Source organism: Perna viridis, chromosome 6 (assembly GCF_037379345.1).
Source record: "Perna viridis isolate PV_CMFRI_1.1 ecotype Kerala chromosome 6, ASM3737934v1, whole genome shotgun sequence".
NCBI classification, from domain to species: Eukaryota; Metazoa; Mollusca; class Bivalvia; order Mytilida; family Mytilidae; genus Perna; species Perna viridis.
In genome coordinates this window covers 36155918-36264688 of record NC_142450.1, presented here as the reverse complement: position 1 = coordinate 36264688, position 108771 = coordinate 36155918, and the positions used below count along the sequence as shown (strand labels likewise).

The following is a 108771-nucleotide window of genomic DNA, read 5'->3' as shown; positions in this document are numbered from 1 at the left end:
AAAGAGTAAGTTGTTAGAATTTACAATGGAACAATAAAATTACTAAAATCAATAAGGTCATTATCTCCCTTGAATCTAATGAATACAAGTGAACTATAAAATTAGATAATTATATGATGTTGTTATTTATATTTACTTTTTTCAAACACCAAATTCTAACATAAATGCAAAAAAAACATGGCATTTCAGTAGAAAACAATCTATTATAAAGATTGATTTACCTGAAACAATCCTATACAGCGTAGCAGGGTATTTTGAAATAAACTCGCTCTCTCGACTTGCAACAAGTGCCCCTCTAACAACTCCTGCAAATATCTTACTTAAAAATATATAGTATGAAACTTATATATGACCTGCAAGAAACTTATATATGACCTGGAGTTAGTCTTAATGTTATTAGTGGGATGACTAATTACAAATAGAGAGATTTATATTTTTTCCATATAACGAATTGACCAACGGTAAGTGGTGAGAAATTTTAACATTTGAAAGACACAAGAATTAAACTGACAGTCTTTGTACAGTCAAATTTCATTACAGACCACATAATCAGCTTACTTTGCCTTCCAATTGTTGTACTTTTGAGATAAAAGTTGTGTAGATTGTATTTAAAATTGGCACTTTGCAAGAGTAATCGTATTTCATTTTGTTGATTTTAGTGGGATTTTTAATGCATGGTTTTCTTTAAAACAATAATAATCTGAATACAGAAATGACTGTCGTTCCGTTATATTATTTCTAAAAAGACATCGTTTGTTCTATAAAACGAATCACATCTATCATATGCAATGTTTGAACTTTAAATGGACTGGTACTTTATCCTCTATACGTTGAACCTTCTTTTCACAAATAGAAATATTCGATCCCTAACTGCTTCCTTATGTTAAAACTAAGCCTTTTTTGGGGTATCGCATGACATCAAATCTTGCCTATTTAGCTCTTTACGTTTTTACTTCAAATCCAGTCCACTGTAATTGTAGTGATTATTTATGATGCTTATAGTTGTGATGGTATTGTCATTGATTGTCGTTGATATGTTATGAGCTGGCTTGAACTAACTGCGAGTGTTCTTTCAGTAGATATTCCATTGAGAGAATTGGATATATTACTGAGTGAATTTTACTGTGTGTTTATTTGTTGTTTCTGTTCATTTTTACTTTGAATCAAGGGTATTGATAAGGCCTTGTAAAACTACCCCACTGCAGACATGCACCTTTCGAAAGTTATATCTTGATATTCTTATGGGACTTTCCAGCTTAAGACGGTGATTCTTAGTGTGCAATTTATTTACGCAGACTTCCGGTATTAGATGGAGAAAACTTTAAAGGCAACGATTAAATAGCACCACATCACCTTTTATTCTAAAAACCAAGTACAAGTTAAACTTTCAAAAAGAACACTATTTTGAAAACAAGAGGATCCCAGAACTGGAATCGCTCACCTGGTTAAATTGTTTCTTTTCAAGGGCAATAAATCTATCAAGAAATTGTCCGACAATTTTGACTCCATGAAGACTTTGGTAAGACTTATCATGAGGATCATTTCATCAATCGAAAGTTTCATTCTATTTATTGTAATTTTCAAGATATTGACTGAAAACTGCAGAAAACGTAATTGTTTGCCTTTCAAGGGCAATAACTCTTATATGGAGTCGTGTGACAACTTTGATCCCTGAATAATTTTGTAGGCCTTATAATAAGGATATTTTAGCAATTAACAGATGTTGGCCACAAACCTAACGGTTTTGGCGATATATGCAAAAAAAACTACTGTACTACCCCTATGTTCTATTTTTAGTACATGTTTTTTACCAATCAAAAATCCAAAAGGTCATTTTGTTAAGAATACCCTATAAAACAAAAATACCAACTTTCATTGAATTCTGTATAGTAATTTCTGAGGAGAAGATTTTTGAAAGTAATAACATCAAAAACAGAAAAAAGAACGTCCAAAAAAAGGCATTAACTCCAACATGGGTAAAACAGATTTTACCAAAATTTGACCACTGATAGATCTTATCACGCTGAATACTTTTAATTTATTAGAATTTGGCTATACCTAACGGTTTTGGAGATATATGCAAGAATCTACTGTCTGACCCCTATGTTCTATTTTTAGTAACAGCGGCCATGTTTTTTAACCGAGCAAATGCGACATTCCATTCAATTTGCCTTTATTACTATCCGACTGTAGCAAATATTGACATACTTTGGTATACTTTTCTTCATAATATAATAGCATTAAAACCTATGATTTCTAAACACTGTATACTTCTATTCCCCATGCTCAGTTAAAATCCTGACTCCAAAACATAATACACCGTTGTTTCTCAAAAAACAATGGTACACCTAGATACAAATATATAGTTCTTGGTAGAGATTCCTCATACTTTGTATGAAATAATTCCAAATCATCTTCCAAATATACAGAGGAAGATTTTTACAAAATGCTGGAGTTTTTAATCGACAACATATTTGTCTAGTGTGGTGGACGTGTTTTTCAACAAACGGATGGCATTCCAATGTGAACAAATTGTACTCCTTTACTTGCTGACCTTTTCCTTTACTCTTATGAGGCTGATTTTATAGCTGATCTCATCCGAAAGAAAGAATATCGTTTGGCTAGATCCTTTAATCTCAGTTTCCGCTATATGGATGACGTATTATCTTTAAACAATCCTAATTTCGGGGATTTGATACATCGCATCTATCCAAAGAACTTGAGATAAAGGACAATACAGACACTGTGAAGTCAGCCTCATATATTGACCTACACTTACAAATCGATGGTAAAGGAAAACTATTGACCAAACTTTATGACAAACTTGATGACTTTTCATTCAAAATTGTCAACTTTTCTTTCATCTGTGGCAACATCCCTTCAGCACCTGCGCATGGAGTGTTCATATCACAACTCATACGTTATGCCAGAGCTTGTCGAAACTACGCAGACTTTTTGTATCGCGCTAGAACTCTAACAAATAGGCTCCTGGAACAGGGTTATATTGCTACATGTTTGAAGTCATCATTACAGATGTTTTATGGTCGTCATCATGAACTCGTGGATCGTTATGGTGTATCCATCTGCACCATGAAAACTGATTTATTCAATGGGTCATAGGTTTCCTTTCCCCGATTGGCGGGTGTTTCTACAAAGTAGAGTTACCCAACCGATGAAGCTGGTCCATGCTCCCAGTTTTAGTGGAGTCCGAGTTGCTCATTTGCTTTTGTTATTTTGTATGTATGATTTTAGTTAGTTTATGTTCTTTGTTGTGTATGTCTGTTTTCCATGTCTGGACTTTGTCCCTGGATTACATTTTTTTTATTACCCTATAAATTTAGTTCCCTTGATTACTCTTTCAACAAACGATCGGCATTCCCATGGGAACCTATTGTGCTCCTCTACTTGCTGACATATTCCTTCACTCTTCTGAGGCTAAGTTTATAGCTGATCTTCTCCGAAAGAAAGAACACCGTTTAGCTAGTTCGTTTGATCTGAATTTCCGCTATATAGATGACGTGTTATCGTTAAACAATGATAGTATCGGGATTTGATACATTGCATCTTCCCCAAAGAACTTTGATAAAGGATACTACAGATAATATGAAGTCAGCCTCATATCTTGACCTACACTTAGAGATCAATGGTAACGAAAAAAATATTGACCAAACTTTATGACAAACGTGATGACTTTTCATTTAGAATTGTCAACTTTCTTTTCATCTATGGCAACAAGTTTTCATATCACAACTCATACGTTATGCCGGAACAACTTGCAGTAACTGAGCAGACTTTTTATTTTTTTCAAAATAAATACAAAAATATATATCTTACCAACGCAAAGCAAATTAAAATGTTTAACAATTCATCTCCGACAAAAATTCAAGCATTTATTTGACTTTAAAGCTTAATTTCTAAAACAAATTATCAATTACGAGTAAAGAACGATGAACGGTAGAAATAATTACTTTCATTTTTGGATACTGACATGTGAATATAAGTTTTAACGTCGTCATCATGAACTCATTACGGTATATTTATCTGCACCAATTTTCTGTACGTGTTATATTGCTTTTTTTTCATGTTCTTTGTTGTTCTCTGTCTAATCTTTGGCTCATATTCTTTTAGAATCTTGGTTAACTTGATTACTCTTAGACGAAACCGAAGGTTTTGCTTGTATATCTAAAATTATTTTTAAATGTTTTAATGACAATACAAACTATACATTGTTTCATTTTCTATCAAACCTTGTTTCAGGGGCAAATGCGAATCGAATTTTAAAAAATATTAATATCATTACTTTGACCTCGTTTCAAACCACCTATTTACAATTAGTCAATTAAAATGAAGGTTTCGTAGAAAACAAACAAGTTTAGTATTCCATCATTACAGACTGAAAGGCAGTTAATTTGCGTCTAATTGGATCTTAGCTTGCGTGTCTGGGATTCTATGACAAACAGAATACCGGTACAATCACCTATCATTGGAAATTTTGTATTCAGCTTTTATCAGGTGTATATATTTTGTCCTTATGTTTTATTTCTATTATTTCAGAATTTCATTAACGTTTTAAATTATTTTCAGTTTTTTACATTTCAATGTATTTTATTATGTTTGCTACATTATGAATATAGATATATCTGTCTTCCGTTTCTAAACTGAGGCCACAGTTAGAAAAAATTATGTTTCACAAACTGACTTAATAAAGTCTATATTCTTTTTCTTCTTTCTTTCTTTCCTTCTATTTTCAATTCTCAAGGTTATAGTCTATATGTGATATGTGAAATATAAACTTTGTCTTCTGAATAGATTCTTATAAATAATTTCCATAGACAATACGCTTTTATTAGGAAATCGTATTTTCATCAATCATGAAACTTGGAGAAACATGATATGAATTTATTGCTCTTACAGGAAGCAAAGGGGACAATAATTCGTTTTTCATAAATGGAAATACATGATAAATCAAGTACAGGTGACGGCAACGCGGATTCGAATTGAATCAATAGGTTGTGAATTTTCTTTAGAGGTCGCTACCATCATAATGGTTTATAATGGATTTACTTTGCAGTAGCAAATTACTCTATATTTAAAACCAGTTTAGTTTATAATCGTGTTATATTTCCTGGCGATTTACAATAGCCATACATGTCTTATGATAATAATTGTTTAAAAAAAAGCAAGCAAAAAAACATATTTGCAAAAAATTGTTAAACTCCAGTAGATTTCGTAAAAAATGAAACACCGGGTCATCTCGTTTTCCTTTTTTCCAATTCTGTCACTCCACTACAGATAATCATTGTATACTTCATAAAAAAACACTTGTTTTAATGCATCAAATGTGTGTACAAATATATCATTTAATTTTTTTATTCATTGATGATGCCTTTAAAAGCATCACATCGATCAAAACGTAAACAATCGTCTCTTGAAAATACCATCGATATATGTACTATCAATTTTCTAGACAGACAATTTATTTGCATAGCTTCGAAGTTGATTTGTCGCGTTATTTCACATTGGTTACACCGACAAATACGAATGGAGATTCGACATATGAATTTTCTATTCTACCGAAAGCCAAAAGGATATTTGAGAATAAAAAAAATTGCAATGAATCATGCATATGTGATAGCAATGATGTATGGTTTCTATCTCGACATCTTTGTTTCTGTAAAGAAATATGACATGAATTTACAATCACCATAATTTATCAATATATAATATCATGTTCTTGATCGTTATGTCTTTTGAAGATGTCAAAGAGTAATCAAGGGAACCATGGTTCTAACTGAAATAAAAAAAAATGTAATCAAGGGAACCATGGTTCTAACTGAAATAAAAAAAAAATGTAATCAAGGGACAAAGACCAGACATGTAAAACAGACATACACAACAAAGAACATAAAGTAAGTAAAGAAATGTTTATTATTATTTAACAGCAAGAGATTTGCTAAAAGACAATATATTTATATATCATGCTAGTAATTGTATCAATGTTAAAAAACAACATGCTTAGTTCGAAAAATTCAAATTACTCTCTACATTATAGTCTAATATTTAATCAATATAAGTGAAAACAAACAAAATAGACAATCGGAAAACATCAACTTTTTCATATGATATCATATCATTATTTATAGTTTAAAAAGAAGACTAACAAAAACTGCAGGATTTTAAATATTCTTAAACAGTAATACTATCGCTTTTGAGGTATTTTCCTTTGTTTGAAATCATTGAATTGACTATCACAGGAGTAAATGTTTGTTTAGTCCACATAAGATTTAAACTATTGTTTGATTACTTATCATTGTTGATTTAAGGTCGCCTTTTTTTATTTAGTTTTGGTAATATTTAATGGGAAATTACCTTTCTTTTTGTATTTTATCTTTGGTTTGTTTGTTTTTTTTGTTTTTGTTGATGTTTTTCATTTTTATTTTGTTATTAGGGTGTGCTTTTGTGTATTTTATCTTGTTTTTGTACTTGGGATTTATGTGTGTGTGTGTGTTTTTTTCTTTATCTACTTTATTCTAATCAAGGTTTTAAGGTAGACACGAATTTTTATTTCTTCTACTGTTTGGAAAGTTAATATTAGTGTTTTATAAATATTAATATTACAGTTGTGGCCAGTGTTTACCATTGAATGTTCTTAGTACAACTAGTTTCATATTGCTTTCATACACAAGAGGCTCGATTTACGTATATTGCTTAATTAAATTCTCAATGTAGAAACGGATTTTTTTCAACATTAGTTTGAGGATATCCTCTATGGAGTGATTTATGTGATGACATATTATAGTCGCTAAATCGACATTAAAGAAAATAATTTGAGTATAGAGTGATAACATGAAGCACAAGGTCAAAATTGAATAACCATGACGCTTGTATTTATTACTAAATGCGCATTACTCATGAACTCGTGGATCGTTATGATGTATCCATCAGCACCATGAAAACTGATTTATTCAACGGGTCATAGTTTGCCTTTCCTCGTTTGTCTACCCCGGACTTGACTTTTTATGAGCAACTCGGCGGGTGTTTCTAGAAAAGCAGAGTACGCATACCCTACCGGTGCACCTGGTCCATGCTCCCAGTGGAGTCCGAGTTGCTCATTTACTTTTGTTACTTTGTATGTATGATTTTAGTTACTTTATGTTCTTTGTTGTGAATGTCTGTTTTCCATGTCTGGTCTTTGTCCCTGGATTACATTCTTGTGATTACCGCTATAACCTTGGTTCCCTTGATTACTCTTTGATTACCGCTATAACCTTGGTTCCCTTGATTACTCTTACTCAAAGATGTACCAACTTCTACGGGTGGCTGTGTCCACCCGCACAATGTACAACGTGTGCTGGTTACAGTTTTTTTAACATTCAATGAATGTTAGTTTTTGCATTTTTGTGCCAGCTTTTTGCTTTAATTTTCAAGCTTTTTATTGCGTTATTTCATTTGTAACTTTTTCTACCCTAAGTAAATCATAGGTAATAATAACCTTAAGAAATAAAGCACGGAAAGTCCATTCTATCATTGTTTTACCACGGGTTGACCATTTATGCCGCATTATTTTACCCATCGCTATCGCTGGTCAGCTCGTGCATGGTAAAACAAGGATAAAATGGAATTTCCGTGATTTCGTGGTTTATTTCGGTTCTAATATGACAATTGCTGTGCTTTTTTACATTTTCGTGACCTATTACAGTAACCTTAGACCCGCCATATTTGCCCATATTTGGCTGTACACTTTTCACTATGTCAGTTGAAATGGTCGCTAGTGAAACTGCATTGTATTTTTTTATAATGAAGGAAAGGGCGAATTCGGTAGAACGATATTGGATATGGCAATAGTTGTTTGCCATATAAGGTCACAGTGTTCACATATGGACAAGTACAATGTTTCATTCATTGACGACTGTTATTGTTTGGTTTGTGATTTTTACGAAATATAATATAACTTTTCTAAAACATAACGTTTAACATTTATCAAATATGAATTGATGTTTATTCACGCTACTGAAGTGAATGAAAACAGTTCATACGCATTGGAATGTTAAGCATGTTTGTTTACATGACAAAAGTGGCCAGTAATTTACACACACACACACACCTGGTCCATGCTCCCAGTTTTTAGTAGAATCCAAGTTACTCATTTGCTTTTGTTACTTTGTATGTATGCTTTTAGTTACTGTTTGTTCTTTGTTGTGTATGTCTGTTTTCCATGTCTGGTTTTTGTCCCTGGATTACATTCTTTCGATTACCACTATAACCTTGGTTCCCTTGATTACTCTTACACACACAAGCCGCGCCCAATAAATGGCATGCTGCTCATATAGCAATCGAAAATTAGCTACAATTGTGATCTCAAAGCTTTTTAAGGACTTTATATAAGAAGTTTTGAAATTCAATAGAAATTTACTTATCAAAACTTCATTATTTAGATAAATAAATCGCGAAAATTGTCCTAAAATGTTGTATTTTTCTTATTGTTAATTAATATCCATTGTTTTTCTTCTCTGTGTGTGTGTGTGTGTGTGTGTGTGGGGCCATTCATAGTAAAATGTTAATAATTGTTGAAGACAACATTTAAGGAATTGTTTGGCGATTTTATGTATCTATCTCATATAAACCAAGTCGCTGTGTTTTTATTGCATGCCTATAATTCTTAATAACCTTTGTCTAATTGGAATCACCTGTCGTGTAAACAGTACATTGCTTGTTAATTTGAAATCAATTAACTACTAAACTACTATTACTAAGTACTAAGTAGAAAGGAGCAATGAGTGTGCATAGAAATGTCATTTTTAATGGTAACAATTCCTACTTGAAGTAAAACTTTTTCTTTAAAGTTATATCAGAAACTACATGCATGAAATATTTCTTTAAAATGGGAAAACCACTATCTAATAACATTTCACACCACATGACATCGTAACAGACTATAGAATTCGTTTCATTTTAATTTGTTATAATATCATCAGTATAAACTCCAGAACGGTAGCTATCAAAGGACTTGTCTAAAAGAAATTAAAATGTAGCAGGATATGGCATGCTGGCAGTTTTCTTATTATCGAGAATTCTTGTCTGTGGTTAATGAACCACTATAAAAAAAAATCAGCCCTCAAAACTTCCTCGTTGCAAGTTATTTTATTTCATTTTTTTTTCTTATTATCATCTTACTTTTATTTTATTTTTTATTGATTTACTATTATCATTTTTACTTTATTCCATTTTTTAGTATTTTGTATTTAATTTTTTATTATTATTATTATTATGTTCTTTTTTATTATTGTTATAATTTTTTTTCTTCCGTGTCTTCAAATGTTGCGGCCCAAAAGCGCAAGAGGATATGATATTGATGCTATGGTGTGCACTGTTAAAGATTAAGTTTTCGATTGTGTCTCCTGATTTTTTTGTATCCTTTATAGTTTGTTGCAATTGTATGTAATTAATTGTTCTTATTAAATCTTTACTTTTCGTGATGCATTAAATGTTTCCTTTTAATTGATCTTACGATTGTCTAATTACCTATAAATGTGTGTTTCATGAACAAATATCCTAACTTAGATTGTTACGAAGAAAGTTTGACTCACTTTAGTATTAAACTTCTTTATTTCCATCATGACAAATATCTCAAGTATGATTATTGCAGGGTATCGACCTTTCAACAGCGACTTAACGTTATAAGGTTATCGTGCGTTTTCAATTCATAATTTCCTTTTAAAAAGTATGCAAACCGTCATTTTCCATAAAATAACAGAAAGAGGAAGCTTCAGTTAAAATATTGCATAACTGTAAAGTAACTTCCTGTCTTAGAAAGCACTTAATTTTGCATATCACAGCTTGAAAGTGTTGATAATCAATCATTTTCTTCCGTTTTCAATGGTATGTGGTGACAGGAAAACGCCAAAATTTTTTCTCAATTATTATTGATAACTATTTTCCCGTACATTTTGTATTCAATGAACACAGCTACTAATGTAAACACAACAAAAATATAACATTGTGAAATTTCCAAATTGCATGAGGTCATGATATTTTCTGATGTGGGGTATGTGTAAGCAACCGTGGTAAATAGAATGCGTTTTCAAGAAAGGATTCATTTCAAAAACGGAAAATGAACACATAAAAAAACGATTTATTTTTTAGATTAAATGAAGCAACTAGGGCTTGTCGAAAATTATAACCTATGTGATACCTTGTTCTCAATTACACATGTGTAAACATGATCTTTTTATAGGAAAATATATCGAAGTTAATTTCGTTTGTTTAAATGTGTATACACGTCGTTTAAATAATTTTATATGATTTTTTTTCACACAGAAAATGAAAAATTCCCGAAAAATAATACCCAAGATTATTTTATCACTTGAATTCTTGAGATGTATCAAATAATAATGGGTTAAGTTAAAAAAAAAAACAATAAAAAAACATTGATTAAATGTCTATTTACTAAACATTTTGTAAAGTCATTGATATGTGAATTAGCAGTCTCTGTGTATATAGTTCAATGTAAATTAAAAAATCAATTCGAAATAAGTAATTTGTGTACCATGTTTATGGTAAAAGGAAGTACATAATCACTATCTAATTGATGTGATAAACAAGTAAGCATAAATTCAATCGATTGGCTACAGAACTAATCATTGTTTTTCACGAATTCATCACGTGTATATATTGCATGTGACACTTTAAACGTGACTACTAGTGATAAGTATAATTCAGGACAACTTGTTTTCAGACATACTTCAAAGATTTTAACTGAGCAAATGATTGTTAAAAGCAATTTTCAAACGTTTTAAAGAAAATGACTAAGACAATGCACTGAAAACAAAGACAGACGGAAGTGCAAATACGATACAAGAAAAGAATAAGAGTAAATACAATACATGACAAATGAAAGGGTAAGTATGTCAAACTGATATACAACAAGAGAAATAATAAACAGTAAATACGGTACAAGGAGAAAGCGTAAGTAGAATAAACAACAATAGAATCATAACAAAAGAAAGAGTACACGACTAGAAGTAAAGTAAATACTATTTACAACAAGAGACAAAGTAAACACGATACATGACAAGAGGAAAGATATCAATTATGATGCTTGACAAAAAAGGCGTAAATACGATAAACAACAAGAGGAAAAGTAAAATGCGATAATCGACGAGAGAAATAGTAAAATAAGTATTCTAATATGACGTGCTTCAATTCAGAAATAAATCACGGAAACTGTATTCCATTTTTTCAAAGTTTTACCATGGGCTGGCCAATATATCGCATTGTTTTACAATGGGCTGGCCAATATGTCGCATTGTTTTACCCCAAACGATAGCGAGGGGTTAATTAACGACATAAAGAACTTTCAAATATGACATGCTTCAAAGCTCTTAGACCACAGCCATGGTAAAAAGATTGATAAACACATGACCAACATTTCGTGCAACACATAGACTTTTCAAGAATATGAAGAAACTAGTCATATTAAAATCGAAATAAATCACGGAAACTCCAATTTATCATTGTTTCACCACGGGCTGGCATTTTATAAAACAATGCGATATAAATGACCATCCCATGGTAGGATAATGAAAAATGGAGTTTCCGTGATTTATTTCTTTAATATAAAGATAATCGACAAGAGAAAGGATAAAATACAACAATCGTCAAGAGAAAGGGTAAAATACGATAATAGATAAGAGGATGGGTAAAATACGATACAGAGGAAAAGTTAAAAAAAAAGATAGACGACAAGAACGGACCTTATGCGATAGTTGACATGAGAAAAGGTAAAATTCGATACACGACGTGGGAAAGAGTGATTATAATACACGATAAGAAACATACAGAAAAGTAAACACACACAATCAAAGCAGCAGACTTCGAGTATGATAAGTTACACTTTCGGAAAGTGTATAAATTACGGACAAAGTTTAATATCCTATTCACACTATTTGTATGATAGTACAATGAATATCTTTATGTGTTGCATTCTCGGTCCAATCTAATTCTATAACAATACATTCTAAAGGTTGATGTGAAAGCTAAAACGTCATTTTAAGACAATAAAACACATGAATATACGTAAATTTATTATTGTTGTCTGTTTCAAAGCCAAACCTGTTTGTCCTGATGTTTTTGCTGATAATTATGATAATAGAAATTGTCGTATGATTGCAAATGAGAGAGTCATCCATCAAAAGCCAAGCAACGAAGAGTTCAACTTCGATAGGTCACTACACGGTCTGAAATGATGAGCAAAACCCATACTACAAAGCAACTCTATCTGATCAAAAGAAAAAAAAGTAAAACGAATAACAATGAACATAAAAAACAACAACACCAACCACTGGACAACAGGTTCCTCGCGTGGGACAGGCACATAATGTATGTGCCAGCGTTAAACATGTCAGACTTCCCCCTTGCCTGGGACAGTGGTGGGAAAATACAACAATAAAATGAAACATAAAAATATGTTTAATTCGTATTTAAGTAAAACTCCTAAGATACATACATAATACAAACACTAATATGACAAAAGACAACAAGCTGTATTTACCTCAAAAGAGTACTCGTTTTCTTTCAAAATCCAAATGCAACTGATTAGCACAAAATGCAAACTTAAACAAAAATATCAACAAAAACACGTCCAACAGGATTTAGTGAAAATACATTTAAAAATGTTTAAGAAAAAAATGCACAGATAACAAGCAATAATCAACTCGATATTAACATTCTTTAACCTTTTCATATCTTCGAAGATGTCTTGTATTATATATAATTTAACCAAATTCCAGAATTGTTTTTATCATTTTGTTTAAATTTACTCCCAGAAAGGTAACAACTCTTTTATATATTTGTCCGAAGTACTATGAATATACATACTAGAACATATTTCTTTAGCCTACAAGTATTTGTTAGGATTGCCTTTATAATACCGAGCTGTTTTTGATACTATAACTAAATATAGTTATTTTATCAATTCATTTATACACTTAATTCAGTGGATATATGAATTTTAGTTCTGGTGAACACAGAATTACATTAATGGGAAAAGGTATCCAGGTTTCATCAATATTTTCTTGTGTTCATTCTAATAAATGTTCAAATTAAGAACAGTTATTTCCTTGATTAAGTTTGGCTATCAATCTAAACGGTGTCAGATAGAAAAGGGACATGCGAATGTGTACAGTCGTCAGATGTTGGTCATTAATGCTTTATTCCTCATTAGTTTTATTATGAGTAATTGTGATCGTTCTATTACACTTCCAGAGCTGGCTTAAATTCGTGTTTCCACCTGTTGTAGACCTTATGGTGACCTCTGAAGGTGTTAAACTGTTTTGGAGTTAGGCTATACGCTGGTGCATTTAATGTTTTACCATATCCTTTCTTCGTCCATACATTATATCTGGGGTTTTTAAATGGTTTACGGTGATATGAATTGGCAAGCACCAATGTCACTGAATATAATTAACACAAGTAGAAAAAGGACAATATTACTTACAACAATTCGGAACGATATATGTAGGTTTCGGTCCGTTGTTTCAATGCTTGTTTTTTTACCTTTAATCTCATGACCTTCTTGTGAATGCCTAAATAAATATTTGCAAATTTAAATTTAAAAGTTGCCATGAGCACAACCATTTCTTTTAAATGCGATATTTGTTTGACGATAGTATCTAATGTTATTGATTTGACAGGGGTTCTATTCCTATGGATGATGTCGGACTGTATAACACAAAAAACCATTTTTATTTAAACTATACCGTTATTCAAGCATAACCGTTATAATATTGGTGACACTTTATTTTACTAAAAAGTGTTTGAATAGAGCGCTGATTTAGAAGAAGTAAACTTCAACACAGAAGACTAAAAAAGTACACACAGAACACAAACTGCATAAACTCAATTGAAAAAAAAGTAACAGAACCAATAATGTTTATTATGTTTGTTGAACTACATTAAGTATACTTTGGTCAAAGTAAAACAGCATTCTGTAGCAGAGTGAATATGGCACACTCAATAAATATCGAAGAGTAATCAAGGGAACCAAGATTCTAGTGGAAATCAAACGAATGTAATTCAATGACAAAGACAAGACATGGAAGTGAGACTAATCAAGGGAACCAAGATTCTAGCGCAAATCCAAAGAATGTAATCCAGGGACAAAGACCAGACATTTAAAACAAACACAACAAAGAACATATAATAAAAAATAATTAATATGTTATAAAATAAGATTAAATATAGAAATTATAAAATCAGGTTAATATCTGGGTTCAAATTAGACCATGTTGACACTATCATGTACATGTAAGTATATGATTCATTTCCATTTAAAGTGCAATGCATAATTTACTACATGTTTGTAAAAATATATTAACTGCATGAACCAGTATTAAACAAAAAACTAAAAGTGATATTGTTTTTATTTCCTCCTTATTGCTTTCGTTTACATCTCTTCAGGGTTGGACCGTTGTCCAAAAGCATGGAATCACTGTATATGTATTCACTGCAAAACCTATCAATTATCACATTTTATAAAATCATGATTTAAACATCATATTGTACGACAATGATTAAAATAATCTACGCCAGATAAAAGTGTAATAAGTAAGTGTTTTTCATTAAATTAATTAAATTGAACATTTGAGTACGTAAAAAGTAGAAAGGAACTTGTTCCATGTTTAAATATCAGTATTCTATTGGTTCAAAGCACTGACTACTACGAAAAGATCTGATTGAATAGTTCAAGAATTGGTAGCAGAAAATAACACAAAAGTAGAGGCTCTGAAGAACCTGAATCGTTCAACGAGAATTTGAAATCATGTTGTCATATCATTTGATCATTTAAAAAGAAGGTATAGAGAGTTCCCGATACTTGCATCGAGCTTGGAGAAGAACTTACTATTCTTTGGCATATAAAAGAAAATGTTACCAGTCGTAATGGAAACGGGGAAGATGAACAAGAGAAAGGTTGTAAAAGTGGGTGATCTGGAGACAGTTAAATCGAAGCCAGATAAAATCGAAAAACAGTATGATGAGAACTGTATAGAAATGGCTCTTGATTTCTGCGAAAATGTGTTGAAGATTAAAATGCAAAAGCAGAGTTAAGAATCAAACGCGCATATCGCTTGTGCAAAAAGGGTCAAACGCCGTGAAACCGAGACCAATAGTGGGCAAATTCGACAACGTTGCGGAGCGTAATATATGGTAAGGAAAGTGGATTGGCGGGTTCGAAGTTATGGGAAAATCCCACACTATCCACCTGAAGTTATAGTAAAAAGGAAAAAAATATTACCTATATTAATGTTCAAAAAAGTAAGGATAACTGTAAAGCGTATTTGATCGACGACAAATTGTTTGTGGATGGTAAGCTGTGGGAAGAGTAGGATCCTGCGGAGGATGACTTATGTGTAGGTGCTAGCCTAAGAAATTATTCATGAAATATCTCAAAAGGTCTGGTTCGAAAATTGAATAGTGTAGAGTGTATCAATATTTTATGAGATTATGATATTATATGTATGAATGAATGCTGAATAAAATGCCCAGATAAGTTTGATATTGATATTGATAACGTAATGACTTCATTCAGAATTGTCAACTTTCCTTTGATCTGTGTCAACATCCCTTCAGCACCTGCGTATGGAGTGTTCATATCAGAATTTGCCGAAACTACGCAGACTTTTTGCACCGCGCTAAATTTACAAATAGGCGTCTGGAATAGGGTAATGTTGCTACAAGACTGGTCGTCATCATGAACTCGTGGATCATTACTGTGTATTCATCTGTGCTCTGAAAACTGATTTATTCAACGTGTCATAGTTTTCCTTTCCTCTTTCGACTACCCCGGACTTGACTTTTTATGAGCAACTGGGCGTGTGTTTCTACAAAAGCAGAGGACGCTTACACTACCGGTGCACCTGGTCCATGCTCCCAGTTTTTAGTAGAGTCCGAGCTGCTCATTTGCTTTTGTTACTTTGTATGTATGATTTTAGTTACTTCATGTTCTTTGTTGTGTGTGTCTGTTTTCCATGTCTGGTCTTTGTGCCTGGATTACATTCTTTTGATTATCGCTATAACCTTGGTTCCCTTGATTACTCTTTTATCAAGGGAAAGGTGTAATGGTGGTTGTGTAATGTTGTTTTACAAACAATGGTTAAACGTGTACATAGAAATGGTTGAATCTTGAATAGATTGCATGATATGGTTCAAAACTAATGAAAATATGTTTGATAGTAAAAACTTATTTGTATATGCAATATATATGCCACCGACAAAAATATTTATGATAAAAGGTATATTCAAGGCATTTTTTGTGTATTATAACGGAAAATTGAACATTATTCAGGGGCTATGTAATGTGGCCGTAATTGGTGACTTAAACGGTCGAGTTGGTGATGAACTAGACTGTATTGTTCAAGATAAGATGAATAGAGAACTTATTGTGCGCATTGTGACAATTTTAAAGTTAAGATTAACTGAAGGTGTGAATCTGTTTAACCTCTGGCTTACTAATATGTTAATGATGTTTGGTGATAATAGTGGTCACTATACTTTTCAAACCAAAAATGGTTGTAGTGTCATAGATTATTTATTGTTGACATGTGATGCTTTTTCTTTAGTTAAATAACTTTACTATTGGTCAGTTTACAACATTTTCATGTTATGCACCTATATTTGCAGAACTTAAGTTAATGGGTTTAAAATCTATAGTGAATTACTCGTGTACTTATTAAACTTTACTCTACTGTCAGATATAATGGAATGATGAATAAAGGAGGCAGTTATAAGTAGACTTAATGTTAAACATTAATAAATTTGATGAATTGTATATCTGATGATGTCGGTGAAGCCGTGGGTAAAATGAACCAACTTTTAACAGACATTTTTCCGACGCAGTCGGTACAGTTTCGTTTTTTACCCTTTGACCTTAAAGACGCTCTTCAATGAAAACGCAAGTCACCTGATCAAAATTCTGTTTCCAGATTGGCCAAATACTGATAACTTAGTGGGATTCGAAAAAGGAAATTGAAATTGCGTGCCATGTGTTATTTCCTGATAAAAATTATAAGTAAAAAAATTTTACCGCGTCGGCTATCTTTTTTTAAACATAGTACTTGTTTAGAATTACACGAAACGAACAGTGGGCGAATTATTTTGTGTGACAATTGTAAAAATAGACAAAAACATGTAAATAAGATAGTCAAAGGAGATAAACTATGGATAACAGATGGATGCAAATTACTATATATCGTAATTACAAATGTGTATTAAAAACACTTTAATGAAAATCACTCAGAAGAAAATAGATTCAAGTTGTATTCGGAAAAGCAAAGATATAAAACTACTGAGAATAATCTTTAAAAAAAACGATATAAAAATGGACAAGGTGATAAGCTCAGAACTATGAAAAAAACGAATCCAAGAAAGAAGATAATGCAAGGTAAAATTACAACAGATCAATTCGTAGAACAATTTAAAAACTTCATAAACACTGAAGCTTTGAACGATAATAGGGATCGAAGTGATGATGTCAACAACTAGTGTAGTTTCTCGAAATTAGACAGTACATTTACTGAGAATGAAAGAGATAAGTGTGTTAAATTCTTGAACAGAAATAAGTCCCCTGGTGTAGATGACAGTATTAACGAATACATTTTAGAAAGCAAGGAGTGTTCCTTTTACCAAAATTATGTTAACTCTTCAACGTTATACTCAGAACTGGTTGTTACCCCGAGCTTTGGGTTAAAAGTATTGTTGTACCAGTGTTTAAAAAAGGAGAAACAAGAGAACCAGGTAACTACCGTGTAATTTCATTGGTGTCTCCAGGGGCCTTTAAAGTTATATCTGTTTTTTGAAAAGAATTTTATTGTGGAAAAAAGTCAAACTAATTACATGGTGTATTTTGAATAAGGTAGAATTCCTACGTATGTAAACAGATATTGCAGAACGTTGAAATATTGTATCAAACTGTTGATAACCAATAACAGCATATTGAAAAGTTGTTATCTTGATATGCCAGAATCCATGTAAAAGCAAATAAGAAATTGAATTGGTTATGTAAAATTCAAGATTTGTTTTATGACTATGGTATAAATAATGTATTGCTGACGCATGGTGTTGAAAATGTAGATTGTTTTTTGCTGAATTCAAGCAGCGCGTTATTAATACATTTTTCAGTGAAGCATATGCATTTTTCGACTCATCTTTATAGACATATGGATAGATTTTGTTTATAATTGTATCTCGATAGATCAGTGAATTACAGGTATAAATTTTAAATTACAAAATATCGCATTACTGCCAACAGCTTAGCTATTGAAACCAGACGGTATTACATTATTGAACAAAGTGCAAGAATCTGTAAACTGTGTAATTATAATGTAATAGAAGACAAATATCACTTTATATTGATATGTCCAAAATATAGATCTATCCGTCTTAAATATATTAAGTAATATTATTATAGAAACCTATCAGCATATAAATTGATTCAGTTGTTGTCAGTACGTACTGTTAAGGAATTGAACAACTTTGATATTTGTATCAGGCAGAGAAAGTTAGAAGTTCATGTTTATAGATAATGTATTATTCTGCAATGCTCCACATTTTTTGAAGTAGTATTTGATGTAGTATATTAATTGTATAAAATGATATCATGTGTTGAAATGTACTACCTTTTATTTGATGATGTTAATCCCATACGATGTATTTTCTTATGGAATAAAGTTATATATAAGACCAGGCTCCACCACAAGCACATGTTCACAAACAATAAAGTTAAGCACCAGCATAAGTTACTGACCACATTAACATAAAGAAAGCCCCTGACATTGAAACAGCTAGGGCCTAAAAGAAAAGAACATCATTTACATTTCACCACTTTAATATGTGATAACAAAATATAAAATGTTGCTACAAATAAACAATGTAAAACATGTAACAATTTGATTACAATAAATTGTGTATTGAAAGACATACCAGTGTTTATCTAATAAACTAATCACAGCGCTTACGTTCAAACATAAAATAAAAATAAATGAAAGAGTGCCTGTGTGGTAAGAAAATGCATACAGTGCATATTACCACAAACAAAGAAGGAGACCTTCCTTTTATGAAAACAAAAAGTCCACCAAAACCATATTAATATCCTTCATTCTTTGAGTCATCATACAACATTTACAAGGACTAACAGATGAACAACAATATTCATCCAAAGATTGGTGTACAAAAAATATACATAAATATGATTTGCCAAACTCTTGAAAAATCTCTTTAGTGTTAATACTTTATAGTGTAAAACACAAATTTGGCACTTATTTCTAAATAATGTTAAATCTACTGTAAGAGCAAGTCAAAATCTTTTTTAAAATATGGCTATGATAATTTGAGATTTAAAGAAACAACTGAATCAATAATAACTAATCTCAAAGAGTTCCTTAAGTTTGTATGTGAAAGTTTTCCTGTTTCCCAGACCTGACCATTGGAAAATCTGTTTCAACAATAATTCAAGACTTAGTTTACAAATCTTGTGTAAAACTTTTTCTACTAAGAAATGCCATTGTTAAAATTTCTACAAAAAAGGTTTTTGTAAGTTCAAAGTTAACTCTGGTAAAGAATGCTAATTCCTGTTTTTGCCCACAATACTGAGTACCTAAATCTTTCACAAGATATCCTTAAATAATTGTCAATCAGATACAATTTAAAAGTAATCATTGAAAAGAGTCTGTCTCCCTGTTCCTAATTCTTCTTAGCATTAATAGCAGGAGAAGTCCTTTTTCCTATTGCAGGTTTAGACCTTGCTGCCATTACTCTGGCTCGAGACCTTTCCCTCTCTGCCTTTTGCTGTTATGTAAAAAAAAGAAAATTTTATCATTAGGCTTTCTTGTTACATATTTCACTTTCTTTTATGTGTACACCCTTTTCCTATGCTACTGTCATAGAATAGAGATGTATATGATATACCAAATAGATATGCCCAAATACAATTATAAAAAAATATACAAAACTTACACATTGTAAACCTTTATCAAGGAGCTGAAATGTTATCATCATCAATTTCATCTCAGACCAAATTAATGTATGTTTAACACGGGTAATAAACACTGCTAAAACATACATGTACATCATTATACATGAATAAACATTTTCTGCAGTACTAATTTGAATAGTATAAGACATCATTTTTGCCGAATATGCATTTTTCCTATTAACAAACTGTGATTGCAAGGTAGATAATTCTTACCCTCTCCTGATATCTCCTTTCAAAATAATCCATATCAGATTCTCCAGGTCTCCTCATTGCTGACATTCTCTCAGCTAAATCTTCATCCACTTCCTCTGGGGCACCACCTCCTACATAAAGGAAATTTACTCTAAGTATATCTAAAAGCAACCATAATGTGAAATGGAAAAAAAAATTACTGCCACAGTTGAGCGCATATAGGCTATTGCAAGAAAAAGGAACAAGGCAGTACACTATACCATTGTCATGCTTGCTTCTCATTGACAACAATGAAGCTTTCAAATGATACTGTACCCCCTTTTTTAAACAAATTATTTGACCCTTGAGATTTCTACAAAAATTTGTGTTATGCACTGTAACTACATCCTGCCTTGATTAAATTTGTCAAAAATTGAACACTTCCAAGTACTAGTGATATATACACACAGAATTAATGAAATATATTTCTTCAAACTGTAAAATCAATTTTTGTTTTGCTTGATTTAAAAATAAATTCTAGTAAAATGCTTTTTTCACTAGATCTACATTTTCAATTAATTATTTTATTCAATGTTTCATAAGGATAGCAGTAAATTCTCAATGTTTCCCATGAACACATGTATCTAATTTCGTTATTTTACATGTGAAATAACTTTCACCCTAGCCTTATGACAACCATTGTGATTGGATATCACTTACATTAAAGGGAATCAATGCAAAAAAATAAAAAACAGACGACTGGTAAAACATTGATAAAATCTATATAACAAATATGACAATCAACTGGTAATCATGAATACAGGTAATCAAAATAAAATCATGTTCACTGAAAATGCAAAAAACATATTTTTGTGTACAGAGTAATCAAGGGAATCAAGGTTATAGTGGTAATCAAAAGAATATAATCCATGGACAAAGACCCGACATGGAAAACAGACATACACAACAAAGAACATAAAGTAACTAAAATCATACATACAAAGTAATAAAAGCAAATGAGCAACTCGGACTCCACTAAAAACTGGGAGCATGGACCAGGTACACCGGTAGGGTAAGCGTCCTCTGCTTTTCTAGAAACACCCGCCGAGTTGCTCAGAACAGGTTTATCCTATAAGTCTTAAGGATTGTTGATCCTTCATATCATATTTTGATTATTTTCCCTTTACAATTTTAAATAACTTGGAAATAAAATATAATACAATTCACTTATGTCTACTAAATTAATTATGGTAATGTTAACTTTACCTTTCAAAGCCCTCTGATTCATTCTGTGAGCTGCTATAGAATTCACATTGGCCCTGAGAAAAGGATGATCAGATGATGTTATTGGTTGCTCTAAGAACTCTTTTGATGGAGCTCCTATTAAAATACAAATAAACAACTGCACTTTATGTCATACTAAGAAATTTCGTAATGCTGTCAAGAGAGAAATTTTGGAATTTCTGCAGCAAACTATTTTTCTGGCCAATTTCGTATATTTGAAAATGCTAATGTTTGCACATTTGGTACATGTTTCTTTTTATTGCATAAATTAAGGTACAATTTAAAACAAGGTTTTAACAACACAAAAGTCTTTAACAGATTTCCTGTTTGTCCTTACCTATTCCACTTGGATCAAGTCTCATGTAGCCATCCATCAGAGATGAAAATCCTGTGAGACCCCCCATAGCTTGGTATGGCACATCTTGGCCTACAGGATGTCCTCGGTCTAGCCTCTCTTGTTTAGTTTCAACAATCATGTAGTGTGTAGAATGTGGTTCCCCACAACCACATGTGTAGGAACTTGTAAAACCAGAACATTTACAACTGCCTGTAAAATAGTGGTGTTTTCTGTAAAGCATAGACCAGTCAAATGACAATTGTTGAAGTTGTGTATTTGTATTCAGGGATAACTGGAACCTAGGAATTAATGAGTGAATTAATGTCACTTGAATTATTGTGTCCATCGAATGTTAATTTGTACATTTCAAGCAAGATGTTTACCTTTATAATAATATATATGTTATAGATGCATGTTTTAATAATACAACATTTATAATTTCATTAGGCCAACTAATAATAATTCCTGGGTTCTCAGGTCATCCTTGGTCATTGTTGAGGGTACTGCATTATCAACATTTAAGGACAACAATTAAATAAACACAAAATAGCATTGCCCTCATCACTTTTCTTGGCTATGAAAAATATCAGAAGCACTCCAATCACTATCTTCAAACAGTAAAATAGTAAAAAGAAGAACATTAGTTTTCTTGTAAAATTTCCAGAGACCCAAGAAATTAAAATATCATGAATGACAAAACTATGTAAATTGATCCACTGTACTGAATATACAAGAGATAGTCAATAAAGGCCTGTGTTTTAACTCTTTTTCTTTGGTTCATTTATATCTTTTAAGTTAGAATATTCCAAAAATACACAACTTACCTGATGTACCCATTTTACATTTGTAAGGTTTTTTGACTGAATGTTCATCTGTAAAATGTTTACAGGTGCACCTGATTGGTTGTGTTCCATTTTGTGGTACATAATGATAACTTATACAACCACATCCTTTTACTTTACAGGGTAACATGATAGGACGCTCCTTTGGAATAGATGAAAAATCTGATTGATGTTGCTTATATCTACAAATATATGAAGAAACATTGCAAAAAGAAACAAAATGCTTAATTGTCACCCTTTAGCGTCTATATACTTTCATGCACATCCACATATGATGCCCGAACTTCATGTAAAATTTCATCAAAATCCCTTGAGCAGATTAGGAGGATTTACGCTGACAAGAAATGTGGAATGATGCACAGACAAACAGACAGACAGGGTGATTTTTTTATACCCCCAACTTTGTTTGCCATGGGTATAAAAATGATAAAAAAGATATGATAATAATGAAATGTTGATATGTGAGAAAAAAAAATTACCTTTAATATTCTTATCAAAATTAAAACAGTTTCACTCCGTAAATAACGTGAAAAAGAAATACACAGATTAATGTTAAAGAATTAACAAGAATATATTCCCTACCTGTGTTGACAAAAACATTTTGTTTCAGGCCCAACCATTTTGCAATCCATCCCAGTTGAGTTTGTGTATGATACATAAATTCTGTTTTCCATTCGCTAAAAGAGAAGAACGAAAAATATTAAATGTTTTCATGTTAAATACATGTACTATCAAAGTACAAAAACCCAGGGAGACAACTAATGTTTTACTTTTTTTTTATTTTTTCATGGTATAACGTTTTAATTAATAGTTTACATTTCTACATTAAGACTGCTAATTATCCCCACAACATACCATTGGTAAAACTTTCTTCTTGTAAGCTTCATATTGCTCTGGTGTAAACAAAACTCCCCCATCATCATCACCAACAATTCTGTAATACAAGAGAGAGAGTACCATACCATGAACTGCACACATAAAATTTTGGTGTAGCAGAATGAATCCAATACTAGTTGAACAGGTCGGTAAACAAGACAGACTAATACATGGATGGACCTGCTTCACCTTCTTATATTTGTCAGCACATAAGTGTATTCAATAAATATATAAACACTAAGAAAATTCAAAAACTACAGTGTGGGTTACAAATTTTCATGTGTAATGTGCTTGTGATAGCATATAATTACTGAAAAATGTTGAAGAAATAATATCAAACTCATAATAGGAGGTACACATCTTCAATATCTACATGTATATAATCACTGTGCAAAGTTTGAATAATATTGCTTCGACACCTTTTTTAGTTACAGATTAGACAAAGTAGGTACCCCTAAGAGTGATGGTTGAAGAGACTGATGAACAGATGGACAAGAGTGGCCACTAGACCTGCCTACAGGTAAAACGTAGAGCATTATTACATGTACTTGTCAACAAAATTCTACAACAGTTACTCTAAATTGTTAAGAAAATATTGCACCTCCTATTATGAGAAGTTTGAATTTTTGTTGGGGTGGATTGTTGTCAGAATCTCTGTCTATTAAAGGAATTTAATATGGATGAATATTACAGAGCTGTGCCTTGCATTTTGGCCACACTGTTAAGAGCAATAATTCCACATATCAGATAAGTTAAAATTGATTGCTTGATTTTTAAAATCTCATTCTTTAAATCAACTCTAATACATGTATCCTGTATGTCTTTCATTATTGCAGTGCACTTAAGAAAATAATTATCTATTCATGGAAAAAACATAAAGGAAAAAAAAACTCCCATAAGTGTTGTTAGCCTGCAAAGATCATGCCAAAAGTGGACAATATCAGGTGTGGATCCAAGAGTTTATATTAGGGTAAAAAAACAAGAAAAGCAAGGCAAAGGGTGTTCCAGAATTTCATAAAACTGTCAGAAGAACTGGGTTTGGCGTAGATTGCAGGGTTTTATCAAGATCCTTCCATTTAAAAAATAACATAGACATCTTTTAAATGTTTTGTCTAGCTTGCATTTTTACTATTTCTGTAGCTTTAATGTACCCAGATTTAGTGTTTATTAATAAAATATTACTTGAAAATCATAATTTGACTTGATCTTTTTAATTATTGAACAATCAGAACTCATTCAGAAATAAAATCAGTGAGTGTTTATATTTTTATATCTAAATTAAGTATGTGACCTAAGTTCATGAATATGACCTTGGATTGTTACCTCATTTGGAATTTCAGTAGTATTGATTATTTGGATTATTGGATATTTAATTGGTAGAAAGTCACATGCACTTTTGGAGCGAAATCCTTTTGTTCTAGTTGTCACTCTCTATAAATTTAAAATCTCAGATGGCAGACATTTTTGTAACTCAGTAAAAACTATTGGAATATCTTGGAATATTAATTTTGATGGAAGTCTGATTGTCTACGTTATGCCTATGTCACCATTATTAACTTCTTCTACTTTAAAAGGTATTTATTAGTAACAATCTTGCTAATTGTCCCAAAAATAGCATTTTGAGTGATTTGAGCTGAATGAATGGATGACTGACTTATAAACTTATAAAACAGTAAAATAATATAAGAATAAAGTTAAATAAAATGATAAATGAGATAATATCAATCAGTAATACATATAAAGTCTAAATGATCAAAATATTATTATTTTGATAAAACATAAATTTTATAAAGTTGATTTAGTAAGTGTTTTATTTGTGTTATGCGTTACATGTAATTGTGCGTATTTTGAAGCACAATAGTTATTATTGTAATCTTGTATTCAGATGTAACCATGACACTGCTGATGTTATTGCACAGAGTACTGTAATGAGTTGATATACTGGGAAACTGACCTTTGCACCAAAGTGTGAGGTAAGGAAGTGTTACATTTTTATGAAATTTGCTTAACTAATACTATTTGCTTGCTTGGTAATATTTGGCTTTCAGTCAGTAACTATTAAGCTTATTTTTAACTGATTTTTGTTGCTTATTTAGACATTTCATGCTGTATTAATTTTTGCATGTCATTGTGTTTAAAACATATATATAGATGTGGAATATTGTACATGAGATTCATGCGCAACAGACAAATACATTTTTCTAAGAAAGTGCATTATTTGAGAACTATCATATTGCCTATAGAAGGTGTAATGTTATTACATTATAACTATATTATTTTAATTAATTGACTGATAGAATTTATCTATGCTATCAGGGTTATCTTTCTTTACCCAAGTTCCCCGTGCAGATCCGGGTGTTAAAAGAAAAGGCCTGCAGCAGCGCTAAGCTTGTCGTAAAAGATGACTAAATAGTGCTCAGAACCCTAGCCGGGGGCTAGGGCGGTCTGCCCACAGAGCAACTGGGATGTGTGCCACAGGTGGTGGAATGGGGTACCCCTGGCGTGTTACATGCTGGGGTTGTCAGGCTATAATACGGAAAACCTGACTGCATACCATAGTGGTACACCATGTTGGGAAAGATGCCACGTTCCTCGCACGTTAAAGAACCCTACTGTGGTATTCTCCCGGAGTAGGAACCATAGGGCTCTGCCACAGGAGGCTAAATTGCCTGACCCTACCCATATCTCCCTATTTCCAGTGGCAATCAAAATTTATCGACCCCATTGTCCTTGTGGCCCATCCCTTTTTCATTTCATCATCATTTCATGTCCATTTTATTATCAATTTCATGTTCATCGTCTGAATATAGCTGAAATATTGCTGCTCGGACTAAAATTTCTCAAGTGTCAGAATGATGAATTTTTAGACGAATTTCTGTACATTTAAGAGCAAGCAAAGCTCCCTAACAATTAGTAAATAACCAAGTTTTCAAGCAAAGAAAATCAATTTTTTAGGAGGGATGCACCTAAATTGAAATTAGAAAATTTTGTTCAAATGTTAGGGTTTTGTTTTTTTAGTAGGAAACAGTCCAAGGTACTATTTAGAAACTCACTTCATGTTGTTTTTCAGAGTACTTAGAGTACTTGGAGTATACAGTAGAGACAATTTCCAATCAACTAATGTTGTGTATGATATAGGTAATTTGTAAGAATAATGACCAGATTACTGGTGTCTACTGGAATAGATCTCAACATCTTCAAGACTGCAGTGGCTGCTCGTCCATGCATTCATGGACAGGGAGCCTCTACAGGCTAATCATCCACACATCCTGTTTGAGTCAATAATACATGAAATCATGACGGAAATGGTTCATTTACGGTAGTAATGAGGAAATTGTGAAAAAAAAAAATTATACAAATATACACAAAATGATACAAATACAATTCAAATTATAACTAATGTAACAAATAATGATTAAAATTCATTCAAATTAATACAAAATACACATTAAACAAACTTGAAAGACTATTTTAAACAAAGTTTGCACATCGAGAAAGATTGTTTTGGCACAAGATTCAGTCCGGAACATTTTACATCATAATGCTGCCATTCCAGACAGCAGATGTAAAACGTATCAATTCACATGGGTTCTCCTGTGTAGAATCTGAAATTTTAAGAACATTCCATGCGATTTTTTAACACATGGGATATCTATATTTTTGGCCAAGATTTATTTGTTTTTTTTTTTAAACATCTGGTAAAAACGGTACATTGACTTGAGCACAATTTATCATAACTTCTGTGACTTGTTCTGTGTCTCGCCTGAATATAGCCAGGGTTTTAGCTAGGATTTTGAGGGCTTTAGTCACTTTTGCGTAAAGCACAAACAACATATTATGGACAGCAGATTTTTGTAAATAGTCAATAGTCATGAGTATCATAAACTACATGTATATAAAGACATAAACATGCTTAGTATATTTATTTTTGTTATAAGTTTACAGATACAGACATAACAATAAATACATGTATAATAAATGTTACAATAAAATAACTGTTATTTTCTATAAGAAAACGTGTGGGTTACATAATAAAATAAAATAATTACTGTTAGAAAAATAGGTTTTTTTACATCATGACAAAGCTTTGATGCATTAAGTCTAGAAATAGTTACTTTTGACAAAAGCTACTACATTATGGTATGAGAAAAATCCTCCAGTCCTTTCCATAAACACCACACCTCAAAAGCCCTCTTCAACCTATAACTCCTCAAATCAGAAGGATGGAGACAGATCTTTAGAAGAGAATAGACTGATGAAACCTTGAGTCTGCTCCTAAGATACATGTAGGTCTTGATCAGATCGTACCCACTAAATCCCCTCTCACGGTCACCAGGTGATAAAGCAGAAACTAGACAGATAGAAAGGAGCTTGGCCACATTGGCAAAGTCATTTTGAACTCTGTAAGCGGTTGCTCCGTGATGTCTCACTGCTGGGTGGTAATTTTTTAGTAACCTTTGACCCCGAATCATGAGTCGAATTGAAGAAGTCCATAATCATTGTGATTTGCCAGGTTAACAACAATAGAATGTATTTCACACCTGGTTGACCTGGTAATTACCAAGCGTAGAGTCATAAACTTGTCAAAGCGTTAGGCCAGGTGAAATTATGTAACTTTCGACTGACAGTTTTTAACATTTATATTTAAGGTGACAAAATTGTCAAAAATTTATCAGAAATACTTTTTATACACTTTTCACATTTTAAGTGACGAAAACGATCTAAAATATTTTCGTCATCTATGAAATCCTTTCGAAAATGACGAGCGCTAGCTAAATCACTGATATAGCTGAAATATTGCTGCTCTGGCTTTAAACCCCAAAAAACAAACAAACAAAATGTTCTGTGTCTGGCCAACATAAAACCCATCCATTTTCAAGCTCCCACTATTAAATATGCAGTCAAACTAGTGAAATTCATGAACAGAAAACTGTTCAGTTTATTAAATATGATCACATTTCGCTATGACATTAATAGTCGTACATTTACAGATAATTTCGACAACAATTCAGAATGAATCTGTACGTTTTTGACACAAACCGGATGTGTGGACAATTAAGCCCGAAGAGGCTCCCCGTCCATGAATGCGTGGACAAGCAGGTACTGCCTGTCAAGACAGAAGCAAATCTAGTGAATCTGCTCACCAAAATTTTATCCCTCAATGAAAATCATTGTATGATACATTGTACATGTAGCTCACTTTTGAGAACAAAATATCAGTAATCTTTTGGGTGTTTTTCATAAATTTTGGCACAAACTTGCTTCACAGGAGAGGACGAAAAATTGTTTGGCAAGAATTACTTGCTGGTGAGCACTACTCCTCGACCAGTCAATTCATTCCGGAAAAATGACAAGAACTCACGATTTTACTGAATTTTCAACTGCTATATCGTCATTATAAGCACAACTACTGTAAAATTATCTGTATGTACTGGTCAAGGAGTAGATCTAGCCGGAAAGTAATCCTCACCAACCGGTTTTTTGAAATGTCATAGAACTACAGCTCGGAAATTTTTGATTTTATTTATTTATTTATTTTATTTTATTATTTTTTTTTTTTATTTATTTATTTTTTTTTTTTTGGAAAATACGTCTTGCACTTTCTTAGAGAAAACTCTGGCAGTCAAAGGGTTAAAATATGTTACCTTCTGTACTCTGCGTAAGCATTAACAGAGGCTGCTGCAGAATTACCAAACTTGAGATGGTACTGTCGTGGAACAGCCATACTTCAAATAAACCAGAAAGGAACTTCTACTTTTTATGTCGTATTACATGTCAATTCTAAATAAAATCTGTTTATAGACGCCATTTATAAACGTGACTAAGGAACGTTCGAGTTTCTTAAGAAATTACCATATGGTCATTAGATAAAACCCGAGACGAGCTGTTTATTTTTCTTGTATATTCCTCCAAAAATTAAGGAGGACTATACATTAAGTTTTCTAACGAGAATATGTATGGTGGAAACAAGACGTTTCGGCCATGGAGCAAGTTCGGCCTTGGTTGTTTCGGCCATGTACCAGTTCGGCCATATAATAATATATGTTTATACTCATGTGCTTATGATGTTTAATTCTCTACTTTGTTACTATTTATAAAAAATAAATAAAGTTAAATTTGATAACCACAACCAACTGCCATAAACAGACATCCTTTGATGAACGTACATATATGGTGAATACTCAAATATTGAGCCTAAGCAAACTGCTATCTTGCTAAAATGTGATTGGTATTTGTTAATAGCTCAATGGAAAAATGACAATTATTCATGGTACAAGTCTCTTTGGTGAAAGTATTAAGTTAATTAGGTCTAGTTAATTACCTGACATCGTCATGACCATGGTTACCTGGTATGTTGAATATATTTAGTATGGCCGAAATGACCAAGCCCGAACTGGGGGATTGCCAAAACGTCTCGAAAGCATGTATGGTAATATGTCAAAGAGACAACAACTCCACCGGGATATGAACGCATGTACTTACCATATTTTCCTTTTTTGAACAATGGATTTCATTTACACTTTAAAAAAATGTGAGATTCCCAATATATCCAACCACCAATCCCATTCAACAAGACAATATTAAAAATACCAGATTCTCCTCCTTTTTTTCTATTACATGTCACTTAATAGATTTTGGCATACATGAAAGAGCAATTCCATGCTGAACAGCATCCTTGTTTCATTTTAATACAACTTGACAAAACAGGGAATACCTGAAATGCTCCTGAAGAAACATAAGTTTATACCGTTAAGTTGTCTTGGAGCTGCCTGGTCTGATCTAATATTGTCCAATGTTTAACATGCTCTGTTGTGACATCACAATATAATGGAAGTTGGGAGTTAATTCATGTGTCAAAAACTCCTTATGCATCATACTGCAGGTTTTTTGGTGGATCCATTATCACCCATAGTATATCTGATCCTTAATTATAAGGCTTCTTTACCATTTTGCTCATACAATTAGTTTCCTATATAGAGATGCATTTATTTATGTTGGTGATTGTAATGTATTGCATAAATGTATATAACTTTGATTCATAAAATTAAGTTGAATTGATTTTAAAATCATGACATCTTGGTTGTTTCTTTTTTCGTGTTCTCTTGACATACGAAAATGCACATGTACTCAACCTTTTGTTTTTGTTTTAGTTCTTTCAGGGAGGTTGTTTTCAAATGTTTTTTTTCTGTTTTTGTTTGTGGTTATGTTATGTTTGTTATGGTATGGTATGGTATGGTATGGTATGGTATGGTATTATTTTATTTATTTATTTTTTTTTTTTTTTTGGGGGGGGGGGTGTTTACTTTTCGTTCACATCATTAGAGGTGTTAAATGAATATAGACAAATCTGAAACAGAGCCAAAATTTAATCATTAAACGAAATCCTTCTCCAACATAATAAAACCAACTTCAATGTCTAACAATCATCAAAAATCATAATAATAACAGATTTCAGAGGTTATAATGAACTGTCTCATGTCAAAATAGTACAAAACAGGTAAGGGGAATAACTCAATAATTCAATTTCATTTAAATCAATGAAAATGTTACAATCCAATTTTCTAAACCCTAGATGTTTTTTTTTTCTCTATCCATTCAATTTAAAAAAAAAAACAAAAAAACAGTAATTGTCTCTTAATAGTACAAAATTTAAAACTAATATCCTAAATAACTTCTGAATTTAAAATCAAACACTTTAATAGATCTTGAATAGATGTAAAAGGTCTATTTTTTCCAGATCTAGTTATTCAAAATGCTCTTTTAGAGAAAAAAACATGAAGCAATAAGATAAACAGCCATACTAAAGCAAATGTTATGTCTTTTCTTCTTTTTTCAGTGTTCAAAGTCCAAAAAAGAAAGAGAGACAAACAGCACAAAAACTATTGGATGATTCCTTATACAACTCCAAAAAATTCCCAAAAATCTTCAATGTTTTTGAGTAATTGTTTAAGATATGGATGAATAGATGTAAATCTTCATATCCTTTAAAGGGTTTTACCCAAACTTTAAACTCTAAGTATTGCAGTATCAAGCTAGTATTGATTAGTAACAGAAACCAAGAAAGAATCTAGGCGAGTGAGAAATAAATCAAAAGTAGGCAGAGACAAGTCAACTACAAGAAAGAATCGAGGCGAGTGAGTAGGCAGAGACAAGTCAACTACAAGAAAGAATCGAGGCGAGTGAGTAGGCAGAGACAAGTCAACTACAATATCACGTAAGAAATAAAACAGAATACAAGTAGAATGAGATTTCAAGTTTGTATCTTCAGTTAAAAATTTGTTTCCAGTACAAATGATAGAGAGTTAAGTAAATAGAGTGAAAGATTATTTACAAATTATAAATAGAGTGTTTATCTTGAGTCTGTATGTCTGTAATTACTTATTTATCATCTGGACTTGAAGTTAGTGAAAAAGTGCAAATCTAAAGATAAAACTGTGCCTTAACAAGTTTATAACACAAATAAATAAAGTGAAAAAATTACACTCTTAGTGAAAACAACACAAAAGGGGATCATCACACAGTGATAATGATAAGAAGTTTAAAAAGTATTTTTAGTTATACGAGTTGCAGTTTATAACACTCTTTAATATGGCATAGTTTTGGCAACAAAAAAATAGCAATGACAAACATGATTGGACACAGTGTTCTTTTCTTGATAAATTAAACAACATTTTTTTTTATTAAAGCTGATTTTCATGCTGAATGTAAAATTGAATCTTACAAAAAAATCATTCTGAGTACCTATTATTGTCTTCAAATAAACTTTAATACATAATAATACATTATGAATACATAAAAAATACTTTAAGCTAAAACAAAAATAAATGTAAACTTAAAAATCAAATAGGGTCAAATAATGAGAACTACTGTCCTTCATAATAACTAACAGTTGACATGGCTTAAGTATTATGCAGTTAAATAAGTCATGGTTCTATCATATCATAAAACTTTATGCACTCTGAATGTTCTGTTGGCAAATACTTTTTTAAAATATCTTGTAAACTCTGGTCCGTCATGACGAATAGCATCACAGAATCTTGGCACACTGCTTCTAACTAAATTAGGTTCTGGTTTTACAAGGTCTGGCAGCTTAAAAAAAAACACAAAGGAAAAATTAAAGATGGAGGTAGTTTGCTCTGCACAATTATATGTTTTATTGCTTTTGTTCTCTTGGTGAAACTATTCTTTTTAGCCTAGCGAATACATGAAAGAAAAGAGACTTTTCTAACATAATTATCTACCCTTATTAAAGTACAACACTTTTACATATATAAAGCATTTATAACTTATGAACAAAATAGTGGCTTGCCTATATCACTCATACTTTCGAAACAAAAATTATTTCCATTTGTCTTATTGCTGCCCAGAATATAGACTTATAAAATACTTTGTTCAACATAACATAAAACAAAGGAAAATCCCCAGACAAATTGTTAAAAGAAGCTGCCCCATACCACACATGTTTATGATAAGCAGAGTTTTTAATATCAACCTGAATTATACACATTACAACAAGAGAGTGGGAAATAAAACATTGTTGATCAACTGATTATTTGTGCATTTAGAAGACTACTTAGCTAGATACCATATAACCAATTCACTTTCTCACACTTACCGTACATTTGAGATTTAAGATGTCAATCCTATTACAGGGCTATTAAATTTTGTCAATGACACTCCGGTAAAAATGTATTCTATTATAAAGAGACTCATTTGCAGTGATTTATTTTCAAGGTTTACCATCTTTATTTGCTTGCTAAATTAGTGAAAATATTAAATTTGTGAAAAAGTTGATTAACAGTTTAAGTTAACCATTTGAAGTCATTTTGCTCCCATATTCATGTTCACAGAAACAATAATGTACTAAACAAATAAAGCAGCCTTACCACACCATTATCAAAATCAATGATATCTGGCAACCGACAACCATCCTCAGTATGAGCTAGACAGATGCTGTCTTCTAAAATCATATAATTTGCTTTATTTTGCTTCATAATGTCATAGATATCTTTTGGCGTCCTTCTCCCATATATCTGCATTAACTGAAATACCCAAGTGAATCAATTTAAAAGTATTGACTATTATTCTCACTTTCCATCAGTATTTCTAGATGCTATGAGAAAACATTCATTACATAAACAAGTATTTATATAAATGCCTATTTTGAGAAATTAAAGCATAGAAATGAGACTAATTATTCTTGAAATTCCTATAAAATTAAATCAAACCAGCAATCTCCAAGGAATAACTGTTCATCCACAAAATTATCCGGATGGACTTTTTACTGGCATGTTTTGACAGAAAATGAAATTTTGAAGTATTATAAAAAACCTTACATTGAAGTTGACAAGTTTTCAACTTTATTACTTTCTAGTTGAACTGTTTTCTACTGGAATTTTAATTGTTCAAAAACATTTCCAAGTCTAAGTTGGTTCAAGTCATCCAATTTTCCAAAAACCTTGTATACAATCTCTTTGTGCATTAAATATGTGAGACAGAATTGTTCATTCAGTATTTTTAAAATGAGAGAATATATACATGTACATGTACTGAATTATCAAGTTTTTTAATGAACTTTTTAAATGATTGAGACATGACTTGCAGAAAATAGAGAAGATAATGCTTACCTCTTTTGTTTTTAATCTAAGTTTTTTATCTTCATAATGAGGATGGTTTGTAATAGGTCTGTCTGTACATAGTTTGACCCCTGCCAGGAGCTGCATGCTGCCTGTGAAAGAGGCATTGGGTGCTGTGTCTTTTTTAATCCATTCCATTAAATCTACAGTATCTGGATCCCAAAATTCCTTCAGCTGTTCAAGTTCTCTTAAGGCTGGGGGTAAAGCCTGAAAAAATTCAAACCTAGTCAAATCTGGAAATTTATCACACCAAGTCAAATTCAGAGACTGAAAAAAATTCTAAACCTAGTCAATTTCTGATAGCAATGGACAAATATTGGTAAAATATACATCTCTTAAAAAATTATTACATTCTTCATTTATTTGTTAATTATACATCTACTTTTCTTGATAATAGTCTATAGGATACTGTTCTTTCGTGCTTTTAAGTGCTTAAAGGTACTTAAGTACATCATAAAGGGAAAATAACTATGGAATGAGATACCTCATACTAAATTCTTTGTGTCCAAATTTAAATCTTAGTATTTACTTACCAATGTTAAAAGAGCAACTAAAGTCAATAAAGTGCTAAAATGTCTGACTATCTGTACCTAAAATATCAATAAATTGAATAAGTGATAAAAATGTATATAGTAAGCAAAACTTTGGTAACTTAAATGGTTTAAAGTAACAGTAATACATGTACTGGCAAATCATCCCCACAATACATGTACTGGCAAATCATCTCCACAATACATGTACCAGCAAATCATCCCCACAATACATGTACTGGCAAATCATCCCCACAATACATGTACTGGCAAATCATCCCCACAATGAATTACTACAAACTCCTTCACAGTGCTATTACAGTAATACTGGCAAATCATCCCCACAATGAATTACTACAAACTCCTTCAGAGTGCTAATACAGTGATACTGGCAAATCATCCCCACAATGAATTACTACAAACTCCTTCAGAGTGCTATTACAGTAATACTGGCAAATCATCCCCACAATGAATTACTACAAACTCCTTCACAGTGCTATTACAGTGATACGTCCTAAAAATGTTGAAGCATATGATTTGCACAACTACAGCAAATCTAATAAAATGTATGACTGATGTGTTTTAAAGTCTAAAGAACCTGGGTTTCGACATTATGTGTACACGTGTGTCTTTATGAAGGTGTTGCATTAGAAACATCTTTGCTTAGTAAGACAAATTTGAAGTTGACTAAGTTCTGAATATTTGAAAAATCATAACTGTTTTATTGGATGATCTAGCATTAAAATGCATGAAGCATCAAACCAACCTACAAAATACCAGCAAAACCTTAACACCAGTTTGAAGGAAGGAACAACCAAAGAGTAAGAAATAAATGGATGCACAAACCTAAACAAAGACGATAACTAAGTGCTACAATGGGAACAAAATCATTATTATATCATACTTACCATTGTTCCTTGTGTTTTGAGTTGAGAAAGGACTGTTTTCCACATCTTATAATCTGCCACACCAAAACTTCCAAGGATACACATGTAAGGTGTCCATACATACTTCATTCTTAAGGTTGATATGGCTAAACCACCAAAAAATACTGCCTGAACTGTAACAATGAAAGAAATGTACTGGTATCATTTTAAACTTCAAATAACTATCATGATTGACATTAATTTATGGATGAATTTTAGAAATATTTCAATACACTTGAATCAAGCAAAAAAGATTTGATATTTTAAACGCAACAAATGCACTTAAGTATACCCTAAATACAAAATAGTACATACTTTCAGAGATCATCAAAAAGTCTTTCAACAAGTGTAAACAAACCTTTTTTAGAAAAGCATTAGACTGCTCTGAAAGGCAAAACAACAAAAGTAGTCAAATTAACTATAATTCTTCCAAATCAAATAAAAAAGTAATACATGTACAACAATACAAAGACACTTTAAAGACCATTATCTCCTTAGTATGGAAGATCAAATTGTAACATGAAAGGTACAAACCAAGGGAAATCCTTTAACAAGATACCACTGGGACCATAAAAACTAACATGAAGAACACATTTTATCCTTTAAACTCATTTCCTTAATTCTACTTACTGGCATGAAAAGCTAACTCAGGTCTACTGCTTAACAGATGTGTTTTCTTCAATGCTGGGTGATCTTTAAGGTTTTCTGTTTCATGGACATTGTTACTGCAAGTACAACATTTACAACTGAATTAATTTCATATGCATCTAATACTGTAATAGAATCAATGACAACACATTAAAGAGTGCCTTATTTATAAAAGTTACATTTCCATGAAACTTGGTACATTAAAATTCACATCATGTAAACATTCAGGATAAAATATTTTTATTGTTCTGGCTTAGAAACCTGTAATTAAAGGTAGACATTATACAATTTTGATTTTTATATGGATTTATCATAATTGTAAATTTTCCATTACATTCTATAAATACATGTATTAACGGTTTTTTACAATTATAGTTACAGCATTTAAAATACCATTTAACCAAGATGAACAGAAAAAAAATGTCTACTTTCATAAAATACTAACCTCCAATTCTGTAAAACTGCTATGAATAGTATAACTAACAGTATTAAATGAGTGGCAGCGTAGAATGGGAAAACCATTCCTTTTGTTAATCTTTCTATCGTATCAAACGGGAGAGTATCAAATGCATCAATACATAGGTATAACTTGGAATCAAAATCTCTGGCAAAATAAAAAAAAAATGTTTAATTACTGTCCATGGATTAAATTGCATTTGCTATTTTTCGTGAATTCAGTCAAGTGAACACATCTCCGGTTAATAATTTTTGCGATTTAAATGGAAGATGAGACCTTTAAAAGAGTAATCAAGAGAACCAAGATTCTAGCAGATCAAAAGAATGTAATCCATGGACAAAGACCACATATGGCAAACAGATAAACACAACAAAGAACATAAAATAACTAAAAAAAATACATACCAAGTAAAAAAAAGTAAATGAGTAATTGGACTCACTAAAAACTGGGAGCATGTACCATGTGAACCGGTAAAGTAAGCATCCTGAAGTGTTAAAAACAATTCCTAGGTACTGTTAATTTTAGTGCTTATCTGTTCACCATGAAAATAGTCAAAATAAACACTAAACACACCAGGAAAATCCATATGTTTACAGTAACTTCAAAAACAAACTCTATGCACGATTAAGTCTGTTTCAGAATTTGTTACATATAATATCACAGTGTTACAATTACCTACTACATCCTTTTCAAGCAACATTTTAAAGAGTAATCAAGGGAACCAAGGTTATAGCGGTAATCAAAAGAATGTAATCCAGGCACAAAGACCAGACATGGAAAACAGGCATACACAACAAAGAACATAAAGCAACTAAAATCATACATACAAAGTAACAAAAGTAAATGAGCAACTCGGACTCCACTAAAAACTGGGAGCATGGACCAGGTGCACCTGTAGGGTAAGCGTCCTCTGCCTTACTAGAAACACCTACCGAGTTGCTCATAAAAAGTCAAGTCTGGGGTAGACAAACGAGGGAAGGAAAACTATGACCCGTTGAATACATCAGTTTTCATGGTGCTGATGGATACACCATAACAATCCACGAGTTCATGATCACGACCATAAAACTTCTGTAGTGATGACTTTAATCTTGTAGCAACATAACCCTGTTCCAGAAGCCTATTTGTTAGAGTTCTAGCGAGATACAAGAAGTCTGCGTAGTTTCGGCAAGCTCTGGCATAACGTTTGAGTTGTGATATGAACACTCCAGGAGCCGAAGGGATGTTGCCACAGATGAAAGGAAAGTTGACAATTCTGAATGAAAAGTCATCACGTTTGTAGTAAAGTTTGGTCAATAGTTTTCTTTTACCATCGATTTCTAAGTGTAGGTCAAGATATGGGGCTGACTTCGCAGTGTCTGTAGTATCCTTTATCTCAAGTTCTTTTGGGTAGATGCAATGTATCAAATCCCTGAAATTAGGATTGTTTAAAGATAATACGTCATCTATATAGCGGAAACTGAGATTGAAGGATCTGGCCAAACGATACTCTTTCTTTCTGATCAGATCAGCTACAAAGTCAGCCTCATAAGAGTGAAGGAATAGGTCAACAAGTAAAGGAGCACAATTTGTTCCCATTGGAATGCCAACCGTTTGTTGAAAAACACGTCCACCACAATGGACAAATATGTTGTCAATTAAAAATTCCAGCATTTTGTAAACATCTTCCTCTGTATATTTGGAAGATGATTTGGAATTATTTCTTACAAAGTATGAGGAATCTCTACCAAGAACTATATATTTGTATCTAGGTGTACCATCTTTTTTGGAAAAACAACGATGTATAATGTTTTTATGTCGGGATTTTAACTGAGTATGGGGAATAGAAGTATACAGTGTTGAAAAATCATAGGTTTTAATGCTATTATATTCAGATAATAGTCTTCAACTGATTGTCTCCAAAAGATCTTTCGAATTTTTCAGGATCCACATTGAATTAATACCACTACGGGAGTTACAAGTATTGTGGTAGGATGGTAGACCCTCTCTGATAGTCGTGAGTATAGAAGTTAAAAGTTTTGAAAGAGCTTTGGTGGTACATTTTGCAGATCAAGCTATGAAACGTTGTTTGTATGGATTCTTGTGAAGTTTAGGAATCCAGTACATAGATGGTAAATCACAATCATCGTCCTTGGTAGAGAGACCAAAAGAGGATAGCATAGATTTATGGTTTTCCACAATCTCTTCTTTGGAGAGAGTGGTAGCAGTGTAGGTCTTATCACTGCTATGATTTTCTACGTCTACCTCTGATAATAAACAATCAATGTCTTCTTGTTCTCGTTTTATCCATTTTCTTGCATAATCCTCGACGGCATCCATAAGAACTTTAAAGTTATAATTCCAATTTATGGAGCGTGGTTCACGGTACTTGGGACCTTTAGAAAGGATATTACGCAGAGATTCGTTTTCGATAATGGTTAAATCTCCCGTAACGACGTGACCAGAAGGACCATATTTGAATGGAGAGGTTTTGCAAGGACAGTCAGGTGGTTTAGCCTTGAAGTCCTCTATCTCGAGGTTCTGCAATAGCCTTTTATAATTGAAAATTTGGGATGCAATGGGTGAAGTATAGGAATGTGAAATAATTGGTATGGATTTGTCTTTGAAATATGGGGGAATTTTGTTGGTAACATTTTTGTGATGGAGTATGTTAGCCAAATTAATTGCATCTATACCTTTGATTGAGTGAGAGGTATAGAATAAAGTTTGGTTCTAATGTGATGAAGTCCAAGAGGTTTTTGTATGAAAGGAAGGAGACCATCTATGGAGACATCATGTAACTTGTAGTCATGGCCATGACTCCTTTCCCGTCTTAAACTATTAATAAAATTTTTATACTTCACTGCACTTAACAGTATAATGCATAATTATTGGTATATTTTATATTTATAAAAACTGACATGTTACTTCTTTAAAGATAAAAAATCCTACTCATAATATGGCTTTGGGTAATCAATGCTTACTTTGAAAGTCAGTGTATCTAGAGTTGTTACTAAGGATTACCATGAACATGAGGCAGCAAATTAATTATTATTAATTTAAGATAAAAGGGTTGTCTCATTTATATTTGCTCATTGTATTATTCAATGCCGATTTTTCTCTCATACAACTTACTTACCTTGCATGGTCCACATTAAATTTGCTCATTATGAATTTAAATATATGTTCATCTGCATCTAAGTTGATGATGATCTGAAAAAAATACATAATTTATTACTGAAAATAATAAAGTTGTTATATAGTACAGGTGTAGCAACTGTCTTTGAAAATCCAGCATACAACAAATAAATATTCTATGAAAGCTATATATTTGTTGTATGCTGGTTTGTCAAAGACAGTCACTACACCGGTACTATGCAACAACAAAGCTATATATAGCTTTCATAGAATATTATTGTTAATAGGATAATTAATTGGAAAGAGCAAATAACCAAAACATTATCTGGGGGGTCGAAGAACGCCTAGATTTAATGGGTGTGGGGAACTTGTTCCCCACACGCGTTAAATCCTCATGCGTTCTTGGCACAAGTAATCATTTTTTGAATATTCACGATAACCAATTGATTATACTATTTATTCTATAGATTTTCTTCATAATTAATCAATATTTCCAACATGAATTTTAAATTCTGTCATTGGTGGATTGATATTAAAGTTGTGATGTTTTGGCAGGAGAAAGTCCAAATTTACGAATTTATTTCACAGTGTGAATTACTGAATTTTATTTTCTTGATGAACTAATTTTGAAATAAATTTAGTGACATTTTTACCTTAAAGGTCGTATTAATGACAAACATGAGAACTAGAACAGCAATACTATAGAACACAGCTTTAAACAGTCGACTAGGAATACTGCAGGGTTGGATTTCTTCTCCCTGAAATAACAGTAAAATCTAGATTAGTAGAACCAAAGCAAAACCGATAGCCACCCCCCCCCCCCCTCAAACACACATTTCCCCCACTTCATAACATGCACCTTTTGACTTCCAAATCTGGATCAAAATCTAAAAAGAAGGTGCACAATAGGAACTCATAATAAATATTTGAGAAAGTTTCATTACTCCAAATAATTTATGTAAAAGGGGTTACTGATAAGAAATGGATAACCCATATGTCCCAATATTCATGACAAAGTCAATGTTTTCCTATATGAAACTTCCAAATTGTTTTGGATAAAATCTGAAATAAGAGGTGAACAAAGGGAATATGTAATAAGTATTCTGTGAAAGTTTCATTCCATTCAGTAGTGTAGGACAAATAATGAATAGGAGATTGGTACCCCATGTCCCTTTTTTCATAAATGTCAAACTAAATTTTTTTATGCCCCTTACATTATAAACTCAGTACAACCAAGACAACAAAAGAAAGTGAAATATTGTAGTTGGTAATTTCTAAACACTCAGGCACTGAGGTGTGATGTACATATTTTTCAATTATTTTAGGTTTTATTCATATTTTATTTGTATTCAGTTCCTTTTTAACTTTTAAATGGAGCTATCGTTCACTAATTCATTATTCTGATGTACAGATAGACTTTACATCTTAATTCCCAATACATGTATAATCATAAAACATGATTGAAACAGGCAAACCTGAAGAATCAGCAGTATTATTTTGATATTCAAATATTTGTGGGTTTATGTATTTTCTAAAGAGTAGCCTTATAATGAAGCAAGAAATGATTGTTCATTTGGGTTTTATTTTATTTGCTTGACTGATGTACATGTAGCAAAAACTCATTGGACCCCTTTGAACAATAACAGTATTGTACCAACCTTCCAGTACATCAGCAGTAGGGAAGCTGGTATAAAGCTCATTACTAATGACCCGAATATCATTAGGTTTACATACTGAAGAACACTGGTTAGTATTAATGAGATGGCCTGGGCAAAAAATATTGTCCGCACCTGTGAAAAAAATTGAAATATTACTTAAAATCTTTATACGGTGATCATCACCTACTTTTCCTTAAGTTTCATATGGATGTATTGTAACCTACTGTCCAAAATAACCAAATGTCCTTGAAAAGAAGGTCAAACAAAATATGTGTGTTAGTTACTGATGGGGAAATTAATTTACTTATAAAATCTGTATAAAATTTGGTTATTATATAATGGAAGAATTAAAATGATACAGTTTAGTGAATACTATACAGAAAATGTTTAACTGAATTTTTTTTATTCAACTTGCAACTGCACAGCTCATCCAGTATGGGTTTCCATTATAATTGAAACTTCTATTTTCATGTATTGTATACAACTGAAAAATAACCTATTTAATTTTTTCACTGATTATTCTAAAGGTTTTGTTATATAATAAACCAATTAAATAGTTACAAATATTTGACCTGACACAACTATTTCTCAGTCCATTCAGAAATGATTTTCTTGTTGTTATCTGAAATGTTGGTGGAACTTATAGAAGTGCATGATTATAATACTATAAATCAAATTGTTATGTAACATTTAATTTGATTGGTCTAAGTCAGGAAAATTAAAAGGTTTAATTCTGCATAAATGCCTTCAGAAACAAAATATTGCAATTAACAATGACGCCAGTGAGTGAAAGCATAGTTTTCATTGCTAAAAATTGGACTTTTAAGTAATAAAAGTGATTTTTAGAGTTTATTGATGTGTAAACACAACTGAATCACTAACAAACTAAATAAAGTCCTAATTCAAAGGACTTTGTGTTTAGTTTGTGAGTGATTCAGTTGCAGGGAGGTAGCATATATAAACTCACATACCTAATCTCCTTACCTTTCTGGGAAGGTATCATATATAAACCCACACACCTAATATCCTTACCTTTCTGGGAGGTATCATATCTAACACCCACACACCAAACAAGGCAAAGGCTTGTAGTAGGAACACAAACTGGTTGAACTGCCAGAACAAGGCAAATAGGAATGTACTTATGTGGATCATCCATATACACACTTTCTGAAATGAGAAATAACTACAAATACTCTGAACAAGCTCACGAAAAAAAACCCATGCTTCAATAAACACTTAAGTTAGATTATCTCCCTTTACAGATTTTGGTTTAGGCAAAATAGATCTTGTAAAGACCAAACAACCATACTGAGAATAATAACTGAACAGTCTTTCGAATGGAGTTCATCACTATATGTATGTTTTGTGAACTTTGGAAAGGCTTTTGATAGCATTAATAAATCATCACTTTGGAAATTTCTACACAATCAGGGTATTCCAAAAAAATAGTTTGATTGGCAAATGAACCAAGCACATGCCAAGTTATTCACAAAAACACACATACTGAACCTTTCAACATAGTAACAGGAATGTGCCAGGGATGCCTACTATCATCCTTCCTCTTTTTGTTGGCTGTGAACTGGGTAATGGAAACAACTACAAACAACTACAGATTCCCAACCCAGAGGTATACAGTGGACTACTAAAAAACATCTCCAAGATCTGGACTTCGCAGATAATATAGACCTCCTTTTACACAGACATAAGACCTTGAAACAAAATTATCAACATTGGAACAACAGGGTAAAAAGATTGGACTCCAAATAAATCAGGGAAAAACAAAAACTATGCAGATAAATGAGACAAACACAGCAAAATATAAACTAAGTGAAGACGAAATGGAAGATGTAGATAGAGTTACATATGTGGGTAGTATTGTGAGCAATGATGGTGGTACAGACAAAGATATAAAATTTTGCATTGGAATAGCAGCAGCTGAGTTTGAGAACCTTACAGCCAATATGGGAATCCTCATAAATTACCATCAACACCATATTGAAAATCTTTAATTCTAATGTAAAATATGTGCTATTATTATACGCTTCTGAGACCTGGCAGTCAACAAAAGCAACAACACTCAAGCATCAAACATTTACCACCAGATGTTTTAGAAGCATTCTGAAGATCAAATGGGAAGATAAGATTACAAATGAAGAAATATGGCAAAGGATGAACCAGCTTCCTACAGAAATACAAATGAGGAAGTCGACCTGCATAGGGCACACTCTTGGAAAGCCCAAAACCAACATGGTAAACCAAGCAATAAGGTGGAATCCACAAGGCCAAAGGAAGCCAGAGTGACCTATAAACTCATGGAGACGATCAACAGAACAGGAGGGAAAACAACAGGGCAAGACATGGGATCAGATTGACAAGCTAGCCCAGGATAGAAGAAGATGAAAATCCAATGACAACCAATGTCCAAGAATAGATGACAGGGTTTAAGTAAAGGCAAGTAAGTTAATAGATATTGGGCAATGATCATATTCCTTCATGCACATGTCCAAATAATGACTTACCCTATTATAAAATTTCCGTAGAATTCCTTTAGCAGTTAAGGAGGAATTTGTCGTACAGGATATGTGAACATACAAATGGACCAACAGACAGACAGAACAGAGAGAGAGAGTGATTTTTTACTCCCCAAAAATTTTGTGGAGGTATAAGTACATTTATCATTGCAATTTTTCTTATTTTACAGATATATGTACAAAAATGTTTGCAACATTAAGAAAAATACTTCTCAGTATTGGTGATAATTCAGTTTGAAAAGTATGCATAAACACCAGATTACCTAAATACTCCCACCAGATTACTCAAATACTCCCACCAGATTACCTAAATACTCCAATTTTTCACTGTAGAAAGGTTCGTAAAATAACAGCAAAACTTATGAAAATCAATACAGATTTTCTTCATTGCTGAGGAAACAACAATTCTAAATTTCATATATGATTCTATCAAAGACTGTCTATTTTACAGCACCCTCCAGTCTCCAACTTAACCATCCACTGTTCTTGAAAACCTGGTTAAAATTTTAGTTAGATGTCAGGAAACAGGAAGTGGATGTGTGACCAAGATGAAAACCTTACAACCTGACAGTACCTGCATACAGAATCTCCATGAATGGTTCTTAAGTTTTAACTGATAAAAATTCATCAGACAAAAATATATTCACATATGTATGGACAGCCATGAAACTTGAAGCCTTACAGTCTGGCTATGAGCAGGAAAAAAGAAATATAGATTGACAGATATGGTAATTTCACAATCAACTGTAACTGGCTTTAAAATGCCAATAGCAGTAATGAATATACCAATTTTGCAGTAACTGGAATTTTAAAGTAAATCCTGAATGAAAAATCTACACTAAAATTGTGTTTCTAAAATTGAGCTTGTACACTGGGTAAAAATGAGTAGATTCAAATCTATTAACGACAAGTTCTATCTTTAAAAAAGATAGCCGACGCATTTTCTCACTTTATTCATTCTAACATTTGGTGAACAGTTTAACTGTATGAACACTGTGCTATGTTTCATAATTCAATTAATTAATTGGTTCAGCGAGTAAGCTATTTCCAATTATTCAACATACATTTGTATAAATGATTATTCATAATGCAATAAATAAACGTGATTGAAAATATTCTGGACACCAATGACCCTAATGGAGCCTTGAATTTCACAGTTGCTATCACTTTTGTCCAATGAAATGCAAGGTTGTAAACTCTATCAGTTATGTTGCCATGGTTAAGCCATCATGGGTATCACATGATGTCAAAGCAAACTAAATACCAACTGCATCGGAAAAATGTTGTACTGGACAATCTGTAGGGCGCATATTAATGGTGGTTTCTAGGTGCAGGACCTTAATTCCTGACCTAGGACCTTTGAAATTTCATTTACCTAAGCCTTGGATCGTCAATCTTTTTAATTGATACTTTATTGTTATTTCAGATTTTCCTAAAATGTACCAATGAAACTTGGAAAAGTCAAGGACCTTTCAATCCTGATAAAAAAATTTAACATCTGATTCCTATCCAAATCTGTTTCATAAATGGACTGAGTGCACCAATGTTGAGTATATTCTAAAAATAGTACAGTTTAATTGTTTCAATTAACAAGTCTCACCTCTTTGGCAACAGAAATATTTGGTCTAAAATAGAATGATATGGCAGCCACCTGTAACCACAGAAATGGCAGTGAAAAACTCTCACGTAGCGGCACTACATACTCTACTCTTGTTGTGTCTATTCTGAAATTAGAAATCATAGTAATACTGGTATGTTTCTATTAGATAAATAAACCATATGTTATGAAAATAGTTAATGTAATATGTAAGATTTCTATTGATTTAATAAGATATATGATAAGACTTCTATTGATTTAATAAGATATATGATAAGATAGATACAAATAACATCAAAATCAAACTTATTAGAATAAACAAAATATAGAACTTGATAATATCAATTGGGATGGACAAGCAATTGACTAACTACTGTAAACATATCAATTTGGGCATTGTATTATTTATCGCTATTTTCACTGTGGCCTGAAAAGCACGAAAAATAGTTCCACAGAAACTGATTTTTAACACAATACAACACTTATCACTTTTTGAAACTACGAAAAATGATACTCGCAAGTATGTTCACTTGACAGAATCCATGAAAATTAATATGTTTACAGTACATGTGTCATGCTTGTGGTATACGCTATCAGACTTTAATTTCCCTTAGAATGTTGGCTGAAACGATGCAAAAAGTCAATCCAACATTAATTAACTGTACATCCTTACTTGTTGAATATATAGAAACAGGCAGAAAGGATACCAGCTAACCAGGAACCACTCAGCATCCAGGATGTGGCAAACAAGGACCAAACTAACATGGCATGGAGACCCCAAACTGTGTTCATGTAGAAATAGACTGGTTCTACTAAACTCTAATAAAAAAAAGAATAACATGTGTGACTTTAAAAAAAAACATTACAAGTATTTCTAAGGTGAACAAGACCCATACCTCCCTTGACCTGCTTCCATCATATATTTGTCTATATTTGTCAGTGCATAAGTATATGCAATCACTAAGCAAGTTACACAAGAGGCTCCCAGGAGCCTGAATCACTCACCTGGTTGAATTTTGTCTTTCAAAGGCAATAAATTAAACAAGTAATTGTCCTACAATTTTGACTCAAGAAGACTTCGGTAAGACTTATCATAAGGATCATTTCAGCAATTGAAAGTTTCAAGATATTGGCTGAAAACTTACAAAAAAAACCTGTCATTTTTTCCCCTTTCAAGGGCAATAACTCTTACAAGGCGTCGCCTGACAACTTTTATGCCTGAAGACTTTTGTAGTCCTAATAATAAGGATCATTTCTGCTACTGAAAGAATTTGGCTAAACCTAACTGTTTTGGAGATACATGCAAAAAACTACTGTCTGACCTCTATATTCTATTTTTAGAAAAAGTGGCCATGTTTTTCGACAGATCAAAAACCCCCACATCTGTTCTATGCAGGATACACCTAGAAACATTCATACCAAGTTTGATTTCAATTGGTAAAGTAGTGTCAGAGGAGAAGATTTTTGAAAGAAATAACATTAAAACCAGAAAAAAAAACGCTGAAAAGGGGCAATAACTCTAACATGGTTTAATGGATTAAAACAAAAATTTAGCTTAACCTAATGGTCTAGGAGATATATGCAAAAAAACTACTGTCTGACACACACACACACCCTTATGTTCTATTTTTAAAAACGGCGGCCATGTTTTTCAACGGATTAAAAATCCCCATATCAGTTCTATGAAGGATACCCGTAGGAACATTCATACCAAGTTTAGTTTGAATTGGTAAAGTAGTGTCAGAGGAGAAGATTTTTGAAAGAAATAACATTAAAAATAGCAAAAAACGTCGAAAAAGGGCAATAACTCCAACATGATTTAGGTCTCACTACTTCTAATGTTTCCATTACTTTAAATATTAAACAAGTAATTTTCAATGTTTGACTGTGAATTCCCGGGACAAATGACACCTCAAAGTTGCATACCATTGCAAAGCTTGGAAAATAAGGCTTTCAAAATCATTACTCTAATGGTACAATGTCCATAGAAATTCTTAACAAAATTTACTTGAATAAAAAATACTGAAAATCAACATTTTCACCTTTTCTACTAACTGACAGCATGGAGGCTAATTGCTCACACATGTAACCAATATTCATACACTTTTGTAGTAAATTACATATGTGATTTTAAAAAAAAACATTCTCAGCTTTATTTTGACTACTTTTAATAAGAATACACACAAAGAATGCATTTACAATGCATATGTCTAGGTTCAGTGTGTTTTTGGTACTACATAGGGGGGTGGCCATTAGACCCGAATGTGGTTAGTGAGACCTTAACAGATTAAAATGAAAATTTAACTGCAGATAGATCTCATCATGCTAAACACTTTTACCCCACATCAGAATTTAGCTAAACCTAACGGTTTCGTCAAGTAGTATCAAAGGAGAAGAGTTTTGAAAACTTGTTAATGACGATGGACGACAACGACAATGGACGCCAAGTGATGGCTATAGCTAAAAATCTTGAAGTAAGGTACTGATGAAAGCATATGCTGCTGAAATAATGCCTCAGTTTGACATGCTACAAATGTAGGAAAAATTTAATTTAAATTTCAATACACCAGTTATCAAATTTTCCTACAAAAGGAAGCCACATCTGCAATATATGTATTAATACAGTGCAAAGTTTGAATAACATTGGTTTAATAGATTATGAGTTACAGATTACACAAAGTATGTACCTCCTAAGCCTGGAAGACAGAGTTGAGTGGCTACCAGACCTGCTTTCACCATTGGTGTTACAGGTAAAAACAAGTTTCTTGAGGCCAATCATTATCATACAGTATACATAAATGAAAACACACAATTTCGAAGACATGGTCCAAACAAATATACTAGTAGTCAAATGTAAGTTTATTAAACTTGAATTCATATACATGTATTTCACCTAAATCCCTTTTTCTTAGGCCTACTGGAAGATGAAATGCAACTATGAAGGTCAGCTACTACCTTTATCATTCTGCAGTTTAGTAACTTACCTTGGTAATGCCTAGCTTTAAATTAAATAACCCATTCATTCATACAATATCTAATTTAAGAAAATGAATACTGTGAGTTACTGATATCAGTAGACATAATCTATTCCCCTAAGCACATGCCATCAATAAATTCTTGTGAAAAACTTGCTGAGGCAGACTGACTGAAAACCACATGCAATATCATATAAAATCATATAATAAAGACAAAGAAGTTATAACTTGCACTTCAGATAAAAAAAACAAAAAACACCAATTTGACCTTATATTCAAAGTTCAAGGCCAAAGATCACACACCATGGTTATCAGTAGTGTTGTGTAAAGTCCTGCCTAAAGACCTTTTTAAAATACCTTTATGGCCAGAACTCAGATTAAAATATGGACTATTACTTTACCTTTCTGGGCAGAACTCTATAGAGAACACAGAGTGTTACTTCCTGCCTAAGACTTTACCTTTATGGGCAGAACTCTGTAGAGAATGCTGAGTATTACTTCTTGGTAGATATTCATCCTCTCTAAAACATTCATCATGTCTGGATGCTCTGTAATGTTGTCATGAGTTAGCTGGTACAATCCTAAAAACAGAAAAGTAAGTCACAACTACATTTTTATTTACATCTTACAAGTTTAGTTCCTTTATAAAAAGGTAGTTTGTTAAGGTCTCCATGTACAGACTGACTGATGCAAATGAAACTGTAAATCAAAGTAAAGAGTAATCACTAAGACAGCTGAATTACTTAGAAGGCAGACAAATTAACTATATACATAGAGTTTCTGTACAAAATAATTAAACAGTAAATTTGTCTGACAATTGAATAATGGAACCTATCGGTAGTGTTAAAGGTCAACTAGTCATTAGACAACAGTGTACTTATTCTCGTTCTTATAATGAAGGCCTAAAAAAATCTGTGTTTCCAGTAACCCCACTGACCCTATTTTTTCTCTTCAAACCCAAATTTTTTTTTGGTGTAAAGAAAAATCAAAAACAAAAAAAAATACCGATTTTCGTCATTTCCATCATCAATTTTTTAACAGAATCGCCTTGTTTTGCGATGTGGAGGTTCAAAATTCATAAAAAAAATAGAACATCAACAACCAGTACGTTTCAATGTCCTGAAATTCTATAAATTTTTTCAAACTAATTTTGAAGGAGATGTTACCGGAAATACACAATATTTTTTATATTAACTACAGTCCAAGCAAACAGGTAATTTTTGAAAAATCTCATCATATATCTTACCCATTGTATATTTCCCATTGCTAAAATAATAGATTGGTCACAAGAAAAGACATTTGCCTGTTTTATTATTAACAAGTCTACAGACAATTCACACTATTGTTTTGTACTTGATCTCATCATCAAAAAAATTCTGCACTATTGAATTAACCATTAACTTTTTGCATTTATCAATATATTGTGGCATTAAGTTCAAGACTTAAGTACCATTTTGTGTAAGAATCAGGCAATGGGTGGCATATCATTTTTCTCAATTTGGTCTTGTAATACCTCAAGTACATTCAATACATCTAGAAAACAACTGAAAAGTTTTTTTTTAATTTATCCCGAAGCATCTAAGATACAGATATTTTTTTACTGCTTATATAGGGAAAAGGTGCTGAAAAATTTTCCTGCCATTTTTCCATAGTGCATTTCAACTAAATTTGAACTTTCAAAATCTTAAAAGGGCAAACTTTACACTTTTATGTTTATTTCTGGAGGTCATGAGGTAGAAGTACATGTACAATGCCATAAAAACTTTTGTCTTTTTTTCCTTTCATGTGCCACACCTTAAACACATTGCACCTGATACTGAAACAGAGAAGTACTTAAAAAATACAGAAAGAGGATTCAGACCAATGTCCTATTCCATTTGTCAGTTTTCCTGGAATCACTAATGTCATCCTTTACAAATTCTTTTTCCAGTTATTTTCAATAAAAATCTGAGACTTAACATAAAGCAACATCAAACTAATCTAGAGGCTTAAAGCCTAGATTGATTGGTAGGAACACATCAGTTTGAACAGGAAAAAGCATGCTATAAGATATTTCCCCATTATAATTTCTACTCAATTTTCTTGTTATTTCAAAACAATTAAAATATCTGTAAAGCTTTCATCAAGGTGGAGTAAATTTAAGTGACAGAAATTACTTTCTGATACAAATCTATTCTTAGTAACAATGACCATGACCTGTCTTACTCACCATAAAATTAAAACAGAAAACTGAATTATCTTGCCAAAGGGTCTACATTTCAAAAGACAAGGGACAACTGTCTTTCTTGTATAATGTATTAGCCATGCCAGTGGATAGGAAGACAGAAAAGGAGAGGATAGATATCTCAAATTACCCAGTGTTAATCCCTGAATTCAAAGTCAGGAAACTACCTATCAAGAATGAGGAAATTCATACATTTCAATGAAAATGTACAAATGGCATTCTGCATCAATGGCAGCTTCAGATTTTGGGTAAAAGCAACCATTTCGCTGGTTGTGGGGACTTAAGTGTTTGCATCTAAACACATCATTACTTGTTTAAGTTGGTTTTGTACAATTTTGAATATGTCTGTTGAGTGACCAATAAAAGCTGAAATGTAAGTCCTTCTCCTGTGTTCAGATATGTTCAATGACAGACAGTGAAGTTTTATATTTTAATCATCAGACTTGAACTGCATGAGTCATTTCATTCAGATCTTGGAAGTAACTCGATACTACTGCCTAGATTTTATCAATTTGGTAATTTTGTAATTACCTTTCATTTACACTGAATTAAATCTTTTTGCTCATGTAACTTACCTTCTGAAATAGAGGGTGCCAATACCATTTGTTTGTAGTAAGAGTAATACAATCCTGATTCAGTACGGAATGATATTTCTCTCTCCACTTCCTGAAATGTACAAATACTTTTAAACTTGAGCTGACGACTTTACTGGGAGGAAGAATTAATTTTAATATCTACCACATATTTTCATATGTTAAACATTTGGCTGAATAAGTTTTGTCATTTGTACCTACAAATGATTAAACATGATAAAGTAAATAACTATTACATTTACTTAAGATTTATTAGAGGAAATTTTATTGTGAAAGAACAGAGTTGTCTATATTCAGATCTTCATCCACTATACCATATATACTCAGTCACAGAATTCTTTAGAATATTTGCATGTGCATTTAAGGGCTGCACAAATCACTCTACGTATTTTTTTTCATGCAAAAATGGCCATAATAATAACATGGCTTATGATGGGTGTACTAGGGTTTGAATCCAATTTCATTCGTTAACGTATAGTGTAAATAGTGATTCAATTAGATGGGGACCATGTCTCATTTTTACTAAGAATGTTAAAGAGTGGTCCAATGTTAAAGAGTGGTCCAATGATTTCTGAAAATCAAAATTTCACTCTCAATCCATAGTAAATACCTTAATATGTCAGCAAATTTCTTTTGAGGTTTTGTTGATATGTGACTTGAAATTTGTGATATCGTTTCTCTCTGTTCACATCTATCCTTAGTAGAATGTCTATATATATTGAATGAAATGTCCATATATGGTGAATTTTAATGTAAACACCTTCTATGAATATAGCAAACTTGGACAAATACTACCCTTATCTAATTGTTTAACTGACTTCAAAACAACATGTTTCTTTCTTTTTTTTCTTATGTTACGATAGTTTCTGAGATAAATATCACAGTGAGTTGCATGATAGGGAAAAGGGCATTTTATAACAAAATCAATTGAAATTCTCTTCATAGAACTGTTTTATAGAAAGTTAATGTCATTCACAGGAAAATAAAATGAAAATTACCTTGTACACATATAACTCTAGTTCAATCAAGAATAGTATATGGCTTCATCAAATATGTCATTATCAAAAGAATTATAAATCAAAAACCTATTTCTTGAGCTAAAAACAATGTGCTATTTTAGTCCTACAATAAACATATCAATGATCTAACAAGCTATACTACTATTACAGTGTAATGCTGATATTTATGACCGAGTTAAAGAGATACTACAGTAAGAAAATTGTACCCTATATCTATATTGGATGACAAAGAAATAGAAATATACTACAAGAATAGTGAAAGTATTGGAAATCCATAAATCATATGTCAAATTTGTCGTCAGACAGGAAGTTTAATAGACAGACCACAGTGATTCTTGGGTATTGGCATTAATGGTATTAGCTAAACGTTAGGATCATGGACAGTTTAGCAGTTACTGAGATTTTTTACTTCATCTGTTGCATGTTACTACCACAGGATTTTGTTTTGTTTTGTTTTGTTTTGTTTTGTTTTGTGTTTTTTTTTTGTCTTATTTTCTGCTTACTTTATGTTGTTTGCTGAAAATGCAAATTTTGTTTCTAAGAAAACGTAACTACAAATGCAAATTTTGTTTCAAAGAAAACGTAACTACCTGCATAGTTTTTGAAATTTTGCACTCACATATCCTGATTCTTAAAATCTGTTACTTGCATTTAAATTGATTCTTTTTTTTTTTAAATTTATTTTTCTAAATTTGACAAAAATTTCAGATTCATACCTTTATATGGTAATCAATTCATGTACAAAAATTTCAATTCACCACTTTGTATAGTTTTTAAATTTTGCCCTCAAAAAAATTATTTACAGGTGGACTGACAGTGCAGAAAGCAAAGAGCACATGCTTCACTGATGCAGGGCCTTAGTTACAATAATAAAATGTTAATTTAGGTAAGTAAGCAAGAAATAAATTGATTCCATTTGACATTCAGGGGTTATCTTGTGGAAGAACAATCCCAGGAGATAAATTGCTTGATAACATACTAATGATTCAGACAAACAATTATAATACAAGTCAAATATTTGTTCAAGTCTAGTATTCATTAATTTGAACAAATTCAAAATCAATTGTGCAGAACTTTCTAAAGTTAATCAATTAAATGCACTTTTCTCTGATTCTTCCTGAATTAAGTAGCATTCATGCAAAATGTGATTCATGGTTGTAAAGCCTTCTTTCATTTTTGATATTTTGTTTAAATTGTTATTGTAAACAGAAATTATTATGTGGTTTTTCATATAATCCGTGCTCTTTTAAGATAAAAATTATATAGAATGTACTGTAGAATTCCTAACTAAGGGAGATAACTCTGTAAATGACAGTAACTATTGTATTTTCAATGTGGATTATCACCTAAGAGCAGACAGATTGGAATGAATAATTATACATTTCATCATATAGATCTATAAAGCAACTTAATAACAAAAATAAAAATATGTAGCCTTTTTAAGGTGTATCACATTTTGCAGAATTTGCAAGGTTCTTACAAAGACTGCTATTTAAATAATTTTATCAGTAAGGTATCACAAAAAAAGCAAAAGTTATTTCCTTTAACTAAGAAGTGTACCAGTATTGTTGAATTTTTTTACACTTTAATATTAGCTTTGCTATACATGTACTGCAATTGTGTAACTTATTACAACTATTTACACCATTGGTCTTCACACTACAGATTTAATCCTGAAACTTAGTAGGTTTTTTTCCTTATCAGTAAAGATATAATTTTTTCAAGTTTGGTTGAGAAAACCAATTATGGAGGAAAAGACAGATGATTAAGGACAGAAAGTATTACAAGATTACAAGCTTCTGCAACATTTTCTATATTTGTAACTCAGTAAGCAAGCTCAAAAAAACACCTCACAATTTACTTGGATTTTGGTAATCATGTTAAACTTTTAAGTTTGGTTCAACCAACTTTAGCAGTCAATCAACATCTATTGTTTACATACGTAATTTATGTACTCATCAAATTTTATTGTAAAAATGGGTGGTTTAGGAGGAGTTGTGTTCATGAAATGTGTAGATACAGACAGACAGACAGATGAACTGACATTCAAGGCAATTCCTCTATAACCTTTATGAATTCGTTTAAAAAGGGGAACTAAAATGTAGTAAAAATAAGCGGATTTGTATTGTGCCACCATTCTTAGTCAACAAATTTTACAGAGGTTATTGGACTTTTGCAATTCAACTTTTTTACAGGGGCAGTGTACATATGGCAATGACCTGCTTGTTTCAACAAATTTTTGTTTGTTCTTCTCTCTTTATTTGCAATCACTGACTGAAAAATATCATCAAGAACAAAAGGTGACTAACAATTCTAAAAGTTTGAACAGTATCCAAGGAGATGCGGCCTCAGTGTTCCTATAATGTAGCATGTACAAATTCAACTAAGTTCCATAACTCCTGTAAAATTTAGCAAATCAAAATGTCGGCGCAATGTGATTAACTATCTATGGTAACTAACAATGCTACAGATTTCAAACAAAATCAGTTGAGCAGTATCCAAGGAGTTCTGTCCATGAAGTGTAAGGACAGAAACAAAGAGATGGATAGACAGGAGGACAGACACCAGTAATTCTCAGGGATGATTTTACGAAGTCAACAAACAAAGCAGAAATTGGCAAAATTGGAAGTAAAAATACAGTAAAACAAAAGAATCATAATTTAAAATAGCAGAATTCCAGTATAAGGCAAAAAAAAATCATGTCTGATTTCTATCTCCCCTTCCCTTTTGTGGCAGGGGACAAAAAGCATATTGAATTAAGATATATATACAATGATGTAGATTTAGACATAAGACCTATTACATGTGGTACACAAATAGCAGATTATGAGGTGTGTATTAACGCAGGAGAGATGAACAAGTTTTGAAGTTAGAAAATTGACAAAGAAACCTTAGTTAAGCAATTAGCAGAGTTGATGAATTTTGGTTGCTCCTTAAAAAACAAATGAATTCCCTTTGGAATAAGTAGTCAACAAGTAATGATGAATGACTTCAGACATCTGACCTAATCCAGCACCTATATATTCTAAAAAAAGAAAACTTGTTAGCTATATATCAAGTTCATATTGGCATAATGTCATTCAAAATTTGAAACTGAAGTTTTATTAGAGTCTTTAGGCATATAGTGATGACGAATAACTTCAGACATATGACCTATTCCAAAATTCATATCTACCAAATTAGAAGTCTTGTTTGCAATTTATTGGATAAACCATCTCAAGATGCCTATCAAAAACTAAAACCTCCAGGCACTCAAAGATACACTGACAGTGATGAATTAATTACAATAGGTGACCTTTTCAAAGCAATATATTTTCTAAATTAATCCAAGTTTAACACAATACTCTAGATCTAAAAAAAGAGTATACTCTCCTCGGAATTAATAGCTACTAGCAGTGATGGAATATTTCTAGCTGACAACATTATCTGGAAGTCACAAATTTCCCAATGAACACTAGTATTTCAAATGTATGCTCACTGACAACTTTAAAAACAATTCTGATAGAAAACGGGCAATGGGGTGGGGTGACATGGTGGTCAAACAATTACAGCATGGTACTTATATCACAAAATTTGAAACCACTAAGGGTCAAGCACTGCAAGTGTCCAGGTTTTGAAAAGCGATAATAATTTGGGGGTTTATGGACTTTCTAACATTGAAAACCCATAAAACGCTGGTGATAATGTCATGGTGAGATCTGAATTGACAACAAAGGCCCTAAACCCCCATATTACAATTTTCTAGCTTTGAAATTTTGAGTGGTTGTAGAGTCTGTATAGATGAACAGCCAGTAATGATGGATTAAGAGCAACCACTAATACACCAACATGTTTGAAGTATATTGAATATGTCATTTTATAGAAATATGTGAAAAAGCTTTCAGCATCGGTAAATTAATGTATACAAATAACCTTCCTCAGAGTCCATTAATTCTACTCTGAAAATGTGTTAGTAATGACAGGTATACTGTGAATTCACAAAATATTGCACTCATTTGTTATTACTATTTTGAGTAAATGTAGAGACAGTTTGCAGGTTGAGTTTGTTAAGAGAGTGGACAGGGGTGATGGAGATACAGGGAATAAGGGGCTGGATTCTGTGGTTGAAGGGGTGGGGAACGGGGAGTTAAAAATATGGGAAGTAGGGATTATGGTTGGGAACCATAACTTGGATAAAATGAAAGGGGTCCAAAAGCAGTAGTCATGTGGGTTGTAGGCAGTGGAAGGGGAGCAGGGATGAATTATCCCCCCCCACCCCCCCGGTCCACCCCTCCGTTATTGCAATTACAGTGAATAATGTCTTATCACTGGAATCAGAAAAGACAGGATGCTGAAACATTCAGGTGAAAAAAATTAAAGATAAAAACAATACATTGACTTGACATAAAAACAATATACAGATGAGACTCAAAATTGTGAGAAAATGATATCAAAGTTTAAGTCTGGGCACTGTTACAACCTTGTTTTCATCCTACGACAACAATTTTGAAGAAAAAGATCAAAAAGCAGGCTACATCCTGGCAACTTCAAAACAATATGACAAGAAGTTATATTCGACGAGTGACCTTGTCTATGGTCTGTGCATTTTGACTGCTCAAACTGAATGGTTGCAATATAAATCAAACTTACTTTTCAAAACTACACAAGGTTCATATTAAACAAGACTCTGCAATTAGAATGAGTCCATGACTCCATGTTTAAACTATGCCCTGGTTGACATGTAATAAACCAAGTCATAACCATGACAGTATCTAATTTTGTAACCACTTAAAAAGTCATGGTTTGTAATGTTCATGGGACAGAACCAACTTTTTCCCCTAAACATCATCTTAGGACAGGAGTGTTGTTGTAGAAATGACTCATCACAAATCAAAAGCATGACTCTTCAAGTGGGAATAAAATTAGATATTGGCATGCTTGTAAATCCCAAATGCATGGTGAATAATTAATCTGCATTGTATTTACACTTGTGTCTTTCTGTTAATTTTGCAAGCAGAACTTATCTTTGGTGATGTATTTTTAGTCAGAAGTACATTACTTACAGAGCATCCTTATTTAGCATTGTTTCCAGCTGATAAATACATGTTAAATGGATTTATTTCAGCATCCTTAATCATGCCATTCGTGGAAATTCCTAGAAATTATCAAGGTTGTTAACCTCTATATCTTCTCTCATTACGATAGCTTTATTGGGCACTGATAAAGCTAACAGTCAACTAAAGGCTTTAGAATCATCATTTATCAGTTCTTTGCCTGTAATTTAGTATGCTTGACTTGGTATTCTCAAGAGTCCATTCTGGATCAGATACTAAGCAGATATTAATGACATTTTCCACTGCTGCTAAATGTATCAGAGTTCTAATTGCAGTAATGAAAACTTGCAATGCAATTTTTTGTATGTGCTTTTGAACCATACTTTTTTTTAACAGTGGTACAGTAGTTTTTTTTTAAATAAGAAAAATACAACTTGCTTTATAACAGATTATCATAGTTATCATTTGAGTATAAAAAATTATATCATCTTGTGGCATTTCACTAATCATTGTTTTCATTAATCCTCTATTTCTTTTGTATAAAAGGTTCTTGACAGTGTAAATGTTGAGCTAAAGACATTATAACTTTTATAAAATGTGCATTTATGTTAAAAAAAAAAACAAAGTTCAAACTCATTGAAAATATAATGAGCAAACTATCACTCATCATGACCTACAAACTAAATATGATACCATTCCACCATATAAAAGCCAAGAATATAAAAAACTGGTATAGAATCTTTTAAAGGCAAATTGATCAGCAGACACAAAGACAAGCAGACAAAAAATGTGATGCATTTAAGATGGTTGCGCATGACAAATTTTGATTTCAAAAAGATTTCATCCATTATATCACAGAGTTAAATGTTGGTTTAACTGCAACGATAAGAGAAATAAATTACACAGAAAGCATTAAAATTCATGAAAAAAAAGGAGATAACTCTTCAATTTGAACAAAATTTGGTTGCTTTGTTAGGGAACTTCAAAATCATTTTTTGAGCCATTCATTGTCAATTCAAAACAAACTTTATACTTTTTGACATACATATGGTATATACATTTACATTACATAGTACAATTTTGCATTGTGTTGACTACTTGTGATTGGATAAAACCATTCATCCAAATAACCGAAGCAGCAATAAGCAATGAAGAAAAATCCATCCACCATTCATGAATGGACAATATGCAAATCACCATAAAAGGAAAATCCATCCACCAATGATAACAAAAGATGCAGAATGGCACTGAGACTAATATAGCTCTATCAATGAAACAATGCATGCTAAGTGTTCACTTATTAACAATTTGACCCGAATATTTCAATCACGCCACCAGCCAGTGTGTACATTTGACCTGGATGCCAAGACCAAAACAGATTTTACCTAGTGACCACTTATTGGTCAAAATAACTCTGAAGAAATATAGTTCAATACAAAGATAAATTCATTTCCCCATCATAAAGATCAGTAAAATTATACAAAAATGTTACAAGCTCCCGTAACCGTCTATGATTATTTAGACAGTCAGTAGATCTGTTGGAGGGTGGGGCTAACAAAATCTACTGTCTAAATAATCATAGATGGTCACCTAGAAGTTTATAACTTATATTAAAACAAAAAAGGCCAGTGGGATAAAATTTACCCTCATATCATAGAATCTGCCTGATTTTTACATGGACAATGTCTAAAATCTCTTTTTCAAGAAGTAGTCAACATGTAAGCCATAATATCACATAAAACTGCAAAATGCATATGAATAAAACCAAGCAACATAAAGGTATTATTTATGTAAGCCACACATAATCAAATTATGCAAAGCCTTTGTAATACTGTACAGACTCAATATAATATGTGTTATATAAGAAATGTCAAACCAAATAAAATATCTGATAAGGAAAACACATGTGGCAGTACGCAAAATTAATTGGAGTCCCAAAATTAAGCATTAATAAGTAGAAAAAGTACTTTTTCCTGTTTGTCTTACAGATGTGACAGGCAGTGGATGGGTGAATATCAGTTGAGATAATGTATAAAATAAAATCTGCATTTTTTTTCTAAAAGTCCTTCAGACACACCACACAAATGTTATCTTAAACTTCAACCCATCATTTTGTCATTCTAACATCCAATTTAACTATTAATACATTTGTTAAATTTTACCAATTGTAACCCATATTTTTAAGCACATGATTTCAAATTTCCCCATCATATTTGTTTGATCAAAAACTTTTACTCAATACCAGCCACTTCAAATTTACACTTAATATACTTTAATGTAAGATCACATGTACCATTTAAATATCACCATCTACTGGTGTCTCCGTACAAAATTTATAGTTTAAGCAAGCTTTATACCTAATGAACAGAGATGTATTAGTGGAAATCATATGGTAAATTGGAAACAGAATTATTTATATGTAACTTGAACAAATAAAACAAATCAATATTCATTTAAATTAGTATGCAAGAACTATTACACTTTACGGGCACTTTAAACAAAGAAATACATTTTTTTTTTTTCAAATTAACTGCAATTTTTTTTTTAACACTATGTAGGTGTATTATATTTCCAAATTTACATCAGCTATGAAGATTGTCTGATGTATTTTTCTTATAAATACTTTGAACAGTTAGAAATAGTAGCCTGCCCACCAGCCCGCAACTGGCTATTTTTTGGCAGGGCAGGCTAATTTTAGCAAAAATTTATATAGCCATATAGTAAATATATTGAAAAATTGTATTCAGGACTGGCTAGAATTTGAGTGAGTTTCCTACCCTGCTTTTAATTTAAATTCTTATAATTTTTCTAAAATCACTTGTGTTGCTTATTTTCTTACCTTAATGTTAGAGAACCATGTTTGATTCTCATGAATAAGTTTCATGTATGAAGCATGTTTAAATCCTAGATATAAACACATAAACACTCCAAAACCATTGACAAGGAACTGCTGTAATGACACTCCTTGTAAAAGTGCAGGCAACCCCTCATAGGGACCGTTCATATTTTTGTGTAATCCATTCCTAATATTTCCCTTACCCCTCGTTACTTTACGTCTACGGAGTTCTGTCATTTTGTTAATACACAGAACACTAATCAAGTCCTTTCATTAAATGAAAATAGTAAAATCACAAAACAGAATTCTAATTGTCACATTAACTCTGAATCACTTCAATCAGACAAAACTATTGAATTTAAATGAAAATGCAAACAAAGAGTCTTTGTGGCTATTTCCGTGCTAAAACAGACAGTTAGAGACTTATAGATCAGAAATATAAAAAAAAAACTCTGGTAAAGTTGTCTCCGCTAGACTAACAATCAGAGGCAACTATGAGACAGGCAGCTAAGTTGATCCTAAGAACAAATGCTGTTCTTGTCTCTGACTCTCAATTAAAGATGTGACGGTGATTTTCTCCGATCAATAATTTCACATGCTGTTAGAGGGAAATTATGACTTTCTCCAGCTTTATGTCGAAGCGACTATTTTTTGAAATAATCAATTCAGTTTTACACCTCTGAGTAACAGTAGTTTAACTATTTGCAACCTATATGTGCTATAAATTACTGATTCTGTTGCTAGATTAATGCCTTTTTAAGTAATATGTAGCAAGTGTTCTATAGAAAATCCATTCAATTCTTCCATGGCAACATACTATTGGGTAGTAATTCATTAAAAGAACATTTTAAATATATTTCCTTGGAGATATACTAGTAAATATGATTCCTGTCATATTTTTATACATTGGTGTCACCTGGAAATATTCATAAAAAGAGAATATTGAAGAAAGATCAAAATGTAATATTTTTAATATCACTGTAGTGAAACTTTAATATAAAGTTACAAAATCAAATTTATTAAAAATGTGAAATAAAAATTCTAATAAGACGTCTTTTTTTAAAAAAAAAAAGGCTTTGAAACCACAACTGTGGTTGATTTCCAATTTTTATATGAGCAGCATTCGACTTATTGGGCGTGGCTTGTGTGTGTGTAAATAATTGCCCATCTTAATCATATAAATAAACACACGTAACATTGCTATGTGTATCAGCTGTTTTCATTCATTTCAATAGCATGAATGAACATCAAATTTATATTTAAACTTTATGTTTTAATAGTTAAATTATATTCCGTCAAAATCACTTACACACATACATAGTGAAGCACTCACCATGCACAAAGTTCACCATCATGTGTGAAAACAAACAATAATAATAATCAATGAAGGAAAATTGTACCTGTTCATGTTTGAACTTAAAATGCAAACAACTATTGTCATATCTAACATCTTACTACTTAATTCACCCTTTCCTTCATTATAAAAAATACAAAGCAAACTTTCACTATCCACCATTTCAACTGACACAGTGCAAATTGTACAACAAATATGGACAAATATGGTGGGTTTAAGGTTACCGTAATAGGTCAGGAAAATAATAACAAATATCGTAACTTCCTATTAGAATTGAAATAAATCACAAAAACTCCATTTCACCATTGTTTTACCAAGGGCTGACCATTATTTTACCCTTATGGGTATATATATATGCAATAGCAAGGGGTAATATATCGGCATAAATGATCAGCCCATGGTAAAACAATGGTGTGTGATTTATTTCTTAATTACTATGTAGGATTTTAATTATACTGTTGTAAAATGTAATTACATAATGAAATAGTCATATGTGAAATTTTGGGTGAAACATTTTCTGAAAAAAAAAAACTTTTACAGTTCATTTTTACTACAAGTATATGCACAATGACAATTAAAAAAATAAAGCCAAAAAATCTACATCGCAGTGATAAATATTACAATTGATTATGCTTGCAAATGAACAACACAAGTGTAGGTGACACAGATTTTCGAACAGTCTTTCTGAAGTTTGCTCTGATTCTGCAGAGATGGACTTCACTATTTTGACTATTCTTATGACTATTGCCTAGAGTTAATCAGTTTGACTATTGCCAAGAGTTAATCAGTTCAACTATTGCCTAGAGTTAATCAGTTTGGTCATTTTGTTATTAGCCTTCATTGTCTGCACATGTTTTCAGCCATGCTTCAGGCTGGTGAGTCTTCAATATGCATAATTCAGAATGGTGAGTTTTAACATACATCATTCTGACTGGTGAGTTTTGACCTGCATGTTTCAGCCATAGTGAATTTAGCCTGATTTTTACAGAGAATTTCATTTCACTTTTTTTTTACATATTTAGTAGTATAAAATGTACAAATTCAACTTGACATTTCAAATAGCAAATGTCAACATCTTCCATCTAATGTATCTATTTGTAAGGCAATCTAACTCCAAATCATTATGTAAAGGGAAATTGATTTCATTAGCAAACAGTATCTGCAATCATAAATCCAATTTGTCTCCTCAATAAGCAAAATAAATGGCCCCCTAGAATGCCAATGCCTATCTGTAATACTGGTCCTTTGTCAAATTATTGACTTTGTCAGGCTAGCTAGAGTAAATTATTTAAACTTAAACATGTGTAAATACTTCATGCACTCAAATTCCAAATGGTATGTACATGGATAAATGAGATCTGAATAAAAAAGTTTTTGGTAAATTCTTATCAATATTTTGGGTCACACAGACTGAGTTGCAAAGATATCAGTATGTATCTAAATTTCAAATACATGCAACATAAAAAAATACTGAAATTTAAAAGTGAAAATCATAAATGCATACATGTATTCCAATTCAAAGATGTAAATTTATTCAAATATAAAATAACACCAACATATGAATGCTTGATAAGGTATAGTGAAAAATATTGTTTTTTTTTAAACTAATATGGTGGTCAAATACCCCTTTCCAAAGTAAAAAGGGTCATGACTCCTGAGTTACAGTAGTATATATCAGGAACAAAATTGACCTGTATTTTATGGTCAACAATACCATGTAAGTTTTACATGGCTGAGCAGTTCTTAAAATTCAGAGACCTTAAGTGTGACAGATATATGGATGGATATTCATGACAATCACTCTGCATTCCCAACTCTGACTGATATATACCATAAAAATAAAATAGATGACAGATAGATAAAATAAAAAACATATTCAGTAAGACATATAAATTATTTTCTTTCTTTATTCAACAAATCAATGCCATTAAATGGAAAATGTTGTTAAGCAATCATATCCTATCTCAAAGGGATTGTACATTTATTGAAGATAAAACTGTTTGATTTGTTCAGATTATGTAAATGTGGATACAAGCAGACATCAATAAGTTATTTCTTAGTATTCACGGTATTTGGTTACAAGTATTTGCTTTTTGAAGTATTAAATACAATGAATTTCATGATCTGGTAAAAAAAAGACAGATATCTCCAGCAACACTGAGAATCTGACTGTAACCCAGTCATAGAACAGTAAATCAGTTTATCATGTACAAAATTTATATAAAAGAAGTCATACTGACTCAACTTTTTTAGACAATGCAGAATTTTTTCCATAAATGATCTGATTTATCAACACTCCATAAAAGACAACTGCTAGTGACTTTTGACTTGAATATTACTCAATGAGAATCCTTGATACATTTGTCCAATCAAGGTAACTGTCACCTGTCTATCCTAAACTATGAACTGCCACTTGCCTTTATTGAACAGATGCTGGCCTGTATCAGAACAGAGTCCCTCACACTGATATAGATATATTGGAATGATATAGCATCTGATACAGATTTTGCCATATAATATTTGAACAGGTTACATGAAATAACCTGGTCTGTGGCAGTTATAAACAGTAAACTGGCTCAAACCAGGTTATCGAGTATAACCTGTTCAAAAATTAGAAACATGCCTAATAATTTAATTTTTCATGAAAGACAGTCCAAATATTAATAAGCGTTTTCATAATCAAAACAATATTTTGTTAGGAATTATTTAAATCACAGAGTGCAGACCAATGAACGTTAAAGACTTTATAATTCCAAGCCAGTTTATTTTGGTTTTTCTTAAAGAGAACCAATCAGAAAGCTTGTTACATAACAAATCATATTATTTTCTATATATGTTCCTAAGTCCTTTTATATAAAACTCTATGCATACTGAACCAAAGTAAACTTAGATATTTACGTAACAAAGTAACGAAGTCCTTTTCTGTCAAACCCTCCTTATTGAATGCTTTTGCAGCTGAAAATGATTATTTTGAAACCATGTTGATTGTTTCTAACAATGTTCTTTCTTTAAAATATGTTTTAAAATAAAAAATCATGAAATTTGAGTAGCAACCAAAACAAGAAATATCTGATTTTCCAGACTTTTGATTTTGTTTTATAAGCCATTTCATATATCCTATGTCAATTTTATCATGCTTCGAAATTATCCAATTTATGTAGCTACCTTTCTTTACATGATGTTTAAGTGTGAATATAAGGTTCTTTCCTTGATCAAGGTAAATAAATTGACTGATCAAGTGCAAAATATCAATCTTTTGTCTTACGAAATTCTACTGCAATCTATGTCTAAAAAAATTTTTTTTACACATTTTGACCTTCAAAATTGCACTGCGCACAATACATAAATGTGCATTATACACACCAAAATACAGTAATCTAGACTAAACTGCTTCACTTTAAAAGGTGCAAAGAACTGGCAGATGGAAGACAATGACTTTAAAACAAAGTCCAAAGGGGAAATGTAACACAGAATACAAAATTGATGTAGTACAGGAAGATGTAATATTTCAGCAATATTTCAGCTATATTCAGACGATGAACATGAAATTAATGATAAAATGAACATGAAATGATGATGAAATGAAAAAGGGGTGGGACACAGGGACAATGGGGTCGACAAATTTTGATTGCCACTAGAAATATGGAGAGGTGGGTAGAGTTGGGCAATTTAGCCTCCTGTGGCAGAACCCTATGGTTCCTACTCCGGGAGAATACCACAGTAGGGTTCTTTAACGTGCGAGGAACGTGGCATCTTTCCCAACACGGTGCACCACTATGGTTTGTGGTCAGGTTTTCCATATTATAGCCTGATAACCCCAGCATGTAACACGCCAGGGATACCCCATTCCACCACCTGGGGCACATATCCCAGTTGCTCTGTGGGCAGAGCGCCCTAGCCCCCGGCTAGGGTTCTGAGCACTATTTAGTCGCCTTTTACGACAAGCTTAGCGCTGCTGCAGGCCTATTCTTTTGACACCCAGACCTGCACAGGAAGAAGAACTTAAGTTCTTAAGATATATAAAATACAATCAATCTTGTACAAGTCAACAGATTTAACTTGTACAGTTAAATCTGGCTTTAATATCAATTCGATTAAATGTTATCAGTAACTTGAACACATCACTAAAATCTAAATAAGATGCAACCTCTCCTCAAAGGGCAGAGTTTGTAAGTCTGAAGGAAGGAATAAGTGTGAAGGATTGACTGTACTTTGTATATCTTAAGAATTGAAGCTCTTCTTCCTGTCTTGGCTATTCTTAACTTCCTGTCATCAAATACAGTACATGTACATGTAGTAATCTATGTAAAACATGTTAACGGACTTAAGATGATAACTGTAGGTTTTCTCACTGTTACATCAAATTTCAATTTACACTTGCTTTAGAAGATATACCTAATACCTGAAGATTTCTTTCCCTTGAAAATGGATGAATAGAGGAAAGTGGTTAGGGATTACAAAGGTTTCTATATGTCTGAAATACTTTCCCAGTAAGTTTAACAAAAAACAACCAATTAAGGCATTCATCTATTTAAAACAATTGTTGGGTGAGTGAGTGGAGTTAAAATGAGTAAAAACTGTGAGTTCTAAAGAAACATGTATGACTAGAGTTAAAATTACTGTTGTCATGAAGAAATTTTACAAATGGAATAAGAACCATATATACTGGTAGCTATATGTCCTTTTCAGGAGCTTCAACTCAGAGATTTATCATTTAATAATGTAAATGTATTAATTTTCACTGTTGCTAATTTTCGAGGATTCTGTCAAGTGAATTTATTTGCGGTTATTAATTTTCGTGATTTAAAAAAACAATAAGCATTATACTATGTTTGAAATCAATTTCACAGGTATTATTTTTCGTGATTTTCTATCCACCGTGAAAATAGCAAAAAATAGTACACCATTTGGTTGCTTAGATCATAATTGTTTGAAAATTTCTAACAGAATCAAATACGGTGATTACTGAATAAAATTTGACATAATACTTGGACTGAAACAAAATACTATTCAGTCTGATGAAAGTATGTTCACAAAATTAGTCCATACAGTTTTTTCTATTGAAATTAAACATTAACAAACAGTAAAACTACGACCCTAAGTTAGCAATCATATATCACAGAAACCTAAGATTGATATGGTAATTTGCATTGTACAATGATGACCATTGAAAGTTTTGATCACCTATACAGAACTTGGTTCAGTATAATGGAAATGGCTTTATCCAGCTTCAAATAATCGAATGACTTATGGCACTGAAGGTAAAATTGTTGTTAATGAAGTTTTTATTCAATGTTCGAATGATTGTAGTTTAATGTCCCTTGCCAGATATCATGCATTTTAGAATGAGAATGTCTGACCAATTAAACAGACCAGGCAATTTTCACTGGGTTTTAATTTTGGTGTATTTTATAAGTCTGTCTAAAAACATCAAAATAAATTTCGATAAATATTTACTCTAGACTTAAGTACTTCGAGTACATCAGCCAAAATAAGAAATGCCAATTTTTTTTGCCTTAAAATCACTTAATTTAAAACCCGCCAAATTAATCCACTATAGGGTACTAGTCAAACACACCAAGCAGGATCTTTATTGCGCTTGCTTTCATAGAAGTAACAACCCACTTTGACACATACCCTGACTCTGAGCCAACCAGTTGTCACTTTCTCTCCTATATGCCCTGTGATTGCCAGAGAAGCAGCAAGTTTCACAGTTTTTGGTGTGCCTCTGCCAGATATTACTTGTAAATATATGGTCAGTGTATTTAAGCTGCTCAAACAGAACAGTTAATGCACTTGAGGCAAACACACTACCTGGAGATAATAATTTTCATAATTACATTTCATAGTGTTTTCATGAGGACTTGTGACATATTTAAGTTGAAGTGGCTGAACTTATCTAAACTAAAAGTCTTTAGAATTCCATTCTATAAAATCTTAAAATCATAATACTGTGAAAACCAAACACATGGCTACTGAGTAAAAAATCTTCCCTCTACTAAAAAGGGGCAGGTCCTATTCTTCAATTTTAACTGTACATTTATTTGAAAAAACCAGTTTGATGTTAAATCCTCCATAAATATAGCCTTGTTATAAAGTAAGAAAACAGTCCTATCAAAAATGGATCAAAATCTGGATTACTGAGTAACAGGTGTCGCATATTAATTAAAAATCAATACAAACTGTTTCTGACAAGTTGATGTTAATATAATACAATAATGGACTTTTTCCTGTTTTCTGATAAAAATGTTTTTTTATGCCCATAATTCAATGATTAAAAAAAGCTTTCACCAACAAAATAAATACACTGTCAACAAACTGACTTAATAAACTCCAAATGGCAATGCTATATCGCATGGTTCCATACATATTCATTCTAGTACCATTGAAAGTATTTTCCTCTGCAAACACATAACCTTATCATTCGGTGACTATTGGTGTAATCATTTGATGTAAAAAGAGGAAGACCTTAGTGTGATTACAATCAAAATTACATAATTTTTAAAACAAATCTATTTAATTTCAAAATCTACTTTAAGTAGAATTAGAAAAAAAATCTTTATGGAATAAAGAGCAGTAGATAAAATAAAATATATACAGACAAACAGACAAATTGAAATCAATACACTCCTTATATATATCTTTGCCTAGCAAAATTCAACAGAAATTGACTTCAGCAACAGCTGTCTTCTAAATCAATGTAGACTGCTTCTACAAAGTCAAGGCTAAGCACAGAATAACAGAGTAACAATTATTAGTTTTGTGTCCCAAAGGAGATTTATTTCCAGACTTTTTCATACAATTCTTGTTAATTGTATTTTCTTTACATGAATTATTCATATACAGGAAGAGTACTACATGAAACCTTTAAACATGAGTACTATTGCCACAATAACAAGCAGGCAATGTACTATTAACTATTGCTGTAATAACAAACAGGCAATGTACTATTAACTATTGATGTAAAAAGGCATGTGCTGTTACTGAGAAAAGAAACAAGTAATATACTATTGCTGTGGTGTCAAATGGGCAGTGTACTGTTGCTGTGGTGTCAAATTGGCTGTGTACTGTTGCTGTGGTGTCAAAAGGTCAATTTACTGTTGTGATAACAAACGGGCAATGTACTGTCGCTGTGATGACAAATGGGCAATGTACTATAACTGTGATGACAAATGGACAGTGTACTGTTGCTGTGATGACAAATAGGCAATGTGCCATTGCTGTGATGACAAAAGGTCAATGAACTATAGCTGTGATGACAAATGAGCAGTGTACTGTTGCTGTGATGACAAACAGGCAATGAACTATTAATTGCTTTGATGACAAATGGGCAATTTGTTTGTTTGTTTGTTGGGGTTTAACGTCCGAGCAGCAATATTTCAGCTATATTCAGACGATGAACATGAAATTGATGATAAAATGGACATGAAATAATGATGCAATGGGGTCGACAAATTTTGATTGCCACTGGAAATAGGGAGAGATGGGTAGGGTTGGGCAATTTAGCCTCCTGTGGCAGAGCCCAGTGGTTCCTACTACGGGAGAATACCACAGTAGGGTTCTTTAACGTGCGAGGAACGTGGCATCTTTCCAGACACGGTGCACCACTATGGTTTGCGGTCAGGTTTTCCGTATTATAGCCTGACAACCCCAGTATGTAACACGCCAGGGGTACCCCATTCCACCACCTGGGGCACACATCCCACTTGCTCTGTGGGCAGAGCACCCTAGCCCCTGGCTAGGATTCTGAGCACTATTTAGTCGCCTTTTACGACAAGCTTAGCGCTGCTGCAGGCCTATTCTTTTGACACCTGGACCTGCACGGGGCGACAAATGGGCAAAGCACTGTTGCTGTTATGCTTTAATGACAAATGGGCAATGAACTATTGTTTTGATGACAAATGGGCAATATGCTATTGCTACAAAAACTAACAGTTAATGCACTATTACTGTGATAACAATTAAGAAATGTACATTTATATAATTTTGCTGTGGTGAGAAACAGGCCACATAAAATTGCTGTGATAAAAAATAAGTTATGTACTATTGCTTTGATAACAAACAGGTATGAACTATTTATTGCTGCAATAAACAAATGGTAAATGCACTACTGCCGCAATAGATCAATGTACTCATGTACTGAATCAATTTATCTTGTTTGAATAATTGTGCACCAAAATAAATGTCAACTTGCATATTTACGGATATGATCAAAGGAAAGAACCAGGACCAACTGCAAACATATTTACACACAAGATTTTTGTTGTAAATTGGAACATCTAACTCTTTGATAGATTTAAATTCATCATTCTGATAACGAATGACATTTTGTCTTTAAAATATTAAACAAAAATTCATGTGACACCCTAGAATGCAGCAATTTGCCTAATAATCAGGTTGTTGTAGGTTGACATAGAAAACTAGATGAGTGAACTCGTAACTCTCAACCATCCTGCATAAATGAACTACAAAATTCTAGTTGGCCTTTTCTAGTTTATAAATTTTGGGTCGAAATTCAATTCAGCGAACTTCAGGTTGAAAATGTTAGTCAAATCATTCTTACTTGAGCCACAACTGTTGAAATGAATCATGACCTTCAATACATGTATTTCTCATCTATGTTCAAATATTTCTCAGTTGATAAGCTATAATAAATAGCTCAAGTGCTACAAATTGTCACACAGACACCTATGTGTCCAGTAAAAATGTTTAACTTCTGGACACCTAGTTCCATATGTCTTAGAATATAATTTCAGCAATAAGATCAGACAAAGGAAACACTAACAATGTACTTTAAAGTCCCTTGGACACTACAATTCTATTATCACATATAATCCTGGATAAACTTAGTTTTAAAAGAACATAGAGATCCTTATCACATGGCATTATTGGTTTTGGTCTTTTTTCCTTCAGAGGAATATGGGATAAGAATGTCTTCTTTGGCCATGAATAATATAACACATTGTACCCTTTAGCCACACCAGTCTAATGCAAAGACAGGCTTTGTTTTTTATAAATGCTGCTGTTGTGAAATGCAGGGAACAATGACAGGTGGTTGGGACACCCCTTTTTCTCATAAGTTTGTGTAGAATTTAACCAAAAATGAGCAAATAATAGCCTTGAATCTCTTTCTTTATCGTAAGGACTGCACCTTTTTTTATAAAATATTTGGATCCTTCCCTGCATGAAATGTGAAGACAGATCTTTCAATTGGAACCCATCTCATAGAGTTTTTCCTTCCAAACTAAAAATCAAATGGCTTATTGTGTAGACAACTTGAATATCAGATGTATACGACTGGTTAATTCAGGTAAATGCATAGAAACATTAAAAGGTTAGAGGTCAACTAGACTTAACGTTTGGTTGTTAATTCACACCAAATTAATCAGCATATTTAGATCAGAGTAAAATTTGTTTATTAGGGAAATTAACATGGAATTAAACTTGCTATATTAGAAATAACTTAAAAGGTGACCTAAGTGTTTGCATTTGAACCTTAACAGATTATGCCAATGGCACTATTTTTCTGCAGCATTGTAAGAGATAATTGCAAGTGATCAATTCTGATCTTCGATATAAATTGATTATTAAAAGAGGCTCCCAGATGCTGGAATTGCTCACATATTTAAATTTTTGCCTTTCAAGGGCAAAAACTCTTACAATGAGATGTCCAAGAATTTTGGTTCACAAATTCTTTGGTAGGACTTATCATAAGAATCATTTCACGTATTGAAAATTTCTTTCTATCTATTATAGTTTTCAAGATATTGGCTGACAACTGCTAAAAAAACATAATTTTTTATCTTTTAAGGGCAATGACTCTAACAAGGAGTTGTCCAAAAACTTTGATCACATGTACACTATTGTAGGCTTTATAATAAGGATCATTTTGGCAATTGAAAGTTTCTTTCTATATATCACAGTTTTCGAGATATTGGCTGGAAAATTTAAAAAAAAACTTTTTTTTTACCTTTTAAGGGCAATAACTCTAATACGGAGTTGTGCAAAAACTTTGATCCTATGCAGACTATTGTACACTTTATAATAAGGATCATTTTGGCAATTTAAAGAATTTGGCTGAAACTAATGGTTTTGGAGATGTAGGATAAAAACTTTTGACTTACCACTAAGTTCTATTTTTAGTAACAGCAGCAATGTTTTTTCCACCTGATCAAAATCCCCACATCAGCTCTAAGCAGAATACCACAAGGAACATTCATACCAAATATGGTTCAAATTGGTCAAGTAGTGTCAGAGAAGAAATTTTTTGAAAGGCAAAACATAAAAGAGAGCAAAAAAATCATTGAAAAAGGGCAATAACTCCAACATGGATTAACAGATTGAAACAAAAACTTGACTACACATAGATGTCATCATACTAAACATCCATGTCAGAATTGGCTTAACATTAGGGTCTTGGAGAAAAACTTCAGTCTGATCCCATATTCTATTATTAGTAATTTCAGCCATGTTTTGCAATGGATCAAAATTCCCCACATCAGTTCTATGCAGGATACCCCAAGGTACATTCATACCAAGTTTGGTTTTAATTGGTCAAGTAGTGTCAGTCGAGGAGAGTTTTGAATAAATGTTAAAGACAATGACCATGGACGCCAAGTGATGGCAAAAACACACATGGCCTTCGGCTAGGTGAGCTAAAAAGTCAATGTAATACTGCTATGATAACAAACAGGTAATGTACTACCAGTATTACATACCAATGTGGTAACAAAAATGTGTTCTATTGTTATGAAAATAAATGGGAAATGTATTACTGCTGTGATAACAATTAGGCAAATTTCTTAATCTGGGATAAGAAATGGAAATGTACTATTGCTGTGATAAGATAGGCAATTGCTGAAAAAGAACAAATGAGCTAAGCACTATCATGGTGATAAGAAATGGGTTATTGCTGTGGTAACAAATTGCTTAGATAGCAACTTGAACAATGTTTTAAAGGTTCGAAAACAAACATATGTAACAAAGCACTATTGCTTTTAATACTTTCAAGTAAGGTTTACTATAGAAAACAAGCCTATCCCAGATGTAAAAACAGAATGAATCCTATATATTCACAAAAAGATTTGTTTCAGGGTAGTTAAATGCTAAAAACAGGAATTTCATATTTCAGAACTCTGAGACAGGTATTTAACCTAACACTGGGAGGAAATAAAAATCTTCAAAACTCTGGATCTAGCCAGCAGTCCACAGTTTTGTAGAACTGCCTAATTTTGGTCTTGTAATCTGATGCTTTGTAACATTTATCACTTTAAAAAATTGTCAAGCATCTGTAAATCTATACATCTAGAAATAGCTCAAGCCAAGGCCTTCAGGATGCAGTAAAAATTTTCTGGAAAAAAATTACCCACAGCATATAGGGTTACCATAGAAACCATGCAAAAATATGCGAAAATTTGCAAAAAAGTTCATAAAATCAGGTTTAAAAATATCAAATTTCCCGCAAAATATCTGAAATGTTTATTTCAATCCCTGAAACTGTTCAAACTTTTCCCTTCAAAAACCCCTTCCTCATATGGGCATCGCCGGTTAGATTTTGAGCTATTTCACTTTGTAATCCACTTATTAAATTTAGCATGGTAAAAAATTGACTTACTTTCACTTTCACAATGAAGTCAAATTGTCATTGAAAAAAAGCCCCTTCAACATTGAAAATATATAAAACATTGCAAAATACTTTTAAAAGTCCCCTTTTTTCAGAAAATGTTTTATCAACAATAGATTCTTCATTTTTAATCACTATAGCAACCACCGGTTTCCATTTATGTCATTTTTCATCCCTAGCCAAAAGTGCGAAACTAAACTAAACTGTGGAGTGCTGGCTTAAACAGAATGCAATATTAAATATTGTAATTTTCTAGTTATTTCTTGAAAGCTTACCTTCTTACGAGTAAAATGATACCAAATCTATCATAATTGGACAATTGATAACAATTTTAGAGGCATTCTCATACTAGGCTATCTCCTCGTCATTAGTGGAGAACTTTCCTTATACCTAAGTGCAGATATGCATTTCACTGTTTTGCTATAATCATCTTTTAAATGAAAATTTCCACTTAAAACATACAAAATCACAACCCATATGTACTTATAAACCCTAAATTTGGGGTTTTGTAAGCTTTTAACACAGGTTTTATGCCAAAATAGTGCATTTGAAGCTCATCACATGAAAAATCACAGAAATCTGAATGAACTGAAAACCAAATACTAAAAAGTCCACTCCAGGTCTAAGGTTATTAAACCTTTGCTTATTGTGCACTTAAATGTTGCCCGGTTAACTGTTTTACCTGTAACCTGCGCAAATATTTAGCTTTTAAAAATATATTTCATTCTTTGTGATGGCAAGAGCCATATTCACACATGAATCAGTTCAATGATTGTTTTGTTAACTTTGCAAAAAATCTGCATACTTGGTTGCTAGGGACTTATTAGCTAACAACAACATAGGTCCATACCATAAGTTACATTGTTTTAACCCTTGTATCAAAGCATAGCATAAAAACACTAGTTTCTAAGATGCAAAGCAATGTTTTAAATGTGTAGGGGTATAGGCAGCTCCCTTTAAGCCAGCAGTCCACAGTTTTGTAGAACTGCCTAATTTTGGTCTTGTAATCTGATGCTTTGTAACATTTATCACTTTAAAAAATTGTCAAGCATCTGTAAATCTATACATCTAGAAATAGCTCAAGCCAAGGCCTTCAGGATGCAGTAAAAATTTTCTGGAAAAAAATTACCCACAGCATATAGGGTTACCATAGAAACCATGCAAAAATATGCAAAAATTTGCAGAAAAGTTCATAAAATCAGGTTTAAGAATATCAGATTTCCTGCAAAATATCTTAAATTTTTATTTCATGCCCTGAAACTCTCCAAACTTTTTCTTTCGAAAATCTCTTCCTCATAATGGCATCGCCAGTTAGAATTTGAGCTATTTCACTTTGTAATCCATTTATTAAATTTAGCATGGTAAAAAATTGACTTGTTTTCACTTTCACAATGAAGTCAAATTGTCATTGAAAAAAAGCCCCTTCAACATTGAAAATATATAAAACATTGCAAAATACTTTGAAAAGACCCCTTTTTCAGAAAATGTTTTATCAACAGTAGATTCTTCATTTTTAATCACTATAGCAACCACCGGTTTCCATTAATGTCATTTTTCATCCCTAGCCAAAAGTATGAAACTAAACTAAACTGTGGATTGCTGGCCTAGCCTGGCACAAAGGTCTTGTATCCATCTTTTTAATATGCACACAAAATATAGCAAAACACAGAAAACTAAAAGCCCTTAAGAGCCTGAGTTGCTCACCTGTAGAATTTGAAATCATGTGGTCATCGCATTTAATCATTTAAATAAAAGGTTAAAAGAGTTCACTACACTTCCATTATCCCTACCATCCCCTGAACAACCTGAGCCATATAAAGGCTGAGACATAGGACAAAATGTGTTTCCAAACAGTTTTAAGGGTATCTTTAGAGTGGTCTCAACCACCTGCTGACCCATCTGAGCCACACAAAAAATTAATTATTTGTAGAGGGCATTGAGGTCATTAAACCTATCAAGTTTCAGAACATTGGCACCTGCAGTATCAGAGGAGTTGATATTTGAAAATTGGCCAATCAGAAGCTTGAATAGCCTCTGATGGCCATTTTGTTTGATCAAGCAGAACCAAAATTTTATCACATATTATAGTTGTCCCTTTCATTATTATTTCTGTCAAGTTTGATTACCATTCCCGGCATTGACTAAGTAAAAGCTGAGATATAGGACAAAAGAGCTTCCCAATAATGTTTAAATGGCAACTTTGAATGGCCACAGCAACCTGCTGAGCTGCATGAGTCACACATATGAATTGGGGACACTGAAGTCATCAAACATATCAAGTTTCTAAAAATTGGCACTTTTGGTTTCAGAGGACTTGATATTGAAAATTGGCCAATCAGAAGCTTAGATAGCCTCTGGTGGCCAATGGAACCAAAAGTGAATCTTTTGTAGAAGCTCTTGCATACATCATTTCTGACAAGTTTGGTTAAATTGGTCTGTAGATTTTCATGTAGTTGAGCAAAATGTGAAAAGTTAATGGAAGACAAATGACAGATGACGGACGCAAAGTGATGGCGTAAGCTTACTGGTACCTTTAGTCCAGGTGAGCTAAAGGCACAGTTAAAAGAATACAATGTTTGCTTAAGTTAATTATCACATTCAAAACTTACCTTGATATGGGAAAACCACAAGGTGTTCTCATGGATAGTATACATGTATGTCCTGTGCATCCATCCACATACAAACATTACACAAGTCCCAACCAATAAATTCAAATATGGCACCCAATCTATTCCTTCATTCTTCTCCTTCACCGTTCCATTTGATGAGTATGATGGTTTGGTTTTGGCATTTTGTCTTCTTCTTCTGATCTCAGACATAGCTCTGTCTACAAAACATTAATTTTTAAATCTCTGATTGTGTTTCAAAAGCCCTACACATTATACATGTACATTCAGGAATCCATGTCCAAAGAAGTTAAGCAACTTTAATTGCTATCAAGAAGAACAAGATCTTTCTAATATCTCCTGAGGAACTGATTTTTTTCATCATTCTTTTCACAACAGTAAGAACATGCATGCTACAAATTACAATATTTCTGAACTATCAGTATATACCCTCATCAAACATGTCAAAGAGTACAATTATAAGGCAGTATTTTTATAAGCTTTTCATTCATGTACCAAAAACAAGAACCTTTCCTGCTGTACAGACAGCCTATTGGCCTAATCCCCTCAGAAAACTTTGGTAAATCTTACTTCTACCTCCAGGTTTACAGAAAAGTGACACTGGGACAGAAAGACAGCAAAATCATTGGATGTATCATTAAGTTAAAAACTATAGAATGTTTGATTACTTGATATTTATCATGAATTACAGAGAAAACACATAATCAAAAGCTCCAGAAGTCTTCACTGTCGATTCTTATGTAGAAGTGTATACAAAAATATATTGGTAATCCATGAAAATCTCGGATTCAGCAGATAGCTACTATCAGTATGGCAAGGTTTAAAAGAGGTTCAAAAACCCTATATCTGTCAACAGATAATAGGGATAAAAGTTATGCAACAATACTGTATGTAAACAAGGCTGATTTATCATCAATATTTCGATATGATGCACCAAAAGTCTATATATCAAGTTTCATGACACAGCAACATGTGCTACATCTTTCTATATGTAGTTGTATGTTACAAAAATTCAATAGATTTGATTTTAACCTCAATGATGTAAACAAAAGTCCTTGTATTTTGTCTGACAGCATTTCAAGTAGCTTCAGCAACACAAAGTGCTAAGACTTACAATCCATTTTACATTAACGTTCGTTTTCTGTAATTGATCTCCATCACTACTGTGAGAGTCCTGCACACATTTTTTTTAAAAGTATGACTGAAATCAATGTGGCGACTCTGCCCCTTACATGCCTATAACTTTATTTTTGAGGGGATAAAAAAATCAATTGTAGAAAGTTGATAAAACATTAAAAATTATAAGATAAAAGAAAAGATTATTTAAAGTACATGTAATAAACTAGTAAAGAAACATGTAGTAATGTGACATAATCATGTATATTTTTCTACCCAAAAAATTAGAAATACAGTACATACATGTATAAAACTCAATTATTCCTACAGTTCAACATGAATAAAACTGCTTTACAGTCAAAGAAAATCATTGTTCCTTATTTATACAGCACTTAATTCTGATAATTTAAATAGTATACTTCATGTCAAAGCTATTGATGAATTTGCTAAATCAATAAACTGCTTTATTGTAGTGAAATTCATTGTCTACATGTAGGTTTATTGTTGAAAATGACTGATTGATTGATTGTTGGGGTTTAACGTCCGAGCAGCAATATTTCAGCTATATTCAGATGATGAACATGAAAATGATGATAGAAATGAACATCAATTGATGAAATGAAAAAAAAGGGATGGGACACAAGTTCGACAAATTTCGATTGCCACTAGAAAAAGGGAGGGATGGGTAAGGTCGGGCAATTTATCCTCCTGTGGCGGAGCGCAAAGGTTCCTACTCCTATCGAATACCACAGCAAGGTTCTTTAACGTGCGAGGAATCTTTCCTGGTATTCTTTCCCAACACGGTGCACCACTATGGTTTGCAGTCAAGTTTTCCATATTATAGCCTGACAACCCCAGCATGTAACACTCTAAGGGTACCCCATTCCACCACCTGGGACACACATCCCAGTTGCTCTGTGGGCAGAGCACCTAGCCCCCGGCTAGGTTTCTGAGCACTATTTAGTCACCTTTTACGACAAGCTTAGCGCTGCTGCAGGCCTATTCTTATAACACAAGGACCTGCACGGGTGGTTGAAAAATGAAGTAAGAACTTAAACTATTTCTGATGCAAGTCTGAAAATTTTGGTTTGTATAAGATTGGGCCTTTCAAATGTGAACACCAAGACAAAATCAATAAATAAATGGGGCACTGTCTAGCTAATTAGCCTGTATAATGTAAAAAATTAACTGTTAAGACTGAGAAGCTCTTATATACATTGTGTCAATTGGAATATCTAATGAAAATTCTGTGAAAATTTCATTGCATTCAATTCAATGGTGCTACTGATGAAGGATGTGTAATGGATAAGAGATGGGTACCCCTCTGCATAACTGAAGGGGGTAGAAAAGAAGGATTGACATCCTTATCACTATATACCCCCACTTAAAGTGAGGGGTATAACATGCTGCTCTTAAATATTTCATTTTTCATTTTCAGAAATCAGTGTAAAAAGCTATCAAGCTAATCATGCCAAAATTCATTTGGTCAACACATTTACAGAAATTGACCCCTCTAAATGGCAATTTTAATGAATTTAATTTCAAACCTTTGAATAAAAGAGGTTCTGACATTTGACAGGAAGTAGAAAATGTCCTGGACATATAAGGAAACGAATAGACTGGTGACAAGTTTCAAATTTGAAGAAGGCTTGACTGGTCAACTCATGCAAACAGCTATCAGCTAGAGTATTACAATCATATGTACAACTGCATGTTATATCATTGCATACCTTAAAATTTTTAAAATGTTGTTTTCCTTTCTTTCCCAGAATGCACTTGCATTACAAAAACTAACTATTTTTATCAGTAGTCTAATTGCCTGGCTTTAAAAAATTGCACTTACCCAACAAGGATTTTCATAACAAGAAAACTGGTGGTTAAATAATTACAGTAGTTACGTTTTATTTTAATCTTGGGAGGGGGGTCTGGAATTTGATGTGATATAAGAAATATTTTTGCACAAGCACAAGTTTTTATGTATACTCATCAGTATCGGAAATCAATAATTTAATTTGAAAATCTGTCTTGATAAGTAATGGAGAAATATGGCATTATCATTTTAATTTTGTTCAATGAATGAGTAAAAAATTTTTTTTTCAAAATTTGGAACATTCATTTTTTTTCAAAAAGATCCCAGATGACCTTGCTAATAAAAGGAATGTGCCCTTATTTTTCGTTATATCATGGGGAGTGTGGGACCACAAAATAAAAAATTCAACTAACAATTATCTCTGTGGATGAATGTCAACTTAGTCAGCAAGACTAAGAATGTTAAATACTGACATCACAAACATCATGGAAAGAGAACCCATAATGAACAGTTACGTTTAAAGTCAGTCTACTAGGAACCATTGTTATACCAGACTTACTGTCCATGTGACAATATAGGGTTTTGTCACCTCAATAAAGAAATAATCTTCAGTTTTACTTAGGTAGAATTATGGAAGAAAGAACACATGATCCATTAAACGAAGTAAGAATTGTTCAATAGCTGAATTCGAAAAACTATCATTCTTGGGTAAACTACATATCCCCTTAAAAAGAACAACTTATGTTGATATATGCAATTCTAAAATAGAAAGATCCATTATCAGTAGATTAAGAATAAGCACAGTTGCATTAGCTAAAGAAAGGAGATATCAGAATATTGAAAGAATTAGTCATACTTTTGTCTGCTATGTAAAAGAAATGACATTGATGACGAGCATCACTTCTTTTTTATGTGCACTCACTGTACATCACAGAGAAACATTTATTGAGACAAACTAAATATTAAGCGTTCATATTTAATTTTACTGACATACTAATATTAAAACTTCATGAATGAATGCTCGAATCTCTGATCTATTTGAAATTACCGACAACATATCTTTTTTTTCTTTTTCATATATAAAAACCACTGTCACATCATGTTCTAAATGTAGTACATCTATGTTACATACATTATTGTTCTATAGCATGTATCTAATTGTATTATTTGTATTCATACCAAAGCCATTTATTGTAAATGCACAAATAAATATTGTCTAGTGTCTATTTATCAAATTTCAGTGCTATAATGCTGGTTGACATGGCCTATGACATGCTGACTTTTTTGTGTACAACTGGGTGGCTGATATACTTTGATGATTGTGCAAATCTGCTGTTTACTCAAAAGCCTGAATGTACTACTATTTCTAAAGGGAAAATACCTATTTTTTGTTTACTAACAGTATGCGAATAAAATAACTTAGGGTCAGGGCAAAAAAATAGGGTCGGTCAGATAGCTGTAAAAAGACACATATTTATTTATGGCCTTAATTTTCGTTTAAAATAATTTTGACTCACCAGAACCATAGAACTGTATTTATAGAGATAGGAAAAGCTTCAAAATCCTGCTTTGTCACACCAAACAGGATTAACTAAAACAAGATCTGTAATGTAAAAGATAGTTTAAGTTAGATTTAAAGATCACTCAAGTACCACTAATGACAAAGTATATGTAAATGTAATTCAAAAACTCCTTATTCCAATCAGAACTTTATTCAATTCGTACATAGTTTATATTAATTTGATTTGTAGCAAGCTTTCTGATTGGTTGGTTCTCTTTTATCAAACCGAGTATACTGAAATCTTGCCATGCGAGATATTGCGATAAGTCATGAGATGCGAATCCTTTTATATTTAAGTCCTTGATGAGAGCAAGGATTTTTGTACAGTATTTCATAAATAATATCTGATTAAATGACAATGCTTCATTGCATAGAGGAACATTACAATTCCTAATGTATTTAAGTCCATGAGGTGACCACTGGATGTAAAAATCTGATCCAGTTAAGTAGAGAGAGATTTTGTACATTATACAAATCTCAGTTTTAAACAAGTATAAATTTCAAGTCACAAATTAAGAATTTCATGGCTAAAATTTGGAAAATTAGCATATTTCTCTTAGACTTTGGGAATGGGACCAAAATTTGGACCCAAATCAAGAGATGGAAAATTACTGGACTGTACAGTGAGATTTTAAAAACAATTGGTGGTTACCACTACAGTTTCCAATCTCTTTACAACAGGTCTATAGCAGATCATTTACTTGGTGCTAACTTAATTGTATATATAGGCAATGCATCGCATACACGAACAGGTACTATACAACATCAGTTCAAGCCCATATTTTATTTATTCACAATTTTCCCCTGGAGTTTACTGAACAAGTTTTATTGATTTGTTTATCATTTATAGGTGGCAACACTATGTCTACAGTATTGCAGAGGTTTGAAATCGGATTATGCTTCATGCAATAAAATATCCAGAGTCTGTTTCAAGAGCTCTAGCTATAGATACAATAATGTAAACCCTACACTATGCTGGACAGTAAGGGGGTTACGTTATCCTATCTAAGAGCTCATGTTACTCATATTATATTGTACATATTTTAAGCTGAATTTAAATAAAAATTACTTAATTTTTACTTACTTACAGTTACATATCCTGTATTTATAATGTAATTTACATAGCCTGTAAATAATTTAGATATGAGTTCAGTACCAGGCTTCTCTCCTCAAGCTCCTGTGATGCCAGAGCTTGGAATCTTATCAATAGACGGATTTACTGTCAGAAGGAACTTCTCTCTATATTTACAAAACAGAAGCTATCACACTCTACATTGCATCGAAGTGAACTGGTGAAAGTTGAAAACGTGGCAATATTCATTTGTTAATAGGAATTATCATCAATACAATTTTCTCACCTGAAATCTAAAAACTTCTTGTTTACGGTCTCTAACCGCGTTAAATCTTTTCTGGTCGAAAAAGTGAAAGCAGAGTTATCTCGCTTTTAGCGCTGAAAATTTTACTTTCCGGTGCTATAACAAAACAAGACGGAAAAAATTTTGTCCACGTCGATGTGGTATTCGATAAATTATAGCTCTTGATTTATAGGAAGAAAAAAATATCATACTTATATTGTTATTATTTTTGTTTTTGTTTTTTTTGTTTTTGGTAATTTAAAGATGAATCAAAAACGATACAAAAGAAAGGCTTGACCAAGGATTTACATATAGCATCTATATTTAACTCCTTGGCTTGACTATCATGCATAGATTATATTAGGTTTTACAAATAGAATAGCGAATTAAACATCAAAATCCAAACACATGGCTAAAACGAAAACAGGAAACAGAGACAACCTGCACACACAATAAAGATATTGGAATAAAATGCAAAAACACATATAAAACTGAACATAAAGAAATCAAGACAAATAAACTAAAGAACTTGCAATATGAACTTCCACAAAATCAGGTATTCCGGAAGGATAAACAGGTGCTCCGAGGAAATGGAAGTTTACAATACTCACTTGTGTCATAAATTTTTGATTGATTTTTTTATGATTATTATTCATTTATTTATTGATAAATCTATATGTAAGTATCCTTCAAAACAAAGTTTATTCGGATATAATACATCGTCTCTATAACGGAAATTGGAATTGAAAGACTGAGCTAGTTGCTTCTTTGTTTTCTATACAAGCCATTATAAAAGCCTACCTTCTTATGAATATAGAAACGGATCGGTAAAAAAAATGGCACGTAATTTGTTTTCTTAAAGTATTCAAACGGTCTGTCCTCCGAATTCAACAAAATATTGTCGACAAGAAATTCAATTCACACATCGTTATATATAATAATGAAAAAGCGCTAAACGACTACCCCTTCACTACCCTTACAATTTTTAAGACATACATTTTTTTAAATGAGTTCTTAATAAAGAATTTAGAAACAAATAAAACAGTTACAAATTGCAACTTAGACTGCAAACTGTCTTGAAAACATGTCGAAACAAACATGACTGGAGGCTTTGCTTGGTGAATGGCGATTTGAAGTCAGTCACCATTTTACATGAGTACTAAGTTACAGCCCTAGATTTATCCTACGAAGAGGAATGACCCAGCCAGCGAAAGCTATATTTTATATAGCCTAGCTGGGCGAGTGGTCTAGTGCGCTGGACTTTGTGCAGGCGGTGTTGCCATAGATGTCACAGCGGTATGAGTTCGAGATATATATAAAGTCTAAAGGAATCTGCCAAGCAAACTTAATGGGTATCGGATCGTCCAGTCGTGACGATGCAGCACAAACAAACAAAATTATATAAGTCTAAAGGATTGTACAACGATACCGATAAAGATGTTAATATACTATAATAAAATATATAATGAGCAAAATTTTCAGTCAGCAAATGACCGTCTTCAGTGTCTTAAATAAACAGTTTATTACAGATACAGAATTTTATATGTCATATTAGTTATGTATTATACTACATACAAAAGCCACAATATTCTATTGGATAAGCATTATATGTATTTCGGTCTGTTCCTTTTTAGTTCCGCCCCATGATTAATGATTGCTAGTTACGATCACCACGATATATCGTATCTGATGTCTGATCACTATATATCTCCCCTTGACCGAAAATGCCTTTTGTTGTCCGTACGCCCATCCTTTTCATTTTTTTAAGATGACTTTAATTAAAAAGTGTTCATTTTTTTGTTATTTTACTTGATTTATTCAAATGTTAAACTGCTTAATTGTAAATTTCATTCAAATTTGACCTTCACTATATCTGAGGTATCGCAAGAGTAATCAAGGAACCAAGAGTCTAGCGGTAATCAAAAGAATGTAATCCAGGGACCAAGCAAGGCATGGAAAACATAGCCGCAATAAAGCACATAAAATAACCAAAATAATACTACAATTACACCGAAGTTTCTTAAAGACAATGCACATGTGCATAAAAGTGCGATGTATTTAAAATGGTATTCTCAGTATAATATAACACATACAGCCTACAGCTAATATAAAACATCTAGATGTAGTGTAGTCTTGACCGACACTATGACTGCCACATTTTCGCAGTTCTATTGAATGCTTTATAAAGTCACCCTTTTCAGAAGAAAGTTCAACATTTGCATAAAGAAGTGTTTTTAGTTGACTGAATTGATTGCAGGTCAGTGCTAAATAGTGTACCACTGTTACTTATCTTAGAAAAAAAGTTAAACTCTCAGTGCCATATTTTGTTCACATTCAATAAAAAGAAATGAAACTCATCAACTTCATTACAAGCTAATCTCTGTCGACTTACAAGAGATACATTTTACGTTTAAAACATATTTGATTTTCATACATGTACAAGTTAAACAAAATGAATTTTACTAAGGTTTATTGTAAATGTTTTAGGTGAAATTTAGATGGATGTATGTTTAAAGTTTAGGCCATGTACATGACTTGTAAAATCGATTACATACCTCGTATGATGCTCAATAAAAAAACGTCTGAACACTATTTTCATTATATGAAACTAACCATGAAAATAACTGTCAGCTTTGAGTAGTGACATGATCTCTGATCCACTTCATGTACGTGTCAGTGAGAATAAAACAATGATGCACAACACAGTAGGGAAAATTATATAAAAGAGTCTTAAATAGTCGATATCATAAGTCATTAAAATAAATTTTATGACAGACTCATTGCACAGATGGTGTACAAAATAAAGGAGGAAAGATTCCAAATTAAGAACCGTGCAATATGTACAACGCGAGCTTTTTTATTAAACACCACCGGTCCAAAGCATTGAACAAACTTCAAACGTTGATATATGTATATATGACCTGCAGCCGATATCTAAATAGTATTACGACGGTTACTGCTATACTCTTTTTAAAGGTAATTATTCGGCTAAAGTGATTTAACAGAATATAAAAAAACATGTTGCTAAGTATACCGTCTATCAAATTTGATTTTAAGGATATTGCAAGTAAGTATATGATATAGGATATTGTTGTGTGACGAAAGGCACACAGTGGCGGATCCATGCAGACTCTTTGAAAAGAATAGTACCAGCCGGGGTACCTCAGAAAGGGGGTACTAGGACATTATTGGCAATTCTTGTCAATTTTACACATGAAAATGGCAAATTTTCCAATAAAAAGGAGGCTACCCCCCCCCACCCCCCGCTCCCTCCCCTGGATCCGCCATTGGCACTTCATCACTTGGTGAGCTTCTTTTTCTTTAATTTGAATTGACTTTGCTGACTTTTTACTCCATAAAATTAATATTTATGTCTGACACATTATTTTGATATACCTTTTTATGATACTATAGCATTGCGCATTTATTTGTATGTAAACGCTTTGTAAAACTTTAGGTTAGATAAGAAAATAAAACAATCGGATCTCCTCAGCCTCTCTAGTAAAACAAAAGTTATTTTCAAGTGTAGCGAGTAGTTCCGAATGGGAAATAAAGTATAATGAAAACTCGATCACTCGTGTAAGATGGCAGCCACTGACAACATTTTGATACGGAAGAACACAATTAATTTATGCATGAAATATATTTTATGAAGACAAAACATGAAATAATAATAAATGAATAGACAGCATGTTTATGATGCATAATATTTTTTTTATAAATACGAATTACACAAAAAAGCTACAAAAAGGTAGGGCCAGTGAATACACGTTTTGATCCTTAAAATAGCTGTAAAAGAAATATACCCTTCTTTTCCAAAGTTTGCGAGTTTTTATCTTTCACCTCTATACATAAGTACAGTCTTACCGATGATTTTTTACAGTCTTTTTTCTTTTTTTACAAGTCATATTTTTTTTTGCATTTGTATTTGGGATTGCATGTCCATTTTGCTCTCTGTATTATGCTTTTAGAAATAATAACATACTATTGTGCGTACAATTGTGATCATTTGTACACCTAAAAATTGATAAATTGTTGTTTAGCATTGGGAATGTATATATACTAGTTAAACTCTACGGCATGCGGCAACATGTCCTGAAGCACCGTCCCTTGGTAACCAAAGCATTAGTGTCTACATTCATTATGATAGTTACAAGTTAATGCGCAATACTTATTTCACCAGTGTATAAAAAGTTACAATTCACTTCAAATTTGGCACACATTTATGAATTAAATTTTCTTCACCTGGATTTACTGAAGGATTACATAAAAATTGCCAACTATTAAATATAACAATCCAGTCTGTATAGTCATTAAGTCCTGTGTTGCCTGAATCGTGAATATCAGTATATAACTATCCCATTAGGTTCCATGTGCCTGTACTTCATAACAGTGTTGTATTTTGAAATGAATATTGACGACTGCTCCCAGAGCTAGATGTAAAATTGTCAAATTGTCTAATTCTTTACTGCTCTTTTTATGCTGGGACCTCACCGTTGGATTTTTTTTTTAGGGGGGGGGTGAGGGTGGTATCATTCAAACATCCTTCTTTTTTTTCTTCGCTTTTTTTCATGGATAAGATTATCACCCTTATTATCGTTTATTAAATTAAAATGAATCGATTATGTTCTATTGAAACCGTTTAAGCACATCGACCAAAACCCATCTCTGTGTCATACTCCAGTGTAAACTATGTTTCATCTAGTTCTTCTGTCAACCACCATTTTTATAAGTACATGTATATAATTAGTCATTATGGGATATAAATTATTAATTTGACAGCTATTTCAATATCACTGAAGATCAAAGGAATATTGTACAAATTATTATCGAATTTTAATCAATTTTTCTTGATGGGAAAAATAATATTTGAACTAAACTTGAGCCAAGAAGACACTCTCCGGCAGTGGAAGTCGCCTCTAATTCGTGTGAAGTGGTCTTTAATCTATGAAAACTTATTATTTTTGCTGAGAAAAGCAATTGTTTACTTATTTTAGATTCTAGAAAAACAACGTTAAAGTTTTTAGAATTCCTTTACTCTGGGTACTAACGTCATTTAAAGAATTTGAATCATTTTCTCCTCTGTTTGATTGTTAATCCGTGACTATACACATATGAAAGTCAAACAACTTTTTCAGACTATAAAGTGCCGCTGAAACCTCAAGGCTTTGTCTGCCATCACAAAACATGCGAAACATAGCATTTTCTTTCACTAATTGAATTGTTAGACTATTGTTAAATTGTTTGTCAAATAAATATGACCTTTTCTTTTCTAGTAACAATAATCTACTTATGTCAACTGGAGTGTTTATCTCCCCTTTTGATATAAGAGGTTTTATTCAACTGAAGTATCCCGTTTTCAACATAATAAATCGATTCAAAACATTGATAGGTCTTAATACCGCAATATGTTTTAAAATGATTTGATTTGGAATGACAAAGCAGACCTCCCTAGATTGGGGTAAAATACAATAACTCATTCAGAAAAGAAATGTATGTGTTTTAGATTTTGGTTGTTGGCATTATAGTACTTACATGTACTTTATTTTTTTTTTTAATTTGCGTCGGTAAATGGTAAAAATTGGAATCTGGCTTATTTATTAAGCGTGAAATATGTAGTAGTCCGGCACTGCTCGAAGCAATAATCATCTAAGTCAAAGTAAGGCAACTGAAAGGGTATTCAAAACTGCTGTACCGTCTCATAATGTTGTATGTAGAGTTGAGCTGACGTGTACTTTAGGTTGTTAAAGCTAAATACTATTCCCTTAAAGCTAACTTATTTTACATTCTTTTGTTGATTGGGGTGCGATCGACACTTAAAGCGTTCCAGCATACTACAGATGAAAACACTTTTTGGCCAATATTAATTGGTCCTAAGTTTTATTTGTGTCCATATACATGTTAATCAAGAAGGGTGGTCTTGTTACAACAACAGTTATATTAACAATGCACTGTTACTATTGCTGCATTACGTAATAATGACTCGACTACCTATAGCATGCAAGTGTATGATTTGTCAAAAAAGCGTTTAGAATGAAATGCTCTGTTCCTCTTTGAATCAAACAGGCGAACTTTACCTGTCTCAAAAATTGGAGAAGGAAGAAAATAAAAGGTTTTTGTTCCATCTTTTATTTACTCTCATTTTAATTTCTTGTAATTTAAGACTTGATATGATTTAAGTATGTAAAACCACACCTCGTTAAATATTGATAAACCATTTTGTTCGTCTCAAGACGAACTTCAAGAACGAAATTCAATGGAAGTCGTGAAAATTAAAGGACGGTCGTGAAAAATCTTAATTTGAACAAAACTCTATTGATACATTGCGTTTTGTGAAACCAAGTCATAGTCTTTCTCTTCAGAGTCAGTTCACAAGTAGCGAATACTTTGTAAACACGACCCTTGAACTTTAATTACGAATTTGAAAAGAGACCTCACTGAAAAGGTTCAAAAGATCATAGATCTACCTCTGGGTTTGGTGTTTGATGTAAAATAGAGCTGTCGTAAGTCAATATTTGAATTTTAAAAAGTATGTCGTTTTAATTATGAACCGCTTGCATTGTATAACAAACGTTTTGTGTCTTTGAAAAATGTCACCATTTGTAAGGAAATTGATTCAGAGATATTTTGTTTCCTGTGCGTACAGTTTATCAGAATTTGTTTTGCAGACATATTGTAAATATAGACAATCTGTTATAATTTTATGTGAGTGTTCATTTTGTCTGAAATGACTGCAGAATTTAGCGAGTTCAGTTCGAGTTTCCAGTGTTGTCTCAGTTGTTGCACTCTATAGCAATTTCATAGGTATTCTCTATTAAGTGTCCACATTCATTTTTATTGAATAAGATGATGGTGATCAGAAGACAAAAACAATACTAGATTGTGTAGTGCGTACAAGTACCTAAGAAAATAGATAAAGATTGTACAGCTCGGCTTTCAACTTGGAACAAAATCTGACATGTCAACGATCGGAAGTCATTGAGGAGCGAACCTCACAATAAAGTTTTTGGTAAATTAGATGCCATCAAATTCTCTAGAACCATGAGTTACTTAACAAAGACATCCAAAGTTAATGATACATAAAGCCGAGACAATAAATACTGTTTTATCCAGCATACAATTTGATCCCAAGAGTTTAAGCTGCCGTTAAATACGGCCATTCTCTATAATGTGGACCGAAACGTGTTAAATCATATTAATCAGTTTTATAAGGTTTGTTTAAAAAAATATTTAATATTATTTATATGATTAATATTGAATTTAATTTCTTTAGTAACTTTTTGTTTTGTCTCCCTATTTTTTTTCTTCTTTCTAAATTTTTTGTTCATTTTGTATTGTTAAATTTTATCGTCTGTATTCCATACTACCTCAACACCATCCATTGGCTTCTAGCAATTCATCGTTTTAGTAAACACGTACACAGAGCATTAAACTATGTAATAAAATGTTATAATTGTCATACTTTATAAGGAGATGGATTAATATAAGCTTTGCTTGATTCCTGATCCAGTGTGTTTTATTGTACTGTGTAAAAAAATTCAAACAGAAATGTATTTGACTGAATAAATATGTTTAAAAAAAAGATTTGTATCATCGAGTGTGCTTGATATAGTCTTTAACTCGTAGCTGTGTTAAACAGAGTTGTCAATGGGAACAGATTGTCTGTATACCAATTGTAGTCGCTTTGATTTGGTTCCATCACTCATTCATTAGAGAATAGTTTTTCTTTATTTATATTGCAGTTGATTTAACTCTGGTTGTTCTTGTTTTGTGTAGTTTTTTGTTCTTTCGTCTACGGTTTTCGGCACCATGATATTTATGAAGTGGACATTTTGTTTTTTTTCGTTGAGGTTGTATTTCAAGTTCATTTTTTGGTATTTATAGTTCAGAGCATTAAAAAACACTTTTGTACTTTGTTAAAATCCATTTTTTATTTGACATAGCATGTCTTAGATTGTTCATGTCGTGACAAAAAGAGAAAAGTTTTAGTTTTACTATGTATCATTTTTTTCTTATTCATTTTCGAGCCTGAAATATTGATGCTAGGTCGTCTTTCTGGCAAAGATTTTGAAACACCTTAAATGAGAACAATAAACTCGAAACAAATCGACATTTTTTATTCATCATTCATCCCTTTTTAAAATACAATTTACAATATCTTTGAATAACATTCAAATTAGCACCTGAACGTCCTTTCGTCTTCACACACTCACCCAAGACAGATATTTTCTCACCTGAACGTCCATTCGTCCTCACACACTCTCCCAAGACAGATATTTTCTCAACCTTACTTCGCTACTGCACAAAAATACATACATGCAGCACTCACAAGAGATATATTATTCAATCACTGAATTGCAAATATTGGTACATGTTGTAATTTTTTTTATTAGAATATAGTCTTCTTATAGTAATAACAGAACTGGCAAACAGCAACAAAAACATACATTTATCTACTTTGAATTTAGAATACGGAACAGAATTGCTTCCAGAAATGTTTACATTAAATTGGCAGAGTTAGGAGAATTCACATAATAAAGTCGTTTTGTCACCCCATAAAGCAATATTTCAGTTGGGAATTCGCTGATGTCTCATTTCTCTATCAAGTTAGGACATTTAGCGGTCAACCCCCCATACCGTTTGAAGTGGTTACGATAAATAAGCAGAAAGCACCTCAAATTTCTCATCAATGGTGAAATTTATAGAAATAATTTAAAGACAGAAATCGCATAAATTATAGGTTATCAGTAAAGTTTCACCTTGCTAAACACCCTATTACTTCCAATCAGTCTTCGATAAATACACGTATTGACCGTTATCTGGTGATTTACTCGAGGGCTGACGAGTTACCGAAATTAATAAATGGGTGCTCATTGAAAACTTGTGAAAAGATTCGAGATTTGTGTGTTTTGATTTTGCCAACATCTTCTATGAGTTCCAGGTAGAAATCACAAATTTGTTTACTCTCAACACCTGTTCAAACGCTTCTTGTCAATTTGGACGGAACATTTAATTTGTCTCCCTTTTTATCACTACAACTAATAGATTATCATTCTGCAGTGTATCTTTGACTCTTTCATTTAAGATAAACTGAGTAGCAGAGAAAATTGTAGTTGATTTTGTAAGCTGATTTTAAATGTGATAGAAAACAACTTGTCAAACTACTGTTTTCCTTGGGGATTAAATTTTCGAAGCCGGGGACGTTCCATTAACAAATGACTTAAAATACAAGAAAGAAAAGCTCGATAAAACTTTCACTTTTTCATTTGATTGATCTCTGCAAATTTTATTTTTTATCGGACCGTAGACGTTTAGTTATCTTTTTCGCAATCATATGAACATACCATGTTTTACATTGTTCGCATGAGTCCTCACAGCCACTGCACTAGTGCTCTCAATCATACAGAACCAGTATTGCATTGCATATCCCTGAGCAGGTGTACGTCAAAACATGGAGGCTATTAAGATATAGTGCGTTTTCTTTTTGCCTTCCTTCAAACTAATGTTTTGTCAAAAGATATGATCACTGACTTATAAAATAGAGCATACATAGCACTATAAGATGACAAACTTTTTGTTAAGAAAATTAAACATTTTAACATAAAAATGTTCCAGTGAAAAGGTTGGTTTGATGAGTGCAAAACGAAAGTAAAATTAGAGAAAATGGCTATTTATAGTTCAAGACTACTTTTCTGTCCGATCTTCGTGGACTAACCCTACTTTTTTGTGGGAAAATATTTTTTGACATGTCCTTAGAAATGCTTCATAAGTGAAAGTTTTATTGAATCAATTTACATATATTTTTTTTTAAATCCTAAAAATATGCACTTCAATATAAAAGTCTATGGGAATATTAATGCAATACTGAGACCATATACCGAATAAGTTTCTTGTGTTAAGAACCCTGCTGAATTATCTGTGGTCTTGAGCACTTAAGGGCTGATTATAACAGTCATTTGCTTACATCTTAAGAGCAATCAAATTCAGCACCTGAGTACAACACTATTGGATACTTTTAACGCCGAATAAGTGTTATAACAATACCACCTCTTCTTACATTGAGGGTGGCGACAATGGGCTCCAAGCATTGTTTCTTAACGAGTCTCTCATGGGTGATGAAAAGGAAAGTTCACATGACTCAAACGACGTAAGAGGTGATTGCGAAGATATGGGATTTCCGGTGGCACAAGTTGAAACTGTTACATTTGGAACACTCGGGGTTACTCCTAAAGATGGATATGAAGGGTTACAAGTGGAACGCAAATATGGAACAGAACAGCTCTGATTGGTTGAAATGTTTCCCATGTGACCGCTCATCCACATTCCATATTGTGACTGTGGTGAAGTATTAGACGAAAGAACATTGTGTGTTGACGTTGGCATATGTGGCCAATTGTCCATGTTCAGCATTGGTATATTTGAACTAACGTCCCTCGAAAAGGCTGAAAAGAAAAAAATATTCATCTTAACCGCTGGAATCAAATTATATACTTGTATATAAGACAACACCACAAGCCGGCGTTTCCCTAATCCCTATATGTAAGGATATTGCTCTCCTGTATTGACACTTTACACAGTTGTACTTTGAATTATGACATCAAAAAAAGCTGCGAAAATATGTTTTCATCTTTTTAATACTTTATCTTAGATCGAGTTCTAACAAAAATCGCATGTAGTTCGTAAAATCACTGCTTATTTGTTTACTAAGGTTTAATAAATAACTATAAAATCAAATTAGTTCATTAACAAATGTACTATTCAAAATAAATAAATTTTCGTGAAAAAATACGATTGCTTAATGAAAAATAAATATGCAAATAATGACCTCTTACTTCAATTTACTTCATTTCACCACCTTTTATTATATGGTTGAGATGACAAATTACAATAATTAATGATTTATTGGAAAGATTTTATCAAACCAAAATTTTATGGATTTATCGTGATTAGGTGGAGTTGTCAAGAGTTCAGGATTTGTTTACTTTCAGTTTATCTGTGTTTGCATACTTAGAAATGATTTTTTTTTCAATTGACTCCCAGATTAATTAAGCACAATGCAACATAAAATTCCAACAGAATTTTATACGTGCTTCCAGGTCAAAAAGGTTAAATTTGAACGAAACATTGTCTTTTTGACAACAATATTCTAATAATGAATAATAATGTAAAAAAAAAACAAATATCAAAATCGGAAAAGAATTTTTTACAAGGAATATTTTGAATTAGAAATCTAAAGTAATTTTTAAGTTAATATTTGCGCATTTTGCGCAAAATGATATAGTATCAGTCTTAGTTTGCCCTAATGACTCTTAGCTGGACTGATATTTCAGTATGTGCAAAGGACGATGGCTCGCAAGTATTCGACAGGGATTACAGTCTTTTTGGAGACATTTAACTTTCTTAAATCCATCTTTTTCAAGTTATTGTGTGTAAAATCTTGTTTCAACTTTCATTATTGTTCTGTTTGAAATCAGATTAAATGAACAAAAATTCATTTAAATTTTGTTTAATTCCAATAAATAAGATGTGAAACAACTTTCTCATCCATGAAATGACCTAAAACTTAAACATTTAATTCTGAATAAGAAATAGCCATAAACTATATAAGAAATTCCTTAGGATTTGATAAGGGTATAGCCTAACTTATTATAGTTTTTGTTCAGGCTAATTGACAAATTTATTGAGAATTAAAAGTAGAAATCAAAGACCCCGGCCCACACATATTTATTTCATGGTATACCTAATTTCCCATGGAAAGTTTGACAACCAAATAAACTCAAACAAAAGATGGGACGAAATTACACTAAGGTGCCAACTCGAAAAGTATTTCAAAACGCATAAAATAATAAGATGTTAGATCTCAGGGGCCAATTAAACATCAACCTTTTCAAGTCATATTTAAAGGATTTATACATACGCCAAGAAAGACATAAAATTATTGTTATGGCGTGTTAATTGTTTTGAATTTACCACGTGCTCAATTCCAGTGGGGACATCTCAATTTACAACATGTTCGATCGTTTGTTTACATGTAGAGAACACTCGAAGTACTTTCAAAACAGTCATAACATGTAGATGGCGTTGATAAGTCCTTGTAAGTGATCAGACCCGACAATCATTCTGGTCTTCATTAAAGATACCATCATTGGTGACCAGTCGAAACAGGGATTCCTCTCTTTATTAGGTAATTAGTGGTAAATTTAAAATTAAATCGGAGACCTTAACATGGGTTTTATGACTAGACTTATCTTTCTGTCTGACAACGGTGTTAATGAGGTTGTCAATTTTCTTCGATTTTAAAATGGCTGGTCATTGTGGCATCTGAACGTGGGTAGTAATTGCATCCAGGCAGAAATAAATAAATATTATGGTCTAATATAATCCACTTAAATTTGTCAGTCTAATCAGGGAGTGTAATATAGTCTATGGTCTCATTGTTTGGAGATACACTGGGCATCAAATGAAACTGACAATGGTAAACATTTTGGTCAAAGAGGAAAATGTTTTAAAATTTCTGTACAGTTTATTACAGTGTGCAGCTGTCTGTTATAATTTGGGCTTACCATGGGGAGGTGAACGTCTTTGGTAGGGATGGTGGTACGGTGATGTCCGCGTATTTCTAAGACTAAGTCTATCACAGTGGGCGGGGGTAGAGAGATTCAGAGCGTTAGTCAGCTGGTGTGCTGGAGGAGGAACCAGACTGTGTCCACCGGGCGGCAAATACCATGTTCCTGCTACTGTAATAGAAATTAAATAATTTTTTTAATAAACACAGAAATATAAAGGAGAATTCCGCCTTCTCTTTTTTTTATAATTTTGATTCACCAATCTTTGTTCCAGACCCATAAAACGCAATTTTCTATTGCATTTATAAGAGATGTAAAGAGGAGACACAGTTTCTCCATCAAAACTTCTTCAGATTAACTGTACCTTTGGTTGGTATGTATTTTCTTTAAATTTAATGGTAAAATAATGTATTTGTTTATCTGCACGCTTTTATTTTTTATGTTATTATTGTAAGTAAATGCCATCAGTAAAACTTAAAAAAAAACGTATTTCAATTACAAAGAAAGCGAATGCAGCTTCTCCTTCATTGCCTGATTTACGGCGTTAAGCCCATTCTTTTGTACTCTGTAGCCTTAAATGGGTTATTATCTTGTTAAAAAGACTTATGTCAAAAGAAAAAAAAAGAAAAATCTTATCTCATCTTTTTGTATTTTCTTTTGATAAAGATTCTAGTTTCACATGGCAGCAAATAACCTCCGGAAAGGGTTAAACTCCGCTTTTATTCGAAAAATGAGGAGGGTGTTCCAAATGATGGCACGATAAGCAACTAACCATTTAGATTGAAAGTCGCCAAATTAAATATTTTTGCAACAAATTAGGGATATCACTAACAAAATTTATATCATATAAAATCATATTTGTTACGATGAAGAGCGAAGAGTTGAATAAAATTAAGATATGAGTGATAACTTCGTAGGCGGTCGCCATTGTTAGAAGAGAAAAAAAATAAGTTGATGACAGAATTTAACGGTTATAAAATAATTGAATTCCAACCACCCGTATAAAAATTTAAAAGGGTGGTCGAGTCAGAATCTCCCTTTCTGATGTATTTATACCCATGTAGTTTTTTCCTAGATAAAATCAGAATTGTAATTGGACATTATACGGATCTTGATTTTTGCCAAATATGAAATGAAGAAAATTGCATATTTACTAAATAAATTTCGACGAAACTTTGCAGGTGTCATACTATCGTGTTTAATTAACGTTTAGAAATCGTATGGTAATTGACACGATAGAAGATTGACATTACTAGCTGACGTTTATTTGATGCCGCTTTCCAATTCTGTATAGAATTTCTAATAGGATACGATATTTTATGTAAAATAAATAAGAAAGTAATTTATATGAGTGATTTCATTCCAAAACATTTATTTCAATCACAATTCGTAATCGATGGTGAATCTGAAATGAGTCAAATTTATCAACACACCCTTGCTCTTATCTAATATTTCGTGGGTGTCAGTCCTAATTGGTTCTGAAAGTTAATGTTTATTTCGGTACATTCCGAACTCCCTTCAACAAACTCAATAAAACAGGACTACAATTGCAATGGAAACTCGAGGAATTCATTCCGGATACGCTTCTTCAACTTGTACATCGCCTCTCCCTTTAATGTTTATATTAAGGGATTAAAGCAATAATTTTTAGATTGACTGAAACAAAAACCGAAATTTGTAAAAAGACGTGGAGAAAAGGGGATACAAGATGTCAGTATGTCGTGATTTTTTACTAGAATAAAATCATTTTCCTGCACAATTTCATTAATTCAAATGAATGGTATAAAATTGAAAATATGTAACTAAAGCCTATCGTTTGCATCTAATATTGTCATTTATATTGTAGAAAGACTATTACATAATCTCTCCACACAATCTACCCTATGTTGTACACTTTATTCTTGAACTGATTATTTATTTAATTTAATTTATTAGTAATTTTTTTTATAGGACGTTGCCAGGAGCAAGAATTTTTGTTGTTTAGGATACTTAAATTTTGTTTGTATTTACATTAGCACGGCCTTGTTATTTTGTCATAAATTTTAACAATACTTAATAAATACAGATACAATCTATGCGAACAAGTCTTTATTAACGACACAAATAGATTATCCCGGTACATCTTAAAAGAAGCGACGATACATTAACATACAGAAGATTTACCATTTATCAAAACAGCCAAAAATTAATTCAAATATTTATTACAGGGAAAGTTAATTATTTGTTTTGTCACATTTATACTGTTTATCTATTTGTTTATAATGAGTCCTACTAAAGTTCTATTCATGTTTGTTTAACGGTCGGTTCTCTTTGAAGAGCTATTGATACCAAGTGCCTGAACAGACATTGGAGAGCTTTCAAGTGGATTGCCTGGCTTCTTTTTAGAGACGTACAAGACGAACTCATCAGGTCAAGCTGTTCATTACTGTATACTAGGAAGAAGGTATCACACCTTTTCCTGTTATTTGAAACAATATTCGATAAGTCAAAATATGTTGCTAATCGATTTTGTTCTTAACAACATTAACGAATTTTTTGTATTTAATAATGTGTCTCATATTTTTTTACAATTGACTTCGTTTGTCTTTACAATCTAAAAACAGTATACCATTTCGAACTCAACGTCACTAAGCAAAGAGTAGTACTAACGTTGGTCACGACTTCAAAAGTAACTTCTTGCAAAAAGAAACAGAAGCACAAAGTAACGCATTCTTTTCCTTCTAAATGTTATCACTAGATATGTACAAGGAATAATTTATTGATAATTATCTAACCACTTATCACTAGTCTTTCTCAACTACGTGACAAATTCGCACAAGTCTAGATTGATTGAGCGAAAACTATCACTTTAATATCCAATACCTCATTCTAACCCCTTTTAGACCGATTGATAACTCGGTGAAAAATTATTTTCTTGACAACTTTCACAGATTGTGTCTTTGAAATGTCATACAACGCCAGTGAAAGGATATCATGAAAGATTTAGAAATAAAAACAAATAAAGTTGGTCCACACAATAGCCCCTTGCTGAACACCTGTGCAAAGTTTATTTAAATTATCATTTAAATCTAGCATTTTAACGTCGTTACTTTTCATGTGTTTTAAAGAAAAGAAAAAAATAACAGACCGAAGTTTATCAATGTGACCACGAAATAATCTATTACTCTTTCTTACGGTCATTCGAAAGAATTTGATTCATAAAATGACTGTTTTCACTGTTCATAGACCTCTGATACTGTAATGTCGTTAACAGTGCATATAAATGGTGAAGAAAAACTCACGTCATGAATTTGGTAATTTTTAATGTCTACAATATATGTAATATTATTATAACTATATACAGTATAGTTATACTATGTAACGTACTAATGGTGTTTTTTGTTGTTCTCTAGTAACAACTGTATGTGAGAACGATGGAAGGTGAGTATAAAACAGGAAGATAAATTAAAGTGGTTAAAAAATGGAATATTAGTGTTATGTTTAAGGACAATACAAAAGGTATAAAAAGAACACTTACAGTGTGACAGAGAACGCTGTCCGTCTATGACATCATCTACAAAGTCTTTCTGATCAGGCCTGTTATAATATAAAATTGATATATTTGTTCATCTGAGTGCATTCAATTGTTCCTAGGAAAAGTTCTTTTAAGGATAAATAAAACTTTTGACTATAAATTTGTCGTATTTATCATATATTCGTTCTATGAAAATAGTATTGGAACCTGTTAATTCGCCAGTATTATCAATCTGTATAGTAGACGTTTCGCCAATCTATAATCCATCAAAGAAGTTATGATATTTACGAACAAGACATTTTCAACCATTTTACACTCCCACTACTTCAAGTGCGGTTCATTTTGGATTAAAACAATTGCAAGGTATTTATTTTGGAGGGTTAAAATATCAACTTAAGAGTTTTAAAAGACTAATTTATTTTTGTTTTGAATCTTTGATGTCTTTGAGTCAAACATGTTCCATTACTTACATTCGTCTAGAACAACGGAAAGTATTTGACCAAGGGAGACTACTCGCTAAAGAAGGTGTCTACTTACCTTTCTTTGGCGTCTAAGAAAGCTTTGGCAAACGGGTTGTGCTTAATTTTAAGTGCTGTGATCTGCAAAGATAGAAAAATATTGCTAACTTTAAATATCAGTGTAAATAAACGAGATATTTATTTTTGACATATTACAGTTTAAATAAACAAAAAATACCAATAAGAAAGCCTTCCTGATTTATGTATGCTATATATGTGTGTATTATTTGCCGAAAGAAACAAACCAAACACATCTTTTACAATTCGGTGGGTGCTTTAATCGTTTCTATTGAATTCTGCTTCTGGAACATTACAAATTCATGACTCACAACTTTGTAATGATCCCTGTTAACTTAGTCGATACCTGTATAAAAAAAACTTGTTTAATTCAACTCTCTTAAGATGTTTTCTATTTATTCACTTTTATTTCTAGTCAAAAATCTTCATTCAAAGTAGTGCTTGGATATCCCAATCGATTACTGGAAAATTGAGTGTTAAATCGTAGAAGTTCACCGCATCGAATACTCGAATGTAACTTATCATTTGCCTAGGGTGAGTTCGAAACAGGGGTTTGAGTGTTAAATTTTAATCTTCATTAGTACTTTGAAGAACCGAATAAATTGCCCAATGACAAACGGAATCGTTGAAATAATATATTCCCACGAACGAAGGCTGCTCCTTACTTTTCTTTCAATTGATCAAACATTAGAAATTGATTAAAATTTTGTCTCGGTCGTTTTGTTTTTTTTTTAAGATCATCTTACAGTGAGGTGTGACAAATATAAATAAAAAGATCCGAAACAGACATGCAATGTAACCATTGCGAACATATATGTTCATGTAATCCGCTCGAAGGAAATACTACAGTGGTGATTCATTGAAGAATAAAAATATTAGTGATATTCCGATCATTTATTTTAGACCATCTATTTAGAATGCATAAATACAATGCAATTTTTGGAGTAAATCAGTTGAGCAATCAAAATTTCGAATACACTGAAAAATTGTAAATTCATACGTCGCGATACCGGTTAAGTTAAAACAAGAAACGATAATTGAATATCGAATGTTTTATGTTTGTTTTTTTTTTTTACTAATCGGACTAAATAAAGAGGTACTTAAATGAAATATTACTCGGCTCAAATGTCCATTTCAAATAACACAGAGAAAGTGCTTAAATGCCTCTAAATTCGTGCGCTTAAATGTCCTTTCAACACGTTGATCGAAGCAGATAGCAATGAAAAAACCAAGAAAGGACAAAAATATACATTGAACAAGATTCGGTATTTTTGCATTATCATACATGTATTTACACATGTTAACCCTCCTGAAAAGAAGCTGAATCTCTAAGAGAAATATTGGGAGTTGGCATTCATTGGAACAAAGGGCTTAGAATATTCACCTCTTCGTTTTGATATGCTGTTACAGCAATAAATTGTGTCTCAGGAAAGTTGAAGCTACTGATCTTTTTCTTTTGGTTGTTCGTTACTTTCACGATATGAAGTCGTGGCTCATATTTATGAAGGGAGTTTAGCATAATCTGAAATAAAAATGTTTCCGTTAATACAAAACATTAGCTAGCTTACTCTATTTCACAGATTAATTACAACAATGCTGGAGCAGATCTAGAGATTTTGAAAACACGGTAGGGTTCCAGGATATTACTTGCTCATTTTGGTCAAAATTTAGCACGAAATTATTATGATATTTTCAAAAAATGAATAAACCCCCAAGACCCCCGCTTGGATCCGCCATTGCAATGCTGATATTGCATATATCTTTATTAGCACGTTTTATTGTTCTCTTGCGGTCTCTATATAGTATCAGATATGAACAGACGGATCTATCCTTTCAGAAAAATTGTATAGACCCATACTCGTTCAAAGCTATACTCATTGTATAATCATGGAAGCATAACATCTAGATACTATATTTCCATGGTATAATATTCCAACTAAGCTTCGTATGTAACACACATACCTCCTCTTGATATTAATGCTATTTATCGACAAAAAAAATATTTATTAAAATTCTTAATAATACTATAAAAAAATGCTTTATTAAAGATTTCAATTCGATATGAGATTGTTATCGGAAAATACAAATAAATGAAAAATACATCATTTAGTGCTTTAATCGAGGATTAAATGATAAAATCTTGTTTTCTACATGGTTCGTATGCATACATTACTTTTATAAAGACTGTATCTAAAAAGATTCCTTGGCTCATAAAATTTTAGCATTTTTGAGGTGATATTGAATGTTTTAAATATAATTTATGATTTTGTTCTTTCCTCTTGAACGATTGTTGTTAAAAACGGAACGAACTGTTGATGCAGACATTTAGTTACTTGTGATACTGTCCATTAAGTCTGTTGAATCATTCAAGCAGTGCTTATGTATAAATCTAATAATTTCATTTAGGTTTCATTTTAAAACAACATTTATCCAGGCAAACATCACTTGGCAAAGAAGGCATCTTTGATGAATTAGCATTTTTTAAAAGAAAAACAAATGTTCCAATTAATATTTTGTTTGAATGTAATGTACAACTTAAAGTTTTCTTATTGAGTGACTGGATTTGTCCCAAAACTACCCTAGATTAGTTATAATACAAATGTACAAAATGTTCACAGTTTTGGGATATAAATGATGAATATGATTTTGGATTGAATTAGAATTATTGTCATTTATACGTCTGTACATCTAATAGTGTAGAATCGAATATTAGGAAAACAATAAGAAACATCAAAGTAGAATTCAACAAACAGACATAAAATTGTTTATGTTATTATATGTTTATGAAGATGTAAAACGCCCTCTTTAAAAAAAATAAAAATTTAATAGTTCCCATTTAGCTTTGATTCTTATTCTTAATTTAATGTCTCGCTTTGACCACACGGATCGATGATATATTCATGACATTTAATAGAAACAACAAAAACGAGGTTTAAATTTTCCATTCATTTTGTTCCTAGATAAAGATATGATATTGTGTATTGTGGTCCTAAAAGTGGGTTCAGCATACTTGTTTTAGAGTTTACATTACTTCTAAATTTTTAAAACAGAAAAGCAGGCATGAAAGTGCTTGAAAGTTTGGTCCATACAACAAAGACGAAGTTTAGACTACTTGAAGTGTCGTTAAGACGTTTTGAAGGATAATAGTAATTTTCAAATGACGGTTGTATAAAACATTTGACCAACCTGTCCACCACCGTTCAGTTTGTTCGTCAGTTTAACTTTACTAAAAGACACTGGTTCTTTCATCCAGTGTGCTCCGAAGTTGGGTGAGTCTGGGTGTATGTAGACGCAGTTGGGGGCGGCGGGCTCCGCTTTTCCTCCGGCTACCCAATCACCATTGATGTACTTCCAGCGATGACTGTCGACTTGGGCGAAATCTAGAAGAACTGTGTACATAGCATTAGGATCGAGTCCAGATATGCTCACTTTGAAAACAGGGAACATTCGCCTAGAAATATACATTACAATTCAGCTTAATAACCCCTCATCTGATGATAGATTGATAGAGACAAAAATCATCGTTCAACAGCTTTCTACATTTTATGAAAATAATGTTATGAGTAATATCATAGGAGTATTAGGATGACTTAACATGGAAATTAAGTGCATGAATATATAATGCATTTTAAAGAGAAATGTAGAATGCGGGTATAAAACAATACAATTAATAAATATCAAAATTTCTTTCAGCGAGTATGCTTTGTCTTTACGGATGCTTGGTTAGATTGAGCATTTTATTATTATATCAGTTAAGATGCTACAGCATTTGCAGTTTTTATTTGATGTTTTTTTTTTATTATGACTGTTTTGGTTATTAATTGGGTGTCACATCGTAACATACTTGAATTATCGTTCTTTTTGAACAAATGCTATAAATTCGCATTTACAAAAAATGTATTCTGTTAACACTTCTTGCTTATAACATTTTACCAGATCTGGCAAAAATGCGCCCTCCCTATCCGCATATCATTTATTAGTGCCTTACTGTAGTTAACCAAGATTTCATGTTTCTTCGTGAAGTGTGTATGCATGTACTCTGATAACAGAGTGATAATTCGAACCTATTCTCAAGTAAGATAATCTTTTGAATCTTTTTATAAAAGAAGCGCATTTTAAATAAGACTTGTTGACAAGAAAATTATCAAGTATCGGATTGATATTTAACAAGTTCGGATAAACCATCTTGTCACATATGTGTGGTCGCCCTCAAACAAATAGCAACTATCCTCTAACTCTAAAATAAGTATTTATGTTTTGTGAATAATTTATCAGTCATTATACCCAAGAAAATGCAGAAAATTCATTTGAAAAAGATAAATAAATAAAATTAATTTCATAAAATTCACAAAATATAAATGAACAAATAGAAGCCTTAGAATTTGTGATTTATTCAAAAACATAAAAATTAAAATTTATCTTTTCTCATTTTACTTTTTTCAAAAGGTAGCCATATAAATAAAATGAAACGGTCTAGTTGAATGATGTATTTAGTTTGGTTAAAAAAGAAAGTGCGTTATGCAAGATCAACTCCAGATAGGGTATTTTAGAATACATAAAATAAAAAATAAAATCTGACATTTGGAATAAAGGAATGAGAGAACTGCACGGATTTACCCTCTCGTCAAATTTTATGGTACAACTCCAAATCAGCCATGATTAACACGTGCAGACTATAAACTTTAACTCATTTATTTTATTATATGATTTATAACTGGTACAGAGTGTAATATATTTTGTCCTTTCAACTTAAAGATTTCTATTTTAATTTTAAGGCCGAGTAAGAGCTTTTTGTTCAGTGTGTTTTGCTCAGTTGTTTAGTTACATAATATAAGTACGGGTAGTTGTCTCGAGGGCATTTCCCCATATTTCTTCTCCCTTTTCCCCGTAAGGGAATTAAGCTCCCCTATAATTTAGTTTTTATTATATCATGAAATAGTAGATATTGGTGAACTTTCCATTTTCAATGACTATCTGATATTTAAGAAAATTACCTTTGTTACACCACGATAAAAATATATAACAGTTTTCATTGAATTTGTTTACAAAAAACAGTCGATGGACGAGCCGAAGTATAACATGACATAAGCCCAGAAAAGAGAGTCGAGATCAGAGGTCATCGACCCCGGAAATCTGTTGAGAAATTCGACCAATGTATGCTATAATAATAAGTATACTATGGCTATAGATATATATAAGTATGCTCAAAAGGTCTGAAATAGATTAGAATATCTAAGTCGGTACTTTAATCTATAATTTTTAAAATTATATTCATTAATAGTATATCCTTAATTTTTTCTGAGGGAGGGTTTGGGATTTTTCTGAATTTCGTTAATCATTGAAAATTCAAGGGTAGAACTATTTCAGACTTGTGTCAGGTCGACAAAGTTCATTTTGTCGATAAAAAATATTGATATTTTTTCCCCAGGAGATCAGAATAAATACAATAATTATTATATTTTACCTATTTATAGCCTATGAATCACACACATACAGTATGGCGATACACATTTATAATTATGAAATATGTATTTTTGATCGTGAAATATAAATATTTTGTGGTCATCGTTTAATGCAATCTAGCATTTACTCTGGGTTATATTAAATTGTTTATCATCGATGGACATTACCAAAATGAAAATTTTATTGTCATATTTTGACTAGGATTATAGTGCAAAATTTTGCGGTTTAGCTCAGACTGTCAATGCAGGGAAACTCGCAATCAAAGGCCCAGCTCATACTGATACTGTACGAACCATATTTTATGATGTTGAGAATTTAAACTACATACTAGTAAATGTTTTTATTTTAAGTTTTATTCAAGCAAAATTGTGAATTTTGTTCTATGTAAATTGTTGTATAGTAAAGTTGTATACTTTTATTTCAATGTAACTAAAGGTACTAGTACCCTCTTTCACAAAGGTGTTACTTGATCTCATTAGGCTCAGTCTTCTGCTCGAGGGAAAAATGGATTTTCAAAATATATAGATTTAGTATCAGTAACATTATTGATGTATTTTAGATAACTCCGTTTTGTGTAATCTTTATGTGTACTTTTTGGACAATGCATGCAGTTTTCACATCTTTGAAGAAAAAAGAAACAAACGGGTCATTCATACTAGATATATTTTGATTGAAAATATATTATGTCCGTCTGTCTGTAGGACTATGTAATTAATTTGATATGTCCAATTTTTGATTCAGCGCGTTCTCATTCTGTTATATAGGAACTCAGAACCATAGAACGTGTCAAAACATTGATTGTGAGGAAGAAAGGTTCTTTTTGTTCTTACACTGGCATTAGAATTTGTCTCTAGATTTTAGAGAAGTTGTTTTTTTATTCATAAGTAAGGATTTCGTGTATGTAGTAAGAACGATTCTAACCAAGAAGTTTCTTACTGCAATAATATCGAATTTATTTGTACGACGAATTGACTGTTCGATATCTACATGTACACCATCACTACCACAGACACAATATGTGACATGCGAAGTATAATATGAGAAAATTTAATAATTACCTTCCATTTTTGGTGACAATCATCTCATTCGTGTATTCCTTGAATTTACTCCATAATTCCTTCTCTTCAAGTTTTGCATTTAGTTGCCTTTCGGTCGGATCCCCTTTTTCGCTCCCGACCGTCATTTCACTATCCACAGCATTCAACAAATGTGTCAAATTGACTTGGTTCGATTTCATGTCGCCGGAATTGTCTAAATCCAGAATTTTATTTTCAAATTTCGACTCGACTTTAAATTCACACATAGGCACCGAATCTAACATTTAGTATATATTTGTCAATTTTATCGAAGTCCGTTTCTATACAACGTGTTAGTTAAATGTTTCACTCAGAACTGTAAAGTGTTTCGAAGAATGAATTACACATGTTTACAAACTAACACTTTGGGTATATATTTAACATTTGCTCTTTTGATCTTGCCGATTCCGACCACAACTTTTAACCAATGAAATTGCTTCTTTTCAGTTTGTGGGCGGGGTCGAGGTGACCTGATTGGTTATTCCCAAATAGGTACAAAATTTCTGGATCAGGTAAGATAAAATTGAATTTATTACATTTCAACCAGAAATTATTATTTAATTAATATTTCTTAATCTCTTACCAAATTGAGAAATTAGAATGCTTATGACAAATCGAAAAAAAATCCATGAATTTCCAGCTTTCATTGTATATTGTAGATTGCTGTACAGCAATAAAAAAAGTAAATTTATTTTTGTTTTTACATAAGGTACTTTTGTTTACATCGTGATACATAATTGTATACACTTATCTATATTATCACAAAACACTGAGAATAAAATAATTTTTTCCCCTGAAAGTAAGTCTTGTATAAAATTCAGTGTTTTTACAAATAAATAAGGGAATTAAAATTTACGATTTGTTTAGTCAAAATGTGTACAAAAAATTACTATCGAAAATTGTGATAACTAAATATTTCAAGTTTATTTTTCTAACCCGAAATAGATAAAGATAAAGATTAATAAATGAAATAGAAATGTGAATTGTTTCTATAATCTGTTATTTTTTGTTTGGTTGGTCGAATTGAAATATTCGCCCATTTAGAGTTATATTCTAAGATCATTTGGTAATTTGTGTGGATTTTTTTTTCTGTTAAACTTCAACATAACAGTAGGGTACAATCATAATATAAACCTTATATTACTGTCAGACAGAGAAAAACTGGCCCCGAAAACTAGCGTTTATATTCTATTCATATGATCAAGCACTGCCATTATTTTAATTTGTAATTGTCTATTTTTTTCTTCACTATTTTATTATCAAGTTTTTTTTTCATTTTTTCAATGGCTAATTTCTCCCTATTTAATTATGAAAATTAACACCCGTTGTAAAAATATATTTTAAATTTTGAACTTAAAGATTATGAAGCAAGAGCTGCTTGGCGCCTCTTTGTCAGCAGGCATTGTAATAACCAATTCGATATAGGACATACTCTGACCAAGTTCTTCGGTTCTAAGGCTCGGTTCCTCCTCCTTTGGTACACTACACTAACAAATAAATCCCTATGTATGTAGAGCTGTCGTGCAGGAACCGCAAGAATAGTAAAAAAACGTGTCATCAACAGCCCCGGCTGCCAGATACAATGGTTAAAATAAAATACTTATTAAACTTTGACATATTATTTTATATTTACGTTCTAAGCTAAATACATTTAAATTTATAAATAATTTTCACAAAATATGTACAAAATGGTAAAATTCTTTTTCGGTCAATTTGATCGCTACATATATATATTTTTTATGTCTCGCTACGAAATACTTATACTTATTTCTTTATAATTTAGTTGTTGTTTTGTGATACATTGAGCTGTTCTCTATTTTATCCCATAAGACATACTCGAAATTATTGTTGTAACTATTAAGTAAGAAATGCGAGTAAAAGACTTTTTTGAAAAAAATCTGATTAAGTCGTTGTTATGAGCAATCGAATGCTATTTTTAGATTATGAGTGTAAAGTTCATATTTTTGTTTTAAGAAATGTATTTATTACTTTGATATCTATATCGGCTTTATTAGTTATTTATCCAATCAAACAATATGATATTTTGACATATGGCTATTATTTATCATGTTTTGATAATAATTACCTTAATTTACTAATAATTGAATTAATCGAAATGGATTAAGCTTTCCAGACCCAAGCTGACAAATTGCTCTACCCATCTGCCCAAGACAAAACATAGACAGCTACAGATTTCGACAGTAGTTTGGTAAAACGTGTGTTTTCTTAACGATTATGTATGCCAGGTTGACATTTTACTTACGCGTTATTGACATGCGAGAACGAGAGAGTAAAGAAATTCCATGGGAAAATAAGTAAATGGCAAAAATTCGGCATTGTTCATACCCAGTGTAGAGGGACGTATTTCTATGTACTCAGCTAGTTAATCCTTTGATACCCATTTCAACAGTTTGGTGAGAATTTCTAAATCTATATTATCAAACATACGTAAAAGGTGGAAATTAATGGTATTAGTGATTTTTGTTTGAATGTGGTTTTCTATCGTGATTGTCTTCTCAGAGGGGCAAAAGCTCAATTGCCCAAAAGGTTTCAGTTAGGACAACGATGCACGTGATGTTAACGATCAATTGTTATTGCATGTTCATGTGTAAACAGATAAAAGTTTAAAAGTAAATAATCATAATAATACTGAAATAGATATAAGTTGCAAATAAATAACACTTAAGATCAACGACTGTCAATTTGCTTCTGTAAACAATTCTTATGTATTTGAGTTGAGCTTGAAGAATAACAAGGTATTTATGAATGTGGTTTTTTAAAATATTAAAAAAATAAACTCAATTTAGCATTAAAAGACTTTTATTGTCCAGGGATATGCAATTATCATTTATATGCCCATGTGCAAACTGAGCATACATGAAAGGCAGGTTCTAAACATTTTTAAAACAGTATGTAAATTACCCAAATTACATTCTGATTTCTTTATTTTCGTCAAGTATAGGAGACTTCTATACATTATCTTTGACCACTTAAAGTCCATAGCACGAGATGCTTTATTCTTTCATAATTCATCCGACACGACACCTAATAAAATAGATTTATTTATTATCTCAATTTTCCGTTAAGTACCCCTCTCTATTGGGACTTTATTGGTTTTAGAAAAAGCCTTATAATTTATTGTCTAAATGAGACGGTTTGTTAAACGTAGATTTTATAATGGCCACGAAATTGGACGTTTACAACGTTTATATAGTTGCTAATTATCTTAGTAAGGAAGTGGGAAATCGTCTATTGCATCATAGGAAATGGTGCGGTGCGTCTTCGGACCCAGCATCACGTCCGAATCTGTCGTTTCATCACACCGATTGCACTCCTTGATATCCGGCGTAGTAAACTATACGAAAACAAGCATGACCTCTCAAAAGGCTATCATAGATATTTTGTCTTTTGAAAAGTGATAATATAAAACTAAATAGATGCAGATTCGGTCCTTTGAAGTTGTCAGGATTTGAAAAATTATAGAACATGAACTAACATCATAAATAAGCACCTGGAAAAAGTGAAACTCGAAACTTAACAAGATCGCCGTGGTCGACCGTAAAATCTTCATTTTGTGTGTTACTTGTTTTTGAAAAATGACATAAAATTATTTATTTTGTTGGAAAATTGACAGCATCTTTTTAAGAGTGATCCAATCGAATCGGAAATAAAACTACATTTTCATGTTTTAAAGGATATTTAACAAGAGTATAAATACATAATGGTAAAATGGTATATTATATATATGCTTAAACATTAGATCTATCGCAACAGTTTGACGCACATTTGAGGATCTATTTCAAGTCTTTTGAAACATTTATCTTTGACTCTGATATTTGTGTCTTCAATGAAT

At 32.1% G+C, this 108771-nt stretch overlaps 3 protein-coding genes across 10 annotated transcripts; all 3 read right to left on the bottom strand.

The window, feature by feature from the left end:
• Window positions 1-18862: 18862 nt before the first annotated feature.
• On the bottom strand, window positions 18863-29386 carry LOC148614758 (protein FAM221A-like). Its single transcript, XM_088589098.1, has 8 exons — window positions 29182-29386; window positions 23516-23594; window positions 23243-23337; window positions 22643-22842; window positions 21819-22028; window positions 21464-21577; window positions 20240-20349; window positions 18863-19839 (listed from the first exon to the last, which is right to left on the bottom strand). The coding sequence occupies exons 1-8, from the start codon at window positions 29259-29261 to the stop codon at window positions 19735-19737; spliced, it is 993 nt and encodes a 330-aa protein (XP_088445224.1). The 5' UTR covers window positions 29262-29386; the 3' UTR covers window positions 18863-19734.
• A 1499-nt stretch (window positions 29387-30885) lies between these two features.
• LOC148614757 (protein C-mannosyl-transferase DPY19L3-like) lies at window positions 30886-81858 on the bottom strand. Of its 8 annotated transcripts, none has more exons than XM_088589090.1 (18): window positions 81767-81858; window positions 80365-80450; window positions 75904-76121; window positions 51412-51502; window positions 49072-49193; window positions 46311-46456; window positions 45641-45764; window positions 42542-42676; window positions 41510-41641; window positions 40505-40609; window positions 39853-39926; window positions 36723-36881; window positions 36260-36354; window positions 35612-35763; window positions 34707-34763; window positions 34165-34380; window positions 33424-33579; window positions 30886-32626 (listed from the first exon to the last, which is right to left on the bottom strand). In XM_088589090.1, the coding sequence occupies exons 3-18, from the start codon at window positions 76111-76113 to the stop codon at window positions 32477-32479; spliced, it is 2124 nt and encodes a 707-aa protein (XP_088445216.1). In that variant the 5' UTR covers window positions 76114-76121; window positions 80365-80450; window positions 81767-81858; the 3' UTR covers window positions 30886-32476. The 8 variants fall into 8 exon arrangements, with proteins under 8 accessions (XP_088445216.1, XP_088445218.1, XP_088445217.1 ...); XM_088589092.1 differs by having other exon boundaries at window positions 75904-76117; XM_088589091.1 differs by lacking the exon at window positions 81767-81858 and adding an exon at window positions 81493-81510.
• A 7915-nt stretch (window positions 81859-89773) lies between these two features.
• LOC148614756 (T-box transcription factor T homolog 1-like) lies at window positions 89774-105253 on the bottom strand. Its single transcript, XM_088589088.1, has 7 exons — window positions 104901-105253; window positions 101566-101830; window positions 99764-99901; window positions 98381-98442; window positions 97847-97905; window positions 94327-94500; window positions 89774-92205 (listed from the first exon to the last, which is right to left on the bottom strand). Exons 1-7 carry the CDS (start codon window positions 105161-105163, stop codon window positions 91817-91819), a joined length of 1350 nt encoding a protein of 449 aa, XP_088445214.1. The 5' UTR covers window positions 105164-105253; the 3' UTR covers window positions 89774-91816.
• Window positions 105254-108771: the final 3518 nt, after the last annotated feature.

Coding starts and splice junctions, on each gene's coding strand:
- LOC148614758 (XM_088589098.1), bottom strand. CDS start 29,261: ATGGCTGTTCCACGACAGTACCATCTCAAGTTTGGTAATTCTGCAGCA. Junction 23,338..23,515: donor AGAAGAAAGTTTTACCAATG/GTATGTTGTGGG, acceptor CTTCTCTTTTAG/CGAATGGAAAACAGAATTTA. Junction 22,029..22,642: donor ATGTAAAATGGGTACATCAG/GTAAGTTGTGTA, acceptor ACTATTTTACAG/GCAGTTGTAAATGTTCTGGT.
- LOC148614757 (XM_088589089.1), bottom strand. CDS start 60,554: ATGACAGAACTCCGTAGACGTAAAGTAACGAGGGGTAAGGGAAATATT. Junction 39,927..40,504: donor TCATTAATACGACCTTTAAG/GTAAAAATGTCA, acceptor TATTTTTTTCAG/ATCATCATCAACTTAGATGC. Junction 36,355..36,722: donor GCAGTTTTACAGAATTGGAG/GTTAGTATTTTA, acceptor TTGTACTTGCAG/TAACAATGTCCATGAAACAG.
- LOC148614756 (XM_088589088.1), bottom strand. CDS start 105,163: ATGTTAGATTCGGTGCCTATGTGTGAATTTAAAGTCGAGTCGAAATTT. Junction 98,443..99,763: donor CAGCATATCAAAACGAAGAG/GTGAATATTCTA, acceptor CTATCTTTGCAG/ATCACAGCACTTAAAATTAA. Junction 97,906..98,380: donor TTCTTAGACGCCAAAGAAAG/GTAAGTAGACAC, acceptor ATATTATAACAG/GCCTGATCAGAAAGACTTTG.